General features: G+C 50.9%; 5 protein-coding genes and 1 pseudogene across 7 annotated transcripts; 2 read left to right on the plus strand and 4 right to left on the minus strand.

The window, feature by feature from the left end:
- The first annotated feature begins 7,190 nt into the window (after positions 1-7,190).
- Positions 7,191-7,368, plus strand: LOC123456195 (annotated as a pseudogene).
- Positions 7,369-25,748: 18,380 nt separating this feature from the next.
- Crabp2 (cellular retinoic acid binding protein 2) lies at positions 25,749-30,960 on the minus strand. The gene is made up of 4 exons (XM_004667287.2): positions 30,778-30,960; positions 27,041-27,219; positions 26,753-26,869; positions 25,749-26,109 (listed from the first exon to the last, which is right to left on the minus strand). The coding sequence occupies exons 1-4, from the start codon at positions 30,845-30,847 to the stop codon at positions 26,059-26,061; spliced, it is 417 nt and encodes a 138-aa protein (XP_004667344.1). The 5' UTR covers positions 30,848-30,960; the 3' UTR covers positions 25,749-26,058.
- Positions 30,961-46,361: 15,401 nt separating this feature from the next.
- On the minus strand, positions 46,362-59,167 carry Isg20l2 (interferon stimulated exonuclease gene 20 like 2). Its single transcript, XM_045138057.1, has 3 exons — positions 57,795-59,167; positions 49,242-49,442; positions 46,362-47,811 (listed from the first exon to the last, which is right to left on the minus strand). Exons 1-3 carry the CDS (start codon positions 58,506-58,508, stop codon positions 47,698-47,700), a joined length of 1,029 nt encoding a protein of 342 aa, XP_044993992.1. The 5' UTR covers positions 58,509-59,167; the 3' UTR covers positions 46,362-47,697.
- A 777-nt stretch (positions 59,168-59,944) lies between these two features.
- Positions 59,945-70,829, plus strand: Mettl25b (methyltransferase like 25B). Its single transcript, XM_004667288.2, has 8 exons — positions 59,945-60,166; positions 65,604-65,728; positions 65,888-66,080; positions 67,416-67,478; positions 67,703-67,846; positions 68,530-69,014; positions 70,050-70,234; positions 70,551-70,829. The coding sequence occupies exons 1-8, from the start codon at positions 60,056-60,058 to the stop codon at positions 70,670-70,672; spliced, it is 1,428 nt and encodes a 475-aa protein (XP_004667345.2). The 5' UTR covers positions 59,945-60,055; the 3' UTR covers positions 70,673-70,829.
- A 141-nt stretch (positions 70,830-70,970) lies between these two features.
- Mrpl24 (mitochondrial ribosomal protein L24) lies at positions 70,971-76,167 on the minus strand. Of its 2 annotated transcripts, none has more exons than XM_045138058.1 (6): positions 76,027-76,167; positions 74,348-74,584; positions 74,173-74,268; positions 72,397-72,500; positions 71,309-71,439; positions 70,971-71,177 (listed from the first exon to the last, which is right to left on the minus strand). In XM_045138058.1, the coding sequence occupies exons 2-6, from the start codon at positions 74,528-74,530 to the stop codon at positions 71,041-71,043; spliced, it is 651 nt and encodes a 216-aa protein (XP_044993993.1). In that variant the 5' UTR covers positions 74,531-74,584; positions 76,027-76,167; the 3' UTR covers positions 70,971-71,040. The 2 variants fall into 2 exon arrangements, with proteins under 2 accessions (XP_044993993.1, XP_044993994.1); XM_045138059.1 differs by lacking the exon at positions 76,027-76,167 and adding an exon at positions 75,788-76,013.
- Positions 76,168-78,835: 2,668 nt separating this feature from the next.
- Hdgf (heparin binding growth factor) lies at positions 78,836-90,656 on the minus strand. Of its 2 annotated transcripts, XM_045138756.1 has the most exons (7): positions 90,500-90,565; positions 81,800-81,876; positions 81,550-81,691; positions 81,081-81,150; positions 80,746-80,937; positions 80,323-80,522; positions 78,836-80,133 (listed from the first exon to the last, which is right to left on the minus strand). In XM_045138756.1, the coding sequence occupies exons 2-7, from the start codon at positions 81,804-81,806 to the stop codon at positions 80,127-80,129; spliced, it is 618 nt and encodes a 205-aa protein (XP_044994691.1). In that variant the 5' UTR covers positions 81,807-81,876; positions 90,500-90,565; the 3' UTR covers positions 78,836-80,126. The 2 variants fall into 2 exon arrangements, with proteins under 2 accessions (XP_044994691.1, XP_044994690.1); XM_045138755.1 differs by lacking the exon at positions 81,081-81,150 and having other exon boundaries at positions 90,500-90,656.
- Between the last annotated feature and the right edge of the window lie 11,964 nt (positions 90,657-102,620).

Raw genomic sequence — 102,620 nt, forward strand, 5'->3', positions numbered from 1 at the left:
TGAGTGTTCCATTGTCCAAAAAGTAGGCTTCCATATGATTTATTTATATCCTGTTAGATTTTGATTTGCCCTCCCTCCACCTTTCCTTTACTCAATCTCTTTCCATGACCTCACTTTGGGCCTTTCCACCCCCATTAATCTATTCTTCTACTTACATATATACAATATCATCCTATTAAGTACCCCCTCCCTTCCTTTCTCTTCCCTTTATATCTCTCTTTTTTTTTTCTTTTTCTTTATTTATTTGCAAGCAAAAAGAGACAGAGAGACAGAAGGGCATGCTATGGCCTCCAGCCACTGCAAATGAGTTCCAGATGCATGCACCCCTTTGTGCATCTGGCTTTATGTGGGTACTGGGGAATCGAACCTGGGTCACTAGGCTTTGCAGGGAAGTGTTTTAACTGCTGAGCCATCTCTCCAGCCCCAGTCCAACCTTTATATCTCTCTTTTAGCTTACTGGCCTCTGCTACTGAGTGTTATTCCTACTCACATAGAAGTCCAATCATCTGTAGCTAGGACCCCCATATGAGAGACAACATGTTATGTTTGGCTTTCTGGGCCTGGGTTACCTCACTTAGTATAATCCTTTCCAGATCCATCCATTTTCTTACAAATTTCATAACTTCATTTTTCTTTTTTTTAATTTTTAATTTTATTTATTTATTTGAGAGACAGAAAGAGGAAGAGAGAAAGAGAGAGAGAGAATGGGTGTGCCAGGGCTTCCAACCACTGCAAATGAACTCCATACACATGCGCCACCTTGTGCATCTGGCTTACATGGGTACTGGGGAATTGAACTGAGGTCCTTTGGCTTTGCAGGCAAGTGCCTTAACCGCTAAGCCATCTCCCTAGCCCAACTTCATTTTTCTTTATTGCTGTGTAGAACTCCATTGTGTAAATGTGCCACATCTTCATTATCCACCCATCAGTTAAGGGACATCTAGTGAGACGAGTCCTTTACTGTACAAAAGCTTTGTAATTTCATGAGGTCCCAGCGGTTGATTCCTGAGCAACTGGGGTTATATTCAGAAAGTCTTTGCCAAGACCAATTTGTTGAAGGGTTTCTCCTACTTTTTCCTCTAGCAGTTTCAGAGTTTCAGGTTTGATATTAAGGTCTTTGAACCATTTGGACTTAATTCTTTTGTTGTTGTTGTTGTTTTTCAAGGTAGGGTTTCATTGTGGCTCAGTCTGACCTGGAATTCACTATGTAGTCTCAGGGTGGCCTCGAACTCATGGTGATCCTCCTACCTCTGCCTTCCGAGTGTGGGGATTAAAGGTGTGCGCCACCATGCCCAGCCATCTGAACTTAATTCTTGTTCGTGGAGAGAGATAAGGATCAATTTTCATTCTTCTACAGATACATATCCAGTTTTCTCAGCACCATTTGCTGAAGAGTAATGAACATTTTTGTTGGAGATCGGTGGCTACAGCTACTCAGACTTACATCTGGGTCCTCTCTTCTGTTCCATTAATCTACATGTCTGTTTTTGTGCCAATACCATGCTATTTTGTTACTATGGCTCTATAATATAGGTTAAAATCAGGTATAGTGATTCCACCAGCCTTATTTTTGTTGCTCAAATTGTTTTAGATATTTGAGGGGTTTTTTTGTGCTTCTAAATGAATTTTTGGATATTTTTTCTATTTCTGTGAAGAATGGCATGGGAATTTTGTTGGGGATTGCATTAAATGTGTAGATTGCTTTTGTTAAGATGAGTATTTGCACAATATTGATTCTTCTAATCCAAGAACAAGGGATGTCCTTCCATTTCTTAGTGTCTTCTGCAATTTCTCACTTGAGTATTTTTAAGTTTTCACTGTAGAGAACCTTCACTTCCTTGGGTAGGTTTATTCCAAGGTACTTTATTTATTTTTTTATGCAATTGTAAGTGGGAGTGATTCTCTGATTTCATCCTCTGTGTGTTTGTTGTTAGCATATAAGAAGGCTACTGGTTTCTGCGTATTTATTTTGTATCCTGCTACATGGCTATAGGTGTTTATCAGCTCTAACAGTTTGCTGGTAGCATCTTTAGGGTCCTTTATGTATAGAATCATATCATCTGCAACTAATAATAACTTGACTCTTCCTTTCCAATTTCTATCCCTTTTATGTGTGTCTCTTGCCTTATTGCTATGACTAAGACTTCCAAAACTATATTAAATAAAAGTGAGGACAGTGGACACCCTTGTCTTGTTCCTGATTTTAGTGAAAAAGCTTCCAGTTTTTCTCCATTTAGTATTATGTTGGGTGCAGGTTTGTCATAAATAGCCTTTATTATATTGAAATATGTTCCTTCTATTCCCAGTCTCTGTAGGACTTTTATCATGAAGGGATGTTAGATTTTGTCAAATGTTTTCTCTGCGTCTAATGAGATGATCATGTGATTTTTGTCCTTCAGTCCACTTATATAATGTATTACATTTATCAATTTGTGTATGTTGGACCATCCCTGCATCTCTGGGACAAAGCCTATTTGGTTGGGGTGAATGATCTTTTTGATATATTCTTGTATTCTGTTTTCCAATATTTTGTTGAGAATTTTTGCATCTATGTTCACAAGGGAGATTGGTCTGTAATTTTCTTTTTTTGTTTTTCTATCTTTGGTTTTGGTATCAGGGTGATGTTGGCTTCGTAGAAGGAGTTGGTAGGTGTGGTGGTTTGATTCAGGTGTCCCCCATAAACTTAGGTGTTGTGAATGCTAGCTCCCAGCTGATGGATATTTGGGAATTAATGCCTCCTGGAGGGAGTGTATTGTTGGGGGCAGGCTTAAGGGCTTTATAGCCAGTTTCCCCATGCCAGTGTTTGGCACACCCTCCTGTTGCTGTGGTCCACCTTCTGTTGGCCAGGGGGTGATGTCCACCCTCTGCTCATGCCATCGTTTTCCCCTGCCATCGTGGAGCTTCCCCTAGAGCCTGTAAGCCAAAATAAATCTCTTTTTCCCAGAAGCTACTCTTGGTTGGGTGATTTCTACCAGCAATGTGAACCGGACTGCAACAGTAGGATTTCTTCCTTTCCTATTTTATGGTAAAGTTTGAGAAGCAATGGTGTTAGCTCTTCCCTGAAGGTCTGGTAAAATTCACCAGTGAATCCATCTGAGCCTGGACGTTTTTTCGTTGGGAGATTTTTGGTAACTGCTTGGATCTCCATACTTGTTATAGGTCTATTTAAGTGAGTAATATCCACATGCCACCCTCAGCCAGACACTTCCTTCAACAAGGTTCCACTTCACAAATTGCCTCCAGGTGGGAACCAAGCATTCGAAACACATGAGCTCATCCTGCCCCTGGCTCCCCAAACTGATGACCAACCATGATGTAAAAATGGATTCAGTCCAACTTTAAAATTCTCTGTTTTTTTTTTTAAATCATTCCCAACACTGTTGAAGCATCTCTGTAGTTCGAAGTCGCTTAACAGCGTTCCTGTAAAACAAACAAACAAACAAACACATCAGGGGCCCTGGAGAGATGGCTTGGCAGTTAAGGTGCTTACCTGTGGAGCCTAAGTACCCAGCTTTGATTCTCCAGGTCCCACGTAAGCCAAATGCACATGGTAGCACATGCTTCTGGAGTCTGTTTGCAGTGGTTAGAGGACCTGGCATGCCCATTCCCACTCTCTCTCACTCTTCCTTTCCCTGATAAATAAATAAAAATAAATAAATCTTCAACAAATAATGGCACAGAATAAACATCACACTGCAACAGATGGCACCGCAAAGAAGGAAAGAACCAATGCGAGCTCTAAAACAAACAGGCAAATGCCAAATCCTGTAACTCCAAGTCTGGCATCTGAAGCCAATGATGACATCTCTGGGCTTCCAATTCTGCCTCTCCAGCTGGGCTTCCTTCAGCCCAGGGAACAATCCATTCCAGGCCAGCAGCTCTCTTTGGCAGCTGTCCCATAGTCCTGGCATTGCCATGATCCTGGGGTCTCTACTTCAGCCCTTGGGTCATCCTCATGGCTCCATTGGGGCCTTCACACAGGGACCCTAACAACCCTGCCTCACATCATGCAGTGGCCATTTCCAAGAAATAAACCATCTGCAAATTGAATAACTCTAGCTTTGTTTTGATTTTATTCCAGGCAGGGTCTCATTCTAGCCCAGGCTGACCTGGAACTCACAGCAATCCTCCTACTTCTGCCTCCCAAGTGCTGGGATTAAAGGTGTGCACCACCATGCCTGGTTTATTTTATTTTATTTTCTAAATTTTTTTCAAGGTAGAGTCTTGGCTGTAGCCAAGGTTGACCTGAAATTCACTATGTAGTCTTAGGGTGGCCTCAAAATCATGGCACTCTTGCTATCTCTGTTTCCTTGACTGCTGGGATTAAAGGCATGCACCACCAAGCCCGGCTGGGTTTTGTTATTATTATTTTACTTATTTATTTGAGAGGAAGAAAGAAAGAATGGGCCACCAGGGTCTCTAGCCACTGCAAATGAACTCCAGACACATGTGTCACCTTGTACATCTGGCTTTACAGGGATACTGAAGGATCAAACTCAGGTCCTTAGGCTCTGCAGGCAACTGCTGAGCCATTTTTCCAGCCCTGTTTTTGATATTTTAATGAATACATTTCCTTCTGAGTCTTTTGTGTGTGTGTGTATGTTTTTTTTTTTTTGTTTGTTTGTTTTTTGAGGTAGGGTTTTACCCTAGCTCAGGCTGACCTGGAATTCACTATGTAGTCCAGGGTGGCCTCAAAGTCATTGTGATCCTCCTACCCCTGCTTTCTGAGTGCTGGTATTAAATGCGTGCACCACCACACCCGTCTCCAAGTCTTTTTTTTTTTAATTTATTTTTATTTATATTTGGAAGCAGAGAGAGACAGAAAAAGAGACAGAGAGAATGACAGAAGACAATGGGCATGCCCGGGCCTCCAGACACTGCGTATGAACTATAGACGCGTGCACTACTTTGTGCGTCTGGCTTTATGTAGGTACTAGGGAATCAAACTCAGAACATTAGGTTTTGTAAGCAAGTGCCTTAACTTCTGAACAATCTTTCCAGCCCCCTGCAAGGCGTTTCTTAGTCCAAGATGTCAGAAACTTTCACATTCCTCCCACAGTCAGTTCCAAAGATTACAAACCCCACCTTTCAGCTGGAATCCAGATCTGCACCCCCCACCCCCGTGCTGGAGAATTAAGCAGGAAGCTTCATTACCTGGCCTGAGGCTGTGAGTGACATATATTCACATTCAGGCTACCACAGGGGTCATCTGGTTCAAACCTCCACAAAAGGAAAGGATTTAGTCTGACTTACCATCTTGAGGGGCAGTTTCATCGTGACGTGGCAGAACAGAAGCAGGGTGTCACATTCGTCACATGAGCTGGGAGGCCGCAGCCAGTGTGAACTAGATGGTAATCCCCAGTGGGGCTGGACCGTCAAGGTCTGTTCCCAGTGACACCTCTCCCCCAGAAGACTCCACCTCCCAAACTGACTCCAGCCTGGGACCAAGTATCCAGACAGAGGCTGGGGGGAGGGCGTTTCACTCTCAAACCATCGCGTGGAGACTTCAGGCTGACCAGTCTTTTGCAGATTCATGCTAGTTTCCAACAGCATCAGGAAAAACTCGTTTGCCTCTAGTGTTCCTGAAAATAACTCCGTGACAAATCTGTGGCCACTTCATTGTCACATGTCTTTATTTTGAACTCATTGCATACTGAAATTGCTATTCTTGGCCTGCCTAAATTTAAAATGGGTTTATATGTTTGAATGTGAGTGTTTTGGGGGGATGCTTTTTAAACTACATTAATATGAGGGAGCTGTTGCTTATTTTCCCCTCTTCCTTTGAAAAAGAGATTAGCTAAAAAGTAAGAATTTGGGCTGGAGAGATGGCTTAGCAGGTAAGCGCTTGCCTGTGAAACCTGAAGACCCCAGTTCGAGGCTCGACTCCCCAGGACCCATGTTAGCCAGATGCACAAGGGGGCTCACACGTCTGGAGTTCGTTTGCAGTGGCTGGAGGCCCTGGTGTGTCCATTCTTTCTGTCTCTCTGTGTCTCCCTCTTTCTCTTTCTGTCTGTCGCTCTGAAATAAATAAATAAAAGTAACTTTAAAAATTATTTTAAAAAGAACAAGACTCTCGAAAAAACAAATAAATAAAAATTCAAGTTAACTTTAAATAAATAGATAATAAAAAGTAAGAATTTAACAGGTAATTGTAGAATTTGAAGACTAAACAGAAAACTGGTTATAAAGAACTCTACCTCAGGCAGGCCTGACTAAAATGTTAACCAAGTAACTGAAATGTTCATTTTGAGTTTCCTTCCCGGTGGAATGGCTGGAATCTGACACTTTATTTAAAAAATGATCATTCGGGGGCTGGAGAGGTGGCTGAGCACTTAAGGTGCTCACCAGCAAAGCCAAAGGACCCAGGTTCCATACCCCAGGACCTACATAAAGCCAGATGTACAAGGTGGTGCGTGCATCTGGAGTTTCTTTGCAGTGGCTAGTGGCCCTGGCATGCCCTCTCCCCACTCCTCTGTCAAATATATATATTTTTTTAGTTTTCCGAGGTAGGGTCTCACTCTAACCCAGGCTTATCTGGAATTCACCATGAAGTCTCAGGGTGGCCTAGAACTCATGGCGGGCGATCCTCATACCTCTGCCTCCCCGCTAAAACAAATTTTTAAATGGCCAAGTATATTAAACGTACTTCAGATCTAACAGGTCAGTAATTGTGCCTTGGTGGGATGAGTTTTAAACTCTTTCCCTCCCTGGGATGTTTTGTTCACAGCCTGTCCTGATAGGGGAGGTGCTGTCAGCACTTCCAATTCAAACTCAGATACAGACCCAGATTTGGGGTGTGTTTTGCCCAGTATCAATCAGCCCAGTTACCTTCAGGGGTGAGTTTCTGCCTCACCTCTACATTGAGTTGTGACACTGGTGATGCAGGATTTTGGGGTTCAGGAGGGGTCAGTTGCCCAATGTGTGAACCCTAAGTTTGGGTTCTGTCCTACCTTTAACAAAGAAATTTATTTTTATTTATTCATTTATTTGACAGAGAAAGAGGGAGAGAGAGAGAATATGGGCACGCCAGGACCTCCAGCCTCTGCAAACTTGTGCATCTACCTGGGTTACATGGGTCCTGGGGAAACGAAACTGGGTCCTTTGGCTTTGCAGGCAAATGCCTTAACTGCTAAGCCATCCCTCCAGCCCTGACAAAGCATTGGTAAAGGTGGGCTCAGGAAGGATAAATGAAGACTGTGCTTTCAGGGGTCATTTCCATAATTTGTTACTAGAGAAGTCTCTGAGTGCACCAAGTGCGGAAAGCACAAGGAGCAGGTGTGGGTTCTCTCCTGAGCACCTAGGCCACCGCCGTTGATGATGGTTCCTGCTCTCCTCGGGGAGCTGGAGAGAAGGGACGCAGTCTGAGTGGCAAAAGCAAAGAAAAAAAAAAAAGAAGGATAAATTATAATTATTAAGTTTATTTAGGGAGAAAACACTAATCTGGGGGTTTATTTAAGGGAGAAATCACAAACTGTGGGATTTAGGAAACACTCTCATCTGGAAACACTGCATAGTTTATAAGGTTTGTTTAAGAGAAATTGAGGTTTTGGGGGAAATAACTGGAGTGAAGCTGAACGCACATGGAGGGAGTTAAACTGAGGCTTTCAAGGAAAGATAAGAGGGAAATTATTAAAGCAGGAACCAAGAAACTCAGAGGAGAAATGAGTAATGAAGAGGGCTCATGGTTACCCTGAGTTTAAGGAAACTACACAGGCCTAGAGTTTATTTATTTATTTTTGAGGAAAGCCCAACAGACGCTTTTTTTTTTTTTTAATGTGAGAGAGTGAGGGAGTGCATGGCGTGCTAGGGACTCCAACTGCTATAATTGAGCTCCAGATGCATGTGCCGCCATGAGCCCACGTGTTAACACACCTGCTCGCGTCACCCTGCACATCTGACTCACGTGGGATCTGGAAAGTTGAACATGAGTCTTCACAGGCAAGTGCCTTAACCACTAAGCCATCTCTCCAGCCCCTAGAATCTAGAACAAGCATCCATGTGGTAGATCAGGCACCATGTATATGATTAAACTATAAAGCAGAGGCAAGCAGAAAAACCAACCCAACCAACACACAATATTATGTTGTACCCCCCAAACCCACCCAGCCAGGGAGGGGGACGCCAGACTCTTGTGTGTCCCTGTGGCCCAAGGGAAGAAAAGGCAGCCAGGCAGGGCAGAGCCAGAAAAACAGGGAGCTGAGCTGAGGAGGGAGGCGTCAGCTACAGCCAGGCAGGAGCCCTCTTAGGCAAGGGGAAGACCGCGATTGCTCGGTGGCTTCGGTGCGCGGATCCGGGCCGCTGTCTAGGTGGCGTGCTAGACCGGGCGGCAGAGGCGCTGTAGATCAGTCTCCATCCGACAGCGGTTTGATTTCCGCCGAGAGAGTTCCATTCTTGTGTCTTGAGATGGCATGTGGGATGGCATCTCCTGGTTCTCTCTTTGGGCCTCAATCTCTAACTAAAACTGCCTTTATTTTTCTTTATTTGAGAGAGAAAGAGGCAGGGAGAGAGAGAGAGGGAGAAGACTGGGCGAGCCAAGGAGCAAACGAACTCCAGATGCATGCACCACCTTGTGCATCCGGCTTATGAACGACCTGGAGAATTGAACCTGGGTTCTTAGGCTTACAGGCAAGCGCCCTAACAGCTAAGCCATCTCTCCAGCACTTATTATTATATTTTAAAATATATTTTAGTTATTTATTTGAGAAAGAAGCAGAGAGAAAGAGAGGAGAGAGAGAGAGGAGAAGGGGAAGGAGGGAGGGAAGATGAGCGCGCCAGGGCCTCCAGCCACTGCAAACGAACTCCAGATGCGTGCGCCCCCTAGTGCATCAGGCTTACGTGGGTCCTGCGGAATGAAACCTGGTTCCTTTATCTTCACAGGCAAGCGCCTTAACCACTAAGCCATCTCTCCAGCCCTAAAACTACATTTAAAAAGCTAGCTTTCTCCTATCTCCTCCACTTTTTTCCTCTTAGGCACCCCATGGCCTTGTCTCAGCTGGTTAGTGGCTGGGATGGGGTAGGGGCGAGTGGGATCCCTTTGCTGTTCTGGGCGCTGGCATGTAGGGGAGCGGAGGTTGTGAGATGCTGATGGAGGTGCCCTGTAGCTGCTTGGCTGGTCCCCGTGGGCCTCTTCAGATTCTCTGGATTGCGCAGGGCTGCTGTGAGTGGGGAGAGCCCCGTCCCCGTCGGTCATTTCCCAGGCTCTTGCGGGCTCAGACAGGGCAGAAGAGGAGGCGCTCGTCCGGTGGCAGCGGGCTGCAGCCAGAGCCACACTGCTGAACAGCAGCTCCCTGCTGCTTTTCCGTGGGGTCTCAGCTGCCTTCATCAGCTGTCCACAGAGCTTGTTTCGGCCAAAGCGGGTGGTGTGCCTATTGCATGTTATTTTGCCTCTTTCTCCCCCCAGGTTTCTTTGGCGAAGCATCCTGTTCGGCCCCCTTAACTGGAAGTCCTCCCACCCCTGGGCTGCTTTCTATTTCACACTTTTGTTAATTAATTAATTAATTTGTTTATCTGCAAGCAGAGGGTGGGGAGGATAAATGGCTTAGTAGTTAAGACGCTCGCCTGTGAAACCTAAGTGTTATGCCTAGTTCTCGGCACCCCCAGTGACCACCAAGGAGAACCAAACATGTATGCAAAGGCAAGGAGCTTTATTTCGGGCTTAAGCTCGGACTCTTGACTTCACCAACGCAGTGGATCCGTACAAGAGCCCTGAGCGGCAGGGGGGCAGGTTTTATAGGGATTTGAACAAAGAAGTAGGGAGAAGTAGGAGAATGGTTACATGATTGGTTGATTTAAGCAGTAACTGCACTTGTGTTTTTCTGATAGGCTTAGGATACTGATGGGCAAAGCTGGTGAGCAGGGGGTAGGGGGATTCCACGTAGATTAGGTAACCTTTATTGTAATTGGCTATGTGTATTTGAGGAACTTTAAACAAACTTATTTTAAGCAAATTTTATCTATGACCACAGGAACGCATGGTGCAGACAGTCTATTCCCCTTATCAGGAAACTGACCTTGCTGGGAAGCAGAAACTTAGGCCTATTGATGATTCTGAGGCTTATTGTGGCTTCCTGAGTCCTTCACTAAGGACCCAGATTCCAGAACCCACACAAGTCACATGCACAAGGTGGAACCTGTGCCCGGAGTTTGTTTGCAGTGGCTAGAGACCCTGGTACGCCCATCCTGTCTGCCTCTTTCTCTCACTACAATAAATTAAAAATCTTCTTGGGTGCTTAAGAGACGGTTTAGCCGTTAAAGTGTTTGCCTATGAAGCCTAAGGATGCATGTTCCAACAATCTCCAGATCCCACGAAGCCAGCCGCGCAGTGATGCAATCATGCAATGTCACACGTGTACACAAGGGGGCGCACACATCCGGAGTTGATTCAAAGCAGCTGAAAGGGCCTGGCACGGCCACTCGCGCGCGCTCTCTCCCTGCCTCCGTCTCTCTCTCAAAAATAATACAATAAAATAAAGCCTTTTTTAAAAATCTTGGGGGCTGGAGAGATGGCTTAGCGGTTAAGGCACCTGCCTGCGAAGCCTAAGGACTGAGGTTCAATTCTCCAGGCCCCACGTAAGCTAGATGCACATGGTGGTGCATGCATCTGGAGTTTGTTTGCAGTGGATAGAGGCCCTGGCATGCTCATTCTCTCTCCCTCCCTCCCTCCCTCCCTCTCTCTCTCTCTCTCTCTCTCACACACACACACACATAAATAAAAATAAAAGCTAAAAAAATCTTGGGTACTGGGGAATAGAACCAGGGGTCATTAAGTATTTCAGACAAGCTCCTTAACCACTGAGCCATCTCTTCAGCCCTACTTTGCATTTTGAGATAAGGTCTTACTAAGTTCTCCAGGCTGACCTTGAACTCATTCTGTAGCTTAAACTTACCTTGAGCTTGGCTAACTGCTTCCTAAGTGGCAGGTACGACTGTGTGATGGGCAATTTGAAGAACCCGCCTGGCCCCTTCCTTGTTGGGCTTTTCTTCACCACCACTACTGGCTGCCCTTGTTCAGTCTTTCTACCCTGCAGAGGCTGGTTATGGGATGTGGCCACCAGGGGCCGCAGTTGCTTTAAAAACTACAATTAAGCCAGGCGTGGTAGCGCATGCCTTTAATCCCAGCACTCGGGAGGCAGAGGTAGGAGGATTGCCATGAGTTCGAGGCCACCCTGAGACTCCATAGTGAATTCCAGGTCAGCCTGGGCTAGAGTGAGACCTTACCTCGAAAAACAAAAACAAAACAAAATAAAACATCCTACAATTATCCCTGGATAACTGATTTTTTTTTAATTTGTCTTTCCGAGGTGGTGTATATGGGTCACATCTTCTCTGTCTATTCATCATTTAACAGAGTTCTGGCCTATTTCCAGTTCCTAGCTGTTGTGAATACAGCAGCAACAAACATGGATGAGCAAATATCTCAATGGCGAGTCTTCAGGGCATATGCCCATATGCCCAGCAGTGGTATAGCTGCATCAAATGGACTCCAGACGCATGTACCACCATGTGCATCTGGCTTATGTGGGTTCTGGGAATCGAACCTGGGTCCTTAGGCTTCGCAGGTAAATTTCTTAACTGCTAAGCCATCTGAAGAGATTTTTTTGTTTTGTTTTGTTTCAAGGTAGGGTTTTACAATGTAGTCTCAGGGTGGCCTCGAACTCATGGCAATTCTCCTACCTCTGTTTACCAAGTGCTGGGATTAAGGGTGTGTGCCACCTTGCCTGGATCTTTTTTCAAATTTTTTGAGAAGCCCCCGCAGTGGCTGTACAAGTTTGCACTCCTGCCAGCACTGGACTCGGGCTCCTCTCTCCTCACACCCCCATGAGCATTTGTTGTCACTGGATTTTTAAAAATATTTTGTTTTTATTTATTTATTTGAGAGGGAGGGAGAGAGAATGGACATGCCATGTCCTTCAGCTGCTGAAAACAAACTCCAGATGCATGCGCCACCATGTGCATCTAATTTACATGGATCCTGGGGCATCAAACCTGGGTCCTTTGGACTCAAAGGCAAGTGCCTTAACTGCTAAGCCATCTCTCCAGCCCATGGTTTTGGGGCTTTTTGTTTGTTTGTTTTGATGATGGCCATTCTGATTTGTAGTGAGTTGGAATCTCAAAATCATTTTTCCCCTTTATTTATTTGAAAGAGAGAAGGAATTGGTGTGCCAGGGCCTTCAGCCACTTCAAACAAACTCCAGATACATGTGCCTCCTTGTGTACCTAGCTTATGTGGGTCCTGAGGAATCACACCTGGGTCCTTTGGCTTTGCAGGCAAGCACCTTAACCAGTAAGCCATCTCTCCATCCCTTTTTAATTTTAATTTTATTTATTTATTTGAAAGAGGCAGAGAGAGATAGAGAGAGGGGGAAATAAAGAAAGAAAGAGAAAGAGGCAGATAGAAAATGGGCATGCCAGGGTCTCCAGCCATTGCAAATGAATCCAGACGTGTGCACCATCTTGTGCATCTGGCTTATGTGGGTCCTGGGGAATCAAACCTGGGTTGTTTGGTTTTGCAGGCAAGTGCCTTAATTGCTAAGCCATCTCTCCAGTCCATCTCTGTTTTTGTTTTGCTTGTTTGTTTGTTTTTTGAGTCAGTGTCTGCTATAGCTCAGACTGGCCTTAAACTTCTGATTCCCCTGCCTCCACCTCCCCAGTGCTGAGATTAGAAACATGTACCACCACCATGCCTGGTTTGATTTTTTTTTTTTTTCGAGGTAGGGTCTCACTCTGGTCCAGGCTGACCTGGAATTAACTCTGTCATCTCAGGGTGGCCTTGAATTCATGGCAATCCTCCTACTTCTGCCTCCCAAGTGCTGGGATTAAAGGCGTGCGCCACCACACCCGGCTTGATTTTTTTTTTTTTTCAAAGGTAGGGTCTCACTGTAGCCCAGGCTGACTTGAAATTCACTAGGTAGTCGCATGGTGGCCTTGAACTCATGGTGATCCTCCTACCTCTGCCTCCCAAGTGCTGGGATTAAAGGTGTGCACCACCACACCAGGCTGCCTAGTTTGATTTTGAGACAGCGTCTCACTCTGGAACCCAGGCAGTCCTGAACTCTCTATGTAGACCAGGTTGGTCTTGAACTCATGGTGTTCCTCCTGCCACCTCAGCTTCCTCAGTTCTGGTGTTACATGCATGAGCCACCATCGCCAGCTACATCTGGTTGGTGTGGTGGTGGAGTTCAAACTCGTGGTTTTATGAATGCTGTGCAAGCACTCTGCCAATTAACTGCCAATCATCTTAACTGCCTTATTAATTAACTGCCTTATCATCTCATTACCCATGGTTTCCTATCACAGAGTCAACTGAGAAAAGTGAAGTAGCCTAGCAAAGATCACACAGCTAGGGTGTGAGCTCAGAGCTCTGCCTCGGCCTGCTCACTCCAAGGAGTAAAAGACGAAGGAGAGTGAGAGAGGAACTTTGTAATCAGCCTCCTTCATGGTTTTCCTGTCACCTCACCAAGAAGCGGCAACTCAGAGCTCAGATCCCTTCCTGGTTAAAACCCAGTCTTCCCACCCACCACACCCCACTGACCTAAGTGCTGGTGGAAGGGGGCAGAGGGAACTGAGGCCATCTGGGTGGCGGGAGCAGAGGAGGAGCCAAGGCGGGGTCTGTTTGGCAGCATCCAACACCCTGACGGTCCAGTCCCATGCTGGCCTCATACTGTCCAGTCCCAAGTTGTCCAGTCTGGTGATGTACAGTCCCATGCTGGCCTGACCCCCATCCAGGGCTGAGTTTGCCTCTAACGCTCCACTGAAGAAGGGTCCCCCCACCACGTGGAGCCCTTGAGAGGAGAAGTGACTGAGAGGCGGTGTCGCCAGGCAGGTCCGGAGACGCCCTTCTGTGTCTCAGCTTCCCTGTCCCTGCACCACCCTGATGGGAACACAGCGCTGGCCTTGGAAGGAAAGCAAGCAGAAGAGTCTAGATGCATGCACCACCTTGTGTCTCTGGCTTTATGTGGTCCGGGGGGATTGAACTCGGGTTCTTAGGCTTTGCAGGTTAGAGCCTTAACTGCTGAGGCATCTCTCCAGCCTTGTGAGGTCTTTTTTTAGTGTGTGTAGTGTGTGTGTGTGGGGGGGGGGGGGTCCTGCTTGCGTGTGTGCAGATGTGTATGCCGTGACAGCACACATGCGGAGGCCCGTGTGGAGCTCAGAGGATGTTGGATGTCCTCCTTGATTACTCTTTTGTCCAGTTTCCACAGCACGGCCAGGCATGGAGTGTCCTCTGAGAAGATACCCGGGACCCAAGAGCCGCTTGGGTGCTGCAGCGAGCTGCGGCCACTAGAGGGCGGAGCGCTTCGACTGCGGACGGGCTCTCGAGGGACGCGGCCGCGCACCCCCCGCAGGCAGTTCCCGCGGCCACCGCTTGGCGGCGCTGTCCGGGCTCCTCCGCGCGCGCCTGCGGGGCTGGCTGGGCAGCGGGGCCGGCGAGCCCAGGAGCGAGAAGCCCGCGTGGGCACGCGCTCGGTGCCGACCAGGCTGGGGCACTCTAGCCACCTCCTGAGCTGATGGCACGAAGACGCCGAGGAACCCAAACTCGCAGCCTGCCAGGCCGCGGCAGGGCCATCAGTGGCTCCGGGGTGGGGAGGTGGGCCAAGGGGAGAGCAAGAAGGGACACCCCCCCCCCCCTCGGGCCGGCCTGGCCTGGTCAGCCCAGGGCTCGGCTGGTCTGGTCGGGGACTGGACAGCCCAGCACCCCACAGGCTGGGGAGGGGACAGGGAGGGAAGGCGGAGGGCAGTGGGCGGGAACAATGCTGGCTTCCTGCCAGGAGTGGAGCGTTGAATGGGGGGATTAAGGTGAAAAGGAGAAGAAACAAAGAAAGCCGTGGCGGTGGGGAAAGCTTCCCCACCCGGAGGCCGGGCTGCCCCGGGCGCCTCGGGAGGGCTTGCCACGCTCCCGCTCGGGGAAGGAGCGAGTCAGAGCGCGCTGTGGCACGTGGGCGCGCCCCGGGCATCCGCGGGGCCGTGGGACTTGTTCTCACCCCAGACACGGTGACCTCACCTTTGTGCCTGGTCTCCGCAGTCCGCTGATCTCCGGGACGGGTCCGGGGCCGTGTCGACAGACGGGACGGTGGCGGGGAGGCTGCACCGCCAGGTTGAGCCTCGGTGCACGGCTGCGAGCCACGGGGCCGGGGCGGGCATCGGGCGTGCCTGGGATAACTAGCAGCCTGAGCCTCGCAGGGGGTTGCTGCTGCAAAGAGAGCTCCCTTGGGTACTACCAGCCCCAGAGTGCCGGCCCTGAAGGCCACCTGGCCCTGGGGGAATGGAGGGGCCCCTGTGTGTGCCCTTCGCAGAACCGCGGAGGCCACCTACGGCTTTGTCCAGGCCGTGGATGGGTGCAGATGCCCCTCCGAGGCTCCCCGCGGGGCTCCTTAGACTCAGGCACGTGGGGGAAGGAACATGCTGGGTCAGAACTCCGAGGCATCTTCTGGGACCCTCCTGCCCAGGCAGAGCCCGGGGAGTGTAGTAGCTTCTGCTACCCCAGCAGCTCACGACTGACCCTGGATGCCCGGCCTCAGACTTTCTCTGAATGCTCGGTCCATGCCTGGGCCCAGAGCGCCCTTGTTGGTGGGTCTGTTCTCCCTGGCTCCAGGCCGTCGTCTGCAGGCTGACAGCAGCCCTGCCCTGCTGAAGAAGGAAGAAAAGAGGGCATGGTGGGACTGCTAATGGCTTTGGGGTCAAGCTGGGGTTTTCTTTGGCCTGTTTGTTTTTTGAGGTAGGGTCTCGGTGTAGCCCAGACTGACCTGGAATTCACTGTGTAGTCTCAGGGTGGCCTAGAACTCACAGCGATCCTCCTACCTCTGCCTCCCGAGTGCTGGGATTAAAGGCGTGCGCCACCACGCCCAATTTTACACTTGGTTTTTTGTTGTTGTTGTTGTTTTTTTTTTTTTCCGAGGTAGAGCCTCACTCTAGCCCAGGCTGACCCGAAATTCACTATGTAGTCTCAGTGTGGCTTTGAACTCACGGCAATTCTCCTACTCTGCTTCTGCAATGGGATTAAAGGTGTGGGCCACCACCGCCGGCTCACACTGGTTTTGTAATGAACCCATGTGGTCCTTCCTATGTGACCCCTCCTCATGCTGGCCATGTCCCGTTGAGGAGAAGTACAATCTGAGGTTCCTTCCTCTGCTCTACACTTCCCCCCACGGGGCCTCACGAAGGGAGGCATCAAGCCCAGGACTCTGCAGCTGTCGGCTGCTGGGTCTTGAGTCACCAACTCGAGCCCCAGCCTGGCTTGACATACCGGCTCACCTCAAGGGGCAGAAGGCATGCCAGTCGGGCAAGGCTCAGCACCAACACCGCCCCTCATTACGTGCTTCTAGAAAGGCTCTGTCTGCTGTGGGTCTCACCACACCCCTATGACTGGCCAGATCCCTAGGGGAGTTTGGGAGAAGCCTGCTGACCCTGTGGTTGGCTGGGACAGAAACAAGGAGGGGCCCGAGATTTCAGGGTACTGGGAAGTCAGGCAGATACTGGGCGAGGAGGGGGAAGAATGGAGCTGACCTTTCACGGCTCTTTCCCTGAAAAATGGGGACCCACAGCTCCAAAGGGTGAGGAAGAGGCCAGAGTGTCACGAGGAATGAGTGATGGCTCAAGGGGAGACCAGGGGTTGGGGTTAAGTGGGGTCAGCCCTTCAGGGCCAGTGACTGGGCACGGGGCCCACCTGCTGTGGGAAGTCATTGAGCAGAGCTGGGGGGAGCTGAGGAAGGGGCTACTGATGGAGAATCGGGAGGGGGCAGCGTCTCCTTGGAAGCCAAGGGAGAGGCCTGCCACCTCTAGTCACTGCAAGGAGGATCACCTGAAAGATTCAGGGCTGGGGCTGGACAGATGGCTTAGCAGTTAAAGCGCTTGCCGATGAAGCCTAAAGACCCAGGTTCGATTCCCCGGGACCCATGTAAGCCAGATGCACAAGGTGGTGCATGTATCTGGAGTTTGCAGTGGCTTGCGGCTGTGGCGTGTGTCTCTCTTACATAAGTAAATAAATAAAATGTTTCAAATAATTAAAAACATGTTCAGGGCTCGGTGCTAGGGAAAGACCTGGTTGGGCACTTGGAAGCACTTTATTCTGGAGGATGGCGTTAGAGAATAGAGCCTCCCCCCAAGCAGGGGAAGGAGGACCACACCGCTGTGCTTGGCGACAGGCGGGACAGGGCCACTGCAGGTGGACGAGGACCGGCCTGGCCCTGGCCTGCCGCGAGCGCTCTCACGGGGGGCGGGGCGGGGCGCCTGGGTTGGCCTGCCAGGTTTCTTCCGTGGCCTGGGAAGAGCCCTGCCCAGATGAGATCCTTATCCCAGCCGGAGCAGAACTGGTTTCTCAACTGGCAGCACAAAGGGGACAGGGCAAGAGAAAGCCAGGAGGTCAGGAGGGCACTGCCAGTCCCGAAGTAGAAGTGGGAAGACCTTCCTCCCCGGAGGAGCCTTGCTGCTCCCCGGAACATCCTCTCCCGCCGCTCCCCCAGCCCTCCAGCCTGGAGTGGGCCCTTCGCTGCCAATGACTGGCCGACCCCCTCCATGCCCCTCACTGCACCGCGCCCCCAGCTCAGGAGGGGTAGACAGCAGCCAGCCAGGGGAAGCGCGCCCCTCCCCCAGCACCCCGTCCCGCCAAGATTCCCGAGGTCGCCTCTGGGAAAGGAAGGGTAGGGGACCCTGGTAACTGTCCCCAGAGCGGCTTCCTTTCATCCCCACTACAAAGGGCCTGGTGCCCCAATCCCATCCATCTTGGCCTGCAGTAGCCCTGGAGCATCTTTTTATTGGGACCCCGGGGTCAGAGGGCCAGGCCAGCATGCTCCCCGTCCTCTGACCCCCGCTGCCCTCCCCAGACCCTTTCCTCCCTCTCCTGCCCCTCCCGGGAGCTCTGCCCTTTCGCGTCCAGCCTCACTCCTTTTTCTCTGGGGTCGCGCTCCTCAGCCCCTCCCCACCCCACTCATCTTCCCTCACATTCTCTCTCTTCTCTCTCTCTCCTCTCTCTCTCCCTGTTTATGTGAGTTCCCTTCCACATGGGCTCCTCTCCCTCGGCATTAACTGGAATGTCACCCCTCTGCTAGGGATCTCAGAGGCCAAGGGAGCTTTGGCGTAGGACTCCGTGGTCCCTGCTAAGGTCTCTGGTCTTCATCACTAACAGGTGTTTCTTTCAGCTTGGGGAACAGGGTGAAGGGAGGTTGTCTCTGTCTCAGTTTCCCTGAGATGTTGGTACAGTCTCTCCCAAGTACCTGCCGCCTTCATTTTTTTTTTTTTTTTTCTTTTTCGGGGTAGGGTTTTGCTGTAGCCCAGACTGACCTAGAAATCACTATGTAGTCTCAGGGTGGCCTCCAACTGATGGCGATCCTCCTGCCTCTGCCTCCCCAGTGCTGGGATTAAAGGCGTGCGCCACCACGCCCGACTGCCTTCTCTTCACACATGCCCCTTCCTTGTGTCTGCCCTCCCATTCTCTCTGGCCTCCTGGATGCTGGCTTGCTTTCTTCTCTTTTCTTTCTTTCTTTCTTTCTTTCTTTTTTTTTTTTTTTTTTTTTGAGGTAGGATTTCACTCTAGCCCAGGCTGACCTGGAATTCACTCATCTCAGGGTGGCCTCAAACTCAAGGTGATCCTCCTACCTCTGCCTCCCGAGTGCTGGGATTAAAATTAAAGCCATGTGCCACCATGCCTGGCTCTTTTCTTTTAAAAAAAAAATATTTTTATTGGCTGGTGAGATGGCTTAGTGGTTGAGACGCTTGCCTGCGAAGCCTAAGGACTCACGTTCAACTCTCCAGATCCCACATAAGTCAGATGCACAAAGTGACACAAGTGTGCACGGTCACACGTGCGCACAAGGGGGCGCACACGCATCTGGAGTTCCATTGCAGTGGCTGGAGCCCCTGATGAGCCAATTCTCTCAGTCTCCTGCTCTCTTGCATTAAAAAAAAGGGAGGGCTGGAGGGATGGCTTAGCACTTAAGGCACTTGCCTGTAAAGCCGAAGGACCCAGGTTCAATTTCCCAGGACCCACGTTAGCCAGATGCATAAAGGGGTGCATGTGTCTGGAGTTCATTTGCAGTGGCTGGAGACCCTGGTGTGCCCATTCTCTCTCTGTCTCTCTTCCTCTTTCTCTGTCAAATAAATAAATAATTTTTTAAAACTAAAAAAAAAAGGGGGCACCCTGTTGGGTTTGCCTCAAAAAAAAATTTTTTTTAATGTATTTGCAAGGAGGGAGAGAGAGAATAGATACACCAGGGCCTCCAGCCACTGCAAAGGAATTCCAGATGCATGCACCACTTTGTGCATCTGGCTTTAAGTACATACTGGGGGATTGAACCCGGGTCATTAGGCTTTGCAGGCAAGTGCCTTAATTGCTTAGCCATCTCTCCAGCCTGACACTGGCTTTCTTTGGGTACTCAGGCTCCTCTACTGCCCAAGAGCTGTGGCCTCTCCTGGGGGTCGGTTCGGAGAAGTTTGTGCTTCCAAGAAGAGAAGGGGAGGCCCACAGAAAAGCCTCTGGGTCATTCTCCCAGCAGCGTGCATGCTGAGCGAGCAGGGAGAGGAAAGGGCCTGTGGCAGCTGGAGTCACTTCTCGTGCTTGACCCGGGTGGCACTGCCCTTATTTAGTCTCCAGTTCATGACTGCAGCTTCCCTGTGGTCCCAGCCGGATCAGGATGGTCCTGGAGAAGTGGAGCCCAGGGCGAGGAGAGGAGGGCTCGTGCTCTGCTCTCAGGAGAATTGCCTTCAGAGAAGCCCCCAGTCAAACCAAGGAACTCAAATGGACCGAGTTCCAGACCTCATAACTTGGGGAGGGCAGAGTGGGGGGGTGAAGGCAGGTGAGGATGGGGGAGGCAGGGGGAAGAGGAGGCAAGGCCTTAGACTGAGGAGCCGAGTCCTAGGTTCTAAAGACTGCCTGGTTTCAAAAGACCTCTGCAGCCAGCTTACCCAGGGACTTTACTTTTCATTTTATTTATTTATTTATTTATTTATTTATTTATTTATTTTAGGTTTTTTGAGGTAAGATCTCACTTAGGCTCAGACTGACCTAGAATTCACTATGTAGCCTCAGGGTATCCTCGAACTCATGGTGACCCTACATAACTCTGTCTTCTCAGTCTTGGAATTAAAGGTGTGCGCCACTGTGCCTAGCAAGAGACATTTTAATTTTTTTTATTTACTTATTTATTTATTTTTTATTTTTCTAAATTTTTATTAACATTTTTCATGATTATAAAAAATATCCCATGTAATACCCTCCTCCCCTCCACTTTCCCCTTTGTAATTCCATTCTCCATCATATCCCCTCCCCATCTCAATCAGTCTCTCTTTTATTTTGATGTCATGATCTTTTCCTCCTCTTATGATGGTCTTGTGTAAGGTAGTGTCAGGCACTGTGAGGTCATGGATATCCAGGCCATTTTATGCCTGGAGGGAGCACATTGTAAGGAGTCCTACCCTTCCTTTGGCACATTCTTTCCTCCACCTCTTCCACAATAGACCCTGAGCCTTGGAAGGTGTGATAAAATGTTACTCAGTACTCCGGTCACTTCTTTCCAGAACTCTGATACCTTCTGAGTCATCCCAAGGTCACTGCCATCTGGAAAGAGAAGATTCTCTACTCAAAATGAGAGTAGCGTTAATATAAGGGTATAAATATTAAGAGAAGTGCTTACTGGGCAGTTTGATAAGCATAATGTGTACATTTTTCCAGACATCAGCAGATGTTGTACCCCTAGGGCTCATGACCACCCCTATTTTAAGTTTTCAGTATCAGGGATGTATCCCCCACCCCATGGAGTGGGCCTCCAGTCCAATTGGAGGACAGACGTTTGGCCTGGCTGGCCAATTATAAGGCTTGCAGGGTCCACTGTTGAGTATCTTCACTGGTGGTAACTCTTTCTCCCATTGAACTGCATGCAGAATGGCTTCTTCCAGCTTTCTGTCAGCTGGTCTACATGGAGGAAGCTATCAGCTCAGTTCCAGCAGGATTTCTCAGTGGCTTTGCAGCCCAGTCTTCAGCAAGAGGGTCTTACCATCTGGTCCTGGCATGCCCACCATTTTTACGTGAGTACTCAGGATTTGAACCAGGTCCTCGAGCTTGTGCCGTCTCTCTATCCAGCCCCTGCGCCATGGCGTCAAAAGCATCGTCCACCACATTTTAATTTTTTAATTAATTATTTTTATTTATTTGCAAGCAGAGGTAGCGAGAGAAAGAATGAATGAGAGCAAGAGACAGAGAGAGAATGGGTGTGCCAGGGCCTCTAGCCACCGCAAAGGAACTCCAGATGCGTGTTCCACTTTGTGCATCTGGCTAACGTGGGTCCTGGGGAATTGAACTGAACTGTCAGGCTCTGTGAATAAAGAAAGAAGTAGTGTGGGCTTCACATTTTTCATGATTCATCCTTCCAACCTTCAAGCACTCAGTTGGCCCCACAGGCCTGTCTGCCTCCTCTTACCCTGTGGCTCCTTTACTCTGGAAGTCCCTCCACTCTTCTCTCCAGGCCCTTCTCCCCTCCCCACACTGCCTCAAGTGAAGTCTGCTCTGTCTTTCTCTTCCCTGCTCTCTCTCCCATAGCACAGACCACAATCTGCAATTCTATATTGGTATACTTATTTTTTTTATTATTTTTTATTTTGGGGGGGTTTTCTGAGGTAAGGTCTCACTCTAGCTCAGGCTGACCTGGAATTCACTATGTAGTCTCAGGATGGCCTTGAACTCACAGCATTCCTCCTCTGCCTCCCAGGTGCTGTGATTAAAGGCGTGCACCACCATGCCTAGCTTTTTTGTTTTGTTGAGGTAGGGTCTCGCTTTAGTCCAGACTGGGAATTCACAATGCAATCTCAGGATGGTCTTGAACTCGTGGTGATCCTCCTACCTCTGCCTCCCGAGTGTTGGGATTAAAGGCGTACACCACCATGCCCAGCTTGTACATGACTGGTTTCTGTTTCCAGGACCTAGCCAGGTGCCCAGCACCCTGGAAACACTCTTGTCAGTGGAGGTCCCCTCACCTCCACAGTCCACATCCCATGCTCAGGGAGGGGACTGACCTCCCGAAGGCGTTCCCTCTGGCCTTCTGCCTTTTGAAACCTGTGACCTGTCATGAGGCCGAAGCAGGTGGCCCTGGCCCCAGGGCACCTGTGTTCTGCAGACTCATGCCCTGACACACCGCCTCCGATTGGTGGTACTGGTGGAGGGAGAAGCTACTGCAGTTGTGCAGAGCTCTGGGTGAAGGTGGCAAGCATTCTGGAAGGAGCTAAGTGCAGGAAGGTCCTTCGTGTCCCTAATGCATTGATGCACTTGAGACTGCATTCTGGACCTGAAGAGGTAGCCAAGGTGAATTTTTGTTTTGTGATTTTATCTTTTGTTTTTTCGAGGTAGGGTCTCACTCTAGCCCAGGCTGACCTGGAATTCACTATATAGTCTCAGGGTGGCCTCAAACTCATGGCAATCTTACCTCTGCCTTCCAAGTGCTGGGATTAAAGGTGTGTGCCACCATGCTCAGTTTAAGTGCCACCTTTAAATATTTTATTTTTATTTATTTATTTGATAGAGGAAGAGGGTGGGGGAGAGAAAGAATGGGCACATCAGGGCCTCCAGCCACTGAAAATGAATTCCAGATGCACACACCCCCTTTGCATCTTGCTAACGTGGGTCCTAGGGAATCAAACCGAGTCCTTTGGCTTTGCAGGCAGACGCCTTAAATGCTAAGCCATCCCTTCAGCCCAAGTGCCACTTTTTGAACCCAGCTTACACAAGAAGCTTTGGAATTGAACCTGGGCTGACAGGCTTTGCAAACAAGCATCTTTCTTTCTTTCTTTCTTTTTTTCTAAGGTAGGGTCTAGCTCTAGCTCAGTCTAACCTGGATCCACTATGTAGTCTTAGACTGGCCTGGAACTCCAGACAGTCCTCCTACCCCAGCCTCCCAAGTGCTGGGATTAAAACTTGCTAGAATTTACTAGCCCATAAGCCAAACATCATGTGTTTTTGGAGTTTTGTTTTTGCTTGGCTGGGGATAGAACTCAGGGCCACACATACTAGGCAAGTGTCCTAGCTCTGAGCTATACCCCAGCCCGGGTCACTTTTATTGCTATTGTGTGTGTGCAGTTAGTGCGTGTGGTGAACACCCGTTACACACTGAGCAGTACCCACGTGTGCACCTGCGGAGGCAAGAGAAAGTTGGATGTCCCCTTGGTCACTTGCCTGTGTTCTTGAGACAGGGTCTCTGGTTTTCAGGACGGACCTTGTGTTGTGTGCACACTTAACCACCAAGCAGCCTCTCCAGCTCCATTCTCCTTATTTTCTTTCATCCCCCTGAGGTAGGGTCTCACTCTGGCCCAGGCTGACCTGGAACTCACTCTGTAGCCCTAGGCTGGCCTCGAATCCACAGTGATCCTCCTACCTCAGCCTCCCCAGAGCAGGGAGTAAAGGTGTGTGCCACCACGCCTGGATTTCCTGATGTTTTCACGCGTGTGCTGGTGCTTGTGTGCATGCAGGTAAATGCGGAGGCCGGAGCATGACTGTACTTGCTCAGCTACCTTTTTTAAAATATTTTTTTATTTATTTTACACAGAGAAGAGGGAGAGGGAAAGAGAGAGAGAATGGGCGTTCCAGGGCCTCCAACCACTGCCAACGAACTCCAGATGCATGCGCCCCCTTGTGCATCTGGCTAACATGGGTCCTGGGGAATCAAACCTGGGTCCCTTGGCTTTGCAGGCAAATGCCTTAACTGCTAAGCCATCCCTCCAGCTACCTATGTTTGTATGTGTGTCTCATGACCTGGAGCTTGAGGAGCAGCAAGGCACCTGGCTGGTAAGCCCCAGGGGTCCTTCTGTCTGTCTCTTCCTCCGCAGTGCTGGGATTGCAAACAGACACTCCCACACCGGGGTTTTTCCATGGTGAATACGGGGACTCAGACTCAGGCCCTCGTGCTTGCAAGGCAAGCACTTCCCTGACGCAACTATCTCCCAGGCCTTGTTTTTGCTGTTTTGAAACAACAGCTCATGTTGTAGCCAGGCTGGCCCAGAACTCACCGTGCAGCCCAGGCTTGCCTTGCACTCATACTAACCTTCTTGCCTCTGCCTCCCAAGTGCTAGGGTTACAAACAGGAGCCACCATGCTTGGCAACAATCTTGTGTGGGTTTTGTTCATTTGTTTCAAGGCAAAGTCGCACCGTAGCCCACACTGACCTGGAACTCACGTTGTAGATCCAGGCTGGCTATAAACTCATGGTGGTCTTCCTACCTTAGCCTCTGAGTGCTGAACTAAAGGCATGGGTCATCATCATGCCCAGCTAATTTTGTGTTTTATAAACAAAATAAGTGGGCTAGAGAGATGGCTCAGCTGTTGAGGTGCTTGTCAGCAAAGCCAAGGGAGCCAGGCTCCATTCTCCAGGACCCACATAAGTCATATGCACAAAGTGGCACATGTGTCTGGAGTTCATTTGCAGTGACTAGAGGCCCTGGCGCACCCATTCTCTCTCTCTGCTTGCAAATAAATAAATATTTTTTTTTAAATTATTTATTTATTTATTTGAGAGCGACAGACACAGAGAGAAAGACAGGTAGAGGGAGAGAGAGAGAAGGGGCGCGCCAGGGCTTCCAGCCTCTGCAAACGAACTCCAGACGCGTGCGCCCCCTTGTGCATCTGGCTAACGTGGGACCTGGGGAACCGAGCCTCGAACCGGGGTCCTTAGGCTTCACAGGCAAGCGCTTAACCGCCAAGCCATCTCTCCAGCCCAATAAATATTTTTTTTAAAAAAAGTAAAACTGGGCTGGAGAGATGGATTAGCGGTTAAGCGCTTGCCTGTGAAGCCTAAGGACCCTGGTTCGAGGCTCGGTTCCCCAGGACCCACATTAGCCAGATGCACAAGGGGGCGCACGCGTCTGGAGTTCATTTGCACTGGCTGGAGGCCCTGGCGCGCCCATTCTCTCTCTCTCTCTCTCTAACTGCCTCTCTCTCTCTCTGTCTGTCACTCTCAAATAAATAAATAAAAATTTAAAAAAAATGTATCTTCTATTTCTAATAAATAAATAAATAAAATAAAGTAAGGCTCAGAGATGCTAAGTCACAGAACTTGTCACTGGCAGAACTGGGATTTGAACCCTGGTCCCTCACCTGTGCTCATCTCATTATCTTGCCCTCACAGTGGGACAGCTGGACTGGCAAAGCAGTTAGAAGCTGTGTGAAATCAGGTGAGTGCTGAGGTGTGATCTAGGCCAGTGTCCTGGGGCAGAGGAGAGGTGGAGAGAGATCAAGGTGGAGCTGGGGGAGTCTTGGTACACCTGAGTGTGAGGCTGCAGGTTGGGAGCCAAGGCAGCTGGCGCTGGAAGGCCGTGGGGCAGCTCTGGAGGTGGACGGTGGCAGGTGCGGGTGCTGACCAACAAGAGACCTTTCCCCGAGAGACCCAGGTAGAAAGCCCAGCCAGCCCATGGGGGTTGATGGGTTCACCATGCAACATGTGGGAGGCTGTGACCGGCCTGGGCACCCACAGAATGGGGTTCGAGAGGGGACCGCTGGAAGAGCAAGAAGCTGGGTCACCAGAGAGACAGGCAGAGGTGGGAGTAAACCCTCCAGAGCCTAGAGGTCAGCCAGGCTGACCTGGAACTCACTATGTAGTCTCAGGGTGGCCTTGAACCTAGGGGCCGTCTCAGGGGACCAAAGCTGGAGGAGAGAATGGAGGGGACGGCTCATGGACTGAGCACAAGGGAGGTGTGGTGGTCCGAGCTGGCAGGGGTCAGCTGAGCTTCTCCCATTGCTCAGCTCCAGCCACTCACCTACTCACACAGCCACAGAACACATCCACTTTTTAAAACGTTTTATAAAATTAACAAATAAATATTCTAAGCCATACAGGCTACAGGAACAAAGAGGAGAGACCAAAGAGACTGGTTTTGTCTCAAGGAGGGACCCTAATGTTGTGGGGCTGGGACTGCTGGCCTGGGGAGGGGCAGTGGCGGTGGCGGAGGGGTCTGGGTCTGGCAGTCCATCCCTCTCTGTGCGCACAGAAGAGGCAAAGGAGGCAGAGACCCTCGGAGTGCTGGGGCGGGGGACGAGCTAGCCTACAGGAGGGCGGGAGAGGCCGCGGGAGAAGTCATCCGGTGGACTTGGCCTCACTCCCGGACGTAGACTCTGGTGCACACAACGTCATCCGCAGTCATGGTCTGGAAGGACAGAAGCAGTTGTTAGCCAGTGAGGTGCCTGGACACCTTGGTTTTGGAGGAGGACAAGGGTTGAATGGATGTAAACTAAGGCCTTCCTGGTCCAAACTGGCAGGGTTACAGAGTGCCCAGGCATTGCTGACATCAAGCAGAAGCCTGCTGCGGCCCTGAGCCAGGGAGAACCTCCTGGAGACTTGTGCGCCCCTTCATGGACATCTGCTGCACACAGAAGGAACACCGTTTTTTTGTTTTGTTTTGTTTTGTTTTTTTCCTTCCTTCCTTCCTTCCTTCCTTCCTTCCTTCCTTCCTTCCTTCCTTCCTTCCTTCCTTTCTTTCTTTCTTTCTTTCTTTCTTTCTTTCTTTTGGTTTTTCCAGGTAGTGTCTCACTCTAGTCCAGGCTGACCTGGAACTCACTACGTAGTCTCAGGGTGGCCTCGAACTCATGGCGATCCTTCCTCCTACCCCTGTCTTCCAAGTGCGGGGATTAAAGGCGGGTGTCACCATGCCCCCGACAAGGGACACCATTTCTAAGCAATTCCATCAGAAGGGCGGGAGGTGCTCTTGAACTTGCTGCTTCCTGGGGCCTGGAGAGAAGGCTTGGAGCCTGCGGGGTCTACATGGGGGGGGGGGGCGCAGGAAGGCTCACCAGGATCAGCTCTCCATCGTTGGTCAGTTCTCTGGTCCAGGAGGTCTTGGGGCCCTCCCCCTTCAGCAGCCGCTGCTCACACACCATCTTGTTCTCGCCCTCCCATTTCACCAGGCTCTGAAAAGGACCAGAGAGCGTGAGCCGAGCCCACCCAGGGGCCGTGGAGCGAGGGGAGAAGGCACCGAGCCCTCTCCAGCCTGCTTCTCGGGGGGTGAGGACACTGGGGACTCTATCTGGGTAGTGGGGGGCGCGACAGTCTGGCGTGGGGGGGGCGGTGGGGTCCCCTACCTTACAGGGTCTCCCATCTACAGTCTGTTCTTCAAACTCCTCCCCGATCTTGAAGTTAATCTCCGTGGTGCGCACGGTGGTGGAGGTCTTGATGTAGAAACTGGATCCCTCCTGCTTGATCTCCACCGCGGGTTTGGAGGCGGCGGCCACCGCGATCTTCCGTAACATCACATTCACCCCTGCAGGGAGGGGGGGCCGTCACTCCCTGCTCCCCAGCTGCAGCGGCCCACCCGCGCCTCGGGGGCCCACGCGGGGCCCTGGAAGGCGAGGAGAGGCCCAGGCCGCGGCCCCGCCTCGTTGAGTCAGCTGTCCACAGGGTTCCCCAAGTCCCAGCAATTCACTTTCCCCATGCTGCCACCCAGCAAGCGTCCTGGCGGCTCCCTGCCCTGCACTCTGGCTCCTCACCCACCCTAGCTTGAGACCCATCTGCTGGGGCCCACCCGCAAGGCACACCTGGCAAACAGGGGCCACCTGCCTCTGCCCCTGCCCCAGCCCTTCCCTGCCAGGCAGGCCACGTGCTCCCTCTGCCCCTCCCCCAGGCTGCCAGCAGATTCCCAGCAGGAGAACAGGAGCTGCTGCCTTCCCCCTGCCCAGCCAGCCTGCCTTCAGGCTGGGTGACCCTGGGCAAATGGCCCAACCTCTCTGAGCCTCAGACTCCTCCTCTGTCAAGCCGGAAATGGTAGCTACGAAGTTATCAGTTGGATCTAGAATATACAATGCCAGGCACACTTTTTTCCAGAAATGGTATCCTATTTGCTGATAAAAGGAAGCCTCCTCACCCAAAAGGCAGAGATTAATGATTTTTTTTTTTTGGAGGGGGCGGTTTACGAGGCGGTAGGGTGGCACTATAGCTCAGGCTGACCTGGAGTTCACTATGTATTCTCAGAGTGGCCTTGAACTCACCGTGATCCTCCTGCTTCTGCCTCCTGAGTGCTGGGATTGAAGGTGTGTGCCACCACGCCCGGCTTTATAATTTTTTTTAAGATTTATTTTTATTTATTTATTAGAAACAGAGAGAGGGAGAGAAAGAGACAGATGATAGAGAGAGAGGGAGAGAAAGGGAATGGGCACGCCAGGGCCTCCAGACACTGCAACTGAACTCCAGAAGCATGTGCCACCATGTGCATCTGGCTTACGTGGGACCTGGAGAATCAAACCTGGGTCCTTAGGCTTCACAGGCAACCACCTTAACTCTTAAGCCACCTCTCCAGCCCTATTATTCTTTAATATATAATACATGCTGATGAAAACAAGAAAGAAAGAAAAGAAAGCCAGAACTGGAACTGGGGCTTGAACAGCTGCAATCAGAGCCCGCTCTCTGGTGCTCCTGAAAGGCTCCCACAGTCCCCTCCAGGGAACCCTCTCCTGTCCTGAGGAGAGGAAAAGGAACCACGTGCCCTGCCCCAGAATCCTCCAGGCCTTCTCCGCCTCTGTGACAGCAGAGTCTCTGCGCCCCCTTACCCCCGTCTTTCTCTGCTCCCCAGTCACGGAGAGGTGGGCAGACAGCTGAGAACAACCCTTTGCCAGGACAGGGGGCCCTGCAGGTGGGGGCACCCCGGGTGGGCCACACTAAACCCCACCCATGCCTCCTCTGGTTCAGCTGGGTAGAAGAGAGCCTTTCAGGGGTGCAGCAAGAGACAGAGGGTCAAGCTGCCAAGGACAGCCCTCACCCCAACCCCTCCCTGGGTTCCCAAAACTGACTCATCCACTTCCAACAGAAGGGCCTGTTGTGTGGGCCCTGAATGTTATGGTGGGACCTAAGCCTCCCCAACCAGATGGACTTTTCTGGAGGTGCTGAGGGGGTCTGCAGGGGCTGAGGACACCTCCCCTCAGCCAGCCCCTGGAGCTGATGGCACGGCGAGGCTCAGCCAACCTTGGCTGACTCAGGGCAGTGTTTGTATAACCCGTCTGTTTTCAATTTGCTGCTAGCAGGGCCTGAGGAGGGCACGTGGCTCTGAGAGACCCTGCAAGCAAGAAAAACAGCCCGAAGACAGACAGCCCTGTAAGCTCGTTCTTTTCCCGCTGGGGTTTGGGGGTGGCGTGAGGCCACCACCTCAACCACCAAGGAGGGGAGCCAGGATCCAGAGCTGACAGAGGGTAAGCTGAGGTAGAGGAGGCTGTAGATTGTCTGAAGGGAAACTTTCTGTCCTTTGATCTTGATTTTCCCAGCGAGGGCATTGCGGGAGAGGATGAGCGCTGCAGGACTCCCAAGGTAGAGGGGCTTGCCTGGCATTCGGGAAGCTCTGGTTCAACCCCCAGCTCCGCATAAAGTCAGGCATGGCACTGGCCACGCATACCTACTATAATCCCGGCCCTCGGCAGGTGGAGGCAGGAGGATCAGTTCAAGATCACCCTCTGCTACGGACGGAGTCGGACGTCTCCCTGAGCTACTTGGGAACCTGTCTCAAGCAAACACTGCAGTCATGTATGTATTGCGGTTAGATGGGTCCCCCAGTCCACCTACGGCCTAGTCGAGAAACGAAAGGCATGCTGTGCTTTGGGGCTTTTTCACTCACTCAAGTCTTCCTTTCCTTTTCTTTTCTTTTTTTTTTTTTTTAAATTTCTCTCTCTCTCTCTTTTTTACTTGAATGAGCCCACTCTCTAGCCACTGCAAACTCCAGCTGCATGCAGCACCTTTTGCATCTGGCTTCACATGGGTACTGGGGAATCGAACCTGGGTTCTTTGGCTTTGCAGAGAAGCGCCTTAACTGCTAAGCCATCTCTCCAGCCCTCGCTGGAGTGAGTCTTTAATCTCTCTCTCCAGGCATCACGTCCTGGCTCTCTTCCATTCCCCAGATCCTCTATCTAGCCCAGTCCCACACCAGGAGGGCAGCAAAAGATGGGCAGGGAAACGTAGAGGGGCGGCCTCGGTGGGTTCCGTGTCCCCCTCCCTTGATTAACACACCCAGCTGCACAGCAGCTGGTCTCTGGCTAGGAGGGAGAAACCTCAGACTTTCAGAAAAGGAGTTTCACACGAAGACATTTGCTGAAATCTAAGAAAGTGATAATTACCCAGAACGATTTTAGGACTCTGGGGCCGTTTGCTGTAGGAAAATATTTGTTTCACTGTGAGGGTGGGACGGGCAGGGCTGAGTGGATAGTGCCGAAGGGGTGTAGGGCGCTGGACCACCTGGTGGGCGGAGCCAGTAGTGGAGGGTAACGGACCTCTCCCCTAGGCCGGGATTGGGTTACTAGCGAGGCTCCGTGAGGGAGCTTGGAATGCCTCCTAGGGGCTCCCTGCCTGGATGCTGGCAAGCGTGCGGGCCAGGTGCCCTGGTCAGGAGTCCAGGCGCATGGCCCAGCCACGCGTTCTCGAGACCAACCTCGTGCCTGTGGCTTCTTCACGGGCTCTGAGTCACCAATGAAGCTGGCATTGGTTTGGTGGGGACCGCGCCGAGGAAAGCACGATATGGGCGTCCAAGCCCAGTGTCCCGGGACCCAGACGCCCAGCACGCCACCCCTTTTTTTTTTCTTGGATGCAGGCGATTTTTTTTTTTTTCCCGAGGTAGGATCTCACTGTAGCTCAGAGCTAACCTGGAACTCACTCTGTTGTCTCAGGGTTGCCTCGAACTCACGGCGATCCTCCTACCTCTGCCTCCCGAGTGCTGGGATGAGAGGCGTGCGCCACCACGCCGGGCTTGCACGCCTCCTTTTCTTCCTCGTCCTAACCTCCCTCCGTACCTCCAAGGACTCCAGGGTCCCTCCTGCCCCTCCCGGGTGCTCCAAAACCTCCTTACCCAGCTCTTTGAGCAAGTCCTCGAAGTTTTCCGATCGGATGATCTTCCAGTTGCCAGAAAAGTTGGGCATGGTGGCGACACGTTCAGGTCCTCCGCTGGAGCACGGGATGCCTAGCCGTCTGCTCCAAAGCCGCCCGGCTGCCGCCTTTGTGGGATCCTGCTACTGGGAAACCTAGGCGAGTCGGAGGCAAGCGCAAAGTGGCGGGGCGCCAGAACGAGGCGCTTTTATAGGCGGCCCAGCCCGCCCCGGCCCGGGGAGAGAGGCGGGCCCCGCTCCGCCCCCGGCCCTCCCTCCACCCCACCTGGGGGCCCTGAGACCCTGGGGCCACCCCACCACCCCAACTGTTCCTAGTCCTGCGGGTGGATCGAGGGTTCTCGCGGGGGGGGGGGGGGCACCAAGATAGCATCCTCCCTAGCCAGTAGGTGGATGGGGAGGTACTCCTGGCGGGAGCCAGAGTCACGTTCCATCAGTTCCCTACTCAGTGGTCCAGACTCAGTTCACCCCGCAACCCAAGGCGAGAGTGAACTCTCATCCCCCCAGATCTCGAGCCGGAGCTGGGGATTGGAAACGGGCAGCCCAGTGGGCCCTCACTGGCTTGCTCTGGATCCAGCGGCACAGTGACGTGCTCTCTCGCGGGAGAGGCCACAGAGCCCCCTTCTAGAATAAATGGCTGAGACTAAGGCCAGGGTGCCGCGTCCCCCACCCTGGGGTCCAGCTCCGGCCGGGCTCTGGGCTCGAGTCGTGCGTGCGGCTGGTGACTGATGTGAGCGCAAAGCAACTCGCTTCTGTCCGGGCACCGGGTGGACACTGAGGGGTTAAGCGGGAGCCCCAGGCACGAGGCTGGAGGGGCAGGGGTCACAGCCAGTCACTTGACACGACTCTCTTGCTAGACTCCCGGGGCCCCGGGGAGGGGGCGGGGTGGGGGAGGCGATCGCAGAAGCCGCGCCCGGGCGCGCCGCGCTGCCACCTGGGTCGAGGGCAGGCGGGGTGCGCGGGAAGGGGGTGGAGCAGGGTCTCAGGTGTCCCCGTCTTGAGTTGTCACTCCGGTGGAAGGAGAGGAGGCCCCTTAGCAGGAGATCTAAGGAGGGGGTGGCGCCCGGCATTCAGGGAGGCCTCCCCGAGTGGGAAGGACGGGAGATGGAGGCGCAGAAGGGACCGGGGGAGGCCCGTGGAGATGCGCGGGGTGGGGGGAGACCCGAGGCCGGAAGTCACTCCCCACGGTGCGGGAGCGCCCCGGGGGTCCTGCGCCGGCGCCCCCTCCCGGCGCCGCTGGGAACCCGCCCCCCTGCGCCTTCGGGGGTGGGGTGGGGACGAGAAGCCCCCCACAAGGTTCCTATCCAGGTCCCTGCTTGGCTCCGACCCTGAGGACCCGGGACGGTCCGGCGGCCTTTGGCATCCCACCATCGCTGGGAGCATGGAGAGGGGCTGCGGGGTACCCCGAGGCCAGGGGAGTCCGGGCCTGAGCGGATAGGGATTAAAACAAAGGTGAAAGGACTTCCAGACCCGCCCCACGAAGGAGAGAGCAGGACGCTCGGGCCCGGGCTCTAGGGAGACAGTTTCCGCGTGGGAGCTGAACTTGGGATGTGGAGACTTGGGAAACAGGGCTCCCCTGCAAACCGCCAAGGTGGGGAGCAGAGGAGTCCCCCCACCCCCACTCCCCGAGCGGCTGCGCTCCCGACTCCTCCTCGGCGTCGCTGTAGGTACAGGGAGGGATTAGGTTCTCTGCAATCCGGCTCCGCGACGACAGAGGGATGAGTTAGAGGTGGGAGGAGGGAACAGGCGGAAACCAGCCTCTGCTTTCTTTCTTTCCCCGACGCCCTCACCTCTCCCCCCAGGCCGCCGTGTTCATCTCCAGCCGACCCCAGGCCCCTGGAGCTCCCTCCAGCCCCCCCCCCCCACGTCCCACCCCCGCAAAACAGTCCAGTCTCTTGCTCAGGTGGCACCCCCCCCACACACCTCCTGCAAAAGAAAAGGGCAGGGGCCTGGGGAGATGGCTCAGCGGTTCAAGACGCTTGCCTGCAAAGCCTGCCGCCAGGGTTCAATTCCCCAGCCACACGTAAAGCCAGACATTCATTTGCGATGACCAGACACACACACACACACACACACACACACGGAAAGAAATAAAAAAGAAAAAGGCAAGTCCTGTCTCTCCCCCACCAGTCTGAGCCAAGAGGAAGGGTGTTAGCACCTCACATCAGGGATGAATTATGGGGATGAGGAGGGAGGCCATCTGGGAAGCAGGGGGGACCACTCGCCCCACAGAGCATGGAGCCCTGGAGGGGTTCCCTGGGGTGGGTGTCGGGAGGCCTAGCCCACTCCCCTCCTTTCACCCTCCACTCCCTCACCAGCAACTGGCCAGGATTCCCAAACAAACCTAAGCAAGACAAAGGGAAGTGGGGCTGGGAGGGAATTCTTTCCAGATGTGTCTGCGGTTTGGCAGCGCAGGGCCGGAGCTCCAGCCCCTGAACCCCTCCGGACTCACGCGGGAGGGGTAAGTGTCAGCCGGCTGCTGACTGGCTGAGGCCCGCAGGTCTCGGCCTCTGCCCCAGAGAAGCAGCAGGCAGGGAGGCGTTTAGGGGAGATGCTGGTGGAAGGGGGGAAACTGAGGGAGAGGAGATAACAGGGCTGGGGGAGCGTGGGAGAGGGGGCTAGCAGAGATGGATGGGGAGTCTAGGGGCTGAGGCCCTGGAGCCAGCTGGTGGGGAGGGGCTGCATCCAGCAAGCCACACAGCGCCCCATGACTGGCTTTAATTTCCCGCTGGGATCAATAAGGAGAGGAATTTCCTGGTGCCTTTGGCCTTTCCATTATTACCAAATCAGCTGCAGATCTGCTCCGGGCGACCCCTTCCCTTCTCTCAAGGCCTGGATTATACCCCTCTTGGGAGTCCTCTAGGAATGCAGAGGCTCAAGGGGGGGGGGGCGCCAATAGGGGAGCAAAGGAAGAGGAGTCAAGGGGGGGCATTCTGGAGTTTTGTCCCATTGCAGTGCGGCTTTGAGGGGCAGGCGGGCGATGTGCTGGGATGGCAGCAGGGGTCACGGGGTAGATGGGAGCACGTCAGGGGCTGCTGTGTGGGGTTGGGGAGAGGAGGGGAGACCCTCCTGCCCCCTCCACTCCTCCCCATGCACCCTGGCTGGGGGAGAAGAGAGCACATAGCCCGGCGTTGGGGAGGAGTGGGAGCGCCACGAAGGAAGTCTCCACCCTCATCCCCAACCGGGACGGGAAGATTCTCTGCCAAGGTCAGCGCTGGTGGAACTCCTCACCCAGAAGCGTTAGCGCCTGCCTCGCCGGGTCAGCGGGTTTGTTGACTCAGACTAAGCGGGGAAAGCCATCCAGGTGGGGCTGGCCGCTTCCACGGAAGGTGGGAGGTCTGCGACCGGAAGAGGGGCTGGTGAGCCTCCATCTCCTGAACCTCAGGATCCACTCTGCCTGCAGCCCAGCCCTGGACCCAGCATCCTGCCTCCCTCCCAGTCCAGGTCCACCGCTGGGGCACCGTTGTTTGTCTTGCTAGCTCAGGTGCCCAGCCTTTTGAAACATGCCAAGGCCAGGTTCAGATTTGCCCTGAAAGAAAGTACCACCGCAGCAGGACTGGGGGGAGGAAGCCCCCTCCCCCAAAGAGCCTAACTATGGGAAGAGTAAGCTGGGAGACAAGGTCAGAGACCTAGGAAGGAAGCAACCTGCTCCCCAGGAACATGTGGGTGCAGAGGAGACACCCTGAGAACTAGGGAGGCAACAGGACCCCAAGGGAGCCAAGGAGAGGGCAAATTCTGCCCAAAGTCAAAGTGCTGTCTTCTCCGGCACTGACCTGCAGGGGACCTGGCTGGGCGTGACAAAGGGAGGCCCAGAGAGGGTCCGCGCAGCACCCAGGCGGTGCCTCTGTTGTTCTTGGCTCTGCCACCTCTTTCCCAGTCCCAGCTGCCAACGCTTTCCTCAGGGCTGGGCAGGGCTGGGCTGGTTGAGCCAGGAAGGCTTTAGGGCGGCGGGGTGGGGATGCTCTGGCTGAGTACATGTCCCGACCAGAGTCTCAATCCCCTGCATGGAGAGTGACCTGCAGTTAAACTCGGATTGGCTTTACAGTCAGGTTCCTCAGGCTGGACCCTTCAACCTCTGCCACCCGCTGCCTTGAACTGGTCTCTCACCTCAGAAGCCAGAGCAGGAGGGGCTAGGTCTAGCCAGGGCAGGCTTAGCAGGGTTTCGTGGCACCTGGGGAAAGTGGCCAGCTGTAGAAAAGACACAGAGCTCTCCATAGCGCAGGCTCAAACTCTGGGCGCTGAGCCTGGGGTATGCCAGGCGTCTCCCTCGCACCGCCCGCCCCGCGCTCTGAGTGTGAGAAATAGAGGCGCTGGGGCCTGGGACTCTCCCCCAGTCACGGAGGTTAACTGATTTTATAGAGGAAGAAGAGATGGAGGGTTGGCTGCAGGCTGGCGAGCACCAGGCCAGAAAACCAGATTCCGGAGTTGACAGGAAAGAGTAGAGAAAGGGAACGGTCCAGAGACAGGGAGACCCACAGCGGTTCCCGGGAGCAAGGCAGGAGGAGGTGATGGGCCAGCTTGGGCAGACTCTTCCTCCCTGGGCTCCTTGGTAGACCCATGCTCCCCTCCCCACCCCACTCCCCTCTTCTCTCTCTCTCTCTCTCTCTCTCTTTTTATTTTTCCATGGTTGGGTCTCACTCACTCTAGCTCAGCTCCGGCTGACCTGGAATTCATTATGTAGTCTGAGGTGGCCTCCAGCTCACAGTGATCCTCCTATCTCTGCCTCCCAAGTGCTGGGATCAAAGGCGTGCCCCATCACACCTGGCTTATTTTTTTTTTTTAAGTAGAAAGATGTGTGGACACATCATATGTTAGTACCATCATTTCTATCCCCCCTGCCTCCATTCATTGAGGGTCCTCCTCAATGGGATTGCTGGCATTCCCCCTAAGTTTGCAGGGTAGGGTCCCACACTAGCCCAGGCTGACCTGGAACTCACTGTGTAGTCTCAGGGTGGCCTCGAACTCACAGCGATCCTCCTACCTGTGCCTCTCCAGTGCTGTTATGGTACTGAGGTCACACCCAAGATCTTGTGCCCACTAGGCAGGCATCGCATCACTGAGCTATATACCCAGGCCCTCCACTTTCTCTTAAGACCCCAAATATAGACAATAGACCTAGTAGCTTTGTTCCCACCCAACTTGGCTCACAGAAAACCAGTGAATTCAGTTGCCCTGGAGTCCCAGGAGTCAACTAGTCAAGACTAGCTTCCCTACCCCCCAGCAGGGGTCTTGGTGCGGCATAGCAGGCCCTGGCAGGTTTTGCCTCGGGGCCAGTGGGCAGACTCTCAGAGGGGTGTGAAGGGCAGGGGGATTTGAGCAGAGGGAGGGAGAGTCCCAGGGACCCAGATTTCATCTAGAGCTGGCAGAGGTATGCACAGATAGCAGAGCTCAGAATCGGATCCCTTAGCTGCTCAAGGCCTTGTCCTTCCCATGACCCCCACTCCCACCCCTCCGCCTAGCAGGACTAAAGAGCTGATGGGTGGGCAGGTGGGAGGGGAGCGAAGGAAGACTGACTAGACACGAAGGACTGCTCTGGGTAGCACGGCTGGAACGGGAAGATGTGTGAGGTGGGAAGCTCGGATTTCCTTCCTCTTTGGGTACCACCAGCTCTGGAGAATGTTGTCGAAGAAAAGAAACTGAACAACCTCTGGCCCCCACTGCCACCCACCGCCCTAGCCTATTCTGTTGTCTCCCAGGGCTTCCAGCCTGCCTGGGCATCAGAGGGCACAGAACTGAGAATGTACACTGCCCAGACAAAACCCTTAACTTCTCCCCCCCACCACTCCTCTACCATTGATCGGTGGGAGCGTCGGAACATGGGGAATGGCAGAAACACATCCCTAGGGGACCAAAGAGGCCAGCAGTTCCTGGCTGTCACGGCTGCCAGCTGCCCCATGACCAAAGCTCAGTGCTTGGGACCTGGAAGCCTAACCAGGTTTCCTGAAGGTCTGGATCCAGTGGACACTTTTTCTCCTCCCAGAGCTGACCTGGGGCCAGGACTCCCAGAGCGCCTTTCCAGCTGCTTGGGGGCATTTGTGGTCTGTGTGGGCCATGTTGCCTTATGAAGCCCCCAGCCCCCAAGCTTCCCAGGGAATTGGTTCCCTGGTTCCCAATTGAGAGAAGGCAGTTCCAAAGAGTGAAAAGTATACATGTGCCGACAGCAAAGCCTTCCCCTGCTGGGATGGGCACCCTAGCCTTTTGTCTCCCCCAGCACCGCTTGCCCACCCTTCAGAAGCTCTTCTCAAGAGTTAGCCACTCTGCCACCAGCCAAGTCTGGGGCAATCAGGCTGGATTCTCTGGGTACGGCAACCAGGATAGGACAGTCTCTCTCTCTCTCCTTCCTCTTCAGCTATGATCTGGAACCTTCTCAGGGACTCTTTCCAAAGAAGTGACCCAGCAGAATTCCATAGGGTGCAAGGAAGTACAGAGCCTTGGAGTATGCATTATGCTCAGTGGGTGTCCTGACAGATCAAGCCAGGGTCACAAGCACTGTCCTAGGAGAGAAAGACATTTTTTTTGAGGTAGGGTCCCAGGCTAACCTGGAATTCACTGGGTCATCTCAGGGTGGCCTCCAACTCCCAGCGACCCTCCTACCTCTGCCTCCCTGGTGCTGGGATTAAAGGCATGTGTCCCCATGCCTGGCTAAAATCCCAAACCCTATGAGGACTTGCACGGAAGGCTCTCTTATAATCCCAAGCCGGGCTCATGCATCTGCAGCAGTCTTCCTTCGGATATTCACATGGCTTGCTTCCTCACGTCTTTCAGGTCTCTGCTCAAGGGCATCTCCTTAAAGAGGTTTGTGTAGACAGTCCATGCAATATTATATGAGGGAGTGTATGTGCATGTATTCCCCCCTTTTTAAAGCTATTATTATTATTATTATTATTATTATTATTATTATTATTATTATTTTCTTTTTTGAGGCAGGGTCTTGCTGACCTGGAATTCACACTATGTAGTCTCAAGATGGCCTCAAATTCACGGTGATCCTGCTACCATTTTTTTTTTTTTTTTTGAGGTAGGGTTTCACTCCAGCCCAGGCTGACTTGCAATTCACTATGTGGTCTCAGGGTGGCCTCAAACTCATGACATCCTCCTACCTCTGCCTCCCAAGTGCTGGGACTAAAGATGTGTGTCTCCACACTTGGCTCCTCCTACCTTTAATTTTGTTTTTTTAGTGAGAGAGAATGAATTGGCACACCAGGGCCTCCAGCCACTGCAATCGAACTCTAGACATGTGCACCCCCTTGTGCACGTGTGAGACCTTGTGTACTTGCATCATTTCTGTGTCTGGGTTATTTGGGACCTGGAAACTTGAACATGAGTCCTCAGGCTTCAGAGGCAAGCACCTTAACTGCTAAGCCATCTCTGCAGCCCTTTAAAACTTTTTTCTTAGAGCTGGGCAAGGTGGTGCATGCCTTTAATCCCAGCACTTGGAAGGCAGAAGCAAGAGGATCACAGTGAGTTTGAAGCCACCCTGAGACTACAAAGTGAATTCCAGGTCACCCTGGGATAGAGTGAGACCCTATCTTGAAAAACAAAACACAAACAAACAGCAACTTTTTGTCTTGACAGATTCCATAATTATAGATAATAAACCATGATAATGCCCTCCCCTCCTTTACTTCCCCCCTCACAAATCACCCTCCATCATATCCCCTCCCTCTCTCAATTAGACTGTCTTTAATTTTTTTTGTTCATTTTTATTTATTTATTTGAGAGTGACGGGGGTGGTGGTGGAATATGGGCATACCAGGGCTTCCAGCCACTGCAAACGAACTCCAGATGTGTGCCCCCCTTTGTGCATCTGGCTAACATGGGTCCTGGGGCATCGAGCCTTGAACCGGGGTTCTTAGGCTTCACAGGCAAGCGCTTAACCGCTAAGCCATCTCTCCAGCCCTTTAAATTTTTAATACTTTATTTATTTATTTATTTATTTATTTATTTATTTATTTATTTATTTATTTGACAGAGAGTGAGAGAGAGAGAATGGGCACACCAGGGCCTCCAGCCACCACAAAAGAACTCGACTCATGTGCCCCTTTGTGCATCTGCCTAACATGGGTCCTGGGAAATCAAACCTGAGTCAGTTGGCTTTGCAGGCAAGTGCCTTAACTGCTAAGCCATCCCTCCAGCCCTATTTTTTTTCCAAGATAGGGTTTCACTGTACCCCAAGCCAACCTGGAATTCACTCTGTGGTCTCAGGCTGGCCTCGAACTCACAGTGGCCCTCCTATCTGTGCCTCCTGAGTGTTGGGATTAAAGGCGTGCACCACCACTCCTAGCTTCTCTTTAATTTTGATGTCATCATCTTTTCTTTCTATTATGAGGGTCTTGTGTAGGTAGTGCCAGGCACTGTGAAGTAATGGATATCCAGGCCATTTTGTGTCTGAAAGAGTGCATTGTAAACAGTCCTACCTTTCCTTTGGTTCTCACATTTTATTTTATTTTACTTTATTTTTGAGGTAGGGTCTCACTGTAGGTCAGGCTGGTTCTTACATTCTTTCCACCACCTCTTCTGAAATAGACCCTGAGTCTTGGAAGGTGTGATAGAGATGTTTCAGTGCTGAACACTCCACTGTCACGTCTTCTCAGCACTATGTTGCCTTGTGGGTCATCCTAGTGGTCATCACCATCTGAAAAGAGAAGCTTCTCTAACCAAAAGTGAGGGTAGCGTTAATATATGGGTATGAACATTAAGAAAAGTGCTTACTGGGAAGTTTGGTGAGCATAATATATGCATTTAGCCAGACAACAGTAGGCATTACTGCCCCAGGGCTCATGACCTCCCTCGCCAAAGGCTTTTGACTAGGTTTTCAGTTCCAGGCATGTATTCCCTCCCATGGAGTGGGCCTTCAGTCCAATTAGAGAGTGATTGGTTTCTCCACAACTGACATTGCCACTATTGTACCAATCCTTTTTGTTGTTGTTGTTTTTCAAGGTAAGGTCTCACTCTAGCCCAGGCTGACCTGGAATTCACTCTGTATTCTCAGGGTGGCCTCGTACTCAAGGCAGTCCTCCTACCTCTGCCTCCTGAGTGCTGGGATTAAAGGCATGTGCTACTATGCCTGGCTTTTTTTTTTTCTTTTTTGAGATAGGGTTTTGCTCTCTAGGCCAGGCTGACCTGGGATTCACTATGTAGTCTCAGGGTGGTCTCAAACTCACAGTGATCTTTCTACTTCTGCCTCCCAAGTACTGGGATTAAAGGCATGTGCCACCACGCCCAGCTATTGCACCAATCTTAAGGCTTACAGTGTCCACTCTGATTTATCTTTGCTGATGACTTCTCTCTCCCATAGGGCTGCATGCAGTGTAGCTTCTTCCAGCTTTCTGTCAGCTGGCCCATAGGGAGGAGGTTTTCAGCTCAGCTCCAGCTTGATTTCTCAGTGACTTTGCAGCTCAGGAATGTAGAGTCTTCAGCAATAGGGTCTTACTGTCTATTTTTCGTGGGAAACCAAGAGCCTTGGAAATGGCCTGTAATATTTTGGAGGCATCAGGGACCTCCCTGGCCAACAACCCACTGGAAGGTATCTCATCCCTGACACTGAAATTTTTCTAGAAACAATCTATGGCTTCTTATCCCCCTTCACACCTCTAGGCATCTTCAGATCTCTCACAACAGCAGTGACGCTCATCTACTCCCCTGGGAGGTGATCCTCAACTAAGAAAGTCTACATTCCAACTTCTCTCCTCCCTCCCCTCCAATTTACAACCCTGTCCCCCTCCCCAGCCAATGTAGTCCTTGAACTTGCTAAGCCTCCTGCCTCTGCCTCTGCCTCCGGAATAGCTAAGATTACAAGTTTGTGCCACCAATGCTGGTACCTTCAGTTTACTGTCCAACCCAATTTAGTTAGGTATTTGCAGTTTGAGCATCATAGAGTGACCAGAGGAGGGGCACCTAATTACTGTAACTAACAGACTTTTTTTCGAGGTAGGGTTTCACTCTAGCTCAGGCTAACTTGGAATTCACTATGTAGTCTCAGGGTGGCCTTGAACTTAAGGTGATCCTCCTACCTCTGCCTCCCAAATGCTGGGATTAATGGCATGTGCCACCACGCTTGGCTTTCCTTCCGTCCGTCCGTCTTTCTTTCTTTCTTTCTTTCTTTCTTTCTTTCTTTCTTTCTTTCTTTCTTTCTTTCTTTCTTTCTTCCTTCCGTCTGAGAAAGACAGAGAGAAAATGGGTGCACCAGGGCCTCCAGCCACTGCAAAAGAACTCCATACGCAGGTGCCACGTTGTGCATCTGGCTTACATGAGTCCTGGAGAGTCGAACCAAGGTCCTTTGGCTGTGCAGGCAAACGCCTTAACTACTAAGCCATATCTCCACTCCAGCCCGACTTTTTTCTAGGTAGGGTCTTGCTCTAGCCGAGGCTGACCTGGAATTTACTATGTATTCTCAGGGTGGCCTTGAGCTCACGACAGTCCTCCTACCTCTGCCTCCTAAGTGCTGGGATTAAAGGCGTGCGCCACCATACCCATCCCAATTTTTTTTGAGGTAGGGTCTCACTCTAGCCGCCCAGGCTGACCTGGAGTTCACTATGGAGTCTCCGGGTGGCCTTGAACTCACAACAGTCCTCCTACCTCTGCCTCCCAAGTGCTAGGATTAAAGGCGTGCGCCACCATGCCCAACCCAACATTTTTTTTGGTTTTTCAAGGTAGGGTCTCATTCCAGCCCAGGCTGACCTGGAATTCATTATGGAGTCTCAGGGTGGCCTCAAACTCACAGCGATCCTCCTACCTTTGCCTCCCAAGTGCTGGGATTAAAGGTGTGCGCCACCACACCCGGCTCTCCTTTTTCTTTTTGAGGCAAATTTACCTGGATCTCACTATGTAGCCCAGGCTGGCCGCAAACTCATGGCAATCCTACCATCCTAGTGCTGGGATTATAGGCGTCAGCCACCACTGGATGCTCCCCTCCTGTTATATTTTCCACAAGCCCCAGTGGTTCTCTGGTCTCTGCTCCCCACAGGATTGGGGCTACTGGCCATGCCCAGCTGTTTATGTGGTGCGAGGAAATTAAACTCAAGGAGTTTCAGGCCCCTTCAAATTCTCATACAGTTAGCCACTAAGCCACCTCTCCAGCCCATTGTCATTTCTTTTTATGGACTTTTATTTATTTACAAGCAGAGAGAGATAGAAGAGAGATAGAGAGAATGGTTCTGCCAGGGCCTCCAGCCACTGCAAACAACTCCAGATGCATGTGCCACTTTGTATAATTTACTTTATGTAGGTACTGGGAAATAGAACCTACTCCTTAAGCAGACAAGCACCTTAACCACTGAGCCATCTCTCCAGCCCTTCCCTCCGGCCCCCCCACCCCCAGGTAGGGTCTCACTCTAGCTCAGGCTAGCCTGGAATTCACTATGTCTCAAGGTGCCCTTGAACTCAGTGATCCTCCTACCTCTGCCTCCCAAGTGCTGGGATTAAAGCCTGCGCCACCAAGCCTGGCTTTTCGAGACAGGGTCTAACTATGCAGTGCTAGCTGGTCTAGAACTTGCCATATAGCTCAAACTGGCCTTGAACTTAAGGGTATCCTCCTGCCTCTACCTCCTGAGTGCTGGGATTACTCATGTGCAGCACCATTGCCTGGTCTCCCACTGTTATCTCTGAGCCTTAGTTTCTAACCCCAGGTCTCTTCACTTTGCCGAGCAGTTACCTGATCTACCCAGCCTGAGATTACATCATGAATTCCAGGTCAGCCTGGGCTAGAGTGAGACCCTATCTCAAAAAACATCAACAAAAAAATATAGTTGGAAGCTGGAGAGATGGCTCAGTGGCTAAAGGTGTTTGCTTGCAAGGGCTGACTTCCTGGGTTTGATTTCTCAGTACCCTTATAAAGCCAGATGCACAGTGTGGTACATGCATCTGGAATTCATTTGCAGTGGCAAGAGGCCTTGATATGCCCATTCTTTCTCTGAAAATAAATAAAAATATTAAAAAACAATTCTTGGGATGCTAAGAGGATGGTTCAGTGGTTAAGGGCATTTGCTTGCAAAGTCTGCTGGCCCAGGTTCAATTCCCAGGCCACCCATGTAAGCCATGGCACTCTGGAAGACTGCCCTGGCATGCCCCTTTGCACATACACGTGCAAATAAATACACCACTTTATTTATTTGGGAGCGTGCTAGGGTCTACTGCCAGTGTAGATGAATTCCAAACACATGTGCCACTGTGCATCTGGCCTTATGTGGGTACTGGGGAATTAAATCCTGGCAGTCAGGCTTTGCAGGTAAGCTGAGACATCTCCCCAGCACCCCCGTTTATTCCATCATCAGCATAAACTGCTGTGCACCATACTGTCTTCTGAGATGCGGAACACTCCAAGTGGACCTTCTGAGGATAACAGTGAATATTCCTTGGAGTAAAATATCACTCAGTTTGAAAAACAGAACTGTATCCTGTACCTGTTAATGTTCATACCCTCTTATTAATGCTACTCTCACTTTTGGCAGAGAATCTTCTCTTTTAAGATGGCAGTGACCTTGGGATGACTCAGAAGGTATCATGGTGATGGAAAGAAATGACCACAGTGCTCAGTACTGCAATATCTCTATCACACCTTCCAAGGCTCAGGGTCTAACGTGGAAGAGGTGGCGGAAAGAATTTAAGAGCCAAAGGAAGGGTAGGACTCCATACAACATGCTCCCTCCAGACACAAAATGGCCTGGATATCCATGGCCTCACAGTGCCTGACACTACCTGCACAAGACCATCATAATAGGAGGAAAAGATCATGACATCAAAATTAAAAAGGAAGGGGATATGATGGAGAATGGAGTTTCAAAGGGGAAAGTGGGAGGAGGGAGGGTATTACCATGGGGTATTTTTTATAATCATGGAAGTTGTTAATAAAAATTTGGAAGAAAAAAAAAAAAAGAACTGTCTCCTGAGACAAGTTGTCTGGATGTCACAATAATACACAGGGTAAACTGCCTTTGAATCCACGTCACAGGGCAGCCCAGTCCCAGAAACAGTTCACCAGCAAGCACGTATGCAGAAGCTTAGGAGCGATGGGCACTCAGAAGCACCTGACAGTGGGACCTGCAGCCGTTACCACTACAGGAACCGCCCCTTAAAGACACTGCAGTTCGAAAATGACCCCAGCATTTCAATACCAGAATCATGGAGATTCCGAGAAGCAAAGTCGGCTTGTCACAAATAAGTGACAAAAGGGTGCTTAGGTGCCAGCACGGATGCATTACACCTGGGATTCACAGGTGCCCATCTGAATTTCAACTTGGGTCAGGGTCTTAATTCCAGTACAGTATTTCCTTTCTGTTGCCAGCTCCAATCCCTGTCACCGAGTCAAGTGATGACCTGGAGCCTTGGCACCAGGGTCTTGAGGTTCATAAGGCAACATGATCCCAGAATGCTTGTCTCCTAAGCCTCTTGAGAAACCTCCTAAAGGTTTTAGAGAAATGTTTGGCATAATCCTCACAGACCTTTCTTTGCAGTTGCAGCAGAGCGTTTCTTTGTATTAGAAAACCTCTTCATGGTGTGCAGCCTGATTTAAAACCAAACCGTGAACCCTTTTAAAGAACAATAACAGGGCTGGAGAGATGGCTTAGCGGTTAAGCGCTTGCCTGTGAAGCCTAAGGACCCAGTTCGAGGCTCGGTTCCCCAGGTCCCACGTTAGCCAGATGCACAATGGGGCACACGCGTCTGGAGTTCGTTTGCAGAGGCTGGAAGCCCTGGCGCGCCCATTCTCTCTCTCTCCCTCTGTCTTTCTCTCTGTGTCTGTCGCTCTCAAATAAATAAATAAATAAATAAAATTTTATAGTAAAGAACAATAACATATTTTACATGCAAAAAAAAAAAAAAGAAAAGAAAGAAAACCTCTTCATGCCTGGTCAGAGCTTCTTGCCCAAACCCAACCAGCAAGGACCCTGAGTGAGAACCAATATGAATTTATTTATTTATTGGGGGGGGGTCGCAGTTTGGAACTCACAGTGATCCTCCTACCTCTACCTCCCAAGTGCTGGCTGCAATTAAAGGTATGTGCCATCACACCCAGCGTGAATTCCTTTTAAACAGCTACCAAGCAGAACCTAAATTACATAAATCCTCCATTACTCTAGGTAAGAGACTGTTTTTGTTTTCTGAGGTAGGTCTCACTCTAGCCCAGGCTGACCTGGAATTCACTACATACTCTCAAGGTGGCCTTGAACTCATGACAACCCTTCACCTGCCTCCCGAGTGTTAGGATTAAAGGCATGCGCCACCATGTACGGCTTGAAACTTTTTCTTAGAAAAGTTGATTTCCAAGTTAAACATGTGAGAGGTTCTGTTGCCTTCCAGGTTTCGTTAAGAACTGAGCTCTTGGGCTGGAGAGATGGCTCAGCAGTTAAGGAGTTTGCCTGCAAAGCCAAAGGACTCCTATTCGATTCCCCAGGACCCACATAAGCCAGATGCACAAGGTAGTGCATGCACCTGGACTACATCTGCAGTGGCTGGAGGCCCTGGTGCACCCATTCTCTCTCTCTCTCTCAAATACATAAATTTAAAGTAAACCCAGAGAATTGATGCATTTGTAAACATGGGGTGGGGGAAAGGCACAAAAGCCAGCTGCCACTTTAGCACACACTCACAGAGAGGGAGAATGGGCACAGCATGTTTTCCTGCCAAATGTATGTGTCATTTTGTGCATCTGGCTTTATGTGGATACTGGGTATTGGAACCCAAGCCACTAGGCTTTGCAAACAAGTGCCTTTAACTGCTGAGCCATCTTGCCAGCCTGACAGCTGCTTCTTTAGAAAGACACATTGTCCTTTTCCAGCTAGGAACCCCAAGACTGAACTAGAATGACAATTTCCCAGTTCTCTTCCAGTCTGCCAATCCCAATGTATTAAGACCTGCTTCTGTTTATTCCATTTCCGGTGTGGCCTTCCTGGATTAGTCCCACTGGAAGTGTGAGTCCTTTACACAGGAGCAGTTGTGCATGTTACATGTGGAGTATGACAGGAACGCGCTTGGCGCTCCCGGCTCCGGTCGAAGCACACCAATACATGACACAAGGCCAGGCCGTATCTCGTGCTGCAGGAAACCCCCTTCTGTGGGCAGCCATGGCTGTGACCAGACCCCTCTCAAGAGAGGGCACACATCATGGTGCATGTATGCTCTTCCTTCTCTTCTCTCTGAGGGAACAGTAATTCCAGACAGACCCATGACTCACCTTCCTGAGATGAAGGTGTGTGACACTGAGGAAGAGCTGGCACCAGCCACCAGACTGGCGTCACCCAGCACCTTCCTCCCCCGCTCAGTCCCACCCTCGTGCCCACTGATTCACTCCATCTCACTCTCTTGGTCACACACCTCCTGCACCAGGGTGCTGGCATGGCTTGGGGTGTCGTTCTAGGTGTGCTTGTTGATCTGTGACAGGGAGAACAAAGCACCATTTGTGTAACAAGGCTTGGTCAGAGCTGATGACGACCTTCAGGCAACAAGGCCCTGGCGAGAGCCATGCAGACCGGGAACACACTACAGAGCTCCATAGCCCTTCCACACCTTGTGATGCCCTTTTATATGGAGCCAAAAAGAAACCACCACAAAGTTGTTTTCTATTATAAAAATTTATCAAAAGAATCACTTGAGGTTTTTATAAGGATTGGCTCAACAAGGTAAGAGTATTAAAACAATTTAAAACTTTAAATTCCATCGAATCCTACCACATAGAACTTAAATTAAGTAAATCCTCCATTACTCTAGGTAAGAGACAGCTTTAGAGACAGAAAAGTTATTTCCAAGCTCTACTCTTACCTACTTTATAACCCCAAAGGGATCTAAGCCTCCCCTGAAAGGCAGCAGGCATAAGACACCCCAACAGCCAAGGCAGATTGAGCCAGAAAGATGACATGTAATGTGAGCACACAGCTCAGTGCCCATTCTCTTTCTCTTTTCTTTCTCTCTCTCTCTTTTTGGAGATAGGGCTTCTCCACATAGTGCAGGCTGGCCTTGAACTTTGGATCTTCCTCCATCAGCCTTCTGAGTGCTGACATCATAGACCTGGGCCACCACACATGGCTTAAACCAGGACCAAAAACCAAAATGAGACCAACCAGGCACAGCGGTGCACACCTCTAGTCCCAGCTACTCAGGAGGCCGAGGAAGAACTGCTTGAGCTCAGGAGTTTAAGGCCAGCGCTGACCACACAGGGCCCCTCTGCCCTCCTAAAAGAGAGGTACACATGCTGGTGCATGCATTAAATCCCAGCACTTGGGAGACAGAGGTAGGAGGCTCTTCATGAGTTCAAGGCCGTCCTGAGACTACATAGTGAATTCCAGGTCAGCCTGGGCTAGAGTGAGACCCTATCTCGACAACCCCCCCCAACAAAAAAGAGGCATACAAGCACCCTAGTGGTAAGGCAGTGTGGGGAATTACATTTCCTGGCATGTCCTTCACTTTGAAAGTCAAAAAGCTTGGCTGGCACAAAGCACCCAAGGACCTGTAGCGAGCACCATTTAGGAAGAAAGTCAAGTCAGCAGTCTAAGGATGGGGTCTCCCCAGCCTCTTGTCAAGGGGCTGAACCCAGGGCTTCCTCATGCTAGGAAAGCATCCCACCGCTGAACTGCACTCCCCACCCTAACTCTACATTTTATTTCAACAGGACCCACTGGCTTTGAACTCATTCTGTGGCCCAAGCAGGCCTTGAACTTGGGACCTCCTACTCAACCACTCCATTATTCAGTATCTGGGATTTAGTCTGTGCCACAGGCTGGCCTAAGGCTTCTCAGTTCCATGGGACATTTAACCAGACAGGAAACGCGATGGCAGAGATGAAACTTCAATGGGTATTACGTCTGAGGTCAGCCTCGCCCCCGGCAAGCCGAGCTCCCGGAGGCTGAAGCTGGCAGGCCTGTGCACTGCTCTGCCACCTCCGTCTCTTAGGGCTGCTAGTTTTTGGGGAGATTCTGGGCCAGATGCTTCTCCCACTCGACTTCAACCACTTTGTACAGCTCCATGGTGGCTTGAGCATCTTCCACAGAGGAATGACCACTTTTTCCAGCCTAGAGAGGAAGGAAGAAAAGGACACGAAGGTACAAGCACTGTTTCTTTCTTTCCCAGCCAACACTGGACTCCCTCCCTGGCTAAGCCGACGCCATCTCTTCTGCAGTGTGCTCAAAGCTCCACTGGAGTTCTACGCCCTGGGCCGCCTCGGAGACTCGGCTCCTAGCAAGTCGTGTGCTCTCCGCTTTCTGTGCGGCCTGGCAGACCGCATCACTCTGAGTTCTACAGGACAGGAGAGACAGCTCAGCAGTTAAGGTGCTTGCCTGCAAAGCCTAACAACCCAGGTTTAATTCCCCAGTACCCACAAAAAGCCAGATGCAAAGTGGGGGGAGGGAGGGAATGACCAAGGGATATTGTTTACAATTATGGAAGTTGTCAATTAAAAAAAAAGAAAAAAAAGAAAAAGGTTAAAAAAAAAAAAAGCCAGATGCAAAGTGGGGGGAGGGAGGGAATGACCAAGGGATATTGTTTACAATTATGGAAGTTGTCAATTAAAAAAAAAAGAAAAAAAAGGAAAATAAATAAAAGGTAAAAAAAAAAAAAGTCAGATGCACAGTGGCACATGCATCTGGAGTTTGTTTCCACTGGTTGGAGGTTCTGGTCCATTCTCTCTCCTGTCTCTTTCTGTTAACAAATAAATTCATTTACTTACAACAGAGAGAAAGGGAATGAGTACCATTCACTGCAAACAAACTTCAGACACACGCACCACTTTTCATGTGGGTACTGGGAAGTAAAAGGGCCGGGAGGCTTTCCAGGTGAAGTCTTTAACCCCTGAGCCATCTCCCCAGGCCCCGGCAGCTCAGTCTCACTTCCTATGTGGCATGTTTTCATCACTGCAGATGACAAGCACGTGAAATGGTTCCTGCATCTTTCAAGCCACTGCTGCTGCTCTCCTCCTCTGAAGCAGTTGCAAATCCACCTTCAGCTTTGGCCTTTCCCATAGCACCAATGGCCAGAGTGTGGGGTAGAACACAGGAATTACTGCTCCTCTATGCAGACTGAGCCAGGCCCCAGGCCCCAGGCCAACACTCTCCAGCAGGCTCAAGCTGCATGAGTGAGTGAGTGAGTGAGTGAGTGAGAGAGAGAGAGAGTTGGGCGAAGTTGGAGGGGCACTTAGGGAGAGTACGTGTATTGAGGAGTTCAAAGGGCACATAAAGAGACGTTACCTTGATATGAGAGACAGAGAGAGAGAGAGAGAGAGGGAAAGAGAGAGAAAGACACACACACACACACACACACACACACACACACACACACACTGTGGGTGCGTGTTGAGGGGTTGGGGGCACTTGGGAGAGGTTACCTGGATGTGAGAGACAGAGAGACTGTGGGTGTGTTGGGGGCACTTAGGAGAGGTACCTGGATGTGAGAGACAGACAGAGAGCCTGTGGTGTGTTGGGGGACTGGGGGCGCTTAGGAGAGGTACCTGGATGTCCCGGTTCAGCAGCTTCTTGGTGAGATGCTTCAGTGACATGGTGGCGTTCTCTGGGCACTCGGCCTTCCGGTTGAGGAGGGGGATTCGGGAGGTGTCTCGGGTGAGAGACTTGGGGTGGAAGTACTGTAGGGCTTTGAAGTCATTGTGGATGGCATGCCCCACCACTACCTTCCCGGAGAGTATCTTCAAGATCTGCACAGGTGTGAAAGGAGGCCGTGAGAAGGGGACTGAAGGGCAGAGCTCCTTTATCCTAAAGGCCAACACAGCTACTGGTCCCTCTGGCTTCTTTTCCCCAACTCCCATCGCTAAAATACCCTCTCCTATACATTTTATTTCTCCTAAAATTCACCCTCTCCCCACTAATGTCCATGGGTAAACTATTTAGATCTCCACCATCAGTGGCCCCTTACATTCTCTCTCTCTCTCTTTGGTTTTTCAAGGTAAGGTTTCACTCTAGCCCAGACTGACATGGAACTCTCTACAGTCTCCAGGTGGTCTTGAACTCATGGCAATATGCCTAACTCTGCCTCCCAAGCGCTGAGATTAAAGGTGTGTATCACCATGCCTGGTACATTCTCTTTTTTTTTTCTTTTCTTTTTAGTGTTTTACTTTTCTTTATTTATTTGAGAGAGAGAGAATTAGTGTGCCAGGGCCTCCAGCCGCTGCAAACAAACTCCAGATACGTAGGCCCCTTTGTGCATCTGACTCACGTGGGTCCTGGGGAATTAAAACTAGGTCCTTTGGCTTTACAGGCAAGCACCTTAACCACCAAGCCATTTCTCTAGGTCCTCTTTTCCTTTTTTCTTTCCTTTTTTTTTTGAGGTAGGGTCTCACTAGCTCAGGATGACCTGGGATTCACTATGTAGTCTTGGGGTGGTCTTGAACTCATGGCGATCCTCCTACCTCTGCCTACCGAGTGCTAGGATTAAAGGTGTGCACCACCATGCCCAGCAAGATTAATTTAAATTTAAAAAAATATACTTTTATTGAGCTGGATAGAGAGCATAGCAGTTAAGGCACTTGCCTGCAAAGTCTAAGGACCCATGTGGAACTCCCCAGATCCCACGTAAGCCAGATGCACAAGGTTGTGCACGTGCACAGAGTTCAACTGCAGTGGCTAGAGGCCCTGGTGTGCCAATTTCCTCTCATAAAAAAATATTTAAAAATTTATTTAAGGCAGAGAAGCCAGGCGTGGTGGTGCACACTTTCAATCTCAGCACTTGGTGGGCAGAGGTAGGAGGATCAGTGTGGGTTAAAGGCCACCCTGAGACTGCATAGTGAATTCCAGGTCAGCCTGGGCTACAGTGAGACCCTACCTCGCTAAACAAAACAAAACAAAAAAGAGGGAGAGAGGAAGACGACGGGTGACCCTGGGACTCCTGTTGTAAATGAACTCCAGATGCATGTGCCACTTTGTGCCTCTGGCTTTATGTAGGTAATGGAGAATCAAACCCAGGCCATCAAGTATTGCAAGCAAACATCTTTAACCATGGAGCCATCTCCAGCCCACTCCTGACATTCTTATTAACTTTCACCCCATGGAGGATTATCTCCGTTCCACAGTACCAGGGACAGAACTCAGGGCCGTATGCATGCCAGGCAAGAGCTCCACCCTGAGCCCCTTCCTTCAGTCTTCAATGGAAAACAGGCTTTAAAAAAATGGTCAGCTGGGACCTGCTACTTAAAGTCCCTTACTGTACTGTTATGCTGACTTAAGACACACAGCTGAAAGCCATAAAGTCTGAGACTGGGCTCCAGGGAGGCAATAGATGCCAAAATTAAATGCAAAAATGTGAAGTACTTTTGAGGGAAGAATGTCTGGTTTGCATCACTCTCTCAAAAGACTAAGGGCCATAAAAGATTAAGAATAGCTGGGCAAAAAAAAAAAAAAAAAAAAAAAGAATAGCTGGGCAAGGGTTGGAGAGATGGCTTAGTGGTTAAAGCACTTGCCTGTGAAGCCTAAAGACCCAGGTTCAATTCCCCAGTACTCCTAAGCCAGATGCACAAGGTGGCACAGTGTCTGGAGTTCGTTTGCAGTGGCTAGAGGCTCTGGGGCACCCATTCTTCTATTTGCCTCTTCCTCTCCCCCTCAAATAAATAAATACAGATAGCTGGGTGAGGCTGCACACACCAGCATATGGGAGGCTGAGTCTGAACTGCAAATTCTAGCTCTGCCAGAGATACATTGTGAGACCCCATCTTAGAGTCGCTGTCTTGCAAAGCCTAATGGTCTGAGTTGATTCCCCAGGACCCATGCGAAGCCAGGCGCACAAAGCAGCGTACACATTGGGGTTCATTTGTAGTGACTAGAGGCCCAGGCAGCCCACTTGATCTGTCTGTTTCTCTCCATCAAATAAATATTCTTAGAGATCTTTGATTTCTTTTTCCACATTTTATCAGTTTATTTACTTAAGGGAGGAGAAAGAGGCAGAAAGAGAGAATTGATGCAAAAAGAGCCTCCAGCCACTGCAAATGAACTCCAGACACATTTGCCACCTTCTGCCACTGGCTAACATGGGTACTGGGGAATCAAACCGGGCCCCTGAGGCTTCTCAGACAAGTATCTTAACTACAAACCATCTCTCCAGCCCTGGCGTGCCCATCCTCTTTTTTTGTTCCTGGCTGCCCACCACCACCTGTACTTTGCAAGTCCCGAAGCAGACGGTGTCACTGAGCAGGGACAATTTGCCATCTAAGAGTCTCCCCAGCTGCTGGTCTCCCACGTCTGTAAGTACTCCGTTGTACACTTGTGCACAGGATTCCTTCAACACTTCCTGACTAGTCTTTTCTTTTTAAAATTTTTATTTATTTTCTTTCTTTTTTTTTTTCTTTTTTTTTTGGTTTTTCGAGGTAGGGTCTCACTCTTGTCCAGGCTGACCTGGAATTCACTATGGAGTCTCAGGGTGGCCTTGAACTCACGGCAATCCTCCTACCTCTGCCTCCCGAGTGCTGGGATTAAAGGCGTGCGCCACCACGCCCGGCTAAAATTTTTATTTATTTTCAAGGACAGGGAAGAGAGAATGGCTGTACCAGCGCCTCCAGCCAGTGCAAACGAACTACAGACATATGTGTCACTGTGCATCTGGCTTTACCTGGGTCCTGGGGAATTGAACCCAGGCCATCAGGCTTTGTGAGTGCCTTTACTGCTGGGCCTTCTCTTCAGCCACTGACTGGTCTTCTAAACTGGCACTTCACCTCTGATAAAACTCCTTTAACCAGCTTTCTGGCATAAAGAATCCATCAGTGGCTAAGGTACTTGTCTGCAAAGCCTAACAATCTGAGTTCAATTCTCCAGTACCCACGTAAAGCCAGATGCACAAACTGGCGCATGCATCTGTAGTTTGTTTGCAGTGGCTGAAGGCCCTGGTGCACCCATTCTCTCTGTCTCTCTCCGCTTTCTGTTTGCCAGTAACAACAATAATAAAATTTTTTTAAAGGCCTGTAAATCCCAGCACTGGGAAGCAGGTAGGAGGATCAGAAATTTTATTAAAGTCATCTTTGGCTACCCAGCAAGTTCAAGGATAGAGAGATGGTTCCGCTGTTAAAGCACTTGCTTGTAAAGCCTGATGGGTTTGATTCCCCAGTATTCACAAAAAGCCAGATGCACAAAGTGGCACACGTGTCTGGAATCTGTTTGCAATGGCAGAAGGTCCTGGCGTACTCATACTCACTCTCTGCCTCTTTCCCTCTCAAATAAATAAATAAATAAACAAGCAACAAACCAAAAGCAGTTCAGGACTTCCTTTTGTTTTTATTTAAACAAAATAGGAGTAGTTGGGGCTGGAGATGGCCTAGCAGTTAAGATGCTCGCCTGCAAAGCCTAGGGACCCAAGTTCAATTCCCCAGTACCCACATAAGCCAGATGCACAAAGTGGCATGTGGTGTGTGCATCTGGAGTTTGTTTGTAGTGGCTAGAGGCTCTGGTGTGCCCATTCTCTCTCCCTACCCCCCCTCAAACAAATAAACAAATAAATAAAACAGTTACAAATAAAAATTTTTATTAAAACCTGGGTGGTGGCAAACACCATTAATCCCAGCACTCAGGAGGGCAGAGGCAGGAGGATCACCGTGAGTTCAAGGCCACCCTGAGACTACACAGTGAATTCCAGGTCAGCCTGGACCAGAGTGAGATCCCTACCTTGAAAAAAAAAAAAGGATAGTTTATTAAATACATATACTGCAAGAGAAAGTAAAGGACATCAGCCAGAAATTACAAAGACTTAGACCAAGGCTGCCCCCTGGTGGCCAAGACCAGCTGGCTCATCTCCCTTCCATCTATCTCTCACCTTCCCTCCTTCCATGTTCACTAGCTGGACACTCAAATCCTGCACAGGGCTAGCATGAGTAGTAGGTTGCTCAACAAATGAGAACCCACTTACAGGCCCTGTGTCAGCTTATGCCTTTTACCACAGGCTACCTCACCCACCGATGTGCTTTATGCAACCATGCTCCAATTCCTTTGTGCGGGGTGTGGTGGGCAGTCAAGGGTCTCATGTAGCTCAGGCTAGCCCCAACTTTTTTTCCCCCTTTTTTGGTTTTCTGAGGTAGAGTCTCACTCTAGCTCAGGCTGACCTGGAATTCACTATGAAGTCTCAGGGTGGCCTTGAACTCACGGCGATACTCTTACCTCTGCCTCCCAAGTGCTGGGATTAAAGGCGTGTATTACCATGCCCCAATGCAACTTGTCTTTTTTCTTTTTTAGTTTTTTGAGGCAGGGTTTCATTCTAGCCTAGGCTGCCCAAGAATTCACTATGTAGTTTCAGGTGGCCTCAAACTCACAGCAAATCCTCCTATCCCAGTCTCCTGAGTGCTGAGATTTAAGGTATGCATCATCACACCACACTATGGTTTGTAACTTCTGACCCTCCTTCTTCCATCTCCCATAAATTGGGATTACAGGCATAAGAGTAAGCACAGCCAGCTTGCCTCAGCTCCTTCTATCAACTTTCCACCTTTTCCTACCAACAACACTTTTGACATTTGCTCCAGGCTATTTTGACATCTGTGGCTCTGTCCCTATTTATTATTATTTTCAGTGTGAGAGGAGAAATGTCATGTGTCATCATTTCACTTATCTGTGCATTTGAGCCAGGTCTCTTCCCTCAACCTGAGCTGCTGGTACTCTCTGGCCCCTACCCTAGTCTACTAGATTACAGAAACATGTGGCCATGACTAGCTTTGTACATGGGTTCTGGGAGTTTTACCCATGTAAAGCCAGAGGCACATGTGTCTGGAGTTTGTTTGCAGCAGCTGGAAGGTCTGGTCCTCCCATTCATTCTCTCTGTCTCTCTCAGCTTGTAAATAAATTTAAGGAACAGAGAGGTGGCTTAGCAGTTAAAGACACTTGCCTGCAAAGCCTAAGAACCCAGGTTCGAATCTTCAGTACCCATATAAGTCAGATGTACAAGATGGTGCATGTGTCTGCAGTGGCTAGAGGCCTTGGCGTTCCCATTCTCTCTCTCTCTCTGCCTCTTTCTCAAATAAATATTAAGAAAAAAAAAAATTGCTGGGTGTGGTGGCACACGCTTTTAATCCCAGCACTCAGGAGGCAGAGATAGAAGAATTATGAAGTCTGAGGCCACCCTGAGACTATATAGTGAATTCTAGGTCAGCCTGGGCTAGAGTGAGACCCTACCTCAAAAAACAAAGCAACAACAAAAACTTTTAAAGTACTGTCTGGACAGAGGAAACCTCAAGACTGGTTAGCATTTCGGCTAGGTATACAGTGAATGAAACCAAGTGGGCAGAAGGATATGCGGGGCTTGACGCTGGTTCAGCAGTTAAGGCTCTTGCTTGTAAAACCCGCTGGCTCAGGGTTCAATTCCCAAGCCACCCACATAAAGCTAGACATAAAACGTGACACAAACATATGGTGTTCCTTTACAGTGGCAAAAGCCCTTGGCACACCCATACACACATAATTTTTTTTTTAATTTATTTGCTACGGGGGGGGGGGGGAATGAATATGAATGAATGGGCATGGCAGGGCCTCCTAAAACTGCAAATGAACTCCAGGTGCATGTGCCATTTTGTGCAACTGGCTTTATGTGGGTGCCAGGGACTGCATTTAGGCTTGCCAACTTTGCAAGCAGGTGCCTTGAGTCAATTCTCCAGTACAGGTTGGCAGGGCAAGGAGTGTTAGGTAGGTGGAATGTTGCAGATTAGGTGGGTGAAAAAGTAGTTGTAATTGTTGAAGGGATGAGTACCATTACAGAGAAATCTAATGCTATGCACTGGGACAATAGGAAAGATGTCCCAAGGGCAAGATCATTTGAGAAATTGGGAACTGATAATTGGACTGGGTTTCCCTGACCTGGGATCTGCCACAAAGCACACACAGGCAGCTACAAAGCACACAACTGCAGCTGTGACCAAAGGGATCAAGAACACATTTCCTGAAGAGGTCTGCAACATGGTCCATGCACAACGGTTTTCAGGGCATGAAAGAGTTAAGAGTAAGGTGGTCATGGAAGCTTGTACCAAGGTTTCTGAAGGCTGCTGAGGTCAGGCATGCATGGCAGGGTTGGAGTCCCTTCAAGGAGGCCCCAAGAAGCTATGAAGGTAAAACTGAAGTTGCTATGGAAACCCTGGGATACTGGACATACCAGCATCAGGGGTGTATCAAAGGAGTCTTCAGGAACGAAGTGGATCAGTCCAAGAGCGGCAGCACCAGCTACTTTCTCATTGCTTTGAACAAATTCCCGACCAGAAGCAACTTAGGTAAAGAAAGGGTTCAGAAATTCAGCTCATAGTTTTGTGGGGAGGCAAAGGTGGTAACAGTGAGAACAGAGCCGATCACATTGTCAGGAAGGAAGCAAGAGTATGAACAGACACAAAAACCTTAAAGCCTGCCCCGCAGTGCCCCACTTCCCTCAAAGGTTCCACAACCTTCCCAAGCAGGGCCACCAGCTGGGGAGCAAGTACTCAAAGACACGAGCCTATGGGGGCGAGCATTTGACATTCAAACCACAAAGGAAACAGAGCAGAGATGGAGGGGCAATGCTACCAAATATTCCACACGGCCCCAGGTATGGAGCTGCAGGCCCGGTGTTTGCCCTGCTGGGTTTCAGTCTTGCTTTGGTCTGATCTTTCCTTCTTATGCCGCGCTCTCTCCTTCTGGAATGGGAATGTTAATACAGTGCCAGTTTTGGGGTTTTATAAGGCCTGGTGGCTAAGAGATGAACTGAATCTCAGGAGACTGCCTTTGCCCTTCAGAACAATGCTGGGTCTGTTATAGCTCAGGGAACTTCTGAAAAGAGTGGTTATTTTGTGGGGTGCACTTGGGATGGTCATTGTTTAAATTATTTGAGAGCTTGTTTGGAGGTTCTAGCAGGGGATCACAGCTACTTGTACGTACACCCTTGACTGAACATGGTTCCTCCTCTACGTCATCTTCGACCATGCGTGCAGCTCTGGGAGGGACTCACATGGAGCGGTGAGGAGGAAGGGACACCTGCCTAGCCAGCCAGATCAGCAGAATCAACCCTGGTGGTCAATGGGCCCTCACATCCTAAATATATTTATTTGAGAAATGGAAAGAAGACACAGAGAATGGGCATATCTGGGCCTCTAGCCACTACAAATGAACTCCAGACGTATGTGCCACCTTGTGTATCTCTGGCTTACGTGGGTACTGGAGAATTGAACCCGGGTCCTTAGGCTTTGCAGGCAAGCACCTTAACCACTAAGCCATTTCTCCAGCCCTTGATTACTGCTTATTTTAATTTTTTGTTTTTTTGAGGCAGGGCCTCACTCTAGCTCAGGCTGACCTGGAATTTACTATGTTGTCTCAGGATGGCCTCAAACTCACGGTGATCCTCCTACCTCTGCCTCCCAAGTGCTAGGATTAAAGGCATGCACCACCACGTCCAGCTTGTTTAATTTTTGAGAGAGAGAGAATGAATATGGGTGCACCAGGACCTCTTGACTCTGCAAACAAACTCTAGGTACATATGCCACCTTGTGCATCTGTATTTCCATGAGTACTGGGGAACTGAACCTGGGCCAGCCAACTGTACAAGCAAGTACCTTTTAACTGTTGAGCCATCTCCCCAGCCTGTGATGATTAATCTTGACCATTAACTTGACAGGATCTAGGATCACCTAGGAGACAAACCTCTTGGCATACCTATGAAGGAGTTTCCAGACTACTTTAAATGAGATGGGAAGCCCCATGTGAAATGTGGATTGCACCATTCCATGGACTCACGTCTCACACTGAATAAGAAGGCAAGTAGAGCGCTCTGCTTCCTGATTGCTGCCTCACTATGACCAGCTACCCCAGACCTCTGGCTAACGTACCTTCCGTGTCATAATGGAGCACAGCCTCACTGTGAGCCGAGAGACCATTCCTTACACGGCTTTTGTTGAGTACTGTGTCACAAAGGGGAAAGCAGGCAATACAACTCCTCCCCCAACAGAAGCCCTCTTGGTCATCTGACATTCTCCCTCCCTCCAGTCCTGTGGCACCTGCCCAGAGTTGAGAAAGGTCCCAAACCTCTCACCACCCACCTCTTGACCACTACCATGTCCCATGCTCCTCACCTGGACCCGAGCAGTCTTAAAGGGTGTGGCCTTCACCATGTGGCACTTGCGGATGCCACTCCATCTGGTCCGGTAGTCTACGATATGGCAGGGGGGCCGGATGTACTCATCGTAAAGCACATCACCACTGTAGTTGACGATGCTGCACCTAGCCAAAGAACTAACCCGCCCCTTGGGTCCTGTGCCCACCATCTCACAGTCAATTGCCACCATCTTCCCTGGCAAGTTCTGAGGTGCTTTGGAACGCTTGCTCTCTGAGTGAGTCTGGGTGGAGCTCTGGGTGGCACTCTTCTCAGGGGGCTTCTTTTTGGGGCGGGGTGGGCGGTGCTTCATCTTTGGAAGGGCACTCTGAAACTCGCTCAGCAAATCGATTTTAGCTACAACAGAATCCGCCTTCTGTAAAGGAGCAGGGGTCAGCCAAGTCACTGCCGCTTTCTTGGCCACAGACTTCTCCGACCCGCCGGAAGCAGCTGCCTTCTTCTTTGGTGGCTGGGAAGAGGTCTTACAAGTGCCATTCACCTTGGGTGTCTCCACTTTCTTGGAAGGTTCTGAATGCAACTTCGACACCTTGCTAGGGGGCTGGTTCTTCTTATTTAGAAGACCCTTCTGTTCCAGCAATCGTCGTCTCTTGACAAAACGTTGATGCTTGGCATTTCCTTCGAATGTCTTTTTGGGAGGTGCCCCAAAATCCAGGTTCAGAAGTATGGTAGACATGAGGGCGTTGGGTGACAGGACAGCAGTAGAGAAAGTTGAGTTATGAGTGGTAAAAGGACGAGGGACTCATTCTTTGTGGAATCCCTCAGTCCAACATGTGGAGGTCCGCAGTAAGCCTTGGGGACAAGAGTGATCCTGGCACCTGCACCCATAGGCCTGGGGAAAGAAACAAGGTCAGACCAGTTTCTGGAAGACTTAAAGGAGAAGGACATCAGACTGCTCCCAGAGAGGAAACAAAATTGTATGGTAAAGGTACTGGCATACTGGTGCAAGCTGGAGGTCTGAATTCTAGTGAAGTCCCACAATTCACCAGCCAGCTGGTGTTCCGTTCCTTACCCTCTCTGGGCCTCAGTCTCATTTGTAAAATAAAGGCTGGAGGTCCCACTGAGTTCCAATTCTGCAAGGTCTAGGCAGGCAGAATGGGTGAGCCCGGTAATCGGCACAGAAAGGGATCATTTACATATGTTCCACGGCAACGAGGGGGGTGGGTTGGAAGACTTCGGATTAGCCAGGAATCCACAGCACACGCCCAGGAATGAAAACAAATTCTTGCATGTGGGGGAGAAGGGGGGGGCACTATTTACATGCACCTCACCAGTCCCCCCCTAAGTAAGGGTCTTTGGGCCGGAGAAATGGCTTAGCAGTTAAGGCGTTTGTCTGTAAAGTGAAAGGACCCAGGTTCGATTCCTCAGGACCCACTGAAGCCAGAAGCACATGGTGGTGCATGGGTCTGGAGTTCGTTGCAGTGGCTGGGAGCCCTGGCACGCCCATTCTCTCTCTCTCAAACGAATAATAAAATAGTAAGTAAGGACCTCTGACAGCACATGCCAAGGGAAAGGCAGGGAGCCTCGAGAATTAGAGGGTTGCTGACGATGGAGGGAGGAGCGGAGACACCTGCAAGCCGCACACACCTACCTACCTACCTACCTCCGGCTAGGGGCGCGCTATGGTCGCAAGCGTGCGGAGCCGGACGTGGTGAGCGGCGCACGCCGCCGCAGCAGCCGGGGCCGGCGGGACCGCGTCGGGGGTCTCCGCGCGCGCGCCCCGGCCTCGGGCAGCGAGGTCAGCGACCCGGGGTGCGACGGCGGCGGCGGCGGCTGCGGGGGCGGCGGCGGCGGGATGCGCTCCCCGGCCCCCCGGGCCCCGTGCAGGTACAACGCGAAGACGGGGATACGCCGCGCCACAGCGGAAGCGTCGCGCACCGGAACCGCGACCCCAACTTCCGGGAAGGCGCGGGCCGAGCGCGGAAGACTGAGCGAGCCGGAGGCCGCGGCGGCGCGCGTCTGTGACGTTCGCCGACGCGCGTCTGTGACGTCTCCAGTCCGGGCGCGCGTCTGTGACGTCACCCGCCCGGGCGCGGAGCCCTTGCGGTGGGACGTCGCGCCAGGTGACGTCAGGGGGAGGAGCGGGGAGCGGGCGCGTCGCAGGTCGGCTTCCCACGCACGCCGTGGTTTGCGCGAAGGTGGACGGGCGCGCCGGTTGCGAGTCGCTCCTTCCCGAGTCGCCGCCGCGGCCTCGGGCGTCTCAGCTCTCCGCGTTCTCCTGGGATGCCGGGCGTGTCCACCCGGGGCCTCTCCCAGGAAGAGAGGAGGCAGCTGGCTGTGAACGTCACCCGGGTGCTGGCGCTCTACCGCTCCATCCTGGACGCCTACATCATCGTAAGGCCCGGGGTCTGCGGCGGGGCGGGGCGGGGCGGGGCAGGGTCGGCCGGGAGCCCACCGCGGAGAGCCTGGAGACCCAGCCCTTGATGCTTCTGTCACCGGAACAGCTTCAGACTAGGGTCGTTCCTTCTCTTCTAACACTCCTTTGCTTTCCTGTCCTTCCCCCAAAGCTGGTTAAATAGAATGTTTGGTCTTTGGGGACTGCAGAGATGGCTTAGCGCTTCACTGCAGAACCAAAGGACTCAGGTTCGATTCCCCAGCTCCCACGTAAGGCAGATGCACAGGTGTCTGGAGTTCGTTTGCAGTGGCTGGAGGCCCTGGCGCTCCCATATTCATCCTCTCTCTCTCTCTCTTTCAAATAAATAAAAATAATTTCTTTTAAAAAAAAGTATGGTCTTTTGAGCCGTGTGCAATTGTGTTGAGCTATTCTAGCCATATACCGGGTGTTCCAACAGCAGGGATGTTCGGGCTTTGAATAAATTACTGGTTTTGTGCTATAAATTTATCTTCTTGTAGTATAGTGGACTGCTGAGCTTTGGAATCTTGTCTCCTCATTCGCTCCCATCCCAATTTCCTTGACCACAAATGGATCCCTATCTGGAGGATCACTGTGAAGAATGAATGAGATAAACTGTCAGTAACACCACCAGAAGCCATCCCGATTCGGATCTTTTATTCGGTCTGCCCACAGGTGCTCTTGACTCTACCTTCAGAACACATGCCACATATCCTCTGTCTGTCTTTATCTCTGTTGCCACCACCATCTCTCTCCGGAACACCTTCTTACTGCTTTCTCTGTATTTACTTCTGCTGTTCCACATGAGTGCAGTGTCAGCCTGGGCTATATTGCAAGTTTCAGGTTAGCCTGGGCAACATGAGACTCTGTCTCTTTAAAAAAAAAAATAGGGGGCTGAAGAGGTGGCTTAGCCGTTAAGGGCTTGTCTGTGAAGCCTGAGGACCCCGGTTCAAGGCTTCATTCCCCAGGACCCACGTTAGCCAGACGCACAGGGGGCACATGCGTCTGGAGTTCGTTTTCAGTGGCTGGAAGCCCTGTCGTGCCCATTCTCTCTACCTATCTGCCTTTCTCTCTCTCTCTGTCGCTCTCAAATAAATAAAATAAAAATAAGCAAAAAATTAATTAAAAAAAAAGTAAAAGGGGGGATAGCCACGCATGGTGGCGCACACCTTTAGTCCAAGCACTTAGGAGGCAGAGGCAGGTGGATTGCTGAGAGTTCAAGGCCAGCCTGAGACTACCTTGTGAATTCAAGGCCAAGCTGGGGTAGAGCAAGACCCTACCTCGAAAAACAAAAATAAATAAATAATAAAAATAAGAAGGGGCTGGAGAGATGACTTAGCAGTTAAGGCACTTGCCCACAAAGGTTAAGGACCCAGGTTCTGCTCCCCAAAACCCACATAAGCCAGATGTACAAGGTGATGCCTGTGTGTGAGATGACGCATGTGCACAAGGTGGCACACTTGTTTGGATTTTGTTTGCAATGGCTAAGGCCCAGTGCCAATTCTCTCTCTCTCTCATAAATATAAATGAATAGGGCTGGAGGAAAAAATATAAGGGCTGGAGAGATGGCTGAGCTCAGCTGTTAAGGCTATTGTCTGGAAAGCCTAATACCCAAGTTCTGTTCCCCAGTACCCATGTCAAGCCAGATGCACCAAGTGGTGCATGTGCCTGGGGTTGGTTTGCAGCAGCTAGAGACCCTAGTGTGCCCATTCTCTTTTCCCCCCCTTTCTCTCCTCACAAATCAATCTTTTTCTAAAAAAAAAAAAAAAAAAAAGGCCAGGTGAGCCAGGCATGGTGGCACATCCCTTTAATCTCAGCACTTTGGAGGCAGAGGGCCATGAGTTCAAGGCCACCCTGAGACTGCATAGTGAATTCCGGGGCAGCCTGAGCTAGAGTGAGGCCATACCTTGAGAAAACGAAAAGTTGAAAAGAAAGAAAGAGAAAGAAAGAAAGGCCAGGTGTAGTGATGCATGCTTTTAATCCTAGCATTTGGATTGCCCATAAGCTCCAGGCCAGTCTGGACTACAGTGTGAGACCCTAAAGGGCTGGATATGGGGGGATGTAACTGTGGTAAAAATCATTCCTTATGAGGTCTTGGGTTCAATACCAAACGTTGAAAAGCAACAACAGAAAAGAGAGTACCTGTATCATAGAGTTTTTTATTAAGTGCATTAAGACATGTCAAATGCTATAGTGGTATCTGTAGAAAATATGAATGTTTGCTAGTGCTTGTATTTTCTTTTCCCCTTTTCCTTTTTTTTGTTTATTTTTATTTATTTATTTGAGAGTGACAGATAGACAGACAAAGAGGAGGACAGATAGAGAATGGGCATGCCAGGGCCTCCAGCCACTGCAAACTCCAGATGCATGTGCCACCTTGTGCATCGAGCGTTGACCCGGGGTCCTTATGCAGGCAAGCGCTTAACCGCTAAGCCATCTCACCAGACCCTCCTTTTTCCATTTTTTAAAACAGGGCCTCACTCTAGCGCAGGTTGACTTGGAACTCAGTAAGCAGGCCAGTCTGGCCTTGAACTCAAGGTGATTCTCAGTCGTCTATCTCCTGCACCACCACCACCAAGTACTAGGATTAAAGGTGTGCAGTACCACGCCTGGCACTAGGTTGCATTTTCTTTTCTTTTTGTTTTTTGAGGTAGGGTCTTGCTGTAGCCCAGGCTGACCAGAATTGGTCTCAGGCTGGCCTCAAACTCTCACAGCAGTCCTCCTACCTCAGCCTCCTGAGTGCTGGGATTAAAGGTATGTGCCACCATGCCTGGCCTTTTTTTTTTTTTAATGAGAGAGAAAGAGAATTGGTGAGCCGGGCCTCTGGCCACTGCACTTGTGCTCTAGACTCATGTGTGACTTTGTGCACTTGAGTCTCTGTGCGTCTGGCTTATGTGGGACCTGGAGAGGTGAACATGGGTCGTAGGCTTTGCAGACAAGCACCTTAAACACTAAGCCATCTCTCCAGCCTCCCCTCTTTTTTTTTTTTTTTTTTTTAAGTAGGGTCTCAATCTGGCCCAGGCTGACCTAGAATTCACTATGTTATCTCAGGGTGGCCTTGAACTCTCTGTAATCCTTCTACCTCTGCCTCTCAAGTGCTAGGATTATAGGTGTGCACCACTACACCTGGACCTTTCTTTTCTTTTCCTTTTTTTTAAAAAAAAATATATTTTATTTATTTATTTGAGAGAGAACAAGTGTGCCAGGGCCTCTGGACACATGCACCACCTTGTGCTCATGTGCAACCTTATACATGCATCACTTTGTGGGATCTTGGGAATTAAACGTTGCTTCTTAGGCTTCATAGGCAAATGTCTTAAATGTAAGCCATCTCTCCAGCCCAGTTGCTGAAATATTTTTGTTATTTTAAAAATTATTTATTTATTTATTTGAGAGTGAGAATAGGCGCTCCAGAGCCTCCAGCCACTGTAAACGAACTCCAGAAGCATGCTCCCCCTTGTGCATCTGGCTCACATGGGTCCTGGAGAGTCAAACTGGGATCCTTTGGCTTTGCAGGCAAATGCCTTACCCACTAAGCCATCTCGCCAGCCCCTATTTTTGTATATTTTATTATGTTTGTAGTGCTGGAGATGGAACACAGATGTCATGCATGCTAAGTAAGTACTCTGCCAGTGAGCTACATCTGACCAGAAACTTTTTTTTAAGCAAGGCTCCTGTCTCTCTGGTTCATTATCACATTCCTTGAGCTTAGGCTAAAGCTTAGTGTGTGACTAAACCTCAGCTCTGGAAATTATGATGAACAAATGCATGAGCAAAAATGCACGAGTGCAGCCGGGCATGGTAGCACATGCCTTTAATCCCTGCACTCAGGAGGCAGAGGTGGGGATAGCTGTGAGTTCGAGGCCACCCTGAGACTACATAGTGAATTCAGTCAGCCTGGGCTAGAGCGAGATCCTACCTCCAAAAACCAAAAACAAACAAACAGAAATACACGAGTCAGCTGGGCATAGCGATGCATGCTTTTAATCCCAGTGCTTGGAAGCAGAAATAAAAGGATGGCCATGAGTCTGAAGCCACCCTGAGACTACATAGTGAATTCCAGGTCAGCCTGGGCTACAGTAAGATCCTACCTCAAGAAACCAAAATAAAATAAAATATACCAGTGGAATCTGGGAATGGTGACTCACATCTATAATCCTAACAGTCAGCTGAGATAGTCAAGACTAGTCTGGGCCCAGAGTGAGTTCCAGGTCAGCCTGAGCTAGAGTGAGAGCCTATCTCAAAAACCAAAAGAGAGCCGGACATGGTGGCACACGCCTTTAATCCCAGCACTGGGGAGGCAGAGGTAGGAGGATCGCCGTGAGTTTGAGGCCACCCTGAGACAACAGAGTGAATTCCAGGTCAGCCTGGGCTAGAGTGAGACCCTACCTCAGGGGGGGAAAAAAAAAGGTTTGGAGAGATGGCTTAGTGGTTACTGTGCAGCCTAAGGACCCAGGTTGGGTTCCTCAGTACCCACTTAAGCCAGATGCATAAGGTGGCACATGTGTCTGGAGTTTATTTGCAGTGGTTGGAGACCCTGGCATGCCTATTCTCTCTCTACCTCACAATCAGTCTCTCTCTCTCTCTCTCTCTCTCTCTAATAAATAAAATAAAAGCGAGTGTGGTAATGCACACCTTTAATTGCAGCACTTGAGAGGTAGACGTAGGGTTGCAGTGAGTTCAAAAGTACCCTGAGACTACATAGTAAATTTCAGCTCAGCTTGAACTAGAGTGAAACCCTACCTCAAAAAAAAAAAAAAAAAAAAAAAACCTTAAAAAATAATAACATGAAAGTGAGCTGAGGAACTAGCTCAGTTGTGCTTGCTTTGGAAGCCTCAGGACCTGCATTTGATCCCCAGAATCCATATACAAATTGCAGGCATGGTGGCTGGAGTCTAATCCCAGTAAGTTAGGAGGCAACGACAGGAGGATGCCTGGAGCTTACCTGGCAGAGAGTCAAGGCTAACTGGTGAGCTTTCAGACCAAAGAGACCCTCAAAGAGAGGTTGAGGGAGCACCTGAGGAACCGCCTGAGACTCACCAGTCACCACATGCACGCACTCACGTGTGTGTGCATTTGCACACGCAACTACACAAGTACCTGGCGCATACAGTAACAGATTACTAAACGGTGATGTGCTAAGTACCGTGTGCCAGTCACTGTGACAGCGCTAGGGATCGAGACGTGAAGAAAAGTGTTCCTTGTAGAGAGTTGAGTTGAAAGGACAGACACAGATAAACAGGGAAATGAGAGGTGTGTCCGGCATGTAGTCAGTGCCACCTGGGTTCTGGGGCAGGCTCAAGAGGTAACAGGTGAGCCGGAGGTGGTCTTGTGGGACAGCAGTACTGGAAAGAGCCAGGCAGTGGATGGAGCTAGGAAGCAGGACTGACGCTAACTGGTGGTTCTCTCTTCCCACAGGAATTTTTTACAGACAGTCTGTGGGGCATTCTTCCCTGTTCATGGCAAGAAGCATTGGATGGACTGAGCCCCCCACAGCTGGCCACCCTGCTGCTGGGGATGCCCAGGGAAGGGGAGGTGGTCAGGTATGAAATAGTGGGGCCTTTGTGCTGGGGAACTCAGGTGTTCAGCTTTGCATCCAGCCTGTGCTTAGTCGCCCAAGGTCTTCTGGGCCCCAGGGTGTAGCTGGCACACTCAGGATGTGCTTGGACTACTCACTGGCAGCCTGGGCTGGACTATCTCAGGTACAGGTCAGTTTGGCCACTTACTCTGCTGGCCCTGAAGTCCACAGCATATGCCCTCGCCTTTACCCGGACACCTGGCTTTCAGACGCCGTCAGAGTTCCTGGAGAACCCCAGCCAGAGCTCCCGACTGACGGCTCCTTTTCGTAAACATGTCAAGCCTAAGAAGCAGCATGAGATCCGGAGGCTGGGAGAGGTAAGGAGACTGGAGGCCAGATGGCCAAGTCTGGGAGTTACAGAGATGTGTGGCCCTTAGCTCACATGCCAGATCAGAAGTCCTACAGATATGTCCAACCTTCTGACATTGCAACATGACATTGTTCCCTACACGGTTCACACTTGATTGAGAACCCAGCAATTGAGTTAAAAATAAAGTGTAGGGCCAGGCATGGTGGCGCATGCCTTTAATCCCAGCACTCGGGAGGCAGAGGTAGGAGGATTGCCATGAGTTCAAGGCCACTCTGAGATGACAGAGTTAATTCCAGGTCAGCCTGGACCAGAGTGAGACCCTACCTCGAAAAAAAAATAAATAAATAAAAATAAAGTGTAGGGATGGACATAAGGCTTAGCTGTTAAGGTGCTTGTTGGCAAAGCCAAAGGACCCAGGTTTGATTCCCCAAGACCTGCCAGATGCACAAGGTGGCACAAGTGTCTGGAATTTGTTTGCAGTGGCTAGAAGCCCTGGCGTACCCATTCTCCCCCTCCCTTGCATATAACTAAATAAAAATATTTAAAATAAAAAAATATAAAGTAAGCCAGGTATGGTGGCACATATTTTTAATCCCAGCACTCGGGAGACAGAGGTAGGAGGACTGCTGTGAGTTCAAGGCCACCCTGAGACTACTACATAGTGAATTCCAGGTCAGCCTGGGCTTGAGTGAGACTCTACCTTGAAAAATCAATAGTAATAGTAACATTTAGTTTTGTGTTGAGCCACATGGATAGCTATCCTGGGCCGCAGGTTGGATGCACCTGCAAGAAGTTCCTTCCCCGGCAGACATTCTGTTCCTGTGCTGGGTGGGCTTCTCAGCCTCTGCCTGGGTTGCTTGGTGGCTTTGTGTGCGGCACTGTCTTTTCCAGTTCTCAGTCCACAGCCAGCATGGCTTCAGGGCCCTGTTCTTTTTTTTTTTTTTTTTTTTTTAATTTATTTATTTATTTATTTGAGAGCGACAGACACAGAGAGAAAGACAGATAGAGGGGGAGAGAGAGAGAATGGGTGCGCCAGGGCTTCCAGCCTCTGCAAACAAACTCCAGACGCGTGCACCCCCTTGTGCATCTGGCTAACGTGGGACCTGGGGAACCGAGCCTTGAACCGGGGTCCTTAGGCTTCACAGGCAAGCGCTTAACCGCTAAGCCATCTCTCCAGCCCTAGGGCCCTGTTCTTGAGTCACTGACTTGAGATTGGCCTGGGCCAAGCGTTCCCCTGCACCTCCACTCTGGCTGCCACTCTTGGTGCCCTCTGTGTTTTCCTGGCATCTGGGCTTCTCCACCTTCTCTACACTGACCTGCTCTCTCCTCTCTCCTCCTACAGTTGGTTAAGAAGCTGAGTGACCTCACTGGCTGCACCCAGGTTGTGGATGTAGGCTCAGGCCAGGTGAGACTCCTGACATACTGTCTTCTTTGAGCCGTGAGGATCGAACTATTGGGGGCTTACTTGGGCCTCAGGCTTGGGGAGGCAGGTGTTGAGAAGTGGTAGAACTGGCCAGAGTAGAAATGAACCCTTTGGTGGTGCCTAGGAGGACCCGGGTGTCCAGGCCACTGGCAAGATGACGGAGGATAGGTCTCTGAACAGCGCTGTCTCTTCCCTCGTGACTCCAGGGCCATCTCTCCCGCTTCATGTCTCTGGGGCTGGGACTGATGGTGAAGAGCCTGGAAGGGGATCCAAGACTGGTGGAGAGAGCACAGCGCCTGGACCAGGAGCTCCTGCAAGCTCTGGACAAAATGGAAAAGAGGCACCCGAGGGTAAGCCATCCTGCCTGCACCCTAGAACTGGCCACCAAGCCTGACTGCCCACATCTAAGCTTGTCAGCTTGAGTCAGTGCCTATTTCCACTATGTTGTGCCCAAGGGTCCCCTTCCTCAAGAATCCCTGCACCTCAAAGGCACTTGCTGTTTTAAAGTGCTTTCCACACCAGTGTGTTTTCAATAGACTATGATGTGGCCATATTAGCCATGCGGGGGATGAAACCCAGGGCCTTGCATGTGCCAGGCAGGCACTCTGCACTGAAGTATATCCTTAGCCCTCAGTCAGGTATTAGACCTTTTACCAATACAAAATCTGGGAAAGCTGGGAATGTAGCTCTGTTGTGGGGCCAACCATCCCAACACTACCAAAAGAAAAGGGAAAACAGAGCCTGGCATCATACCTCAGGCCTGTAACCCCAATATTTGGGAGGCAGAGAGAAAGGACTACCACAGGTTTTGAGGCCAGCCTAGTATACACAGTAAGGCTCTACTCCCCCGCCCCACCACCACCACAAGGAAAAAAAAAAAAAAAAACCCACAGGAGAATGATGGAAGAGACCAGAAGACTGACAGTGTCCAGCCAGCTCTCCTTGCCCAGCTTCTTTGCTGTGTAATTGAGGATAGATCCCTTCATGGTCCAGGACAGCACAGAATGCCAATTTGCCTTTCCCTTCTCCACAGGAGGCCCGGATGGGCCCTCGCCATCCCCCACACCATGTGGCTCAGTGGGTGGACCCCACAGCCCTGTGTGAGGAGCTGCTGCTTCCCCTGGAGCAACCGGGACAGGCTGGCACCCGCCTGCTGCTCACAGGCCTCCACGCTTGTGGGGATCTGAGTGTTGCCCTGCTCCGGCACTTCTGCTGCTGCCCTGAGGTGGTGGCCGTGGCCTCGGTGGGCTGCTGCTACATGAAGCTCAGTGACCCCGGGAGCTACCCACTGAGTCAGTGGGTGGCTAGTCTGCCTGGCCATGAACTGCCCTACAGGCTCCGAGAGGGGGCGTGCCATGCCCTAGAGGACTATGCTGAGCGGCTGCAGAAAGCAGGACCTGCCTTGCAAAGCCACTGCTTCCGTGCAGCGCTGGAGACGGTCATCCGACATGCCTGCCCTGAGCTCCGCAGGCCCGGTGTGCAGGGGATCCCCAGAGCCCATGAGCTCCAGATCCAAGAGTAAGGTTCGGCGGAGGCTTCCTGCCCACCTCCACTTGTTAGCACATCCCAAGAAATTCTCTGTGCCCAAAGGAGTGGCATTGAGTTCTCACTGACCAGGGCAACTTCTGCAGTTTCTCTAGAAGTTGTCTGGGGCTGGGCATGTAGCTCAGTTGGAAGAGTGCTTACCTTGTATACATGAAGTCCTGAGTTCAATCCCCAGCACTGCCTAAAGAGGATGTGGGGACTGTGCCCATATAATCCTAGCACTCAGGAGGTAGAGGCAAGATAAGTACTTTGAGGCCAGCCTGGGCTATTGAACAGATAGTTCAGAGCCCAAGAATTATTTAAAAGCAAGTATTAAACTGGGCATGGTGGCACATGCCTTTTAGTCCCAGCACTCTGGAGGCTGACATAGAAGGATCAATAGTAGGATCACTGAGTTTGAGGTCAGCCTGAGCTGTAGAGTGAGTTCCAGGTCAGCCTAGGCTGGAGTGAGACCCAGTCTTGAAAACAAAAACAGAAAATATTAAAGTGGGTGTGGTGACATGTCTGTAATTTTAGCACTTGGGCTGTGGGGTTAGGGCAACAGGATCACTTCCACTTTGAGGCCAGCCTGTGCTCCATAGCAACAGACCTGCTCACACAGTACAAAGCGGAACAAAGACAAAAGAATTAGGCCAGGCTGTTGTCTATACCTGTAGTCACAGCTACTTGGGGAGCTGAAACAGGAGGCTCACTTGTACCCAGGAGTGTTAAAAAGAAATAGAGCTAGCTGGGCGTGGTGGCACATGTCTTTAATCCCAGTACTTGGGAGGGAGAGGTAAGATTGCTGTGAGTCTGAGGCCACACTTAAGACTACATAGTGAATTCCAGGTCAGCCTGGGCTAGATAGAGCAAGACCCTACCTTGAATTCCCCCCCCCCCAAAAAAAAAGGTAGTTTTAAGTGCATAAGAGGGCAGCAGAGTTGGAATCAAACTGCAGGCAGGCAGGCAGTTTAACTGGGAGGGGAGGTTCCTGATGCTAAGCGGAATGCTGGCTGGCCGATTCCGCAGGTACGTGCAGCAGGGGCTACGGCGAGTGGGGCTGGACCCCCAGCTGCCGCTGAACGTGCCTGCACTGCGGGCTCACCAGGCCCAGGGGGACCGCGTGGTGGCCTTCTTCAGCCTGGCTCTCCTGCTGGCCCCGCTGGTGGAGACGCTGATTCTGTTGGACCGGCTACTGTATCTCCAGGAACAAGGTAAGGGCAGCTCTAGGGCTTGTCCAGCCTTGTCTGCTGCGTGTGGTCAGTCACCTGGTAGAGCAGGAACTGGGTAACATGCCGATTCCTACCACCTGCAGCGCCTCCCTGAGGGGGGATTTAAACACCCTGGGCACTGGGCACCTGGGGCACAAGGACTGTTTGAAGCCAGTGCCCAGGCAGCCCGTGTCCTAGAGAAAAGGGTGTCCTTGGTACCTCTGTGGCCTCTCCCACGGGAAGGGGCCTGCTACAGGTGGGGCAGGAGGAGGCTGGAGTTTGGCTCGCTTTCCTTCTGACAACCCTTCCTTCCTCTCAGGCTTCTATGCTGAGCTCCTGCCCATCTTCAGCCCTCAACTCTCTCCCAGAAATCTGGTTCTGGTGGCCACTAAGACACCTCTGGGTCAGGCCTTCTCTGTTTTGGAAACTGAAGACAGCTGACAGGAAGGGCGCACCTCATCCCACCTGAGCCCGCACGTGCCAGCCTGGCCAGGTGTGTTTCTTCATCCACCAACACCCTGGCTTCCTGCAAACTTCAGATTCATCCCCCCTTCCCTCCCTCGTGTTGTGTTTTATTAAAACCTGGAACAAGACTTGACCTCTGTCTCTGTCAGTCAGATAAGGACAGGTAGCACCTCATCCTTGCTGAGCCACCCAGGGCTGTAAGAGCACGAGGAAAGATGCGCCTTGGCTAGGTTCCCAGAAGCAGTGCACAGGGAAGTAGGTGGAGTATGGCATGGACAGGACTCAGAACTCTTTATTGGTGTCTGAAAAACCGAGAACTCAACCCTCAAGGCTGCACGTCAGGCTCAGTACCAGTAGACTTTTCTGTGTCTCCGGGTCTCCTGAATCCCCATTGCCTCCATCACCTCTTCCTCCAGTGTCTTCAGCCGGGGCACATACGTTCTCTCTAGAGCATCTTCCACTGATGTGTCCTTGGGGCCATCTGTTGAGCCAGTGGAAAGGAGATGAGAGGGTTTAGCAACGTGTCTTTCCTTCTTGCCCAAGGCTCCACTTCCAACCCTGCCAACTTAACATCTCTTCCCCTCTCCACCCTCTCCTGCTGCCCAGTCTCACCAGTCCATGTTTCAGGGACAATGCCGTCACTTCTGGGAAACTCAGGCTTGGGGATGATTCTTCCTGATCTCATAGAAACGCGAACCCTTTCTCCTGCCTCAGTAAATCTCCACTCGATGTCAGTGGGTTTCCTAGTAGATGAATAGTGTGAGTCTGGACTTGGTCCCCAGGTTCCAAGTCCCCCTACAACTCAGAAGTGAGGGCAGTGATTGAAAACACCATGGGAGCTGGGTGTGGTGACACACGCCTTTCATCCCAGCACTCGGGAGGCAGGGGTAGGAGGATTGCCATGAGTTCGAGGCCACCCTGAGATTACATAGTAAATTCCAGGTCAACCTGGACTAGAGTGAAACCCTATCTCGAAAAACTGAAAAAACACTATGAGTGAGCTGGAGAGAGGGGTCAGTGGATAAAAAAGTGCTTGCTTACAAAACCTGCCAGCCCAGGTGCAATTCCCAAACTCCCCACGTAAACCAGACACACAGAGTACTACAAGCATCTGCATTTGTTTAGTGATAAGAGGTCCACACACACAGATAAGTTTAAAAAAAGTTTCTCAACCTCTGCAAAGGTTTCTTTCATTTGTCTTTGTTTTCTGTGGTACGGTCTCTAGAATTTGCTGACCTAGAATTCACTATGTAGTCTCAGGCAATGCTCCTACCTCAGCTTCCCAAGTGCTGGGATAAGAGGAGGTTGTGCCACCATGCCCAGCCTTTTCTTTCTTTTTAAAAAAGAATATTTTATATTTATTTATTTATTTGAGAGAGGGAAAGAGGCAGAGAGAGAAAGAGAATGGGCATGCCAGGGCTTCCAGCCACTGCAAACGAATCCAGACACATGCTCCCTCTTGTGCATCTGGCTTATGTGGGTCCTGGGGAATCGAACCGAGGTCCTTTGGCTTTGCAGGCAAATGCCTTAAACTGCTAAGCTATCTATCCAGCCCCTTATTTTCTTTCTTTCGCGGTGTCATGTCCAGGAGATGGATACTTCCAACAAGAGCATCCAACCCACCATTTCCACTGAATAAGTGGCCAATTCTGTTGTGGGCTCAGGGTGAGAAGCCCCTGAGCAGAGCCTCATGTACTTACCTGTCCACAGGGTCCACTAGCTTGACCTGGTTATGGAGCAAGGGGGCTTCGCTAGGGATCATGGTCCCACGGTGATACTTGGTCTTTCCCACGTACCGGTAATGCTGTCCAACAGAGGGGGATTACTACAGGGCTGGGGAGATGGCTCAGTGGGTAAAAGCATTTACTATGCAAACATGACTTGAGTTCACCCCCCAACACCCAAGAAAAAGCTGGGACTGGCCACTCATGCTTGTAACCCCAGTGTTGAGGGGGTGGAGACCAGTAAAGTTGCTGGGGTTCCCTGGTCAGCAAGTCTGAAGACTGGTGAGTCCCAGCTTCAGTGAGAGAATCTGCCTCAAGGAAGTAAGGCAGAAGAGTGGCAGGCCCTGACATGTGCGTCTGGCCTCCACGAACGCAGGGAGAGCACACATTTGTACACATACGCCTACACTATGTGCACATACACGCCACATTTTTTTTAGAAAGGGAGAGAGCATATTAGAAAACAAGGGAGTGCTGGAGAGATGGCTTAGCAGTCAAGATACATGCCTGCGAACCCTAAGGACCCAGGTTTGATTCTCTAGGTCCCACATAAGCCAGATGCACATGTGTCTGGAGTTCGTTTGCAGTGGCTACAGGCCCTCCCTGGTGTGCCCAGTCTCCATCTCTCTCTCTCTCCCCCTGTGTCTCTAACAAATAAAAGGAAATCTTTTTAAAAAAAAAAGAAAGAAAGAAAGGGCAGGAGATGGCTTAATGGTTAAGGCACTTGCCTGCAAAGCCCAAGGACCCAGGTTCAACTCCCCAGTATAAAGTGGCACATGCGTCTGGAGTTTGTTTGCAGTGGTTAGAGGCCATTCTCTTATCAGCCTCTTTATATATATATATTTTTGAGACATATATATTATCTCAAATAAATGAATTTTTTAAAAAAGAGGGCTGCAGAAAGCCAAGCGCCACATGTTCTCTCTCATATGTGGATCCTAGCTACAGATGACTGGGCTTCTGCGTGAGAATGAAAATGCTTAGTAGCAGAGGCCAGTAAGTTAAAAAGGAGACATGAAGGGAAGAGAAAGGTAGGGAGGAGGGTACTTAATAGGTTGATATTATATATATGTGAGTACAATGATTGTGATGGGGAGGTAATATGATGGAGAATGGAATTTCAAAGGAGAAAGTGTGGGGGGGGAGGGAATTAACATGGGATTTTTTTTATATAATCATGGAAAATGCTAATAAAAATTTTTTTTAAAAAAGGGCTGGAGAGTTGGTTTAGCAGGTAAGGTGCATATCTGCAAAATCTAAGGACCCAGGTTCAATTCTCCAGGTCCCATGTAAGCCAGATGTACATGATGGCACAAGCATCTGGGGTTCGTTTGCAGTGGCTAGAGGCCCTGGCGCGCCCATTCTCTCTCTCAGCTTCTGTCTCTAATAAATAAATAACTAAATAAAAATAAATCTTTAACCTGGCATGGTGGTGCACACCTTCAATCCCAGCACTTGAGAGGCAGAGGTAGAGGTAGAAGGATTTCCATGAGTTCAAGGCCACCCTGAGACTACATAGTGAGTGCCAGATCAGCCTGAGCTAGAGTGAGAGTGAGACCCTACCTCGAAAAAAAAGAAAGAGCAAGGGGACAAGGAGTTTGCCCACCACTGCTAAGCACATTGAGCCCAAACTGAACAGCAGAAGGATCTGCTGTACAACTAGCCCCCTCAGCCCGTCTCCTGCCACCCCATGCTGCTCTTGATGACAGCTGAGGACAAGCTTCCGGAAGGTCTCCATCCCTCTCCACTTACCGTGTTCAGCCCTTCCAGGACAACCCAGTTTCGCTCTCGGATAACTTGAACAACTCTGCCCTGCTTCCCAGAGTCCTTGCCTTCCAGGATTTCCACCTGAACAAAGATAGGAGTGAGCTGAGGGAGCCAAGATCCCTGATCCTGAGCCCCTCTCTCGCTGTCCTGAGGCTCTCACCATGTCCCCACAGAAGAGGTGCCAGTCTTCATCAGAGATGGGCTCCACCAACACTGGGCGCCGCCTGCTCCACGGAGGGTTCTTCCTCTTGTCTGCCAGGGAACCTGGGCGGCTCATCCCATAGCGGTAGTGGGGAGACAGTGTGGCTTTTGATGCGAAGGCCAGCAGGGCGGAGAGACGCATGACTAGAGGCTGCGAGAAACTCCCTCACCAGCGACAGGCTCAAACTTCTCTGAGCTTTGGGGTGGAAAAACAAAGGACAAATGTGTGAGGGGATGAGCAGCATTAAAGCACTGACTCTTGGGGCTGAAGAAATGGCTTAGTGGTTAAGCTCCTTGCAAAGGACCCAGGTTCAATTCCCCAGTCCCCACATAAGCCACTTGCACTAGGGGATGCAGGCCCTGGAGTGCCTATTCTCTTTCTCAAATGAGAAATAAAATACTTAAAGCACTGACTCTCATTCAGTGCACTTCATCTTATTGTCTCCTCTTACAAGATACTATCTTCACTCTACATGATGTCTGGTCACAAAATTACTATGTGGGAAAAAAGAAAAGAAAAAGAAAAATTTATTGATGGGGTTGGGTAGATGGTGCAGCAGTTAAAGGGCTTGCTTACATTCAGTTCTCAAACCACCCACTCAAAGCAGACACAAAAGATGTCACAAGGGCTGGAGAGATGGCTTAGTGGTTAAGCGCTTGCCTGTGAAGCCTAAGGACCCAGGTTTGAGACCCGGTTCCCCAGGTCCCAAGTTAGCCAGATGCACAAGGGGGAGCACGCGTCTGGAGTTCGTTTGCAGAGGCTGGAAGCCCTGGCGCGCCATTCTCTCTCTCTCCCTCTGTCTTTCTCTCTGTGCCTGTCGCTCTCAAATAAATAAATAAAAATTAAAAAAAAAAAAGATGTCACAAGTGTCTGGTGTTTATTTGTAGTAGCAGACTCTGGCATGTCCATATATACACACGTGCACATACATGTGCACACACACGCAAATAAAAAAAAATACATTGAGGGGCTGCCGAGATGGCTCAGTGGTTAAAGGTGCTTGTTTACATCAAGCCTGAAAGCCCAGATTTGATTCTCCAGTACACACACGCACAGCCAGATGCACAAAGTGATGCATGCTTTGGAGTTACATCTGTAGAGGTAGGAGGACCTGGAATGCCTATTCTCTTTTTCTGGGTATGGTGTCACACGCCTTCAATCCCAGCACTCAGGAGGACTGCTATGAGTTTGAGGCCAGCCTGGGACTCGACTGAATTCCAGGTCAGTAAGTACCTAAGGGGCCCTACAACTACCAGCCACTCCTAGTTCACATCACATAGTTCTTTTTTGTTTGTTTGTTGTTTGGTTTTTCGAGGTACAGTCTCACTCTAGCTCAGGCTGACCTGGAATTCACTATGTATTCTCGGGGTGGCCTCGAACTCACGGCGAACCTCCTACCTCTAGGCCTCCCGAGTGCATGGATCAGAGGCGTCACACAGTTTCACAGCAGCAACACTGTCCTCAGGCACACGCTACCGGTGAGAGCGCCTCACGGGACTCCTAAATCCCAAGCATTCGTGGTCCGCTCCCCAGACCTCTGAACTGCAAAGAGGCCCGGGGGCAGCGACGGAGCCCCAGCCAGGGTGAGAAGTCCCTGCCCCACCGGCCCCCGACCTCCCGGGGCTGGCCTGGCTCACCCTCGCCGAGCGGTCGGCCTCCAGCCTGCCGGCGCGCGGGCCTCGACCCGGACGTCGCTGCCCATCAGACTTCTGGGACATGTAGTCTAATCGCAGAGAGGAAGCTCGAGAACGAAGTTAGCCTCTGAGCATGCTGGGAGTTGTAGTCCATCGCTACCAAATAAATAAATAAATAGAAGCAGGCTGAGTAGGAAATCCAGTGTGAGGAGCATGTCGGGAACTGAAGGTAAAGGACAGGCGGCCTCACGCGGCACGTAGCTGCTGGGAAGTGTAGTTCCAAGAGACCATGGCTCCATTTTCTAGGTTGTTGTGACCTACTGATCAGAGCCAACGGCCTCCCTGCCCAGGCGAGCCTACGGCCAGTTATAACCCTTGCCTGTCTCAGCTGATGGCCCAGGGTAGAGTCGTTAAGGTGCTTGCCTGCAAAGCCAAAGGACCCAGGTTTGATTCCCCAGGACCCACGTTAAGGAGGCACATGGTCTGGAGTTCGTTTGCAGTCCCTGGAAGCCCTGGCATGCCCATTCTGTCTCCCTCTCTTGTCTCTGTCAAACAAGTGAAAACAGAGAACGGGGGCGTGGTGGTGCACGCCTTTCATCCCAGCACTCAGGAGGCAGAGGTAGGAGGACTGCCGTAAGTTCGAGGCCACCCTGAGACTACATAGTGAATTCTAGGTCAGCCTGGGCTAGAGTGAGACCTATCTTGAAAATAAATAAATGGCCGGGCGTGGTGGCGCATGCCTTTAATCCCAACACTCGGGAGGCAGAGGTAGGATTGCCATGAGTTCAAGGCCACCCTGAGATGACAGAGTTAATTCCAGGTCAGCCTGGACCAGAGTGAGACCCTACCTCGAAAAACCAAAAAAAAAAAAAAAAGAAAGAAAAAGAAAAAGAAAAAGAAAATAAATAAATGAACATCCCCCCCCACCAAAAAAGGGAAAACCTGGGTGTGATGTCCCCAGCACTCTGGAGGCAGAGGTAGGAAGATCGCTGAATTACAGAGTGAATACAAGGTCAGCCTGGGGAAAAAAAACAAAAAAAACACCAAAAAATCCCCACAGCCCTCCTGCTATTCTAATAATGATAGATAAATTAATAAGAAAATATCATGTCTCAAAGATGATCTAATTAATCCAGTAACTTGAGGAGTGCTGAGCAAAACCCTCCCACCCCACCCCTGGTTCCCACTAGAGTGTCAAACTCCTGTAGAGCATGATATTCAGGTCAAGTGTGTGCTGAGTCTGGTGGTCACCGGGAGGGCCTGGAGACAGCTACCCCTCCAGCCGGCTCATTGTGCAACCTCAGGAACCTGATGAGTGGGGAAAGTAATGGGCAGACTAGAATAGCTGGGAGGAATCCTGATCTTGGTTCTACGAAAGCATTTTTGGAGGCTTAGGGATTAGATGTGCACTGTAGTCCTCCTCCTCCATCACCCAGATCCTATGACCTCACCTGCCAGCCAGATGGACTTGGAACCAGAGTTCTCCATCTTAACTGGCTTTTCTTTCTTCTTTTTTTTTTTTCCCCCCCAAGGTAGGTTCTTGCTCTAGCTCAGGCTGACCTGGAATTCACTATGTATTCTCAGGGTAGCCTCGAACTGTCAGCAATCCTCCTACCTCTGCCTCCCAAGTGCTGGGATTAAAGGCGTGCACCACGACACCTGGCTTAACTGCCTTTTCAAAGTTACCTTCCTTGCAAGTACTCTACCGAAATACATCCCCAGCCTTACACATCCCATTTAATGCAAGTTTGCTTGTTTTTAATGGGGACACCAGGGCCTCCAGCCACTGCAAGCGAACTCCAGATGCGTGTGCACCGGCTAACGTGGGATCTGGGGAATCGAACTTGAGTCCTTTGGCTTTGTAGGCAAACGCCTTAACCGCCAAGTCATCCCTCCAGCCCAATGCAAGTTTTTGTTGGGAAGGGGATCTTACATTGAGGACACAGGTAACAACTAGGAACTACATAGCCCAGGCTGGCTTTAAACTCGTGATCCCCAGTACTGGGAATACAGATATATATCGTCACACCTGGCTTGGGTTATTATTATTATTATTATTTTTTTTTTTAATCAAGGTAGGGTCTCACTCTAGGCCAGACTGACCTAGAATTTACAATGTAGTCTCAGAGTGGTCTCGAACTCAAGGAGATTCTCCCACCTCTGCCTCCCAAGTACTAGGATTAAAGGTGTATACCACCATACCTGGCCATTTTTTATTGATTTATCTATGTATTTAGTACACAGGGGCTGATGTGTGGGCAAGCACGCTGGCCCCTCTCATTGCTCACCACTGCTCACAAGTAGGTGTGAGGATGAGCACAGCACCTGCTGTGCACAGGTTCTGGGAATCAGGTGCTAAAAGCCAACCTGAGCCATCGCCCCAGCCCTCAAAAAGGTGGGTTTTTCTTTTTGGGGGGGTAAGGTAGGCAGGGTCTCACTCTAGCACAGGCTGACCTGGTATTTACTATGTAGTCTCAGGCTGGCCTTGAACTCACAGTAATCCTCCTACCTCTCTGCCTCCCAAGTGCTAGGACTAAAGATGTGTACTACCACCACACCCAGCCAGAAACAAAAAAAAAAAAGGTTTTATCACCCTACCAGATATTGGTGAGGGAAGCGGGTTAAATGCTTACTGGGCAGGAGGTATGGTGTGCTTTATTGTGGATTTCAACCAGCCTAGGAATGGAGGAAGTTGATACACTCCCTCAGTATGAGAAGGTTATTTGGAAATCATTTGATTTGCATACCCTTTCCCTTCTCCCCTTCTTCAGTTAACGCCCCCCCAAACACACAAGAATCAGTCAGAATCCAATAATAGTAATCAACAGGTTTTATTTTCCTACTGAAACTGAAACTGTCTACGGTTCTCAGAGCTAAACGTCCAAAGCTAGTCAGCATTTTTCTTCAGAGCCCAAGGGAGGGGCAGGAGCAAGAGACAAGATGAAGAGCGTGTCTGAGCCACCAGGAAGAGGCTGGCAGGGGCACTTTCCCTCTTCCTCCCAGTGAGCTACAAACTGGATGGGAGACAACACCAAGGGGACCAAGTGTGGGGGTGACTCTGGAGGAGCATCGAAGCCCCAGCGAGGAGAAAAGTCATCAAGCTCCAGACAGCAGGGCAGCCTGCCAGCGAGGAAGGAGCATGAGGCAAGCCCCAGCTCAGCTTGGAGAAGAAAGCCATTGAGCCCCGAACAGAACAGAAGGGAGCCTCCCAGCACCTGGGGCTATGGTGGAGGAAGGAGCAGAGCGGGGAGCACACAGCGGGCTGGGGGTTAAATTTTTTTTTTGTAATTTTCTTTTATTAAAAACATTTTCTAAAAAAATGTGTCTTTATGTCTGGGTGATCTATCTGACTGCAGGCTGGCCTTGAGCACTGTGGGAAGAAGGAAGAGGGCAGCAGGGGCCCCCTCCCTAGGTCACCCCGCCTCAAGAGGGTTAGATGTTCAAAGCTCCCACAGAATAGGTGAGTCAGCCCTTCAGGTGTCAGCTCTCTCCAGGTCCTTGGCCCTAACAACTTGGAAGCCTCAAAGTCTTCTGATGACAAACTACTCCCAGAACTCCTGGGGTCAGCAAAAGAAGAATGGGAGTTGTCAATCATTAAGAATTTATAGAAGAGAGGCCCTTTCCCACACCTGTCCCCTATTTCCTGAATCTAGGCAGACGGGACAATAGTTATGGGAACAGGGGACAGGAGGTGAGAAACCACCCGGACCCCCCACACTGGAGTTTACGCTCAGTCGCTTCCACTCCTGGCCCAAGCCAGCCCAAAGCATAGAATGCCTGTGTGGGACGGGAGGTGTCAGGAAATGGAAATAGGAGCCCAGACCCCCAACAGAAGCCCTGGGAGGCAAGTCTAAGCAGGAGACACGATGGCCTCACCTCATCTCAGGGCACAAAAGGCATGGCCCAGATCAGATCGTGGGGTAGAGGAGGGACCTGAGGGTGAGGGCAGGTCAATAACCGGGGCTAGGCTGATGGGGAGGTGAGTGGAGAAGAGCGGGTTGGGTGGGAAAAGATTTCCCAGTTTGCAGGCCATGGCCAGTTTCCCCAGTAGCACCCAGACAGCAGCAGGAACGGGGCAGGGGCTCCTCTTGAAACATTGGTGGCTACAGGCTGCAGGGGGAGGGTTGGAGGGGAGAAGGGTTAATGGTGTAGCCTTGGCCTGGCCTCACCCCAGCCAGTGCCGGTTTTCTGGGAGAGCCCACCCGGCCTCCAGAGAGGCTGACCATGAAGACACATCTTCTCCTCCTCCTCTCCATTGGGGGCTGGGCCCTCCCAGCCACTGCCAAGACAGCTGCTCACCTCTCATGATCTCTGACGCCAGGTGCCTCGGCCTCTTCCTCCTCTTCCTCTTCCTCCAGAGGCCCCCGGCCAGAGACCGGGTCAGAGGGGGTGCTATTCTTCTCTACCTCCACAGGAAGGGGTCTCTCACCCTCCAAGGTGGCCACTTCCTTATCCTCTCCTTCAGGGTCTTCTGACTCCTTGGGACGTTTAGGGGAGTCCTAGACAGATGGATAGGAGAGAGGACACAGATTGGTACTAGATGGGGATCCTTAGGCGCTTCCCTGTGCCCAGATCCCTCTTCAGGGGCTCATTCCTGGGTGATACCCACTGACAGTCTTTCCTCTGCCCTTGACAAATTGGAATGCCTTCTGTGCCCCATTTCCAGCCTGCTGCCCCATGGGGATGTCCACAGACTAGGCTCCAGGGTGGCCTGGCAGTTACCTCCAACAGGTCCCCTGCTCTCCTCTTCAGCGCTCCCTTCTCATTCTTCTCCTTGGCCGGCTCGTCGATGACCAGCTTCCCTTCTTCGTCACTGCTGCCCTCCGTATTGCCCTTCTTATCGCCATCACCTTCGGGGGCTTCCGGCTCTGGCTCCGGCTCCGGCTCTTCCACACTGCTCTTTTTCTGGGAAGACTGCAGTGGAGACAGAAGAGGCTGAGTGGCACCAGGGACTCCCCCCTCCCCAGCCACCCCCTCGGTCACTCACTCTTTCTTTGGCCCGCCTCTCCCCCGCCCCCCGCCCAGGTGCCCAGTCTCACAAGTAATTTGAGACCCACCTCTGTTGGATTAGCCCCGGGGTAAACCCACAGGCCGGGCAGGCAGGGCTCTGTGCAGGAGGGGGGAGGGCTGGAGCAGGAGGCAAAACCTCGGGTCAACTTCTCCCGAAGGGAGCTGGGACCCTTTCCCGGCGCCCCCCGCCCCCCACCCTCCCGCCTTGTCCTGCCCTGCCCGGCTCACAAGCACCTCCTCCTAGCAGGCCATGTCCTCCGCACTGGGCCTAACAAAGGCCCGTCCCCACTTACCGCCTCCATCCTGTGCTGGCCCCAGCCACTGTGTGAGAGTGGCCCCAGCTCCTGACCACAGCTACAAGTCACCCCCTCTACCCAAGTCCCTCTTACAAGAATCCCCTTCTCTCCACCCCACGGCTCTGACATTCTAAAGACTAAGCTTCAAGTGTGGACCTAGGATCCCAGAACCCACGCCGCACCTGCTTTCCCGGGGTCTTTGGGGCAGCGGACAGCTCACCTGGTAACCAGAGGAGGCCTTGACTGTAGGGTTGTTCTCGATCTCCCACAGCCCCTCGCTGAACCCTTTCCTCTTGTTGGGCTTGCCAAACTTCTCCTTGGACTCCTCGTAAGGGAAGAGGTCTTTGGGGCCCAGGAATGCCCTGATGAGAGACAGGAGACTATGCTGCCCCTGAGCCACACAGCCCAACACAAGCGGGCACCATTACCTCCCTCTTCCCAAGGAGGCACCCCACTGATCCCTCACTCACGTCTCATGGGTCCCAAAAAAAAAGACTTGGTATTTGTTGGCTGTGGATTTCACGGCTGCCTCAGGCATCTCGTCAATCTGGGGCAAGAAGGGGAGAGTGGACGTGAGGCAGGGCCCTCGAGGCCTTCAACCTGGGGCAGGATGACCGCTTCTGAGGCACACAGTCACTGTGTAATGCCAAGCAAAGTAGGACCCCAGAGATCACCCATCTGCACACCATTTTTAGTAGTTTGTTCAACTTAAATTGGATAGGAGAAGGTGCAATACGGACAGGGTTCTCAGATGGTCCTAGGCAGCATTTCCCGACCAAAGAAGAGAAGAGGACTAGGTTGCTGCCGCCTGGCCTAAGTGGAAAGCGATGGAGATGAAGTCATCAGAACTCAAGACATTAATTTACAGGAAGATCAAAGAGGCTGGACCCAGTAGGAAGTCATAAATCTGAGTTCCCAGCAGATTGGGCCGAAAGCTGAACAAGGCCAGCGAAAATGCCTACGAAGTGTCCCCTTAGATATGGGCAATAAATTTTAAGACGTGCAGAAAAAACATTCTCAACAGAAAAATCTGAGTGAAGATTCAGAGGGAAAAAGAGAAAATGCTTCAGAAAAGATAAATTGAAGGATGGAAAGGAATCTCATGGTGAGCAGACTGCAGATGAAACCCAGGGGAAGGAGTTACTTCTCAGCACTTCAGAGCCAGTGATGGATGCAAACCCTGGTTAAACAGAATGGCGTGGACAAGCCAGGTCTGGAAAAGATGACAGGCAGGCCTGTGGACAAGGAGAGGCTGACAAGTGCAGTGGCCACACAGCTACGGGAGAGCAGTAACGAGCTGCCACAGCATGCTAGAGCCAGAGAGAGGCTGAAAGCTCATGGGCTGCTGGCAAAAAGAAACCAGCACGGGGCTGGAGAGATGGCTTAGCGGTTAAGCGCTTGCCTGTGAAGCCTAAGGACCCCAGTTCGAGGCTCGGTTCCCCAGGTCCCACGTTAGCCAGATGCACAAGGGGGCGCACGCGTCTGGAGTTCGTTTGCAGAGGCCGGAAGCCCTGGAGCGCCCATTCTCTCTCTATATATATATATATCTGTCTTTCTCTCTGTGTCTGTCGCTCTCAAATAAAAAAAAAAAAAAAAACTTAAAAAAGAAACCAGCACGGGTGGAGGTTGGAAGTAACACAGAGAGAGAACCAAGAGCAACGTGATACGTATGCCCCACAGAGTTCTTTAAGACATTTGTAGAACGGCATGCTTAGCTGACTGAAATAGTTTTCCTGCTTAAGTTAAACATCAGAAAATTGATAAAGATAGGAAAAATAAGCATAAAACTTAGGAGTTGATTATAAACTCTTTTCAGTCTTTTTCCAAGTTCATTCTATGGAAATAAAGAACATGAACATTTTGTTGTATGTGCAAGAAATTTTAAGCATACATACAGGAACAAAAAGGTTTTTTTTTCTAAATATTTGTTTATTTGAGAAAGAGGCAGAGAGAAAATGGGTGTGCCAAGGTCTCCAGCCATTGCAAATGAAATCCAGACACAGGCGCCCTCTTGTGCATCTGGCTTATGTTGGTCCTGGAAAATCAAACGGGGTCCTTAGGTTTCGCAGACAAACACCTGTATAGACCCACAGTATAAAATCAATTTGCTGCTTGGAGAGATGGCTCAGTGGTTCAATTCCCCAGGCCCATGTAAAGCCAGGCGCACAAGATGATGCATGTTTCTGGAGTTCCTGTGTGGTGGCAAGAGGCCTGACACACACGTTTCCCTCCCTCTCTTCATCTCTTTCCCTCCTTCCCTTTCTCTCCAATAAATATGGCACATGCCTTTAATCCCCGCACTCACAAGGGGGACAACTGCTGTGTGTTTGAGGCCAACCTGGGTCTACAGAGTGAATTCCACATCAGCCTGAGCTAGGGTGAGACCCTACCTTAAAAAAAAAAAAAAAAAAAAAAGCCAGGTGTGGTGGCACTCGGATAGGAGGCCACGGCGAGACTACATGGTGAATTCCAATTCCAACTCGGACTGGAGTGATACCTGACCTTGAAACACACACACACACACACACACACACAAAGGTGGGGGAAGAAGCAATGGCTTAGCAGTTAAGGTGCTTGCTTGCAAAGACTAAGGACCCAGATTTGATTCCCCAGTACCCATGTAAAGCCAGATACACAAAGTGGCACATACATCTGCAGTTCATTTGCAGTTGCTAGAAATACTGGTGCACCCATTCTCCTTGTAAATAAAAAAATATATATTGGTACTTTATTGGAGGCTGTCAAAATTGATATTTCATGGTGACATAATAAAAGCAACTGACTGGGCTGAGAAATGGCTTAGCGGTTAAGCGCTTGCCTTTGAAGCCTAAGGACCCCGGTTCGAGGCTCGATTCCCCAGGACCCATGTTAGCCAGATGCACAAGGGGGCACACGCGTCTGGAGTTCGTTTGCAGTGGCTGGAGGCCCAGGCGTGCCCATTCTCTCCCTCTCTCTCTCTCCCCCTCTTTCTCTCTCTGTCTGTCGCTCTCAAATAAACAAACAAACAAACAAACAGCAACTGACTAATTTTTATACTCTCTTCAGCCTTTCATGCTCACCAATGCTGACCAGTATCCGACCTCAGCCCAGCCATTCTCAGAAACCCTCAGCCCAGCCGGCCCCACTGGAACAGTCTCCCAGCACCTCTCCTCACAGTTCCAATTCCAGAGGGATCATTTTATGTGACTGTAGTTTGTGGATTACCTATATCCAAAGGTCAGAGTGTTCTTGCTTTGTTTTGTGACAAGGTCTTATATATAGCCCAGGCCAACCTAGAACTCATGCTCCTTCTTAGAGATCATAAGGTCAAGACCTGCCAGGGCTACAGAGTTAGTTCAATGCCAACCTGGGGAACTTAGACTGTCTCAAAAATAAAAAAAAAATTATGCCAGGCATGGTGGTGCACACACTTGGGAGGCAGAAGTAGAGGAGGATCAAGGCCAGCGTGAGACTAATTCCAGGTCAGCCCCGGCTACAGTAAAACCCTACCTAGTGGGTTGGAGAGATGGCTCAGCAGTTAAATCACTTGCCTTCAAAGCCTAATAACTGGAGTTCGATTCTCCAGTACCCATGTAAAGCCAGATGCACAAAAGGGCTGTGTATGCATCTGGCATTCATTTGCAGTGGCAAGAGGTCCTGTTGTGCCCATTCACTATCTCTTCTTGCAATTAACTATATAAAAACATTTTTTATTCTTTATTTATTTATAGCCATATTTATTTATTTTGGTTTTTCGAGGCAGGGTCTCACTCTAGCCCAGGCTGACCTGGAATTCACTCTCTGTTCTTAGGCTGGCCTCGAACTTACAGCGACCCTCCTACCTCCTCCTCCGGAGTGCTGGGATTAAAGGTGTGCACTACCATGCCTAGTCTAATCTTTGTTTTTAGAGAGAAAGGAGAGAGAAATTTGGCATGCCAGGGCTTCAGCCACTAAATCGAATTCCAGATGCTTGTGCCACCTAGTGGGCACGTGCGATCTTGTGCTTGCCTCGTTTTTGTGTGTCTGGCTTATGTGGGATCTGGAGAGTAGAACATGGGTCTTTAGTCTTTACAGGCAAGCACCTTAACCACTAAGCCATCTCTGTAGCCCAATACATAAAAATATTTTTTAAAAAGACCCTACCTTGAAAAAACAAAAATAAAAAAAAATTAAATTAAAAAGACTGAAGGCTGGGGGTGGTGGCACACACCTTTGGGAAGCAGAGGTAGGATCACCATGAGTTCAAGGCCAGCCTGAAACTACATAGTGAATTCCAGGACATCCAAAAAAAAAAAAAAATGGCTGGAGAGATGGTTTAGTGGTTAAGGCACTTACCTGTGAAGCCTAAGGACCCAGGTTCAATTTCCTAGCACCCACATAAGACAGATGCACAAGGTGGTGCATGCGTCTGGAATTCAGTTGCAGTAGCTAGAGGCCCTGGCACACTCACTCTCCTTTTGAAGTAAATGAATAAAATATTTTTAAGAATAAATAACTGTGAAGAGGTCTTTGGGGAATATATAGCTCACTGGTGAGCGAGGCCCTTAATCCCTAGTGTAGAAAAAACACTGCAGAATGACTCTTAGTCTTTGGACATATTTACCGAACATAAAAGGTGGCAGCTCTGGCAGAGGTGGAAAGGGTGGTGTCAAATGCTGCCTATCAATTCCTGGCTCTCAGTGGGGCCCCAATAGGCTTCTATGAAACCCTGAAAGCTACCAAAGCAGTCCAATCCTTCCATCTTATGGATGAGGAAAACAGCTCAGAGAAACAAGACTTCCCAAGCTAACATGCCAAGTTCCAGTGGGGACAGATCTTGGCCTAATTTCTTGAAGTGGTCCTTTGTCCAATGGCCAAAGAGGGACACTGTGGTGAAGGTGGGAGGTGCTGAGGACGGGAAACAGGAGACAGCAGCTTTGCCAATCTCTCTGGAAGCCCAGGCCACACCAGGCTGGCTAAGGGGTTGAGGGAGGACTACAACTCCCAGCAACACTTGCAACAGCTCTAGAAGCCTGGCTTCCTGCAGGACAGAGGCCAGGTGGCCATGATGACTGGGGCCCCAGACCCAAACGCGAGAAAGACAAGCCAAGGTGGTGATTGAGGAAGGGGGGCAACTGGGGAGCCCAGGGTGGACAAAGAACCTGTGACACACTCAGAAGTGGAGTGGGTATGAATGTGAGGGACATCTTTCCCCAGACTTGGAAGTCTTCGGGCTTCTGGGCACCACCCCTTGCCCTGTGGCCTCTGGGGACAGAGGTCCAGCCCATCCCCCACCAAGGATGGCGCAGCACTAACTGGGCCCTCTCCAACAACCCAGAGAAGCTGGGGTGTGGGAACAGGAGGTGGAAAGGCATGCAGTTCCCCCCACAAACAGGATCCTCATCGCCATGACAACACAACCCCGCCCCCGGGGCCACTCAGCAACCAGGAATGTGACTGCCCTTCCCCCAAGGCCGCTATCAGGCCTGGGGACTGGGATGGGCAGGCCAAGCACACCCCACCCCCAAGCCCGAAGCCTGGCACCTGAGTCCCCAGTGAGGGGGGATGCTGGGGACACTAAAAGGCACCTCCTTAGGGGGAAGCACAAGCAAAATGGAGCCCTCCAGGATTTGGGGTCCCAGGAGACAGCCAAGGACAAGGGCTCCTGGGGGGGGGTCCTGCACCTGTGGTTCGAGGCCCGAGCGCCCCTCTCCGGAGCCAGGACATTCCTGTGCGCTCCATACCACGGTATGAAAGGGGAGACAAGCTTGAGGCCCACCGTCTCCTGCAGGAGCCACACCTGGTCACCCCAGCTTCCCAAGGCGAACAAGCAGCTGTGCCCAGGGTGGTGGGGAACCCAGGAGGCCACCAGCTGCCTAGCCCAAGGGAGGGGGTAGAATTAAAACGGGAACGGCACACACCAGCCTGCGACAGCCGGGCTAGAGAAATGAGGGCAACCTGGGCACATGGGTCTCTTCACCTCCCCGTGGAAGGACGGGCCAGAGGGAGGTTTGCGCTCAGGGCCATTTCAGCCCCTCGAGAAAGGAAGAAAGTCCTGGCAAAGCTACGGAGGTTCTGCCTGGCTTTCCTGGCGCTTGGATGTGAATGGCAAGCCCTCCTGCAAGAGGACGGGGTCCAGGGTGGCCTGGAACTCCAGCTGCCTGCCTCTCAGGTGTCCCTGTCTTTATACCCAGGTTATGACAAAGGGGGTCAGGGTGGGGCCAGAAGTGCCCAGAACCCCCTTGCAGCCTCCTCTAGCCAACTGGAGGGACCATGAGGCTTCTTAGCCACTGCAGGACCCAGGCTGAGTTTATCTGCCCCCATAAGGCAGGCCTGCTGCCCCCCAGCCTCGGGGCCCCAGCAGGCCGGTCCCCGAGGACCAGGCAGGCACAGCGGGGACTACTCGCCGGCTCGGGCTCCGCAGCCCGCCCGCCACGCCCACAGCCAGGGCGGCCCGACCCAGGAACCAGAAGATCCGGGGCAGCAGGCAGTTCGGAGTCGGGCGGGCAGGGTGGCAAGCCCAAGGGCAGAGGAGAGGGCGGGGGAGGGGCGCCTGGAAAAGAAGGGAGGCACCTAGGGGAAAAAATCCCTGAACCTGGGAGGCTAATTGTCAAGTGCCAGGAGATTCCTCAGAAGTGAGGTGGGAGGAAAAGGAACGGAGAAAGTTAAGATGAAGTCACGCCATCCTTCCAGGCAGGTCCTGGCACCACGTGGCCCCTGTGGTTTCCACCTCTGGCTCTGGGTCCTTCGGGTCTCTCCCAGTCACCTACGTGCCACAGCAGGAGGGTTTGAGAGCAGCAAGGTGCCAAGTGGTGGTCTGCATCCCAGCTGAGGACTCTTGGCTGGCCCCTGGGGGGAGGCAGCCATCAGGTGCGCTCCGTCCCTCCTCCCCCACATAGGAAGGGCCAGATCCTCAGGTTCTGCCATTCTAAGACTGAGCCAGTAATCCAAGCACCCAAGGAGGCAGAGGTGGCAGAGGTAGGAGGATCACCATGAGTTCCAGGCCACCCTGAGACTATAGAGTGAATTCCAGGTCAGCCTGGGCTAGAATGAGACCTTACCTCAAAAAAACAAAACAAAACAAAACAAAAAGGCTGGGCGTGGCAGCACACACCTTTAATGCCAGCACTCCAGAGGCAGAAGTTGGACTATCCCCATGAGTTCAAAGCCACCCTGAGACTACAGAGTGAATTCCAGGCCAGCATGGACTACAGTGAGACCCTACTTGGAAAGAAAAAGAAAGAAAGAAAGAAAGAAAGAAAGAAAGAAAGAAAGAAAGAAAGAAAGAAAGAAAGAAAGAAAGAAAGAAAAAACAGCCAGGCTCCAAGGAATTGATTGGGAGGGGGGATCTCAACTTTAACTGTTTGGGGAGGGGTGCCTTTGAGAAGTAACAGCCTCGGGTGGAACCATCCCCACTACTGTCACAACCGAGTCAGACAAAATATGGGGGAGCTATCCCTTTGAAGCCCACTCTGTCAACTTCAAAGATCCTGCGCTAACCAGAGCAAGAAACTGCCTCAGTGTCCTGGAGACCAAGGTGACCACACTGAAGAGAAGAAATGGATGGCATTTCTATCCCCAAGGACTGCCCTCCGTCCAAGACGCCCGAAACTTTGTCTCAGCAGGGAGAAGCAAGAAAGACCTGGATTCAGTTCTTGCCCTGCCCACCTGGGCCAAGAAGCCAGTTGGATCAGAGGGTAAAGTACACGAGTATTCACATGCTACAGACACACAAACACACAGGCTAGGGATGGCTGCTTTCTCACACTGCCTGGCTCGGGTCCTTGGAGCTCTGGAAGATAGGGAGCCCCGATTCTGTCTGCACTCAGGCCCAGGGCCAGGCCCTGTTTAATCCATCTGGAAGTTCCAAGGGGCAGCGAGCTCAGGCACGTGAGCTTGGGCACACTCCTCGGGAGAGGGTAGAGTTCGAAGGGCCACTAGGATTTTTCTCAGTGGTCAAGTTGGCCTGACACCCTGAATAGGACCCAGGGGAGCAAGGGGAAAACTTCCTGGTCTTAGAACAACTGCCACCCTAGCTGAAAAAGAAAAAGGGATCCTCCAGCTCTTGACCCCTCCCCTCCAGGCCTTTCTCTGGACCCTGGAATTTCACTCAACGGGAGTCCCACGCCCAGGGGGCTGAGTCATGCCCTCACCCCTCACCCAGTACCGAAGGCCCCCTCCACACCAACTTTGAAACACTGCCCGGGCACTGCCGCCACCCCGACCCATCCTATCCTCTTCCTCTGCCAACCTCTGGATCCTTCAGGGAATGGCCATTAACACCTTAGGCTGGCTTTTTGGAGCCCCACCTTCCCACCTGGCCAGGTGCTACCCTAGAGATTAGGTGGGTGGGGAGGCCCTTCTGTTGGCAGGCAGATCAACCACATGGCCACAAGGTTGGCACGGTCCCTCCGCTGGGAGACGGTCACCGTTAGGGGTGGGGACAACGACCACGCAGGCCTCCCCCCACCCCCTAATCTCTGGAGTAGTTGGCGGCACGTGGATAATTTTTCTTTCTTTTTCTTTTTTCTTTTTTTTTCGTGTGTGTGTAACTGGGGGCTGACAGTGTGTGGCAGAGTGACCCCAGCCAGGTCAATCCCTTCTCTGGCCGCCACCAATCACGCATCGACCCCTCTAACTTCCAGCCCTCTCACAGATGTTCAGAACTAAGTTTTGCGTGGACAGATGGCTTAGCGGTTTTAAGGAGCTTGTGTGCAAAGCCAAAGGACCCAGGTTCAATTCCCCCCTCCCCCGCTGCCGGACCCACGTAAGCCAGACGCACAAAGTTTTGCAGAGAGCAACTCCGCCTCCATCTACCCCCGCTCCCAGGGCTGAGACCCTTCGTGACGGTTCACTCGGAGGCATCGGAACCGGATGGGGGACGTGGGGAGCCACACTCGACGGATGGAGAAGCTGGCGGTGGACGACGGGGGTCCCGTGCGCCCGGAGCCTCGGCGGGAGCGGGGACGGGGAGGGGGAGGGAGGTGGAACCGAGCGCGCCGACGGGTCCCCACGCCGCCCGCCGGGGGCTGCGCCCCTCCCGCCGCCCGCCTCCGTTATGTAACCGGCGTGCGCGCGTGCGAGCGAGCCCGGGTCCCCGGCGCCCCTCGGTCCGCCCGCCCTCCCTCGCGGGCACCGCGCAAGCCCCCCAGCTTGCCCTCCCCACGCCCGGGGCTCGGGACGGGACGGGACGGCGGGTCCGCGCTGCTCACCCGGGCCGGCCAGTGCGGGTAACCCTTCATCTTGGCGAACACCAGGTCCCCGCATTTGTACTCCTTCTGCCGGTTGGATCGTGACATGGCGGGGTTGCCGGCGCCCCGGGCTCCGCGCCGGGGCCGCGAAGCGCGATCGCGCAAGTTGTTGGCGCGCGCGACGGTTTGCGGGGGACTCCCCCCGCTCCGCTCCGCTCCGGCCGTCGCGCGTCCCCCGCGTCGGCGGTGGTGGCCCCGGGCCCGAGCTCCGGCGCGGCCGCGGCGTCTCGGGAGGGAGGGAGGGAGGGAGGGGAGGCGGCGGCGCGGGGCACGGAGCTGCGCCGCTCGTGCGGTTGTTTGTGTTTGAAATTCAATTGCTCCCTCCTCGGCGCCAGGCCTCTTCCTCCTCCTCCTCCTCCCCTCGCGGCCCCGCTCCTCCCTCCTCCTCCTCTCCTCCTGCCCCCCTCCCGCGGCCGTTCGGTGCTCGCGGCCGCCCTGGCGGCGCGTGGCGGCACAGGCCGGAGCAGCCGAGCGCCGAGCTCGCCGAGCGGGCTTTGTGTACCCGGGAGGGGGGCTGTGGGGAGGGTGTGGGGGGGGTCGCAGGCTCAGCGACGCCCACCCGAACCTAGGAGTCGTGGCCACTTTGAGAGTGCATGACGGCTCGATTCTCTGGGCCCGTGCCCAGCCAGAGAGCTGGACGCCCACCAGTTAGCCTCGCCAGGATGGGAGCCCAGTTCCAGGGGGGGCCGGGGGTCGGAGAGAGGACTTCACCAGTAGTGACCTGAAGAATGAGTGTGTTTTAGCCTAAGTTATTTACTAAGGAGTACAGGCCCCGGATTTGCAGCCATACCCCTTCTTATCGAACCCGTAAGACTTTATTGTAAATTGTACCTTTGTTTGCAGTCTTGCTTTGTTTGTTGTTGTTTTGTTTTTCGAGGTAGGATCTCACTCTAGGTGGGGTCCCACTGTAGCTCAAGCTGACCTGGAACTCACTATGTAGTCTCAGGGTGGGCTCGAACTCATGGTGCTCCACCTACCTCTGCCTCCCAAGTGCTGGGATTAAAGCCCTGTGCCACCACGCCCGGCTGTCTTTTTTTAAAAATAGTTTATTTTTATTTATTTATTTGAGAGAGAGATACAGAAATAAGCAGAAAGAGAGACTGAGAGACAATGGGTGTACCAGGGCCTCCAGCCACTGCAAACAAACTCCAGATGCATGCGCCCCTTTGTGAATCTGGCTTATATGGGTCCTGGGGAGTCGAATATGGGTCCTTTGGCTTTGCAGGCAAGCACCTTAACCACTAAGCCACCTCTCCAGCCCTGAGGTTTTTTTTGTTTGTTTGTTTTGGTTTTTTTCATTGTAGAAGTTTCACGCTAGCCCAGCCTGGCCTGGAGCTCACTCTGAAACCTCAGTGTGGTCTCAAACCCACCACAGTCCTTCATCCTCTGCCTCCTCTGTGCTGGGATGAAAGGCATGTGTCTCCGTGCCCTGCTAACATCTTCTTTGTTGTTGTGTTGTTGCTGTTAAATATTTTTACTTATTTTTTGAAAATTATTTATTTCAGAAAGAGACAAACAGAAAGAGTATGTGCGTGTCAAGGCCTCCTGTCACTGCAAACTACTGACTTTTTTTTTTTTTTTTTGGTTTTTCGAGGTAGGGTCTCACTCTGGTCCAAGGCCGACCTGGAATTAACTCTGTCATTTCAGGGTGGCCTTGAACTCATGGTGATCCTCCTACCTCTGCCTCCCGAGTGCTGGGATTAAAGGCGTGCGCCACCACGCCCGGCTAAACTACTGGCTTTATATGGGTACTGGGGAATCAAACCCAGGCTGTCAGACTTTGCAAACAAGCACCTTTGTGCTGATCCATCCCTCCAACCTACAATGTAAGAATCTCCTCCTAGACCAAGCTGATCTGGAATTCACTATGTAGTCTCAAGAGTGGCCTCGAACTCACAGTGATCTTCCTACCTCTGACTAGTGCTAGGATTACAGGCTGAGCCACCAAGCCCAACTCAATCTTGTTTTTTTTTTTTAAACTCCAGATGCATGTGCCACCATGTCCACCTGGCTTACATGGGTACTGGTGTATCAAACCTGGGTCCTTAATACTTCACAGACAAGCAACCTTGACCACTAAACCGTCTCTCCAGCCCTCAATCTAGGTTTTTGTTTTTGTTTTTCGAGGTAGGGTCTCGCTGTAGCCCAGACTGACCTGGAATTCACTCTGTAGTCTCCAGCTGGCCTTGAACTCTCAGCAATCCTACCTTTGCCTACCAGAGTGCAGGGATCAAAGGTGTGTACCACCACGCCTGGCTGCTCAATATTTTTTTCTTAAATTTATTTATTTGAGAGCAATAGATAGATGCAGAGAGGGGGGGGGGAGGGAGGGAGAGAGAGAGGGAAAGAATGGGCACACCAGGGCCTACAGCCACTGCAAACGAACTCCAGATGCATGTGCCACCTTGTGCATCTGGCTTACGTGGGTTCTGGGGAATCGAGCCTTGAACCAGGGTCCTTAGGCTTCATAGGCAAGCGCTTTACCGCTAAGCCATCTCTCCAGCCCTCAATCTTTTATTTATTTATTTATTTTTGAGACTGGGTGACCAGGTAGTACAGGCTGGAACTCAGGCTGGATTCAGATTTATATCCTCTTGCCTCACCCTCCCCAAGGGTGCAATTACAGGAGTGAACCTCCATGACCAGATATAATTTCCTGTCAATGTATTTACTCAAATTCTAGACACTGGTACTCTTAGACATATGACATTTGAGTTATATCCATATCCTTAAATTTTTTTGCAGCAAATTATGCTAGATTTGAATAGATAAAATATGCAAGTTCTTCTCCACAGGTTTCCTGATCCTGTTTCAAAGTTTATGCAAACCCTCCCTGCAAGCAGTTGCTGGGTTGTAGCCAAAAGACCAAAGGCCTGTGTCCACATTCTCCCCGCTCTTCACAGGCATGAGAATTTGGGCAACAAGTTGAACTTCTCTGAGCCTCTGTCTCCTCTCCCAGAGGTGCAGAATAGCCCTTTCTCACTAGTGGACTTCTGCAATAGTAACTGTTGGCTGTCCTCGGCCCTGGGCAGTGCATATCCCAAGCTTGCTGTAGAACGCTGGCCTCGTCCTGTTGAGCAGTCTGGTCCTGCTCACAGGAATATCAGGCGTGTTAGCACAGCGCAAGGTCTTGTCGCAATGAAGGAGCCACGCGGGCCTTTGGCCACACGCTCATCTTCCATAGCAAACCCAACCTTGTTGTGCAGGGCAGCTCGAGCCCTGCCCGTGTCCGCAGCGGCGTGTTATGGCTGGAAGGCTGCTGCGGGGGAGGGAGGCTGGAGTGCTGAGCTGTCCTCGTCCCGTGATTGCAGAAGAGACTCTTGTCAGAGTTCTTCCTCTCCTCCTCCCCTGTCTGCTCTTTGGTGCTAGAGTGCAGGTTGGTCTCAAACTCACTGTTTAGCCCAGGCTAACCTCCACCTCAGGAGCCCACGACAGTGCTCCTCCGGCGTCAGCCCCCACCCGCAGCTCACAGTTCTCAAAGATGTCTCGACGGTAGGTCTAGTGCCACAACTGGCCTTGAGTGTCTAGGTCAGCGCTGCAGTAGTTTACATGCTTTCAAACTTTTCCACTTATGCTCACCCCATTTTAGTGAAGACCAAGGGTGTCGCTGGTTTCCCCACTATGAAGGTGCCAGTAAGGGTTCTAGGCTTGCAGGATTGGGAATGCAGCTCACTGGTGGGCATTCGCTATCATGGAAGAGATCCTGCTTTGGTTCCCAGCACTGGGGGGGAAGCAGCGGAGGGGGGCAGAGAACAGGGCAAGGCCACCATGGTGGTACAGGCCTTTAATCCCGGCACTCTAGAGGCAAAGAAAGGTAGGAGGATTGCTGTGAGTTCAAGGCCACCCTGAGACTACATAGTGAATTCCAGGTCAGCTAGAGTGAGACCCTACCTTGAAAGACTAATGAATAAATAAATAAATAAGAAAAAAAGAAGCCAGGCATGGTGGTGCATGCCTTTAATCCCAGCACTTGGAAGGCAGAGGTAGGAGGATTGCTGTGAGTTCAAGGCCACCCTGAGAATACAGAGTGAATTCCAGGTCACTCATCCTGAGCTAGAGTGAGACCCTATCTCAAAAAAACAAACAAAAAAAAAAAAAAAGAAAGAAAGAAAGAAAGAAGGAAGGAAGGAAAGGGAAAGATGGAGGTCTGGTTGTGGTGGTATACATCTTTAATCTCAGCACTCCAGAAGCAGAGGTAACGGGATCATTGTGAGTTTGAGGCTAATTTGACATTACAGAGTGAATTCCAGGTCAGCCTGGGCTAGAGTGAGACCCTACCTTGAAAACCAAAAAAAGAAAGAAGAAGGAAGGAAGGAAGAAAGGAAGGAAGGAAGAAAGAGGGCTGGAGAGATGGCTTAGCAGTTGGGCGCTTGCCTATGAAGCCTAAGGACCTGGGTTCAAGACTCGATTCCCCAGGACCCACGTTAGCCAGATACACAAGGGGGCGCATGCATCTGGAATTCGTTTGCAGTGGCTGCAGGCCCTGTGTGCCCTTTCTCTCTCTATCTGCTTCTTTCTCTCTCTGACTGTTGTTCTCAAATAGATACATAAAAATAAACAAAACATTTTAAAAAAGAAAGAAGAAAGAGAGAGGCCGGGCGTGGTGGTGATGCCTTTAATCCCAGCACTCGGGAGGCAGAGGTAGGAGGATCGCCGTGAGTTCGAGGCCATTCTGAGACTACATAGTGAATTTCAGATCAGCCTGGGATAGAGTGAGACCCTACCTCAAAAAACAACAACAAAAAAAGAAAGAAAGAAAGAGAAAACTTCTTGATACATCAAACCTTTGGGGCATCTCCTTCAGCCCGCAGCAAGTACGCCATGGCAGTAATACAAGCAAGTTCCTTTTGTTGCAATAACCTCTTAGGCTGTGGTTGCAATTTAATATCCCAGCTGTCTTTAACCACCAGCTGCTGCTAACAACCAAGCCAAAAGCCCTCCAAGGGTCAGTTACACAGGGAGAAGCCTGTTTCCTTAGGGGACTCAGGTCTTCCTCTGTGTTCTGCAGACTTTAATGTGTCAACAAATCACTTGGAATGTGGACATTTATTATTCATTTATTTATTTATTTTGGCTTTTCGAGGTAGGGTCTCACTCTAGCTCACGCTGATCTGGAATTCACTATGTAGTCTAAGGGTGGCCTTGAACTCTCAGCAGTCCTCCTTCCTCCACCTACTGAGTGCTGGGATTAAAGCTGTACACCACCACACCCAGGTTTATTTTTATTTTTAAATATATTAGAGACACAAAGAAAGGGAGAAAGAGAGAGGAGAATGAATGGATATGCCAGGGCCTCCAGCCACTGCAAATGAACTCCAGACGCATGTGCCACTATGTGCATCTGGCTTATGTGGACCCGGAGAATTTAACCTGGGTCCTTAGGCTTCACAGGCAAGTGCCTTAACTGCTAAGCCATCTCTCCAGCCCCCTAGCTTTATTTATTTATTTATTTATTTGAGTTTTGCAAGGTAGGGTCTTACTGTAGCCCAGGCTGACCTGGAATTCACTCTGTAGTCTCGGGGTAGCTCGAACTCACTGTGATCCTCCTACCTCTGCCTCCTGAGTGCTGGGATTAAAGGCATGCACCACTATACCTAGCCTAAGAGCAAATATTTTTATGAAAGCTAGTTTGAAAATTAAGTACTTATTTCCTTAGGTGACCAATATCCAATATCTTTTAATTATTATGAGACATTGCTTGGAGTGCACAGTCTTAGGGCATGATTGACTGTCTTTGCTTAGGAGAGAACAGGGATATCATTGTTTTTATTTTATTTTATTTATTTATTTTATTTTATTTGTTTTTTTGAGGTAGGGTCTCACTCTAGCCCAGGATGACCTGGAATTCACCGTGTAGTTTCAGGGTGGCCTCGAACTCACGGCGATCATCTTACCTCTGCCTCCCAAGTGCTGGGATTAAAGGCGTGCGCCACCACGCCCGGCTATTTTAATTTTTTTTAGGGATATCATTATTAAGTGATGACATGATTAGAAACACACTAACACAGACTTGGGGAAGAGTGATACTACTAACAATTCTCTTTCAGAGGACACAAGCTTGGCGAAGTGTTCTTCTAATCTTGGCGTCTTAAAAGGCTTGTATAACAGAAGAGGCATAAAGGCACAGAAAAGAGCCAACAATAATTAGCATCATAGCCAGGCCTGGTGGCGCACGCCTTTAATCCCAGCAGTTGGGAGGCAGAGGTAAGAGGATCGCCGTGAGTTCGAGGCCACCCTGAAACTACACGGTGAATTCCAGATCAGCCTGGGCTAGGGAGACCCTACCTCAAAAAAACAAAACAAAACAAAAAAATAAATAAATCAGCATTGTTACACAGAACTGAGGTGGCACAGAGAGGCAGGGACCATTTTGGGGCCATAAGAAGGGAGCTGCACTCACGACTCTGCTTGGAGCCTCTCACCAGACCAGAAGCATGAATTCTAGCACAATTAACAACTGCTTATTAAAGACTTGCTTCTATTCTCAGCTGTGACCCTACAATTTTCCAGGAATCTCACTGAAAACCTCATTTACAGTAAAAGCCATGCCCTACATCCCTATGCAAACCTTGTGGCTCCTCTTTTCTTTTCTTTTTTTAAAGGCAGGGTCTTACTCTAACCTAGGTTTGACCTAGAACTTATGGTGATCCTCCTACCTCAGCCTGCAGAGTGCTAGGATTAATGACGTGAGCCACCACACCCAGGTCTCCTGGTTTTATTTTATCAGATTGTGGCACTTCTGAGGCACTTTATAATCTCAATTATCACAGAGAGAAAGGGAGATAGAGTGGGGAGGGTTGCCTTGGAGCCCATGGGACAATAGAATTCCAAAGGGCTTCTAGACACCTATGTACAGTCACCACCTGGACACCAGAAGGGGACTGTCCCTTGAGACACGCACACCCCCACTTGGGTATATCATATTCTATCTGCGAGTGACTCTCCCACAGAAGAGCCCACAGCCATGCTCTGGGGTGTTGCTCTCATTCTCTGAGCACCCCTTCCTTCTTTATCCTAACTCTTGTGCTTAAGGTGATATTAAAGTATCTTTTGTTTTTTTGGTGGTGGTGTGGGGGGGGGTAGGTTGAGGTAGAGTAGCGCTCTAGCCCAGGCTGACCTGGAATTCACTATGTAGTCTCAGGGTGGTCTTGAACTCATGGTGATCCTCCTCCTATGTCTGCCTCCCAAGTGCTGGGATTAAAGGTGTGAGCCACCATGCCTGTCTTTAAAAAAAAAAAATTATTAATTTGAGAGTGAGAGAAAGACTGATAAAGAGGAAGAGAGAAAGGAGAGAGAGAGAATGGGCACACCAGAGCATCCGGCCACTACAAACTCCAGATGCATGATCCACCTTGTGCATCTAGTTTACATGGGTCCTGGGGAATTGAATTTGGGCCCTTTGGCTTTGCAGGCAAGCACCTCAACTGTTAAGCCATCTCTTCAGCCTATTAAAGAATCTAATAAAATTGCCAACTCTGCCTCATGCCAGCTCTTCCTGGAATTTTTCTTGAGTTCTGAGTTTAGCCTGAGGTGGAGTCCCTAAAAGTCACGGGGAACTCTTCAAGTTGCTGAGGGGGATAGTGTGGAGCCATGACATCTCAGTCCCCTCTCCATGACAGAAGTACACAAAAGGCCTTTATACATTAACTAAGCTTTTTTTTTTTTGGTTTCTCAAGGTAGGGTCTCACTGTAGCCCAGGTTCACCTCAAATTCACTCTGTAATATCACAGTGGCCTTGAGCTCAAAGCAATTCTACCTCTGCCCCCACCACCCCTGGTGCTAGGATTACAGGCATAAGCCACCACACACTGCTACTCATGGCGATCCCCCCACGTTTGCCTCCTGAGTGCTGGGATTAAAGGCGGGCACCACGCCAGGCCAGCCGTTTTTGTTTGTTTGTTTTTTGAGTTAGTGAGTGAAAGAGAATTGGCGTGCCACGGCCTCAGCCACTGCAATGGAACTCCAGACGCTTGCCCAAGCTAGTGGGCATATGGGACCTTACGCTTGCCTCATCTTTTCATCTGGCTAATTTTTTGTTATTTTATAAAATATTTTGCCAGGTGTGGTGGCACATGCTTTTAATCCCAGCATTTAGGAGGCAGAGGTAGGATAAGAGGATTGCCATGAGTTCAAGGCCACCCTGAGACTACAAACAGTGAATTCCAGGTTAGCCTGTGCTGCAGTGAAACCCACCTCAAAAATAAAAAGCAAGCAAACAAACTAACTAACAAACATTTTGTTTGCCGGGCGTGGTGGCGCATGCCTTAAATCCCAGCACTCGGGAGGCAGAGTTAGGAGGATTGCCGTGAGTTCAAGGCCACCCTGAGACTACATAGTGAATTCCAGGTAAGCCCGGACTACAGTCAAAACAAAACAAAACAAAACAAAACATTTTGTTGGTTTATTTATTTACACAACTGTGCTGTGTTGGGGATAGGACTTCTTGCCTCTGCAAGTGAACTCCAGAGATATGATGGTAAATCACCAAGAATAAGTTTGAAATTATTTGAATGTCAACTGCCACTTCTGGGGGAAAAAATAAAGGAATTTTCATTAAAGTTTTACAGAACTCTGCCTGTTCAAACCATGCACACATGTGACTTTTTTCTCTTTAGCTGTTATTGTTGAAATGGCCTTACAGGACAGTGCTTCAGGTATGACACGAAAAGTTGTCCTCTGGCGTCTACATGCATGTGCACACATGAACCCAGACAAACAGATCATCAAGACATACTCAGAGGGCTGGAGAGATGGCTTAGTGGTTAAGCGCTTGCCTGTGAAGCCTAAGGATCCATGTTCGAAGCTTGATTCCCCAGTGCCCAACATAAGGCAGATATTCATGGGGGCGCATGTGTCTGGAGTTCCTTCGCAGTGGCTGGAGGCCTGATACACCTGTTCTCTCTTTCTGCCTCTTTTTCTCTCTGTCTGTTGCTCTTAAATAAATAAATAAAATTAAAACAAACAAACAAACAAACAAAAAAAAAACATAACTGACTCAGAGCTTGAGTGTGGTGGTGCACACCTTTAATCCCAGCACTTGGGAGGCTGAGGTAGGAAGACCGCTGTGGGTTCGAAGCCACCCTGAAACTACATAGTGAATTCCAGGCCAGCTCGGGCTAGAGCAAAACCCTACCTTGAAGTAAAGAAAAAACAAACAAACAATCAAAACAGATTCAGGCTATGGCTCAGTGGTATGGATGGCACCTGTTTAATGTTTCAAGGCCCTGAGGATCCATGCCCGTAACCTAAAAATAAATAAAAATAAATAAACAAAAATATATCTAGGGAAGCTGGGCATAGTGGTTTACCCCTATAATCCATATACTATAGAGGCTGAGATAGAAGGACTGCTCGAAGCCAGCCTGGGCTAGAGAAAGAGTGAGAACCCTCTGAACTGGCTCGCCAGGATCAGGGCACAGCGAGAGGGCGCCTGGTGACTGGCAGGACCAGGCTGAAGGCCTGTTTGTTTATGGATGGGGCTCGTTACAGTCCTGGAAGCCAGCAGTCCTTTTCATTTTTTTTCCCCCTATAAATATTATTTATTTATTTATGAGAGAGAGAATGGCGCATCAGGGTCTCTAGCCACTGCAAATGAACTCCAAACGCATGCCCCCCTTTGTGCAATTGGCTTTATGTGGGTACAGTGGAATTGAACCTGGGTTCTTAGGCTTTACCTTAAGGCAAATACCTTAGCTGCTAAGCCATCTCTCCAGCCCCAGTCCCTTTAATTTTTACAGCAATTCCCTGCTCCAGCACTCACTCAGGACTGCCCCTAGCAGTGACTGACAATTTTTTTTTAATTAATTATTTATTTATTTGAGAGCGACAGACACAGAGAGAAAGACAGGTAGAGGGAGAGAGAGAATGGGCGCGCCAGGGCTTCCAGCCTCTGCAAACGAACTCCAGACGCGTGCGCCCCCTTGTGCATCTGGCTAACGTGGGACCTGGGGAACCGAGCCTCGAACCGGGGTCCTTAGGCTTCACAGGCGAGCGCTTAACCGCTAAGCCATCTCTCCAGCCCAAATTTTTATTTGGGGTGGGTGGAATAAATGAATGACTAGCTGAATAAATAAAGCCCTGAGCCTACAGACGATGTGGTGGCATAAATGGCCTTTCACTACCCACCACTGCCAGCTGTCCTCAACAGAAACCAGTCAGCCTCCTCCAGCAAGGCCAGACCAACAGCCAGCCCTCCTACCTGACATGGGGGCAGTTGTCTCTCTTCTGAGAGGGAGGACAGAAAACGTACCAGAGCTCAATCTTATCATTTGGCCTCGCCCCACCTGGCCTCTGGTCCCCAGTATCTCTGAAGCAACACACTTGGCAACAGCTGAAGGGTGTGTCCAGACATGTCAGAGCCATCTGTCACCTGACTCTGGCTTCAGACCTCATTATTTTAATCTCCAGAGACCATGGGGAAGGCAAAGAAAGCTGGAGTCTATGATGAATGTGGTGAGTTTCAATATAGCATACTGTGCCCTGGACTATACACTGCAAGGCTACACCCTGTCCTGCTTGTCAGCAAAGTCCTGTGAGCGGTCATGATAGATGGCCTTGTGCCGTTTCCATCTTGTCAAGTGGTGAGGACAGTGCTAAGCGAGTTCGGTCCTAAGTGAGAGAAAATGCAGTCTTGTTCACATGGGCATTACTGGTGTTACTAGAAAATGGAAACAGGGCTGGAGAGATGGCTTAGCGGTCAAGGCGCTTGCTGGCAAAGCCAAAGGACCCAGGTTTAATTCCCCAGCACTCAGGAGGCAGAGATAGGAGGATCGCTGTGAGTTCAAGTCCAGCCTAAGACTACCTTGGCTAGAGCAAGAGCCTACCTCAAAAAAACAAAACAAAACAAAAAGACCTCCTGTACTTCTAGAGTTAAGAGAGGTGGTCTTATGATGTATGGGGGGATACTAAGACCTCATTCTTTCTTTCTTTTCTCTATTTACTAGAGAGAGAAAGAGAGAGGGATGGAATGAGGCAGATAGAATGGGCATGCAGATACACATGACACTTTGTGCATCTGGTTTAACTGAACCTGAGTCCTTTGGCTTTGCAGGCAAGCACCTTAACCGCTAAACCATCTCTCCAGCCCCTCATTCATTCATTCTTTATTTATTTTTTTTTTTTCAGGTAGGGTTTCACTCTAGCTCAGGCTGAGTTGGAATTCATTATGTAGTTTCAGGGTGGCCTCAAGCTCATGAAGATCCTCCCATCTCTGCCTCCTGTGTGCTGGGATTAAAGGTGTGTGCTACCATGCCTGGCTCATTCATTCATTCTTCTTCTTTTTTCCTTTTGGTTTTTTGAGGTACGGGCTCACTTTAGCCCAGGTTGACCTGGAATTCGCCTGTTAGTCTCAGGGTGGCCTTGATCTCACGGCGATCCTCCCTCTACTTCTGCCTCCCAAGTGCTGGGATTAAGGGATTAAAGGCATGTGACACCATGTCTGATCTCCTTTCTTTCTTCTTTTTCTTTTCTTTGTTTTTTTCAAGTTAGGGTCTCACTCTGGCCCAGGCTGATCTGGAATTCACCATGTAGTCTCAGGCTGGCCTCGAACTCATGGTGATCCTCCTAACTCTGCCTCCCGAGTGCTGGGATTAAAGGTGTGCGCCACCATGCCCAGCAGCTTCATTCTTTCTTAAACAGCATTTTGCTCCTCTCCTTAGTCCCTTCCATGGACTTGGAGCCCCCATGTTTGAGTGTCAGAATGCTTCTACAGTATTGGCCCGGGTGAACCTCACGACTCCCAAGGCCGTCCTCGTCCTCTTGGAGGTGCAGCTCGGTCACCCCTGGTAATCACAGAGGCTTCTGCATCCTCCATCCACGATGTGTGCTCCTTGCCATGCCTCATTTGTGGACTCCAGTCTTCACATTATCTTTAGTGAGGCTGGGATGTTGCTCAGTGGGTAGACCGCCTGTCTAGCATGCACGGAGCCCTGACTCTGAACCCCAGCACTGCATAAACTAGGTGCAGTGGCAGATGGCAGACACCTGTAAAACGGGTGAGGCAAAGGCCAGGAGGAGAACTGTGAGCTTAGGATCACCCTAGAGTACATAGTGTCTCAAAAAACAAAAATTGAGAGCTGGGCGT

This window comes from Jaculus jaculus, chromosome 19, assembly GCF_020740685.1.
Source record: "Jaculus jaculus isolate mJacJac1 chromosome 19, mJacJac1.mat.Y.cur, whole genome shotgun sequence".
Taxonomy (NCBI): domain Eukaryota; kingdom Metazoa; phylum Chordata; class Mammalia; order Rodentia; family Dipodidae; genus Jaculus; species Jaculus jaculus.

Excerpts from the sequence above, each read along its gene's own strand:
- Hdgf (XM_045138755.1), bottom strand. The coding sequence starts at position 90,586 with ATGTCACGATCCAACCGGCAGAAGGAGTACAAATGCGGGGACCTGGTG. Across the intron at positions 81,692-81,799 it reads TTTTTTGGGACCCATGAGAC|GGCATTCCTGGGCCCCAAAG; the intron begins GTGAGTGAGGGA and ends GTCTCTCATCAG. Across the intron at positions 80,938-81,549 it reads AGGCCTCCTCTGGTTACCAG|TCTTCCCAGAAAAAGAGCAG; the intron begins GTGAGCTGTCCG and ends TCTCCACTGCAG.
- Mettl25b (XM_004667288.2), top strand. The coding sequence starts at position 60,056 with ATGCCGGGCGTGTCCACCCGGGGCCTCTCCCAGGAAGAGAGGAGGCAG. Across the intron at positions 60,167-65,603 it reads TCCTGGACGCCTACATCATC|GAATTTTTTACAGACAGTCT; the intron begins GTAAGGCCCGGG and ends CTCTTCCCACAG. Across the intron at positions 66,081-67,415 it reads AGATCCGGAGGCTGGGAGAG|TTGGTTAAGAAGCTGAGTGA; the intron begins GTAAGGAGACTG and ends CTCCTCCTACAG.
- Isg20l2 (XM_045138057.1), bottom strand. The coding sequence starts at position 58,508 with ATGTCTACCATACTTCTGAACCTGGATTTTGGGGCACCTCCCAAAAAG. Across the intron at positions 49,443-57,794 it reads TTAAGACTGCTCGGGTCCAG|ATCTTGAAGATACTCTCCGG; the intron begins GTGAGGAGCATG and ends ACACCTGTGCAG. Across the intron at positions 47,812-49,241 it reads TGCTGAACCGGGACATCCAG|GCTGGAAAAAGTGGTCATTC; the intron begins GTACCTCTCCTA and ends CTTCCTCTCTAG.
- Mrpl24 (XM_045138058.1), bottom strand. The coding sequence starts at position 74,530 with ATGCGTCTCTCCGCCCTGCTGGCCTTCGCATCAAAAGCCACACTGTCT. Across the intron at positions 74,269-74,347 it reads ACCTCTTCTGTGGGGACATG|GTGGAAATCCTGGAAGGCAA; the intron begins GTGAGAGCCTCA and ends ATCTTTGTTCAG. Across the intron at positions 71,178-71,308 it reads TGTCCCTGAAACATGGACTG|ATGGCCCCAAGGACACATCA; the intron begins GTGAGACTGGGC and ends CTGGCTCAACAG.
- Crabp2 (XM_004667287.2), bottom strand. The coding sequence starts at position 30,847 with ATGCCCAACTTTTCTGGCAACTGGAAGATCATCCGATCGGAAAACTTC. Across the intron at positions 26,870-27,040 it reads TAGATGGGAGACCCTGTAAG|AGCCTGGTGAAATGGGAGGG; the intron begins GTAGGGGACCCC and ends GGTCCTTTTCAG. Across the intron at positions 26,110-26,752 it reads ACGATGGAGAGCTGATCCTG|ACCATGACTGCGGATGACGT; the intron begins GTGAGCCTTCCT and ends CTGTCCTTCCAG.